The sequence below is a fragment of the Phalacrocorax carbo genome, chromosome 10 (genome assembly GCF_963921805.1).
Source record: "Phalacrocorax carbo chromosome 10, bPhaCar2.1, whole genome shotgun sequence".
Taxonomy (NCBI): Eukaryota; Metazoa; Chordata; class Aves; order Suliformes; family Phalacrocoracidae; genus Phalacrocorax; species Phalacrocorax carbo.
In genome coordinates, this window is record NC_087522.1 from 3,378,216 (window position 1) to 3,487,103 (window position 108,888).

General features: G+C 59.2%; 9 protein-coding genes across 14 annotated transcripts; 3 read left to right on the plus strand and 6 right to left on the minus strand.

The window, feature by feature from the left end:
• Positions 1 to 1,628: 1,628 nt before the first annotated feature.
• Positions 1,629 to 7,365, minus strand: LOC104041918 (chemerin-like receptor 1). Its single transcript, XM_064461442.1, has 3 exons — positions 7,276 to 7,365; positions 4,528 to 4,787; positions 1,629 to 3,989 (listed from the first exon to the last, which is right to left on the minus strand). Exon 3 carries the CDS (start codon positions 3,969 to 3,971, stop codon positions 2,889 to 2,891), a length of 1,083 nt encoding a protein of 360 aa, XP_064317512.1. The 5' UTR covers positions 3,972 to 3,989; positions 4,528 to 4,787; positions 7,276 to 7,365; the 3' UTR covers positions 1,629 to 2,888.
• On the plus strand, positions 5,444 to 11,831 carry SHMT1 (serine hydroxymethyltransferase 1). Of its 3 annotated transcripts, none has more exons than XM_064461437.1 (12): positions 5,444 to 5,549; positions 6,658 to 6,782; positions 7,341 to 7,486; positions 7,764 to 7,879; positions 7,971 to 8,131; positions 8,293 to 8,374; positions 8,600 to 8,812; positions 9,088 to 9,204; positions 9,564 to 9,686; positions 9,984 to 10,100; positions 10,276 to 10,386; positions 10,889 to 11,831. In XM_064461437.1, the coding sequence occupies exons 1-12, from the start codon at positions 5,492 to 5,494 to the stop codon at positions 11,056 to 11,058; spliced, it is 1,539 nt and encodes a 512-aa protein (XP_064317507.1). In that variant the 5' UTR covers positions 5,444 to 5,491; the 3' UTR covers positions 11,059 to 11,831. The 3 variants fall into 3 exon arrangements, with proteins under 3 accessions (XP_064317507.1, XP_064317509.1, XP_064317508.1); XM_064461439.1 differs by lacking the exon at positions 5,444 to 5,549 and adding an exon at positions 5,617 to 5,641; XM_064461438.1 differs by lacking the exon at positions 5,444 to 5,549 and adding an exon at positions 6,192 to 6,361.
• A 3,271-nt stretch (positions 11,832 to 15,102) lies between these two features.
• SMCR8 (SMCR8-C9orf72 complex subunit) lies at positions 15,103 to 21,683 on the minus strand. Its single transcript, XM_009505226.2, has 2 exons — positions 18,944 to 21,683; positions 15,103 to 16,725 (listed from the first exon to the last, which is right to left on the minus strand). The coding sequence occupies exons 1-2, from the start codon at positions 21,298 to 21,300 to the stop codon at positions 16,272 to 16,274; spliced, it is 2,811 nt and encodes a 936-aa protein (XP_009503521.2). The 5' UTR covers positions 21,301 to 21,683; the 3' UTR covers positions 15,103 to 16,271.
• A 122-nt stretch (positions 21,684 to 21,805) lies between these two features.
• TOP3A (DNA topoisomerase III alpha) lies at positions 21,806 to 33,451 on the plus strand. Of its 2 annotated transcripts, none has more exons than XM_064461435.1 (20): positions 21,806 to 21,862; positions 22,260 to 22,513; positions 23,683 to 23,742; positions 24,163 to 24,236; positions 24,855 to 24,930; positions 25,472 to 25,580; positions 25,873 to 26,016; positions 26,569 to 26,739; positions 26,965 to 27,065; positions 27,202 to 27,276; positions 27,398 to 27,480; positions 27,600 to 27,807; positions 27,982 to 28,167; positions 28,606 to 28,735; positions 29,149 to 29,262; positions 29,345 to 29,510; positions 29,945 to 30,088; positions 30,380 to 30,502; positions 30,781 to 31,508; positions 32,566 to 33,451. In XM_064461435.1, exons 2-20 carry the CDS (start codon positions 22,328 to 22,330, stop codon positions 32,742 to 32,744), a joined length of 3,057 nt encoding a protein of 1,018 aa, XP_064317505.1. In that variant the 5' UTR covers positions 21,806 to 21,862; positions 22,260 to 22,327; the 3' UTR covers positions 32,745 to 33,451. The 2 variants fall into 2 exon arrangements, with proteins under 2 accessions (XP_064317505.1, XP_064317504.1); XM_064461434.1 differs by having other exon boundaries at positions 21,825 to 21,866.
• Positions 33,452 to 34,641: 1,190 nt separating this feature from the next.
• MIEF2 (mitochondrial elongation factor 2) lies at positions 34,642 to 39,197 on the minus strand. The gene is made up of 3 exons (XM_064461441.1): positions 38,532 to 39,197; positions 37,869 to 38,046; positions 34,642 to 37,000 (listed from the first exon to the last, which is right to left on the minus strand). The coding sequence occupies exons 1-3, from the start codon at positions 38,676 to 38,678 to the stop codon at positions 35,946 to 35,948; spliced, it is 1,380 nt and encodes a 459-aa protein (XP_064317511.1). The 5' UTR covers positions 38,679 to 39,197; the 3' UTR covers positions 34,642 to 35,945.
• A 131-nt stretch (positions 39,198 to 39,328) lies between these two features.
• Positions 39,329 to 50,316, plus strand: FLII (FLII actin remodeling protein). Its single transcript, XM_064461433.1, has 30 exons — positions 39,329 to 39,455; positions 40,894 to 41,004; positions 42,162 to 42,233; positions 42,408 to 42,488; positions 42,959 to 43,044; positions 43,201 to 43,362; positions 43,468 to 43,571; positions 43,676 to 43,851; positions 43,938 to 44,095; positions 44,212 to 44,296; positions 44,592 to 44,739; positions 44,865 to 44,998; positions 45,115 to 45,327; positions 45,409 to 45,588; positions 45,662 to 45,744; positions 45,841 to 45,915; positions 46,177 to 46,260; positions 46,327 to 46,498; positions 46,582 to 46,686; positions 46,903 to 47,094; positions 47,232 to 47,417; positions 47,520 to 47,659; positions 47,775 to 48,000; positions 48,189 to 48,343; positions 48,472 to 48,532; positions 48,618 to 48,746; positions 48,851 to 48,957; positions 49,240 to 49,345; positions 49,441 to 49,506; positions 49,691 to 50,316. The coding sequence occupies exons 1-30, from the start codon at positions 39,393 to 39,395 to the stop codon at positions 49,823 to 49,825; spliced, it is 3,795 nt and encodes a 1,264-aa protein (XP_064317503.1). The 5' UTR covers positions 39,329 to 39,392; the 3' UTR covers positions 49,826 to 50,316.
• Positions 50,317 to 50,438: 122 nt separating this feature from the next.
• Positions 50,439 to 63,072, minus strand: LLGL1 (LLGL scribble cell polarity complex component 1). The gene is made up of 23 exons (XM_064461436.1): positions 62,862 to 63,072; positions 59,934 to 60,031; positions 57,759 to 57,840; positions 57,567 to 57,682; positions 56,992 to 57,150; positions 56,751 to 56,913; positions 56,521 to 56,656; positions 56,379 to 56,433; positions 56,067 to 56,224; positions 55,757 to 55,974; positions 55,602 to 55,669; positions 55,128 to 55,281; positions 54,606 to 54,710; positions 54,095 to 54,387; positions 53,858 to 54,011; positions 53,626 to 53,779; positions 53,247 to 53,530; positions 52,706 to 52,970; positions 52,478 to 52,592; positions 52,283 to 52,377; positions 52,047 to 52,170; positions 51,861 to 51,940; positions 50,439 to 51,596 (listed from the first exon to the last, which is right to left on the minus strand). The coding sequence occupies exons 1-22, from the start codon at positions 62,940 to 62,942 to the stop codon at positions 51,862 to 51,864; spliced, it is 3,156 nt and encodes a 1,051-aa protein (XP_064317506.1). The 5' UTR covers positions 62,943 to 63,072; the 3' UTR covers positions 50,439 to 51,596; position 51,861.
• A 1,288-nt stretch (positions 63,073 to 64,360) lies between these two features.
• On the minus strand, positions 64,361 to 83,472 carry ALKBH5 (alkB homolog 5, RNA demethylase). 3 transcript variants are annotated; one of them, XM_064461444.1, is made up of 5 exons: positions 83,327 to 83,472; positions 81,883 to 82,705; positions 75,218 to 75,298; positions 70,763 to 70,918; positions 64,361 to 69,055 (listed from the first exon to the last, which is right to left on the minus strand). In XM_064461444.1, the coding sequence occupies exons 2-5, from the start codon at positions 82,602 to 82,604 to the stop codon at positions 68,872 to 68,874; spliced, it is 1,143 nt and encodes a 380-aa protein (XP_064317514.1). In that variant the 5' UTR covers positions 82,605 to 82,705; positions 83,327 to 83,472; the 3' UTR covers positions 64,361 to 68,871. The 3 variants fall into 3 exon arrangements, with proteins under 3 accessions (XP_064317514.1, XP_064317513.1, XP_064317515.1); XM_064461443.1 differs by lacking the exon at positions 83,327 to 83,472 and adding an exon at positions 82,948 to 83,291; XM_064461445.1 differs by lacking the exon at positions 83,327 to 83,472 and adding an exon at positions 83,230 to 83,267.
• Positions 83,473 to 83,856: 384 nt separating this feature from the next.
• On the minus strand, positions 83,857 to 107,168 carry MYO15A (myosin XVA). Its single transcript, XM_064461222.1, has 65 exons — positions 105,435 to 107,168; positions 104,085 to 105,374; positions 103,062 to 103,144; positions 102,772 to 102,835; positions 102,564 to 102,673; positions 102,303 to 102,377; positions 101,998 to 102,088; positions 101,869 to 101,874; positions 101,421 to 101,524; positions 100,821 to 100,884; positions 100,623 to 100,736; positions 100,265 to 100,426; positions 100,054 to 100,167; positions 99,892 to 99,950; positions 99,469 to 99,592; positions 99,285 to 99,380; positions 99,062 to 99,193; positions 98,496 to 98,621; positions 98,222 to 98,299; positions 97,681 to 97,835; positions 97,483 to 97,528; positions 97,217 to 97,341; positions 96,887 to 97,004; positions 96,620 to 96,795; positions 96,462 to 96,546; positions 96,142 to 96,195; positions 95,887 to 95,968; positions 95,667 to 95,797; positions 94,844 to 94,939; positions 94,518 to 94,753; positions 93,960 to 94,138; positions 93,778 to 93,850; positions 93,400 to 93,594; positions 93,151 to 93,245; positions 92,928 to 93,016; positions 92,713 to 92,839; positions 92,486 to 92,547; positions 92,282 to 92,345; positions 92,058 to 92,196; positions 91,745 to 91,835; positions 91,564 to 91,660; positions 91,208 to 91,329; positions 91,020 to 91,079; positions 90,697 to 90,772; positions 90,196 to 90,311; positions 89,994 to 90,112; positions 89,770 to 89,911; positions 89,337 to 89,448; positions 89,115 to 89,189; positions 88,497 to 88,702; positions 88,292 to 88,425; positions 88,145 to 88,211; positions 87,918 to 87,990; positions 87,612 to 87,685; positions 87,425 to 87,507; positions 87,071 to 87,201; positions 86,836 to 86,930; positions 86,358 to 86,435; positions 86,015 to 86,111; positions 85,769 to 85,929; positions 85,534 to 85,667; positions 85,303 to 85,436; positions 84,637 to 84,770; positions 84,211 to 84,351; positions 83,857 to 84,121 (listed from the first exon to the last, which is right to left on the minus strand). Exons 1-65 carry the CDS (start codon positions 107,151 to 107,153, stop codon positions 84,020 to 84,022), a joined length of 9,792 nt encoding a protein of 3,263 aa, XP_064317292.1. The 5' UTR covers positions 107,154 to 107,168; the 3' UTR covers positions 83,857 to 84,019.
• Between the last annotated feature and the right edge of the window lie 1,720 nt (positions 107,169 to 108,888).

Consider the following 108,888-nt stretch of genomic DNA (forward strand, 5'->3'; position numbering starts at 1 on the left):
AGCACGGCTTCTCGTTGCACAAAGGCTGGGGATCAGACCCGTGATGACAGACCCATCTCTATCTCAGGCGCATCCTGTAACACAGCAATGGCCGTTACCATCAATAAAACATTCGCTTCCCCCTTTTTTCTCCCAACAATACTTTGGCAAGTGTTCTCAGGAATGGCTGTCTGAAAGCTTTCTCAGCACCTTCCCCATCATGCACGTTCAGCTTTGTAAAGGCATGCTGTTTTGCTTAGGTGCAATAATGTGCCACTTAAAGTGGAAGCAAGTTCTGGGGAGGATATTGCAAGAGGGTGAGAGAGCGAGCAGCTTGGTCTCAGGTCTGGAGTCGAACGGGGTTAAGAGATGAAAGAGAACTGCTGCACAAAAGGCACGCTGGCTTGGCTGGGACGCCAGGGAGGAGGTGGTGCTATGTAGGTTAGTTACCCTCCGGTATCCCAGTGGTAATTCCATAGATCACCCAGACACTGTGCTTCATTTAACTCACGTTGTCCCATAGGAATCCTGTACCCACCTTGGATGTCCAAATGACCCAGAAAATTGCTTGCTTTCCTACCACAAACCAGGTCAATACTTCAAGTCCTGACCTTCAAGGGTGCTGGGCTGAGGAGAGAGGCGTGACAGGAGCCTGAGGCCTTGGTCCAACACTTGCAGAGCCTCTTGTCACAAGGAATTACATGGCCTCTGCAAACAGATAAGGAAAACCAGAAAGAGCAAACGTGGATCTGCACAACCTTGACACTGCAATCAATGCTGTAGTTTACCACCAGCAGCAAGTAAATAGCCCCGGAGTTGCATGCTGCATAGCAAACATTGCAGTTTTATCTGGATGACAGGCAGCAATTCATGGCAAAGGCTAAATCTTTCAGTTCTCTCATGCGTGACATACGGATGGTCTTGTTACATTCCCTGTTCTCAGCGGGTTTGTGCATGAATTTAAGGTTAAGTACGTGCACTCCTGTAGGATCACAACCTTCATTTAGTATTGCATGGCCCAGCGGACCCATAATTAATCCCTAACATGTTCGAGTGACAGCTCTCACTCAGTAATGTCATCTGCGCAGAATAGTGAGGGGTAGGTGTAAATTCATAGGTTCAGGCTGGGAGTTAGAGGATTTTCCAGCCATTGGAGCAATGCGGCTCCAAGGCAGGTTTTGGGCAGCGTGAATGGGACAAATGGTAGCTTGGGCCATTTTACAGGCAGATTGGGCAGACCAGGAGAAGGAGGTGTGATACAGTCACCCGCTCGTTCAGCTGCCTCAGGTGGGCTGGGAATGGCAGCACCTCTACCCTGCCGTTCCCTTTTACGTGACCAACATTGTCTACTTAAAAAAATTAAAGTGGTTCAGAGGCTAATCAAGCCTGGGAAGAAAACCCCCGCCATCTTCATCCTGAGCAGTTTGCAAATGTGACACTCGAGCAGACCCAGCCCAGCCACACTTGCTCTTCTTCCTTCTCCAAACCACTGGTTTTCAGTCATCAGAGCGGCTGCTAATGCCAGTGGCTTGTTTCCAAATTCTGGGGATTTCATCTTTTTATCTAGTTGTTCTATTACCAAAGATGATTACGCTCAGTCCGGTTCGATCACCAAGCATTTTATCACACAGGCAATACAACAGGCTGCATATGTTTTACATAAGTTTAATGGGGTTTAATATTCATTCACCAACAGTAGAAAATGGCAGATCTCTGCTATTTAAGGGCCAGAAAGATGTCTAACATGCACGCAGACAAGCTTTGCTTGGAAATAGCTATGCTGTACATCAAACCTGAGTAACTGGAAAGCAACCAATAATTCATCCTGCCACAGCTGTTGGGAGAGGAAAGATGAGTGTCTTACTGGCTAGTCCAGACCTTACAAAAATACATATAGTCATTTCATTTAACCCTGTTTCTTTAAAAGATGCATTTGTGAGAGTGGCTCTGGATGGGTCCCACTGCATGTTCAAGCTGCTTTTGTAAAAATTATTTTCTCCTTAAGATTTAGCAGCCCATGTGTCAGACTGGAATGATACATGGGAAAGGGTCTTTGTATTTTCTTTACTGATTTAATTACAAGGGACTTATGGAATAGCCCTTCCCTCCCTCCTCTGCTCCTCTGGACAGCCAAAATGCTGGCACAGCCGTACACCACTGGTGCAGCTGCACCTGATTTTTCCCTCGGTGGAAACCCAGCAAAGATGAGCTGCCAGGAGAGTCTGGCAAGGGCAGGGAACAACCTCTCCCCTCGCTCACCACGTGCAGAGGCACTGCGGGCAGGTGAACCCGATGGAGCTGCAAACAGGACTTGGCCCTGACTGCCTCCCCCGGGCGTGTGTAGGGTGACCCTGGCTGGGCTGGGCGGCAGCACGGAGAGTGCCTGCAAGCTGCCTCCTCGCGAGCCCCGGAGGAGAGGAAAGTAAAGGGAGCTCTGCCGGCGGAGTCACAAACCTGGCAAATTTTATAAAGGGTCCCCTGTTAAAAACCAGAAGCTGCAACAGATCAGCAGCGCTGAGGCAACCAAGTCTGACAACCAGCAGCCACCGCCCAGGCTGGGGCTGCCCTCTCAGCACATGCAGCCAGGGGGACAATTTCCCAGGTGTGATGGACCACAGGGGATGGAAACGGTACAGGGAAATGCGGCAGCCAAGGAAGCGGCACAAGGAGCAAAACGTACTTGGACTTTCCCACCCTGCTGCAGCTCCGGAGAGCTGTTTGATTTCCATAGCGCATGAAGTCATAGTAGGCTTGAGATCCCTCCAAAACATCAAATCCCACTTTGTCAGCATGCAGAGCCCTTTGCAGCCCCCGGTCCTGCGATCATAGCTCTGAAATGAGGGGAAATCACAGAGAACAGAACGGCTCCCTCCAGCAGTGCCAGCAATGCGGCACAGACCAGCGCCTGCTCAGACCCTCGGGACCTCCGCTTCCGAAGCAGACCTGGACTTTCTCCGGCTGGTCAGGCTGCCCAGGACCGACTCCTCACTGAAGGCCCCTTCAAAGGCTGACAGGATGGACTGGCGAAACTTCTCCTTGAAATCTGGCCCCACAAATACATACAGGATGGGGTTGATGCAGCTGTTGAAGAAAGCAAGGCTGGAAACCAAGGGGATCCCTATGTAAAGGGCCATTTTCATCTCATGACTGGAGGAGTTTTTGGATATTTCCAGCAAGGAGAAGACATGATAGGGAAAATAACAGAGGAAAAATGAGACTGTGACAGCAATGATAATCCTGTATGGCTTTGCGGAGTTGGCTAACTGCCGCCTTTTCAGCTTGATGGCAACGATGCTGTAGCAGATGAGAATCACTGTGAAGGGGATGAGGAACCCGCATAAGAATCGTGTTATGATCATCACTTTATGCCGCATCCTCCACAGCCTCCGTGTTGCCTCGGACGTGTAATCATTGGACAGTGCAAAATTATTGTAGCAGCTGGTGATGTTCCTGGGGCTGACCACGGTGTCCCGAAAGACGAAGTACGGGGAGCTGAGGAGGAGAGCCAGGACCCACGTCCCCAGTGCGATCCTGGCTGCCAGCTCTGGACTCCTGCGGTTGTGAGACCAGACGGGAAAAGCCACGGAAACGCAGCGGTCCATGCTGATGACCGTCAGGAGGAAGACACTGGCGAACATGTTGAGGAACGCGATGGTGCTGTTCAGCTTGCACAGCAGCTTCCCAAACGGCCAGTGGAAGCCCAGGGCAGTGTAGGCGATGCTGAGGGGCAGGAAGAAGGTGAAGATGAAGTCAGCAACAGCCAGGTTGAGGAACCAGATGGAATTCACCGTCTTCTTCATCTTGAAGCCTGTGATCCAGATGACGAGGCCATTCCCTGTCACCCCCAGCAAACAGGCAATGCTGTACACCACCATGGAGAGGACGTGCATGCTCTTCTGGAGGCCGGAGTAGTAGTCGTGGGCAGTGGCGTTCTCGGGCTGCACGGCGGGGGAAGTGGTGAAGGGCAAAGGGGAAGAGGAGATGCTCTCCATCACCAGCGAGCTGGAGTCCTGAAATCGTAACAGCACACACTGCTATTACCTGCAGCTCCTATGGCTCAGGAGAGGTGAAAATCTTTGCTAGTGACTGGACGCAAGACGTATATCCCCAGCCAGATTATATAACTTAATATATAATTAATATAAAGTCGCAGAAACCACCACAACTGGAGAAACCGACCCAGGTTTTGCTGTTGGCATCGGCGCTGTCAGAACAACACCACCATGAACAGCCTACAACAGCAGTCTGACACAGGCTAGCAGCAGGACCGTGGAAACCCAAATCCTGCAGCTGTGTCAAGTCTTCTTCAGAGACCAGTGACAAATGAAGATAGCAAAAACCATTTAGATTGATAAAAATTAAGGCAAAAGGCTGTTCTTAAGCACCCTCCCAGGAGGTGCATTCCAGGAGGCAGAACAGTGCCCACGGTATGTTCCGTTGTAACAGTCAGCCCTTCAACCACAAACCACCCTCCCGGCGAGCCTGGGGCCTTCCTCGCGCCCCCACTCGCCCCAGCACCCCGCCTTGGCCGGTGCTGGCAGGACTCACCACCGCGCCGTGCTCCCTCGCCGCTCTGCCCACAGCGGGTGCTCTTGCCTCCTGGCTGACTCCCCTTTGAGACACCGCTCCTCTCCAGAGAGTGACTCATGGTGCCTCGTCCCGTTTTCCCATGGCTTGGGATCACGAGGAATTTAGTAGGATCCTTATTCCCTAATCTTGTTCCTCAATTTGTGGCGAGTGGATTTAACCCCCGAAGCCCCGGCGGTCGCAGGCTCCCTCGGGCCGGATGGCTGAGCCCATCCGCTAACCTGGAATTGAAGCACGAAGGAAACATGGCTGCTCTCTGGCATACCCCCCAAGGCAGCATCCTTCCTCCTGAGCACCGGGACCCCCCGCCGGGCCCCGGGGTTGCCACGGGGGTCCGGAGCAGGCTCTGCTCCCCACGGCAGCGCTGCCACACCAACCCGCGGTGCCACCCGACATGCCGGCTCGCCTTGAGGCCTGGCTTGGGCCAGCAGCCCAGCCCAGGCCAGCAGCCTGGCCCAGCCCAGCAGGGCTCGGGGGTGGCTGGAAGCAATCCCTCCCCGGCAGGGGTCTTGGTGGTGCTGGTGGGGTTCTGTCCTCCAGCTCACAGGGACAGCGAGAGGCACCCCAGGGCACTGGGGACACCCAGGTCTGGGGGAGAGGCTCCCCCCCGGGGTGCAGGGCTGGACGGCTGACAGCAGCGGGGTGACGGCAGTGGAGGGGTGACGACAGAGGGGTGACGACAGCAAAGTGGTGACGCCAGCGGACCCCCCACCCACCCCGGCCAAGGTCACCCCCGCCCCGGCCGCCACGTGCTAGCAGCGCCTCCGGACCCGCCTCGGTGCGGACCAATAGGGTGCGGGGAGGTGGGAGAACGCGGCGCTGATTGGTCCAGACACTTTCGGAGAGTGTTCCCCGCCGCTGGTTTACCCGGGCGGAGCGAGGCGGTGATTGGCCGAAGTGTTTAGGGGGCGTGTCGGAGCGGGCTATGCTAGGCGCGTGGGTTCCCGCGCGCGGCGGCGGCGGCGGCGCGGTATCCGGCTTCGGTGAGGCGGGAGGGTAGGGGTGGTGCGGGGCCGGGGGGGCTGCGGGGACAGGGCCGGGCACGGCACGGCACGGCACGGCACCCCGCTGCAGGGTGAGAGCCAGGCAGCGAGCGTTGTTCCCTGCCACCGGTGTCTGGGCGCCTCAGCGGGAGCCTCTCGGGGATGCGGGCGGGTTATGGAGCGAGGGGTGCAGACCCGGGTGGGGATGGAGCTGCTAGGGTTCGCCCCTGCAGCAGGTGAACTGCCAGGGCCAGACCGGTGTCCCACCGTGAGGGTGGAAATGGGGGGCACATGGTGGGGAAGGGGGAGCTCTGTTCCCCCCAAGCGCTGAGTGCGAGTACTGCTGCGACCTGCGCCGGGTGGATGCACTGGGCCCAGCTGTCCTGCTCAAAGCCCAAGCTCTGCACCCTACCCTTTCCCTCACAGCCCTTTCACCATCCCAGCCCAGATTCTGGAAGCGGGGGTTTCCTCCCTGCCAGCGAGACCCTGGGCTCGGGGAGGAGGGCGGTTGGGCAGCAGGGCCACGCTGAACAAACTTCAGCAGCTTGGCACAAGCAAACTAAGTGTGATTGCTTAATAACCTGCTCACGGCCCTTCCCTGGCCTTGCAGGGTTAATGGGTAAAAAGATGCATTGTTTTCAGCCAAGGCAGAAGCTGGGCTGTCACGCCTGCGCAGGAGCTTGTGCTCTGCGTTATAATGCTAGCATCTGCCAGAAGGCTGCTGCCAGGCCCGGGCATCACGAGTGCTGTGGAGTCAAGCTGAGGCAGAGCTGCTGCCCCTCGGGGCCCAGCTCCACAAGCTTTCAGTTAAGGTTTGGGGCAGGACTCCAATCTGCTGGGGGTTTGCCCTCATGGCTATGCACAAGGGAAAGCAGCTGAGAGGTTTAAGGGTGCTGGGGAATGCAACGCAACACATGTTAAAATTAACATCTGTGGGTATCAGCGCTTCACTGCCATTGAAATTAAACAGCAGTTTTAATAAGATACCCTTCTGTCCCGCTGTGGAAGACGTGGGATAGGAGCAGGAAGGACACAGGGGTGCAGCATGGAGGCACCCAGTCCCGCTGCCATCCCAGCCCATCCCACAAACTCCCCTCTCTGCTGGCAGGAGACCTCAGACCCAGCAGGAAGATGGCGAACTCGACACAGGGCAATGGGGGCCTCCCCAGCATGGAGCTCTGGGCCTCCCATAACAGAATGGTGCTGGAGCCGCTCGAGAGCAACGACCCGGAGGTGAGAGTCCCATCCTGACCCCTGCCAAGCCACCACTTCATTTGTCCCCCAGACAGCCATGGGGATGCCGACATCCTTGAGCCAAGGATGAGGCAGGGAAATGGTCCATGGCTGAACTGGTGGGACCCATCCATCCTCCATGTCCTCTCTACCTGCAGCGAGAGGTGGAGGGAGGGCATCTTCCACCCATCTGCAGATAACACGGTCATAACTTCACATCTATTGCTCATACTGCTCTGCTTGAGGCTCTAATGGCCATATCAGAACAGCTGGCCCACTAGGCCATGTGGCAGTTACCCTTGACTCTCTAGTCCAAATGACAGCTGAATTATCTGGCAGCTTCCTGGCAGGTAAAAACCCAAATTACAGCCTGTGACCAGGCATAGGAACTGTTTGGGATCAGCTGTACCAAGAAGGGATCTTGTCTCCCTTCTCCCGCACTTTTCCAGGCCCCTCTCCATCGGCCTGTCCCCTCTGAGGGTGCATCGCCTACCTCAGAGCGCCTGTGTCTCCATGCAGAGCCAGCACAAGCAAAGCTGTTTCTCTCCCCTCCCAAAGGTGCACAGTATCATCAAGAAGGAGAAGCAGCGGCAGAGGCTGGGGCTGGAGTTAATTGCATCGGAGAACTTTGCAAGCCGAGCAGTCCTGGAGGCCCTGGGGTCCTGCATGAACAACAAATACTCTGAGGGCTACCCAGGACAGAGGTACGGGGCTGGGGCAGAGTCCCACCCAACCCAAATCCTCACAGGGAGGGGAGAGGAACCACCCACACTGCCAGGCCTCGCCTCTGGAGGGGAAGTGATGTCCTGGAACTGGCAGCCAAGCTCCTCCAGGGCAGGATCTGACCCTCTCAACTTCTGTGCTTGGCCATACGTGGGACAATCTCAGCAGGGTCAGGTCTGCCACAGTCATGCATCACTGGGTTCTCCACAGCTTGGTCACAAGGTTTGGCTTAACCTCTGCCCCGTCCTTTACCGGCAGGTACTATGGTGGGACAGAGTTTGTAGACGAGCTGGAAAGGCTGTGCCAGAAGCGAGCCCTGCAGGCATACCGGCTCGACCCCCAGAAGTGGGGCGTCAACGTCCAGCCCTACTCAGGTAACGGTGCTCAGGAGAGCCAGGCCAGCTTCACCGGCCTCTGCACACCCCAGCACCCATAACACCATAACCCGGTGTGCTCTCGCCACAGGATCACCCGCGAACTTTGCGGTGTACACGGCACTGGTGGAGCCCCACGGGAGGATCATGGGGCTGGACCTGCCCGATGGGGGCCACCTCACCCACGGGTTCATGACAGACAAGAAGAAGATCTCTGCCACCTCTGTCTTCTTCGAGTCCATGCCCTACAAGGTACAGAGACACAGAGCGAGGATGCGGTTGTCTGAAGCGTTAGCACCTCTTGAAGTTAGAAGTACTGGCATCAGGCTACTGGCATCCCCTCCTGCAGGATGGCATTTGCAGCTGATCTTCACCCATGCCAAGATGGCTGAACCCTCCTCTTCCTCCCCCAGGTCAACCCCAAGACTGGTTACATTGATTACGACCGGCTGGAGGAAAACGCCCGCCTCTTCCACCCCAAACTGATCATAGCAGGTAAAGATCAAACCCTTACTGACCCCCCTGGTGACACGCCCCGGGTGTGGGTGGCTCCCCAAAGCCAGCAGCACCCTGGTAAGCCCATGGATGCTGCAGTGCCAGGACACATCCACGCTGGCAGGAACTTGTCTGCTGTCCCCGGCTGGGCTGTCCCCATTGCAGGGCTGTCCCAGGGTCCTCAAGCCTCTACTCCTGTCCCCTCCACATCCCATCTCCCCGCAGGTGTCAGCTGCTACTCGCGCAACCTGGACTACGCCCGCATGCGGAAGATCGCCGACGCCAACGGTGCCTATCTCATGGCCGACATGGCCCACATCAGCGGGCTGGTGGCTGCTGGCGTGGTGCCCTCTCCCTTTGACCACTGCGACATTGTCTCCACCACCACCCACAAGACCTTGCGGGGCTGCAGGGCCGGCATGATCTTCTACCGCAAAGGTGCCTGACCTGGCCAGGGAGCCAGAAGAAAAGCTCCCCCCAGGCTGAGGGGGATGCAAGTTAAAGCTCCTTCCTGCTCTAGCTGGAAAGGAGGGAGGGCAGGAAGGTCTGGGGTCTCCTGAGAGTGTCTGGGATGCTTCCCAGGGCCAACTGTGGCCCAGATTTGAAGAGGAACAACTGCAATCCCTGCTCCGAGAGGCCAGGGGGTGAAAGCAACTCGTGGGAGAAGGGCAGCTGTGCTGCCTCGAGAGTGACCCTGCCCTCCCCTCCCACAGGCACCCGCAGTGTGGACCCCAAGACGGGCAAGGAAACACTCTACAACCTGGAGAGCCTCATCAACCAGGCAGTCTTCCCCGGGCTGCAGGGAGGCCCGCACAACCACGCCATTGCAGGTATGCATCCAGGCTGCCCGCGAGCTCCAGGATGGCAAAGGGAGCCGGCAGAGATGTCCTGGCTGGGCTCTGACCCCCAGCAGCAGTGCAGGGGGCTCCAGCGGCCCTGAGGGGCTCGCAGCCTGGAGACCCTGCAGCAAGGAGCAGCTGTCTTGATCCAGCATTGCCCAGGGAGCCACTAGGCTTGTCCTATCCTGCCTATTGGCTCACAGCAATGCCACCAGCCTGGTTAGGGGAAGGGGCAGTCCATCAGTTTGCTCAGCTTCCAGGGTGATGTCTGCTGGCACTGCCACGCATCCCCAGCAGCTCTCCCAGTGGGAGCCCCCCAGACTCTCACTGCAGTCTGCCTCCCTCCACAGGGATCGCCGTGGCACTGTGGCAGGCCATGACGCCCGAGTTCAAGGCCTACCAGCAGCAGGTGGTTGCGAACTGCAAGGCACTCTCAGCGGCGCTGATGGAGCTGGGCTACGACATTGTCACAGGTGAGGACAGATCTCAGTGGCAGGACAGGGCTCACCCCCACACGTGGCCCGGGGTCTGAGCCAGGCCATGAGGGCACCACGTGAACAATGCAACAGGCAGGGCTCTGCCTGTCGCAGTTCCTCAGGACATCCACAAAACTGTTTCAAAGCAGCCTCCCTTCCCAAGGGCAGGCACCCTTCCACCCCCAAAACCAGGGGCAGGCCCTGCTGCAATCCCAAGCATTTGTCCCTGACGTCTCACATGGGAGCAGCGTTTACCTCGGTCCCACATCCCCCACCAAACCCCTCTCTTTGCAGGGGGCTCCGACAACCACCTGATCCTGCTGGACCTGCGCAGCAGAGGCACGGACGGCGGCCGGGCTGAGCGGGTGCTGGAGATCTGTTCCATCGCCTGCAACAAAAACACATGCCCCGGTGAGGGACTCCACAAGCTCTGCCGCATCCTGGCCCACACACTGGGGATCTCCCACGGCCTGTGCAGAGCTTCCTGCAGGGCTCCCAGTCCACACCAGACACTGGGAACCACGCTGAAATCCCATGCGTGGCGGTTTTGGTACCGGGTTGTCACAAATGGCTTGTTCTGGTGCAGGTGACATCAGCGCCCTGCGCCCCAGCGGCCTGCGGTTTGGGACGCCGGCTCTCACCTCCCGCGGCTTCCGGCAGGATGACTTCCGCATGGTGGCTCAGTACATCCACAGAGGTGAGGCCGGGGAACACATGCAGGGCCGAGCGACGGCTCCGGCAGCAGCCCAGGGCCGGAGCAGCTCCTCCGGCTGAGGGGGCACAAGCGGGGTGGCTTCCCCAGCAGCTGGGGAGGGAGTGCACACATGAGTGAGGAGTAACTGTCCCACCTGCACATCTGGCCATGGGAGAGGACATCTGGAACCGGCCAAACCCTCCCCACCGCACAGGCAGCGGCTGAAAGCCCGGATTAAAACTGTACCTTGCGGAGACTTGTTCCAGTTGTCCTCAGGGGTCCCGCACCAGTTTCCTGGGGCAGCAAGTCCCTCATGGCCCTGCTCCTTCACTGGCATGTGCCTTGGGGAGCAGCCCCGGCGCTGCTGCGGGGTGTGCAGGGCTGAGCCCCCAGCCCAGCCTCGCAGGCTCCCTGTGGCAGGGCTGGGAGAGCTGTGGGATGCAGCAGGTGCAGGCAGAGGCGTTTTAGCCATGAGGGCTGACTGACGTCTCTCCTATCCTGGCAGGGATTGAGCTGACGCTGCGTGTGCAGAAGGACATGAGCCCAAAGGCTACGCTGAAGGAATTCAAGGAGAAACTGGAGGATGAGAAATACCGTGGGGACCTGAAGGCACTGAAGGAAGAGGTGGAGGCCTTTGCAGCGACCTTCCCGCTCCCGGGGCTGCCTGTCCTGTAAGGGGAGGCACCTGCGCCGCTCCCAGAGCCATGAAGTACCCGGGACTGCGGCACACTCGCACCTCCAGCCTGAAACCAATGCCCCAGCACCTTCTCCCCGCACCTCCCTGCTGGCACTGGCTGCAGTGCAGCACCAGCTCCTTGTTTGGCTCTCACTCACCCCTCCCCACTTGTCTGGGGTATGGGACCCCCTTGAGCATGTCCACCTCTCTGGAGAAACCAGCCCCTTCACCACCCAGCGCTACAGTTGGGACCAAGCACCAAGTAACCCTCAGCCTCAGAGCCAGGCCTGGGTTTGATCCAGCTCTTGCTGGCTGCAGGAGTGGCAGACGAGGTTTAGGCAGGCCTGCCCATGCTCACCCCAAAGCCCCCGCCTGCAGCCAGGTGCTGTGCCCAGCTGCACAGGAGACCTCACAGCCACTAAAACCCTCCCTGGTTTCCTCGAGGATTCCCCTTCGTGCGCACAAGCTCCCTCTCCACAAAGTGCCTTCCAGCCTCCGCAGGGTTTGACAAGGCCAAGCCTTGCCCCAGCCCCACGGAGAACAGCCCTCCTGGGATCACATCCCGTCCTAGCTCGTGTCTACCGGTATTTTCTCAGACCTCTGAGCACAAAGCTTAGGTAGAACCATTTTTTAATAAGCACGGTAAAATTAAGAATTTAACCACAATGTATGACAAGAATTATAAGCTTTAAAAAATACAACCAATTTTTTTTTTTTGTATTTCAAAAATATCTGAACCCAAATAAATAATTTTTTTTGTTTTTTAAAAGTACATTTCTTAGACTAGTCATTTGGTGTTAACATCTGTTAAACTCCTGTGCGGTAACACTTACAGCACGACACTAAGACATGCTTCTTGGATTTCTCCCAGTCACGCTCGCTCTAACTACCGACGCAAGCATTCGGCACGCGCAGGCACACACACGTAACTCAACATGCAGTAATAGGATACAGTGCTTTAAAATAAGATGAGAATTCATCACAGCCTCCTCGCAGCCCTCCGAGGCAGCTCTTAGCCCAGCCCCATCCCCGTGCTGGCGGCAAGGCGGCCAGCGGGACCAGGTACCCTGTGTTTCTGCCTTCCAGTTAAAACTCCTCCCGGGGACCAGCGCGCACTGGGTTTGCGACCCCTGCGGTACTGGGGTACAGCCTGTTTGCTCTGACGTGCTACTGGGGCACAGCGCGGAGCAGGCGCTCGCCTGCCTGGGCAGCTCACTGAATTTCCCATTGCACCTTATCACAGGAGCCTTTTCACAAGCGCTGCCACAAGACCTGTGTCCTGCCCAGCTCTCCGAGATGCTGAATCCGCAGCGTGAGCTGTCACCTGCCACCAGGGCGGGGGCACAGGGCCCCCCGCACTCTGAAAACCAAAGAGCTGGCCTGGGGGCCTGGAGCCATCCGCTCTCACCCCTCAAACGCCTCTACCACCCCTTACAAAATGGTGAATATTGCTAGAGTATAGGCAGTACTTCCCCAGTCAAGGCATGACAGCTTTGGAGCTGCTTAGAAGTGATTGCTGCTGGAAGAAAGTAAATCTGAGCACTATTCTCTGAGAAATTAAACCTGTGTAGGGTTAATATCGCCTACTCCTATGGCTGACCCTCCTTGGGGTGGGATCTGGAAGCGGTGGGCTAGCGTAGCGTAGAGCAGGAGCTGGCAGTCTGCCTCCCACTGAAGGAAAGCGGAAGAGGAAGAAGAGGGAGCCCTGCACTCCCAGCCAGGCCACAGACAGCTAGGGGAGACCTTTGCTCTGATGAATTCTCGGTCAGGCTTAAAGCCTCCCCTCCCTGACAGCCAGCAGAGAGAGAGGAGGGAGCCAGAGCCGGCCGTGCGGGAGGCGGGGGCATGCTGGCAGCACTCACGGAAGCAGGCGACGGCCATGCGTGGCACCGCTGGCTCTGGCAGCCGGAGGGTCGGTGCGGGAGGGCTGGTGAGTATCGCACTGTGGCTGCCAGGAACCTGCCCCGCTCGTGGTGGAAGGATGGCTGGATGGCAGCACACGGCGCTCGGGCGGAGTGGTGCAAACCGACGGACACGCATGCCGGGATTCATTGCGGGAGCTGTTAGTGCGAAGATCGTAACTTGTTATAAGTCTGCTAATATTGGAAGCCAGTGAGGTAACACAGTGAAGATGAGGAAAAAGTCTTAAAGTGCCGATAGAGGGATCTTTACTGTACAGGAGCAGAAGGTCAGACAGAGAAACTACTGAGCAAAGAGGAATTCAGCTCCCGAACCACCAGCTGCACCCGGACTCCCCCTGATATCTGCCATCGTTGCGGGTGCCACAAGCAGCGAGGGCAGGCCGGGCTCTGGCTGCACCGAGGCACCACAGCCCAATGTAACCCCCCCTTTCCCAGAGTCCGAGCTCTGAGGTTACCCTGCCGTGAGGCAGCTTTGGGAGGACAAGCACTCCGAGGCATGTTTGCCCACAGCTCTTGCTCAACAGCCGAGTTGCAGATAGTGCAGAGCTCCTGTTTTGAAACAGGCGAGGAGCCCAGCAAAGACCCCAGGGCATCCTCCCAAATCAGAGCTGCTTCACCGCGGAGAGATGAAGCAGGTCGGACAGGCGGTAGTGCAAGTATTGCTCAACACAGAGGGAGCAACGAGAAGAGTTATTTATCAATTGATGAGTGAAGCCGAACACCACAGGTAGAGACCGCTGTGACTAAGAGATCAGCAAACGCTAATCATCAATCCTGCTCCGCCGCTCTGCGCTGTCAGCCTGGAGGAAGATGCAAGTGAGTCAGCAGGGAAAAAGTTCATCCCTCCCTCCTCAAACCCAAACAGCACTGGGTTGTTTTCCAGCAGGAAACAAGCTCCCGTGCCGAGCACTTCTCCAGAGCTACGGGTCAGGCAGGACACAGGAAGCTTTTGTCTGCCTGGTGTCACCTGCGTTACTCATTTACTGAGATGCCTCTTCCCCCGGGGAATCTCACCTCAGCTCTAGTGCGGACGCCATCCAGGTACAGACAAATCAACAGGGGACACCTCAATTCACTTCAGAAAGCAGGCGGTTTTGATGGACATGGAAGTCTCTCACCAGCAGACTCAGTTTGCATGTGACAGGAGGGCACGGTTAGGAAAGTAAAATGCCTTTAAACATGCTTTAAAGGCATGCAGCCCCGCACACAGGCACACCGCTCCCCTCCAGCGAAGGCAACGCTGTGCTGCTTCCCAACTGCGACCTAAAAACACCGTCACAAGCAACCCCTGACCTTGGAAATCCCTCTGGAGCACCCTGAGCTCAGCTGGCCAGGCCGAGCTGGCCTCAGTGTAAGCCATCAGAAACAACACTAACATTTAAAAGAGCCTTTCGGCCCTGGGCATTTGTACCTACTGCACCACCCCAAAGAGACCTTTCCAGGCGAGAGAAAGAGGCGGCAGCGGTACTGAAGTGCAGACGCTGGTGCCAGACCTCCCCAAGGAGCCTCCTTGCCTTCAGGACAGAGGTTCTGGGCCAGTGCTGTTCTTGCAGCAAGTTTCAGTGGGGTCTGAGCCACATTGACAAACCCCAGTCTTACACAGAAACTTCCCTGGGCAGGGAAGGAACATCGCTTTCATCTCCAGCACTGCCTCACACCATTGCGATAAACAGAGGTTTAAAAAACAGAAAAAACCCCAAACCAAACAATACAACAGCTCATCTTGTATGATGTCAGCTGTTCTCACCCCATAACCAGAAGAGCGATAACAAGAAATAAAACCAAGGCTATCTTTTCTAGCAAGGCTTTTCTTGCTAAGAAGTGTCATGGGGGCTGCTACCGCCACACAGCTCCGGGCAGAGCAGACCGGGACCAGAGGCCAAGGAGCAGCATCTCCTACGAGACTCCAGAGGGAAGCGCTGTGCCCGGGCACAAAGCTTTTGGCACTGACAGAACAATCTGGGAGTGTCACCACGCCGATGGCACAACCTTTATGGCACAGGCAGTGGCACAAAAGCTGTGAAAGGAAAGTCCTCAGCATCCAGGATCAGAGCGCGGCAGATCTGCCCCATCCAGAGCTACCCAGGAGCACCCCAGGAGAGGTAGTCGAGACGTGACAAATGTGGCGACACTGACTCTGCTTTACTGCAAAGCACAAAAGTCAACTCCCCAACAGGAAAAAGAAAACAAACAGACAAACAAACAATAAAAAAACCCAAAATAACCTAGTTTGGATACATCGTGGAATCCAATATGTTAATCCCCGATCTCTCCTGAGCTCTAGTATCTCACCCGCCAGGCAGCCTGCTCTAACAGCCTGCTGTCCCACATCGTAGCTTCAGCTGAATTGCACTGTTTGTTTCCCCATTGCTAAAAGCACCTAAAAACGAGGGTCTCCCCCAGTCTGTTCAGTGCCCCTCTCTCCTTAAACGGCCACCCTCAACCTCACATGCTTTGAGAATTCCTGGTCTCCCTCCTGCCCTTCTCAGAGGTCACCCAGCAAACAGGACGTGACAAATTAACAAGGCACAGTGCTCTACATTCACGGCAGCGGGCACCTCGGTGCTCACCAGCGTTAAGGAGTCTTTCCACGTTCCAGATTTTAAAAACACTGAGCGAAACAAGCACACGCTTTCTGGAGAGAAGCGTGCGTGCCTCCACTGCTCTCCCACCAGGCAACCCATCCTGGGAAGCGCCAGGAAACTCAGACAAATGCAGAAAGGGACACACCATCCGCTACTGCTGTGCACAGACAGGTAACTGCAAGCTGCCACCCTGCCGCGGAGCTTCCGAGCTACACTCATGCGAGACACTGGTGGATTAAAACACTTCATGTGGCCTTCACATCTCCCCTCTGGTCTCTGCCCTGGCTGCATGGAAGGGACCGACAGCGTTTAGGGCTCTGGCAGAAGCACACGGAGCACCGCATTATTTCAGAGGCTGCACACTAGTCTTCATCCCCAAGACAGCCCACCTCTCTCTCCATGCCATAACCCCCCCACCCCAGGATGCTGCCATGATACACTTTAAAAGTCAATAGTGCCCCTTCTAACATTTAAAACCAGAGTGCCCGGCGGTTTATGTGATGGAACATCTACGTTCTTGGCTACAAGGAACCACACAGAAATGCAATCCCTCAGACACCAATTTCTGTGGAGCAGAGACGCTCGCAAACACACCGGCTTCTTCGCCCCTTCCCAACACATGAGAGCTACTGCAGACAGCGTCATTGTCAAGCACGGATGAGCTTTGTCAGACTCCGAGTACGCAGGCAGACAGCCCGCGCGAGGCTAGATTTTGTACAAAAAGCTGGGAACATAGTCAAATCTGAGCAGAGGGTTCATCCCCCGGCCAGGTTCCTGAATATACTGCAGCTTCAGCAGCTCAGCTAAGTACTGCACGATTTTGATATCTTCATTGGCAAGGCCCAGCTGAAGCTTCAGAAAGTTCATCCTGCGATTCACAACAGATTCCTCTGGTTCCCTTTCGCTGATGGGAAGGTGCAAATGATGGCAGAAGGTGAAGAGGAAGGCTTTCGAACACAGCTGGGTGAGGATACTTTGGACGTGCATATAGTAGGTGCTTCCTCGTTTGATCTGCGTGCGGTGGTCTGCCAGCCGGGACACCAAGGTGCCTTTGTAAAGTGGGCAGCGGAGAGTCTTACTGTCGGCGTCCAGAATGCTGACGTACCGGCTGTATCGGCTCAGGGCGTGCAGCACGTTCACCCCGGCAGGCGACGCCATCCTGAAACAGCAAGGAGAGAGGTCACGGCTGGAGGGGACCAGACAGTTAAGCAGCAGACTGTGCCCACGCCCCTGTATCACACGCACCTTCCCTCTAGCTCATGACCTGGTGCAAGAGCCTCTGCGGGCAAATAAAGCCTAGCATAGAAGAGAGTGGCCAAATAGTCTCTCCAGCCTGCTAGATCCCAGAAATACCTTGATCCCCCGGATCCCCACATGCACTGATCCACGCCGTGTGTGCGCTACTTCATAAACCGCTGTGATTCTGGGCGGCTGCCTCCCTCAGTGACTTGGAGAGGGAGCAATAGGACATCACTGGTGAACAGAAGCAAATCTTGCAGCAGCTGGGAGCGTCTGGATGTGACACAAGGACTCAGAAACCCAAACCAGCCCCCGCCTTGCCAAGAGGTCCGCGTTGCCCCCATATCGCTGTTTTGGGAGGGAGCCGTTCTCAGGTCGTCAAAGCCCTGAGCGGAGCGAAACCTTCTGCCCTTCCTTTAAAAAGGGAACCATCCTTAAACCAGAATATTCCCTGGCTGAGCATGGGTATTTTCCACTCAGGTGCAAACCCACAGCATGTTCACAACATACAATTATCCAACAAGCCTAAATTAATGTTATTTAAATGCAAATTACAAGCTTACGCAAGCTCTACCTTCTGCTCCTCAATTCTGCGTGGTTAAAAGTCACTCAGTTGACATCCAGCTCCCAGCTTCAAACTAGGAGCCCCGGCTGCTGGCGTAAGGGCTGCCCCTGTGCCCAGGCAGCGTCTGGCCTTAGGAGATGCAGCACCCTTACAGGAATAATTAATTTAGCCTCTAAGTTCCTTCCCAAAGCCCTTGGACAAATGGTTCACTGAGAACACCCACTTTAAACTCAACACTTAATTATCATTCCACGGAGGAGAGTTTAACTGACTGACACATTACAAGCAGTTCTTAAGAAAAAAAAAAATTACTTCTGTTTAGAAAAATTGCATCTAACCACAGATATTGAGCAACAGGTAAATACTTGGGGCTTTTAAAAACCCCAACAGCAGAGAAGTTTGGGAGCAGCTGTTGGCAGAGCTGTCAGCCTGCCGCATGAGCACAGAAACGAGGGGAAACTCGCAGCTTAGGATAATTTTGTCATCCACAACCCCCAGCAACGCAATACTCAGCAGCCCAGAAAGCAGATTTCTGTATTTTGATTTTCAAGCTGCTCAGAAACTCTCTTTGAGGAGCTATTCCAGCCCGGCTCTGAGCAATGGGCTGCCACTCTGACTCACACTGGTGACAGCAACGGCCATTCCCTGTCATACCTGCACCCAAAGCGCCAGAACGCATCCTGGTACCGCACAAAGAAAATCCTTTTCATCACAGCAACAAAGGCAGGGCCAAAATCTTGAGAGCTGAGCAATTGCTACTTGCTAATATACACTATGAAGCCGCACTTCAGGACTGGGGGCTGGGGAAGGAGTGCTTGCTTTTGCGACGGTCCTCACCCTGAGCAGAGGTTTCCTTTGCATCTGAACTGCAATTCCAACCCCGCAGCCCGCTGAGCTCTGTGGGCCTTAGTGCAGGAATAAAGGCATGTTATAAATAAGCCTCTGCATCCTCTCAAAGAGAGTTCAGCAGCTCCATGCCTCCGCCCTTCCCCCCAGCACGCAGCCGGCGCACCCTCGCCAACACGGCCCGAGGTGCTGGCGCTCCAATGTCTGACCTCCCGAGCTCATCACCAGTGCCTCATCTCTTCATCAGGGTCCACAAGGAAAAACCCTCCCCATAACAAAGCATCCATTTAAAAACCAAAATTCTAGCTAGAAACGTCAGAAGAGTTTTGGCAGGAGATGAGGGAAAGCAGAGGGCACATGGGGACTCCAGGAGCACCCCTACCAGATCATCCAGGAAACCAGCAGGTTTTTGTGTGTTTGTTCTCTGCTTTGCCAGGCTAAGACCTAAACCAGAAGGAAACCTCCTGGCCAAATAACTAATATGAGCCGGGCAGCAGTGCCCAGCAGATGTTTTAAATATTAACACTCAAGTGAAGCTGGATATAAAGAGAGAGACAATCTACCCCACTTCAAAATATATCCCATAAGCAGAAATTCACAGCAGCCACGTAGGTAATTAGACAGAGACCTCCCCTGTGCACCATTTCCCCTCTGAAATTCCCACTTAGGAGGTGAAGTTTTTATCATACACCTCGATGCCAATCAAGCAAACGGGTCCTTGATTTACCTCTGGAGCCCGATCAGCTTCCACTTCTGGAAATCCACAACGTGCAGAGGGGAAGTGACCCAGTGCTTCACGGGCTTGGCGTAGATGCTGCAGTTTGGCACGAAGATGGAGAGCGCCGTCACAAGCTTCTTGACTATCGCTTCCTCTTCCCCCAGCACGATCAGGGTCCTCCCGCTGAGCAGGGAGTAGATGGCGGGGTGAGCGAAGGGGTACTGCCTGATGAACCGCAGTGCGTTCTGGCCAGCCTTTTTTTTGTGCCTTTCACTCGCCTGGCAGGCAGGGTGAGCAGGAGAAGGCGTCCTGTCGGAGCACGTGGAGGCAGCGCTGCTGATATAGCTTGTGGAGTCTGAGCACTCATCTAGGCTGCTCTTACTGACCTCCCTGCTGCCCGTCAGGTAGCGAGAGTCAAGCTCATAGGGAAGGAGCCCCCCTGAGATGCCATCGTGGGAGGGGAAACCCCCGAAGCTCCCGCGCAGCCCCTGCTCGGCCTGCCGGTACGGCTGCGGGGGAATCCTGACCACCCCGTCCTCATCACAGGGCTTCTGTCCCAGGTCAGGCAGAGGCTCAAGGAAGTTGGGACTCTCCTTCCCAATACAACAGGCAGAGTCAACCTGCACTAAGTTTTCCTGTTTTGAAACATCATCTTCCTGCTCATTGGCGTTGTCCAAGGTTAGTTTGGGGGTAAAACGAAGGCCTCCCTCTTCATCATCCGCATAAGGTTCCTCATTAATGGCACTTGGGTAGCTCGCTTTGAAATCTTCCGGAATGAGTGACTCGGAGGGACATGTGCTGAGAACCTCGATGCTGTCCTCGCTGACAGTCCTCCGGCTGCCCACCTTGCTCCTGCCCGCCTGGGGGCTGGGGCTGATGGGTAGGCTGGCCTGGCTCTCTGATTTGGTCAAGCCAGAGGCGGACTTCTCCGTTCCAAGAACCTCGATGCTCTCACCGCTACTGATGCTGCCTTTAATATCTGCGTCCAGATAATCCAGGTTCTCCTGGTGTTCAAATGTCACGGACTCGGTCATCTGGGGTTCTTGGGGGTCCTCGATTTCTTGCTCCATCTTGATGGGCACGCACTCCACACTGGACTTGTAGGATCCCAAGCTGATGATGACTTTAGGAGCAGGCGACTCTTCCCCACACTTTCTATCAATGGCATCTTGGCTGAGCTCCTGGCAGCCTCTGTATTGTTTTATAGGTGGTTTTTCATGCAGAAAAGATACGTCCTCAAAGAGGAAGTTAGTTACGTTTTGTTGCTTTAAGAGTGCCCTACTGATCTGCTCTGTCAGGAGGTAGCACACGTCACCTCTGAAAGTCCTCTCGATCTGATGCAACTGGTCAAGGGTTTGGTTGAAAAAATAAATATCGCAGAGTTCCTCCAGCGTCTTCAGCTTCTTGTCAAAGCACTTGGCAGACTTGGCTTTAATGAGTTTGGGGGTATAGGACGGCACGTGGGCATAGAGGTGCGTTTCGCCAGGCTCAGCAAGGTTGGAGGTAGTCAGGTCCTGATCGCAGCCCGCGTTAGCCTGATCCAGCGCACACTCTGGCTCATAGGGATGGAAGTCAGACTCCTTCAACTTCCTATAGGGATACGACCTGATTTGTTTCAGCAGATCTTGGTGCTCGATGATCAACTTTTCCACACTGGCCAACTCGTTGGCCTTCTCGATGGCTTGGGTTGTGTAATACCCTTTGTCATTGGCTTTCTTCTGTATCTCGGTTTCATTGTGCAGGACGGTCCTGGTGTAGTCGAGATCTTTCAGTTTCTTTTCCAGTTCGCTAGCAAAAGCTTTCCTGTTCCCTGTCTTTAGGCATTCGGAGGCTTTGGAGAACTCAGCGGAGAGTTCCTGAAATTGTTGCATGATTTTGTGCTCGTCAGCAGAAATATAGGCCATGCAGAAGGGCCTCACAAAACCCCTGGCTTCGAGGTCGTACAGAGTCAAGTGGTGGACGTATGCGAAGGCCCCTTCCTTTGAGTCCCCTAGCACCACTTTGGAGTCCTCCACAAAGTTCAGTTTCGGGTAGGCAGAGCCAGGTGGGTGCCCCACGAAGGAAGCCTGGTAATCCACAGACATGATCCGAAGGGAAAAATAATTGAGATCAAAAGTGCCCGACACTTTGGCATCATCGGGGATGGTCAGGAGGGGCTGGGGCCCCACTTGCTCTGAGAACTCGGAGATGAGGATGAAGTCCTGGGTGAACTTGGAGCTGGCGACCTTGGCCCAGGGGTTGGCACCGTGGCTGGCGAAGGGAAAGAGCGGCACCGAGTACTCCTCGGGCAGGGGCGGCTTGCTGCACAGCTCATCCTCCAGCTCCTCCTCTCTGGTGAAGGCCACCACGTCAGGGGCGCTGATCATATTTCCCGCAGAGGGGGACCGACATGGAGCAGCGAAGCTCCCTCCCGGTGTCCCCCTCCCGCCGCCACCGGGCCCTGCGGGAGGCCCTGCCGCAGCCCAGGCCCGCCCGCAGCCGGGACCCCGCCGCAGCCCCCTTCTCCCGCCGCCGCTGCCTCACACCTCCGCCATGGCCGGGCCCCGCTCCGCCGCCGGCCCCGCTGCTCCGCCGCCGCCGCTCCCCTCACGGGCGCCGCAGCCCGGCAGCCATCTTGGGATCACATGACGCCGCGACCTCTCACCCCGCCACCTCCCCCTCACTCTTATGGCGTTATTAGCTAGTTTATTTTTAAATCTCCTCCGCCCCTTGGCGTTACTTAACCCGGGACAGGCCCAGCGGCGGGAGGAGGCGGCGAACCGGGGCGGGATGGCGGGGGGGGGACACTGCAGAGGGGCGCCGCGGGGCCTCTTGGGAGCTGTAGTTCTTTCCCGCCGCATTGGCGCTTTACGGCAGGACGTAACGGTGAGGGAAAGCGCGTCGTGTTCTGCTGCGCTTTGCGACAGAGCGAGCGCGGGAGTGAGGGCCGTGGGTGAGAAGAGGGGGGCCGGGGATGAGGGGGTTGCACGGGGTGAGGGGGAGCTCCGGGGGGGGGGGGTGGGCAAGGGCCTGCCCGGGGTGAGGGGGAGCCCCAGGGGGGTTGGGGGATGGTGGAGGCCTGCCTTGCCCCCGCTGCGGTGGGCGAGGGCTAGCCCCGGCCTGAGGGGAGGCCTTGGAGGGGCCGGGTCCCTGTCTGAGCCCAGGCAGGGCCCACCGGGTGGCTGTTTCTGGTGGGGGAGAGAAGCCTCCTCCAGCTCGGTGACGCCCTGAGGGGGCTGCGCCGCGAATGGCGCCGGGCAGAGGATGCCCTGGGCCCTCCCGGTGTCGCCGGTTAAAGGCAGACCAGGGGCATTCATTGATCGCGATCGCTCTCCATCCTTGGCAGGATCCAGCCAGAGGGCAAGGACCCAGCAGCATGTCCTGGCCCTGCAGGAGCTGTCACCATCTCTTGTAATGAACTTTCGAGCAAGGCTCTCCACTATCTGCGGGGTCAGGATGCTGCCGCAGCCCTGGCGTCTCTTCTCCCGGGCTGCGGAGGATATGGCATTGCAGAGGATCCGGAAGGTCCTGTGCGTGGCTGAAAAGAACGATGCTGCCCGAGGGATTGCAGATCTGCTGTCCAACAGCAGAATGCGACGGGTAGGAATACACCATATCTCCTTAGTACTTCCTGATACACGTACGGGTCTGGCTTAGCTGCCTGGAGAGGGTCAGCTCACTGAGACAAGCAGCACAGTCCTGGTCTCAGGTGTGGTTTGTGTCTTGTGTGGTAGCCCCAGCCCGCTCGGCTGAGCTTGGCACAGGCAGTTCACATCAGCACATGCAACATCATCCACTGTTTTTTGTCTCTGGCTGCTTCTGACCACGTGAGGGTGCAAGAACAGCTTTCTTTTGTGGACAAACACCACCTGTCCAAATGTATTTGGGAGGCTTGGATCCTTTTTCTTTTTGACTTAAGTCCTGTTGGAGTTTAGCTCCTCAGCTGTGCTCCCTCTGCCCAGCTTTGCAGTGAGGGCTCCCTGTGTCGTTCCTAGCTTTGCAGTGTATGCGAAAGGCTTCAGGAACTGAAACCATCTGTTGGCATGCATTTCCCTGTCAAAAAGCACCGCTTCTGCAGCATCAGCAAGCGTCAGGGGTTTACTGAAGTTCACAGAATAAAGCAAAGATGGTCTGTGATTTGGAGAAGAGGAGTTCAAAGATCTCTCTGCTGCTTTGTTTTGTGACCTGTAACAGTTTGCATAATTACTTGGTATTTCCAAGCCAAGGAACTAGGAGGTGCTTCTAGACCAGAATTATACTTGAATGAAAGGTGTTATTGAGAGCCTGAGCGCTGGCAGTCCCAATCAAAGAAGATACCATCCTGATTCTGTAGACAAAGCAGCATATACCCAATCTAGAAACTTTCACAAGTCTCAGTTAGATGGGGGGGGGTACTCTTGGGGACGCGGAGCTGGCGCACCAATTGTCATTCAGAGCAGGGCAGTTGTTTGGAATAAAACTGGCCAGCCCCATTAAACAAATCTCTTCTTCACCGTTTGTTGTCACTATGCATGGGGAGATAACCCTAGCACCCCCTTCAGGCTTGGCTTAAAATACTCTTACGTTGGAGAGCACTGTCTCAGTGTCTCCATAAATGATACAGACATTTTCCATTCACCCTACCTTACCTTTGTGTTTCGGCTACAGTACCTGGTTTTCACTTGCCCCATGCATGTCTGTGCTCTGGCATAATAGCGTGTATAAAGCGAGGCGGGAAACGTTTGGTTTCTGTTAGGAGCCAGAAACTCAGTGACTACTTTTCCTTCTAGCGAGAAGGGTTTTCCAAGTTCAACAAGATCTACGAATACGACTACCAGATGTTTGGCCAGGTAAAGTTTTCTTTCATTCTACTGCTGGATTAGGGAAGTGCAAAATACTAATTATTAAAAGCCATTTGTCAGAAGTTACAAAATGCATATACAGTGTTGGGGACACTTTGTCCAAACGTGAGGAAAAGTCAGATGTTCCTTTCTTTGCTCAACCACTGACTTGTTTTCTTGCCTTAAGTCTTTCAACTTCCTGGTTTTATATCAGTCAAAAAAATATGTTGCTATTTAGAATTGGGAGCTTCCTACAAAAATTGAGGATAAGGCCATAGGTTTAGCTGCCACTAGAGGGAAGAGCTCGTTGTGATATATTAGCAGTAGGGAGGTGTCACTGTGGAAATTGAGAGCTGCATCAAGATCTCGAGGCTCTGGGTAGTTTTTAGGAAAGGATGGGCACTAATTACCTTGCTCTGTCTCTTGCAGAATGTTACTATGGTGATGACGTCAGTGTCAGGACACTTACTGGCTCACGATTTTAAGCTGCCATTTCGCAAATGGTTCGTACTTGGTACCCCCTTGCAGGAAGGGGGGCTGTTGTCTTCTGCTCTCACCCCTGAGCTGAGCGGGGCACTGTGAGTTTGAAGGCTGGGGAGCAGGGAGGGACTCTGACATCGCCTGCAGAGCAGGGTGATGAGTACCAAATTTTATGTAGAATAGCTATAGTATTGTTACAAATTACTATCTTCAGAGCGCTAAAAATCCCCCAAATCATAATAATGGTTAGAAGACATTAAGGCAGATGCAAGGAATTAAGCTAATTCCAAAATTCGATTCATATTTTTGTGTTCATTGTTCAGCTAGGAGTTGCGCTGGGAAATGAGGCGCTTTCTCTGTCTTCCCTTCCCTTTGTTCTCTCTGTGCTTGAAATAAGAGAAGTTGCTTGTTTAGGGCCGCCTTCCAGATTTGCTCTTTTCTCTGGTTGCTTTTTGGTTCTGTAGCTTTTAAGTGTAACTCAGTATTTCATGTGAAAAGTAAGTTATCTGAGACGAGGTCTGTAATAAAATATATTATAAATACCAGTACTGGAACAGCACTTCCTCACAAGACAGCTCCAGTTAGTGTCTCACAACATATATTTCAGTTTTTATGTACGCTGTTTATCCTCTGTTTACCAGGCATGGCTGCAACCCTCTAGCTCTTTTTGATGCTGAAATCGAGAAGTATTGCCCTGAAAATTACATGGATATCAAGGTAACTTGTTTTTAAGAGTTTGCCCAAAACTGAGTTCAGAGGTTAGTTCTACAAATACCGTCTCAGACAGAAGGAGGGTTGTACCTTTGCCCTTAATGTCTAAGTTCTAGCATTTAGCGAATTCTGCCCCCATTTCCGAGGACTAAATATGCTGTTCATTTATGACATTGAAAGTCTCCTGCCCGTGTACACTTAGTGCAGTAAAGGAACAACTACTTTGCTAAAAGCAGAAATGTTGTTTCCAACAAGTTGGAATTGGTAATTGTGTCTCAATTTTACAAAAAATGACATTTGCAGAAAACAGACTGTGGTACAATTTGATCCAAGCCATGCTTTTTAACAGAATTAGATGTAAATAAATGACTCATTTCTTTTGAAAGCTGCCTAATCTCATGAGAGACACAATTACAAAATGTTATTGCAACAATCTATCTCTATGGATACACGTCGCATTTCATGTTCAGTTAGTGACTCACCCTAAAACTAAATGACAAAGCCAGTGGCCTGGTGTGCCTCACTCTGCGTTGCTTTCTCATCTCAGAGAACCCTTGAACGAGAAGTCCAGCAGTGCCAAGCGCTGGTGATCTGGACTGACTGCGATCGAGAAGGGGAGAACATCGGCTTTGAGATAATTCACGTTTGCAAAGCTGGTGCGTAGAGCATCTTCTGTATAATCTGAGTTCCAGTCAAGTGCTGATTTAACAGGTATCGCTGCTCAGAGATCTTGTAACAGAGGCGTATTCTCAATCTTACTGTGTCCAGTTTAAATATGTTGACTGTAGGTCTGATAAATACATGGCTCTGATACAACAGAAATACATTTCAGCTATTGGAAAGCAATAGAGCGGGTTGACAGCATGCTCTCTTGGAGACAGCTGTTCATTAGTTGCTCCTTTCCACTGGCGTTTGAGTCGCTCTTTGATTTCATTTTGTGTCTGACAGTAAAGCCAAACCTCCAGGTTTTCCGAGCCCGTTTTTCAGAGATTACACTTCACGCTGTCAGAACAGCCTGCGAGAACCTCACCCAACCGGATCAAAAAACGAGCGATGCCGTTGACGTCAGGCAGGAGCTGGACCTCAGGATAGGTATGGAAACACACACTGAGGGCGAGAGCGGGCTGCGAGGCCTGAGCTGCTGCCTACGCCTCCGATAAAGGGAAGTGAGCAAGAGCGTGGTAGGTTGGCAGGGGACAGCTTTGTTATCAGTGTGTAGCTTGTGGTCTATAAATACTTGAACTCCGTTAGACTGCTGTACAAAGCAGACAGCCATCCATCAGGCTCTTCCTTGCTTTTGGTCTAACCACATTGAATGCACATTGTTAAAGCCCAGCAAGGGATGTTTAGAAATCATCTGTTGCTGTATCCTCAACACAAGACAGAAACGCCCTCGATAGTGTCGTAAATGGGATTTTTAGGTCAGATACAACTGAATCACATCTCGCGTCTTACTAGAAGCATGCTCTCTGAAGCAAACGTTAGGTTTACAGCTGGTGCAGCAGTGACAGACTCCTGCAATTTCTAGTGTTAAAATCAGAGTAAAATTAATACTCAGAGTATTAAAAAAAAAGCCCTCTGAAATGTTGTGATTATCCTCCGATTTTGTATTATTCAGTTCTGCTGTCCCTTTTATTTTCTCAGGTGCTGCTTTCACCAGATTCCAGACGCTGAGGCTGCGGAAGATCTTCCCTGATATTTTAGCAGATCAGCTGATCAGCTATGGTAGCTGCCAGTTCCCGACGCTGGGGTTTGTAGTTGAACGCTTTAAAGCCATCCAGGCCTTTGTTCCTGAAGCCTTCTATAAAATAAAAGGTATGCCTGGGGAAAGCGAGTCCTGGGCTCCATCTCAAAGGGCTTGATGTGTTTAGAAAGGAAAAATATCAGGGCAGTAACCAAACAATGCTGCAGAGGTGGTTTCCTCTTCCTTTGCCATGGCCATTAAGCAAAGCTGAAAGGTTTTCCGATAGCGTGGCCCCGCTGCCTCTGCTGTATTTCCATTGTATTACCGCTTAGTCACTCAAATTTGTTGTTCAACAGTGACACATGATCATGAAGATGGCAGTGTGGTCTTCAACTGGAAGAGGAACCGGCTCTTTAATCACACAGCCTGCCTCGTCCTTTACCAGATGTGTATGGAGGTAGGAAAGCTTGTAAATAGCTGCATTATCCAGTATCAGCCAAACGTTTCCTGCATCTGTCTCGCTCAAGATGTTTAGAGAACAATTTGTGTAAACTCTTCTGGGAGATTTTTCATTTTGCTTACTCTATGTTTAGGATCCAGTAGCAACTGTTGTTGAGGTTGGGAGCAAGCCAAAGAGCAAATGGAGGCCCCTGGCCCTGGACACTGTGGTACGTTTGAACTATGCTGAAAGGACTTATCTGAAAGAAGCTTTGAACAGATATTCTACTCACCACTCTGAATTATGCACAAATACGTGTTGGTTTTTTTTTCTGGCTCCTCCCCGTGCAGGAACTTGAGAAGTTGGCTTCCCGCAAACTGAAAATAAACGCAAAGGAAACCATGAGACTAGCAGAAAAACTCTATACTCAAGGGTAAGAAAGCGAGCCTTGGCTTGGTAAACTTAATTCTTTCAAAAATAAATGGACATTAGTAAAAAGTGGGAAGTGTCTTGGAGCACCTCTTAAAGTGCTTTTCTGTTTTTCTTCTTAAGGTTCATTAGCTACCCCCGAACTGAAACCAACATTTTCCCCAAGGAGCTGAACCTCTCTGCCTTAGTACAACAGCAGACACAGGACCCAAACTGGGGAGCATTTGCACAGAGGATTTTGGATCAGGGTGGGCCAACCCCTCGGAATGGGACCAAATCAGACCAGGCTCACCCTCCCATTCACCCCACAAAGTACGCTGCTAACCTGCAGGTGAGTTTAACGAAAGCAGAGGTAACTGGATGGTTTGTATTGCTTGATAAATCGAGATAGAAGTCTTAGTAATACGGTCATTAGCACAGTATCCTCACGTGAGATCTCGCTAATAGTTCTTGACATCTCATTAACACAGGAGGACACTGACCCTTTGTTACTGTTTGATATTAGGGCAACGAGCAGAGACTATATGAATTCATTGTGCGCCATTTTTTGGCCTGCTGCTCTCAAGATGCCAAGGGACAGGAAACAACTGTGGAGATCGACATTGCTTATGAGCGGTTCGTTGCTCAAGGACTAATGATCCTGGCCCGAAATTATCTGGAAGTCTATCCTTATGAGAGGTGGAGTGATAAGGTAATACCCTTGAATAACGTAGATGGGAGAGGCTAAAGTACCTGGAGTTTAAAATAGCACTTCGCTGCCAACTTCAAACCCCTCTACAGAATGTCCTTTGACAATTCATGGACCACTGGCTGTTTCACTCAGAGCCATCTCTGCTGAAAACCTGTGCAGCTTTATTGTGCCAGCTTCAGATAGATTCCTCCCCTCCCGACACCACAGGAGAGACCATACAGGGCTGTGGGGTTGACTTTACTTATCGAGAGGAGCTGCAATTGCTATTCTGTGGTCTCTCTGGCAGCTTATTACTGGCTAATTCTGAGGGCCCTGAGACTGGATCTCCTCTGGAACAGGGTGCTGCTCTATTACTGCACTGGCCTGCTGCTAGTGTGACATTTTGTCTTTAGTGACTGGACCAGAAAGCAGTTTCAAAGAGATTCTCCTTCCCTTCAGGTTATCCCACTGTATGAGAAAGGGTCTCGCTTTCAGCCCACTACAGTGGAGATGGTGGATGGGGAAACCAGCCCTCCATTGCTCCTCACAGAAGCGGATCTCATTGCTCTCATGGAGAAACATGGCATTGGTCAGTATTGGCAGTGTGGCCTCTCACTTTTGGGAGAGCTTTGTTCATAAGCTTCTTCTCAACTTCTCTAACACCAGTTCTGTCCCACCCTCAGAGTAGGGAGTTCTCTAAAAGTCACTTCAGATAAGAAATCAGTTAAATGTACAGAACAAAGGAGTAGTGGAGACATGCAGGCAAAGTCCAGAAATCCTAAGGAGTCTGCAGAGTGCCTCCAGTACCTAGGGAGACGTGCAGCTTAGGGTTCAGGGTGTGCCTGCCAGCACCTCGTTGGCCTCAGTACAGGCGAGACATGAGAGCAGCACTGCTCAGGACCATAAGTTGTCTCCTTGCCCCTCTAGCACCTTGCACTCTGCACTAGGCACAGGGAGGGTCACTCCTTGGTACCTAATTGGACACAACCTGTCTGCTTTCAGGGACTGACGCCACTCACGCTGAGCACATCGAGACGATTAAGATGCGGATGTACGTGGGCCTTACAGCAGATCAGCGGTTCCTCCCAGGCCACCTGGGCATGGGGCTGGTTGAAGGTAAGGGCAGTGCCCATTAGGAAGACGGCAGATTCCTTATTTGCTCCTTCCTTTCCCTCACCGTGCAGTATATGCTCCTCAGGCTATGATTCCATGGGCTATGAGATGTCCAAGCCTGACCTTCGAGCTGAGCTGGAGGCTGATCTGAAACTGATCTGTGAGGGGAAGAAGGACAAATCTGTTGTGTTGCAGCAGCAGGTCCAAAAGTACAAGCAAGTCTTCACCGAAGCTGTGGCCAGAGCCAACAAGTGAGTCCTGTCTTTGCCCTCTTCTGTTTGTTTTGCTGTTCTGGGAGGTGCTGGTTTCTGATCTGGGGCTCACCCCAGAGCAGGATCCTGTCACTCTGTTTCCCTGGAGCTCTGCCCGGTGTGTGTAGGCATTTGCATGGGAAGGGATGACTCGCAGCCTGGCACACTGTTGTGAGTTTGCGCCAACTAACTGCTTATCTTGCTTTAAACCCTTAAGATAGAATTCAGAGCTGGCTGAAGGAGATAGCAACATGCATTGACCTCTTTCATATTTTACCCACACCTAAACTGTTCCAGAGGCAAGGTGCTGAATCAACACGCTCGTGGAGAAGCTCAGAAGGGCTCTGTGGAGGGCGGCAGGTGCTAATTCGCTGCAGTGCCTGATCGCATTTTGTGGAGGAGACACACAGGATGCTCTGCTTGTTACTTTGTAGGTTGGACCAGGCCCTGGCTCAGTATTTTGGAGAAGCCACAGAAATTGCAGAGCAAGAGGAGGTCTACCCAGCAATGCCTGTTTCTGTTCGAAAGTGTCCACAGTGCAACAACGACATGGTCCTGAAGACCAGGAAGAACGGCGGGTTGGTGGTCTTCCCTGTTTTAGAAAGTAGCCTTCTGTGTCGGTTTGTGTTTCTCTAGGCATTATTCATTTACCTCTGCTCTGCAGCAAGCATGAAAACTTGGGCTGCAGCTAGCTAACTTCACCAGCTACGTAAAGCTGTGTGGACTCAGCTGAACCTTTCTGTCAAGTACGTACGTGCCCTTAAAATTTGTTGTTTTGACAGTTTCTGATGGCTGAGAAGGCAGGAGAAGAGATCATTGACTGTCTTGACTTTGCCTTTTCCTTATCCAGTGCCTTTGTCCCGTGACAGGTTCTATCTCAGCTGCACAGGCTATCCAGCTTGTAAAACTGCAGTCTGGTTTCCTGATTTTGTGCTGGACGTGGCCAGGGACGAGAGCATCTGTGCTGTGTGTAAACCACATCCAGTTCACAGGTAGGTCATACCAGTTATTCCTTGGGAAAATGCAGCCCGTCAGACATTATGTATTAACCATCAGGGCCAGAGACTTCTGTGGGCTAGGCTGGGCAACTGTTTTCCATTCCAGTCTTGGAAAGCTGGAGCAGCACTCTCATGGCTTGGGGATAGAAAGAAGAGGGGTTAGGGAAATCAGCGTAAGCGTAGCAGAACTTTAAAAAAAAAATCAAGTCCAAATCGAGGTCTGTTGGTGAGTTATATGAACTTGGAGACTTTCATTCTTCCTTTCCTCTTAGACTGAAGTTTAAATTCAAGAGAGGCAGTGTTCCACCTGTGATGCCCCTGGAGTTTGTTGGCTGCATTGGAGGCTGTGATGAGATGCTAAAAGAGCTCTTGGACCTGAAGTATTTACACAGGCCGTCCCAATCCACATCGTCGGCTGGCCAGCAAGCTCATCACTTGCAGGTCAACAACTCCTTTAACAGAGCTGGTGGTGAAAACAGGCATGTGAGGGGGACTACAAACCTGGCACCAGGACATCTACTCTCCTTGAGCTCAACGAGAACAGCCAGGCCTGCTCCTTCAGCTGCCCCAGATGATGGGAACAATGCAGTGGTGTGCAACTGTGGGAACGAAGCCCTGCTGTTAACTGTGCGCAAAGAAGGGCCCAATCAAGGCAGGCAGTTTTACAAATGCAGTGCCGGTACCTGCTACTTTTTTCTCTGGGCTGATCAGTCAGAGGACAGAAGCAGCAGGGCTCCGCAGGGCTCTGTGCTGGCCCAGCCCTTTGCAGGAAGGGGCCCGGCAGGATTTCAGCACCCAGGAGGAGGGAGAGGCCCAGAGCTCTTTGGAAGCAACAGCTCCGATTCAGGAGGTGGCACAGTCTGTAAGTGCAACCAGCCAGCCGTCACGCGCACCGTCCAAAAGGACGGGCCCAACAAAGGGCGCCAGTTCCACACCTGCCCTAAACCCCGAGAGCAGCAGTGCGGCTTCTTCCAGTGGGCAGATGAAAACGCGGCACCAGGTAAGGCTGGGCTCGGGGTGAGACGCAAGGGTTGGAGGCTGTTCTTGAAGCTAAACTGAACACACTTCTCACACACGTAACGCTACCGCAGCGTGACAGCTCTTGTAGCAACTCATACATTTAACAGACTTCAGGTTTGTCTTTAGAACATCTGTCAGCAGCATTATAGCACTTCAAATGTTGCTTGTGACAACTGAGTCTGGCCTACCTTTCCAAGTGCTAGCAGGATATGTGCTCACAGCACACATCTGCTGGGCTCCGAGCAGGATGCTTTGCTTCTGCGTGCAGTAAGCACGAGCGTCTGTCTGGCTCATTGGATAAAGCCCAGCTCTCTTTCAAACAGTCTCTTTGGGAATTTGTCCTCCCAAATTACGGTGCTGAGCTTTGTGAGAGCTCTTACCAACTTGGTACAGAGTTGAAGCAGTGGCACAGCTTTTGGCGATCTTAAACCCCCATTCTGTCGTGCCAGGGAAGCAGTGCTACTCCCTCTGCCCTAGTTCAGGAATGCAGTGAAAGGCCAAGTCTGAGGGTTTGATCAGAGCTGAGAAAGCGAGTGTGGCTGCTGTGAAAAGATGGTGAAAACAAGTACCCATTAAAAAAAAAAAAAAAAGACAAAATAAGGATGTGAAAGAAAGAGCGCTGACACAAACAGACAGTTAAGGAAAGTACAGAAGTAGAAATGTGGTCTAAGAGAGATCTTCAACACTGGCCTTTTCCTCCTCCTTAGACATTTGGGCCTAAAAGGGTGGAATCAAGTTTTCAAAACTACTTAAAACCCAAGTTTTCCTCTGGCATGTTTCATTGTTTCTGCTTCAGCTGTAGACCAGAGCATGCAGCCAGGCAGATCAGATTTGCCTGTTCTATTCCCACATTTGTCTGATGCTGCAAGAGAAATGGGTAATATTTAACTGCTTAGACAAATCCAAAGCATGTGGTTGCAGGAATAATCTGAGTGGCTGGGATAGTGAAATCCTTGATCTGCCATTCTGAACTTATCTTCTGTTTCTCACCTACTTATATTCTGAAAGGTGCTTAAATGCAGGTTGTTTCTCTCTAGGGCCTTCTGGAGATGTCTCTTTGAACCACTTTGGCAGCAGCGGATACTCAAGAGGGTTGGGAAGTAAAGCCAAGAGACCAAGCAGTCTCTCCTCAGGAGCCACTGCCAAGAAAGCACGGACCTGTAGCCTTTGCCACCAGCCTGGCCACACTAGGAGAAACTGCCCTCAGAACCACTGAGCCTGGATGGGCATCTCTTGAGGGCCTGAAAGGTCCAGGCTCGTGAGCTGCTGCAGGAGCACCTACTGCTGAAAGAACCAGAGTCTAGAAACAAGCCTGCTGAGTGCAGTCTGGAAGGGCTGGCTGCAGGCTGCTCCTGCCAAGGGGCACCGTCCTCAGGCACAGATGACATGCCTGGGCAGCAAGGGTTCAATCGGCTTTGAAAGGGGGCTCCACTACTGGTGTCAGCCTTTGTTTTCAGCTGCTCTTCTGCTGAGCAGATTGGGATAGTCTAAACATTTCAAGAAAGGGTTTGGAAGCTGAACCTGCAGAGAAAACAGCACTGGATCTAGTCCACCTGCAGCTTCCTCTGGCATGGAGGGGAGGCATCATGCCGAGGGGTCTCTGAGCTCTGAGGTACTAACTGCTTTGACATTACCTGAGCAACCTTCCCCTTTCTTTTTTTGTCACAGTGCCATACCCCTTACCTTGGTTGTCCCTGCCAGTGAGGGAGGGCCAGATGCAGAGAAGCTGGCTCTGTTGCTTGCCCTGAAAGGGAAGCTCAGCTGCAGCGCTCAGGAAAAGCCTTCATTTTAGACCATACCTGAATTTGAAACAGTTCTTTCTCAAACCTTGAGACATGCCTCTGTGTTGCTGCTAGCTAATGTAAGTTATTTTTGTCAAACTAATAAGTTTCTTATTAAAAGATTATTTAATTTTTTAAATGATACAGTGACATCTTAACTCTGCTCTATTATTTCTTCCTACTTAAAATAATTAAGCTATTACTGTAAAAGCATCCACCCAAGTCTTGCTCTTTCCACTCACTGGAACAATACAGAAGCTTTCTTGGCAGAAATTCCCCACACTTACTTAGAAGTGAGCCACAGAGGGGTAGGGAAAGTGGTTTTATCTCACCAGCTGCATCTGCTGTAGTGTTGCTGCCCAGGGACAGATGGACAGCTGGCTGAACTGAAGGGAGGTTCTGTTTTCCTGCACTTGGTTTAGACTGAACTCCCTGGGAAGCCAGGCTACCTCCTCCCTCTCTGTTGGGGCTTCCTCTGTACATCAAAGCAAGTAGACCCACAAGATTCCTGTGTCCTCTTCTGCCAGAGGACAGCATCCAGTTTTTCCCCCAGGGCCTCTGATGCTGCTCAGGAGCCTGCTGCTGGACCCTGAGCGGTTCCCTGGGGTCAGTGCTGAGGTGACGTGCAGCACACGGAGCAGCCAGCGTGGGCAGGAGGTTGAAGCAGTTTCTGTAGAAGGTAGCTCGAAGCAGAGATGACCACAGCAGCACAGTTTTAACACCTTTAAAGTCTGCACAAGGGAGAAGAAAGCCTTTAACTCTGCAGCAGTCCATCACTATCAGGTTTGTCTATGGAGTAAGGTCAGGAGAACTCGGGTTGCATTTCCCTGTACCCCTCACTCCCACGATTAACAGCTGTGGCCTAAAAATACAGACCTGCCAGCTAAAATAACAGGATTACGAGGCTTTGTAATGCAATCACTGAGCTGGCAAAAGCACGGCAGAAGCCCAGGCAGCAGCCTCTGAATGGCAACAGCCGTGGAAAGCATTTGCGTAGCACACAGGCAGCAGGTTAAACGTTGCTGATGGCATCAGCCATTACCAGCTTTCCTGCTCTAACCCCGGCCAGTGCTTTGGCAGCTGAGCCGTTAAAGCCACTGGGTAAATGGCACAAGTTCAGTGTCCAGACGGCTCACGTACCACAGCCAGGCACTCTGCAGGGACAGGGGTTTGGAAGCAGAGGAGAAAGGCCTCCCAGGACAGGGTCTGATCACCATCACACTCTGCACAGTGTGGGAGACCCTGGGCAGTTCTTGGACGTGCCACCACAGCTGGAGGATCACTTCAGTCCTTATCACAAAAAAGGAAACAAAACAGAGCTGACACAAGAGAACCAGTTTACACAGGAAGGGTTTATTCTCATCGCTAACACCTGGGAAGTGGTTTGGAGGAACAAAGTAATCTTCAGATTGGGAGGAAAAGCAGGGCTTTTTTCCCCTCCCATAAACAAGATGATAGCTGTGAAGAAAACTAAACCACAACAGCTGCTCCAATTGAAGTCCACAGGATTGCTCCATCTCCACCAGTGTGCAAAAACAGCTCTTTCCATTAAATATAAGAATATATTATTTCGCCCTGGGACTACAGCCAGAACTGAAGCCTACTAGCAGCCACTCAAAGGAAAAAACCAAGACAAAATACCCAAATGAAACATACCTTCTTAATAAAAAGCATAAACCACTTCAGGTCTTGCAAGCGCTCTGCTCAGAACATCAATCCTGTCCTACTTTCCTGCCCCATTCCCTGCTCGGCGGGGGGGAAGGGGACCTGAAGACAGCAGCAAGACACATGTGAAAAGGTCACTGGACAGACTGGAAGGGGACACTGTGGTTTGTTGCAGAACAGCCCTGCTGCAGCCTCCACCGAAGGACCGATGCCAGGAGCCTCCCGGGAGTCAGCAGCTCTCTTCCTGCCACTGCCTTTTTCAGGACATCATGCAGCAAAACATGGCATGGGGCAAGGGCTACAAAGCCCCAGCGCCGTGCTGGAAGCATGCCCGTTCCTCAGGGCAGAATGAAGAGGTAGGGCTGAGCTCACCCCTTTTGGCAGCTGAAAGGGTTTCCAAAAAATAAACCCACAGCCCTGTTTGCTATGGCTGTACCTTGAAGTGCCCAGACAACCACCCAGGTCATCGCTTGGGCAATATCCTGCAGACGAATGAGGCTCCCACCCTGTCTCATGGTGCAGTAAGACCAAGTCTCCAAGGGGACACTGCACCCCATGGGGTCTGCAGGACACAGCAGCAGCAAGGAACTCCTCCCCTCCAGCTCCAGCTGGTCTCACAACACAAGGGCAGCCCAAAAGCTGTGACCGCAGGCTGGGACAGGCAGAGCACGCTGGGAACCAGAGACCAAACGTGCTTCATGTTGGCTCCCAATGCCCAGCAGACAGGACTCACCTGTAGGTACTCGAGGCACAGGCTGCACTCACCCCGGGTCTGGCAGAGCCTCCCAGCCAAAGGCTCCTCGTGCCAACGCCCACCTCTGCTCAGGCACGTTTTTATTCAGACAGGATTTTTTTTTTTCTCATAAAGTGCAAGAACTTTGCCTCTTACTGACTACTCAACTAGAAGCATCGCAACCCTCACAGCGAGGAGCAGCAGATGGGCGAGGAACACCCTACACTTGGGAGGTCTGTCATTTCTCAGTCAGCAGGAGCTCTGGCTCAGATATGGCCCTGTAGAGCATGAAGCCCATCTCATCGATTTCCTCTTCCAACAGGTCGCAGAAGAGGTTGATTTTGTGGTTGAAATAGGATGGAAGGACCCCTTTCTCCAGGTAGCCTACCAGCTCCTCAAGCACCTGCTGGAACCTGTCAGCAAGGCTTTCTTCGGCCCAGTCCAAACTGGTGGCACTGAGGTGAAGGACGACGTGGGTCAAGGGGCTGCCACTCAGTTTGTGCAGGGCAGGATGGCTCTTGCAGACACCGTTCAGGATGCGGAGGCAGTGCTGCCGAGCCCCAGAGTCACCAGCATCCAGCTCCTCCACCTTCGAGACCTCTGCCCTGTAAAAGCTCTCAAGCCAGAGGTTTTCCACCAGTCCTTCAGGAGGAGCAGCCAGAAGAACCTTGTCCTCCATTTCCACCACCGGGAAGAGGGTGATGCTCAGCTTGACCTGATCGTGTTTGACTTCCATCCTCAGCTCCCGGGAGGCCACGACCGGGTGGATGACGCTCCCCAGCAGGCTGCCTATGGCCGGCCAGTTGATGGAGGCCACCAGCATCTTGTGGAGGGTCTCGTTGAGCGCGTTGGAGGAGAGGTACCGGCCCACGATGAACCTGTCCCAGGGGCTGCGCCCACGAGGGAAATACTCCAGATCAGTCCTCTTGATCATCCAGTACTGGGGGTTCCTCACCACGGTGTCGTCTCCAGGGATGAGGCTCCAGAGCGTGGCATCGAGAACCACCGGCAGCATGAGGTGGATGTGGTCGGCCACCAGAGCCCCAAGGCCATCGAGCAGGGGACCGCTGAGGAAGAGGCTGCCGAAGGGCAGCTCTGGGCACTTGCTCCGCAGGAAGTTCTGCAGTTGGGTACAGATGCTCCTAGCCAGCTGCAGGGCGAGGGATGCTTGCGCCTCAGGCACAGCCAGCCGGCTGCTGTAGTGTGAGAGGAGCTTCTCCTGCAGCGTGAGGCAGTGCAGAGGGCTGGCTTCGACCCGAGGAGGCTCCGGTGGGGCAGAGCAGACCCTGGGCTCTGTGAGAAGGGGATAGGGCAGAAGGGGGGGGTGAAGTTACAGCTCTGAGCAGATCACCTGCAGCATACAGCAGCAGCTTCTCCTGCCACAGCTGAGGGGGAGGCGTGAGCTGGGCGCTCAGCCCTCAGCCCACCTCTCTGGACGTGAGGCTGACCTTGCCAAGAGGGCCACCACCAAGTCCTCTGATGTTAACAGTGCTTCTCAGCCAAGGCAGAGCCCAAACAAACCTCAAAACCTGACATCTCCTGGCCTCACCCTCTGGCTAGAGATGGGTAAACCAGGCCGAGCACCAGCAGCCAGGCAGGGGACTCAGTGCCAGGGTCCCTATGAGGCTTGGCCCCACTGAGACTGCTCAGGCAGATCCAGCCTGCCCCGATGTCTGCCTGATCACTTGAGTCCTGCAAACAATCCCGCTCTGGGTCTGGTATCTCAGGACTTGCCCTGCACCGATCCAGGCTGCTTTCCCACTTGTAAAAACACCATCTTTGCAGGCAGCCGGACAAGGCAGCCTTTGTCTGCGTCAGCTCCCAAGCACACCTTCCTCTACACAGAGCTGACCCAGAAAACGCGCACAGCAGACACCGCTCCAGAGGAAACAAAGCCCTGACAGTCTCTGCCACACCACGGTGGCCGAGGCGCCCAGGACTCTGTCAGAGGTGCCGTTACCACAGGCATTGCCTAAAAAGGGGCCACAGTTTGGGAGCCTCCCAGGAGGGCAGGCTCAACCGGGTTGGCTTTCCGGTCACTGAGCTAAAAATAACATGGAGCTCCCAGACTGCCGGGAACAGCGGTGCAGCCAGGCCGGAGCACATCAAGGTGATCTTCCCGGCCACGGCGAGAGCCGGCACGCACACTGGCGAGCCTCACCTGGTACTGGCGGCCGAGCCGGAGAGAGCAGAGGCTCGCTGAGGTCTTCCCTTCTCTGCTTCTTGGGGGGTTTTGGCGTCGCTTTGATCAAGGTCAAATCCTGCCAGCTCTCCTCTAGGGTCTTCTGCTCAGCTTTGGGATCGCCTTCATCGCGAGGGCTGGTGGCTCGATCTATCAGCTGGAGGGAAGGAAAACCAGTGTGGAAAAGTTATTATCCCTGTGGTCACACCCTGAACTAACGGGGACAACAGCCCCTCTGGCACACACGCGGGGGGACACAGCTCCACGCAGGGCTTCAGCCAGCAAAAATACACAGTTTAGGGGACCACAAAGGTGCACATTTTCTTCCTGAAGATTTTAAGTGGAAAACAGTCAGGTGTCCCAATGCTAATTAAGCCCAAGGTGCCTTTCTCAATGGGATACCGTATGCCAAACGTGCGCCGTTCTGGGCAAACAGGGTGTGGGGCTGTATGTGCCCCCACAGGCAGCTCCGTGGCCACGGCACTGCCGCCAGCACCGGCGCCATTTGAGCCAGACTTGAGGGACCAGCTCCCCAGCAGCCAGCGACGTTCGCAGTGCATCTTCCGCAGCCAGGGAGCAAAGCCGCCCTCCTCCGCAGGCCTGTTTGCCGCCCCCGTCCTCCAAGCCCCGCGCCATCCTTACCCGTTTGACGGCCAGCGTGGCGATGGCGAGCACGGCCGCGCCGCTGACGCCCAGCACCAGCCTGGCGTTGGCCAACAGCACGTCAAGGACGCTGCCCAGCCCGCCGTCCTCCTGCCGCTTGCCCCGCTGGCGTGTGAACTCAGCCATGGTCGCCCTGCGGAGAAGGGAGAGGAGCAGTGGGGTGTCATCTGGGACGTGGGACCTCTCCTCCTCGGGGGTCGCAGAACCTGAGGGATGGGAGTTTTTTGGAGAACGGGGGTTTCAACCGGCCCCACCGCTCCCTTCTCCCTCCGGGGCAAAGGCTCCCGCCGCTGCCGGGACGCCTGGGTGCGGCGGAGGAGCAAGGGTCACCCCGGAGTTGTGCCACCCGCCCCTCAGCCCGGCCCTGCCGCAACCGCCCTGGGGGCGGGGGGACGGGGCGGGGGTACCGGCAGCGCGGAGGAACCGCTGCCTGCGCCCCCGGGAGGGGCCGGGAGACACCCCAGAGCCGGTGGCTGGGCCGCGGGCACCGTCCGACGCCGCCTCCGCGCCCCGACCGGTTCACGAGCAGGAGCGGGACCCCCGCCCCCGCAGCCCGTACTCACCCCCCGCTGCCCGCGCGCTGCCGGCGGGCCTGCGCGTGCCGGCGCGTCCCGCAACCCCCGGCGCTGCCCCAGCCAATGGGAGCGCGGCGCGGCCCGGCACCGCCCACTCACGTTCGGAAGCGGAATCCGGTTCCGCCTACCACCCCCCCGCGTGGAACGTCACCGCCAGGGCGTGGCCGGGTGGCGAAAGGGGGCGGGGGCTGGGGGGCGGGGCCGGCGGGGCGGGGCGGGGCGTGCTGCCGCCGGGTCCCTCCGCCCTTCCGCCGCCAGCACCGCCATGGCGGCCACCGGGGTCCTTCCCTTCGTCCGCGGCGTCGACCTCAGCGGCAACGACTTCAAGGTACGGGGAGGGGGAACAGGGGACACCGGGGGGGGGGGGGCGGGTCGGGACGGGACAGCCGGGCCCCAGGCCCCGAGCGCTAGGCGGGCCCCGATCCGGACGCCGCGGGGCCCCGCCCGGCCCCGCCCGGTCCCGGGGCTGCTGCTGACCCCAGGCCGGGGTGCTCGTCTTGGGGACCCGCAGTCCCCGACCCCACCCCCGGCCCCTACAGCTGGGCAGCCGCCGTCCCCCCAACCCACGGGGCCCCAGAGTGGCGGGTGATGCGGGCCCCCGGCTCCCAGGCCCGTAGGACTGGGCGATCCCAGCCCCCCAGGTCCAAACCCCATAGGACTGAGTGATCCTGCCCCAACCCCGGTCCCAATTCTATAGGAATGGGAGATTCTGGCCCCCAGCAGTCAGTGTCATAGGACCAGGCAATCCCACGTCCCCCAGTTCCCATCCTGTAAAACTGGGCGATCCCAGGTGCCCCAGCTCCCATCCCATAGGACTGGGCGATCCCGGCCCCATAGGACCAATCCCGTAGGACTGGGCGATCCCGGCCCCATAGGACCAATCCCGTAGGACTGGGCGATCCCGGCCCCATAGGACCAATCCCGTAGGACTGGGCGATCCCGGCCCCATAGGACCAATCCTGTAGGACTGGGCGATCCCGGCCCCATAGGACCAATCCCATAGGACTGGGCGATCCCGGCCCCATAGGACCAATCCCATAGGACTGGGCGATCCTGGCCCCATAGGACCAATCCCATAGGACTGGGCGATCCCGGCCCCATAGGACCAATCCCATAGGACTGGGCGATCCCGGCCCCATAGGACCAATCCCGTAGGACTGGGCGATCCCGGCCCCATAGGACCAATCCTGTAGGACTGGGCGATCCCGGCCCCATAGGACCAATCCCATAGGACTGGGCGATCCCAGCCCCATAGGACCAATCCCATAGGACTGGGCAATCCCGGCCCCATAGGACCAATCCCATAGGACTGGGCGATCCCGGCCCCATAGGACCAATCCCATAGGACTGGGCGATCCCGGCCCCATAGGACCAATCCCATAGGACTGGGCGATCCCGGCCCCATAGGACCAATCCTGTAGGACTGGGCGATCCCGGCCCCATAGGACCAATCCTGTAGGACTGGGCGATCCCGGCCCCATAGGACCAATCCCATAGGACTGGGCGATCCGAGCCCCATAGGACCAATCCCATAGGACTGGGCGATCCTGGCCCCATAGGACCAATCCCATAGCACTGGGCGATCCTGGCCCTGCATCCCCATCCTGTAAAACTGGGCAATCCCAGGTGCCCCAGCTCCCATCCCATAGGACTGGGTGATCCAAGGCCTCCTCCTGACCATGCAGGATTGGTCAGACTGAGGTCCTCAGATCCTCACCCTGTTAGGACAGGTGGTTTTCTCACCCTCCTCCTCCTCCTCCTCGCAGGGCGGCTACTTCCCAGAGCACGTGAAGGCGATGACCAGCCTGCGCTGGCTGAAGCTGAACCGCACAGGGCTCTGTTACCTGCCCGAGGAGCTCGCCGCCCTCCAGAAGCTGGTGAGCAGCACGTTCCGGGCAAGGGATGGGGCTCAACGGCTCCCACTGGGGCTGTGGAGTCAGACGGGGCCCTGCGCAGCGGTGCCAAGAACCCGGTGCTTGCCAGCCTCGTGGCTCATTGGCGGATGCTCTGGTGTCTAATAATAGGGCTGAGCTACGACATGTGGTTGAAATTGGATGCAGGAGCTGTTAGGAGTGGGGTTGAGATGGACTTGTACTCGGTTTCACCTTGTTTTCCTAGAAAACCAGACTAAAAACCATGCTTAAATCCTCTGCCCTTTAATAGAAGGGAAGGGTGAAGGTTTAGTATGGGGACGATTAAGGTTTTCGGGCTTTTTTTCCTTCCTCCTTTGCTAAAAGATACAAAGAGCAGTAGCTGGCAGCTGCCTGCCTTTGTTTTTTGGGTGTCTCGAGTTCTGTGCACAACCCGGCCCTTGGTGGAGTCTGTGGCTAAGCTTTGCTTTGGTGGAGTCCTGCAGCACGTTGTGGACATTGTTAAATTGATGTCAGCCAAACACGATGCTTTAAACACTGCCAAAAGCCCTCGTCACCATGCCGGCTGCGCCCTGCTCAGGCACAGCAAGTGGGGAAGCTTTCCACGCTGCTCAGAGCTGTGCTTCTGCCGGTCCTGCCAGATGCTGGGGGGCCACAACCGGACTTAAAGCCTGGCATCTCACCCACCGGCTGCCAATTCCTTATTTTGCTGAGCAGGTAACCGCTCGGCTGGTGAGGAAAACAAAATTACTCCTGGGCCTTGCTGCAGACTTGCTGGTCCTCGCCTGCCTGCCCATTACCAGATCACCCAGTGAGAAGCGTTTCCGAGGACTGGGGTCTCTTTGCCCGGGGACCTTATGGGACTGCCACAAGCCAGCTCAGTAGCAGCCCAGAGCACCCCGAACCCTGCAGCAGGGCTGGGGTGTCTCTGCCCCAAGGGTGCAGAGGCAGTGTGGGCACACCAGGGCCAACCAACCTGTTTGAGACTGGGAGCATCCCAGCAGCCTTGTATGGGTCAGGGCTGAGCTCACCCATGCCTCTGCAAGCCCCCTCCTCTCCTGGGATCAAGGAGCCCCCACATTGGTGTGGGGGCCCGACCGCTGCCCCGTGCAGCTCTGGCTCCTCTCTCTGCTCACTGGGGCTTGTCTGGGGCTTCCCTGCAGGAACACCTCTCCGTGAGTCACAACAGCCTCACTACGCTCCACGGCGAGCTCTCTGGCCTGCCCTGCCTCCGGGTAAGTGTCCCACTCACACGTCCTGCCCACATCAGGGCTTGGTGTCTGCAGGCACCTTTCATCCAGCCCCTGGCTCTGGGGACACACAAGGATCATCCCCGTTTACCCCGGGGGGCTCAGCAGGTGCTAGAGCCGGTGGGTGGCTGCAGTCATGCCTCTCTCTCCCCTTTCAAGGCAATTGTAGCTCGTGCAAACAGCCTGAAGAACTCGGGAGTCCCTGATGATATCTTCCAGCTGGATGACCTCTCGGTGCTGGTAGGTGCAGAGTCTCCTCGGCTAATGTGAGAACCAGCTCAGACTCCTGGGTCCTGCTCCTGTGCCTCGGTGGCCCCTCGTGCCCATTGGGGAGCACGAGTAAATCAGAGCTCAGCACTGCCTGGCTCCCTTTGACTTTCGGGTGCCCAGGCCATAAGGAGCTTCCCTGCAACAAGAACTCCCATGCCCTTTCAGTGACCGTCCTTCTGACCTCATGTCTGGGTGCCAAGGAAGCTGGCTGTGGGCAGGATAACCCCATGGCAATGCCTCCTTTAAAGGCTGATGCCAGAGCTGGGTTCCCCGCATGCTCATCCAGCTCCTGCTGCTGGGCACTGATCCGCAGGGCAAGATCCGGTGTGGCTGTAGGCAGGCCATGCCCCCGAAGGTGCTCCTCGGTCCTTGGGTTTGGGTGGTGGTTCCTGGATGCGGGGCAGAGGGTGATGCCTGCTTTACCCTCCCATTTTCCCCAGGACCTGAGTTACAACCAGCTCACGGAGTGTCCCCGGGAGCTGGAGAACGCCAAGAACATGCTGGTCCTCAACCTCGGCCACAACAGGTGGGTCTAGACCAGGGCAGGCATCTTCCCCTGGCCATGGCCGCCTCCATCCATCATCCTCCTTCACACCAGGTCCCGCTCTCTGCCCCTCTCTGGGAGGGAAGCCAGGGCTGGTGCAGGTTCCAGGTAGCCCTGAAGATCTTCATATCCCCGCAGCATCGAGACCATCCCCAACCAGCTCTTCATCAACCTGACGGACCTGCTCTACCTCGACCTCAGCAACAACAAGCTGGAGAGCCTCCCACCGCAGATGAGGCGCCTGGTCCACCTCCAGACCCTCATCCTCAACAACAACCCCCTCCTGCACGCACAGCTCCGGTAAGGCCCCATTTCCTGGGCTGGATCCCACAATACCAGGGCCGGGCCAGGTGCCTGATCCAGCCCTGATGCCATCTCTGCCCCGTGGCTCTCCATGGCCTGCAGGCAGCTCCCAGCGATGACGGCCCTGCAGACCCTCCACCTCAGGAACACCCAGCGCACACAGAGCAACCTGCCCACCAGCCTCGAGGGCCTGGTGAACCTGGCAGGTAGGGCTGGGGCACCCAGCCCTGCAGTGCACGGGGCTCTCCAGGGGCTCTCTCAGCCCTGGCGTGGGTCTGGCCAGTGGCGTCACCCTGTTGTCTTCCCCCAGACGTGGACCTGTCCTGCAACGACCTCAGTCGCGTCCCCGAGTGCCTCTACACCCTGGGCAGCCTGCGGCGCCTCAACCTCAGCAGCAATCAGATCACGGAGCTGTCCCTCTGCATTGACCAGTGGACCCAGCTGGAGACCCTCAACCTGTCCCGCAACCAGCTCACCTCCTTGCCTGTATGTCCCTGCCTGTGCGTGGTGTCCCTGCCCGTGCCTCCATGCCGCTGGATTCTCCCTCACCCCACCATCTCTTCCTTCCCCAGTCGGCCATCTGCAAGCTGACTAAGCTGAAGAAGATATACCTGAACTCCAACAAGCTCGACTTCGATGGAATCCCCTCGGGCATTGGCAAGCTCGCCAACCTTGAGGAGTTCATGGCAGCCAACAACAACCTGGAGCTCATCCCCGAGAGCCTGTGCAGGTAGGGAAAAAGCCCCCAACCGGATCTGCTCCGTCCCCGAGAGGGGACACAGAGGCTGTGTGGTGACAGGGCGTCACCCTGGCCTGGCCCTTCACCAGTATCTCTGTGTCCCACAGGTGCTCCAAGCTGCGGAAGCTGGTGCTGAACAAGAACCGCCTGGTGACACTGCCAGAGGCCATCCACTTCCTGACGGACGTGGAGGTGAGAGCCCAACACCCGCTCCACCTCGGGCTGGGTCCACCACGGCCCCAGTGTGTCCCTGGGAGCCCAGGGCTGTAGGGTGGGATGGGTGAGGTGAGGACAGAGGGGTCTTGGGACCAATATGTGCCACCTGGCACACGGTTCAGCCCAGGCAGGTGGTGGATTTGGGGCTCCTTCCACATCACCTCACCGAAGCCCAGGGTGCTCTGGAGCTCTCCTATCCCACCCCACATCCTCAGTGTCCCTGTGAGCCCATACTTCAGAGCAGTGAGGTCTCCCGTCCCCTCCTTGGCAGATCCTGGATGTGCGCGAGAACCCCAATCTGGTGATGCCCCCAAAGCCGGTGGATCGGACGTCGGAGTGGTACAACATCGACTTCTCCCTGCAGAACCAGCTCCGCCTGGCCGGAGCTTCCCCGGCCACCGTTGCAGCCGCTGCGGCAGGTAAGCAGCGTGGGGGACAGCCCCTGCCTTGGGTAGCGTGCTGGGAAACGAGCCGTGGCCCACGGCGTGCCCCACGCGAGGCACAGGCATCCTGGCTGTCTCTCACCCCATCCCCATGTCCCCAGGGAGCGGCACCAAGGACCCACTGGCCCGCAAGATGCGGCTCCGGCGGCGCAAGGACTCTGCCCAGGATGACCAGGCCAAGCAGGTGCTGAAGGGGATGTCGGATGTGGCCCAGGAGAAGAACAAGAAGATAGAGGTAGGGTCTGGGGTGGGAGAGGGTCCCTGAGCAGCACCACAGTGCCCCTGGCCCACCCTGGGTGCTGGCAAGGACCCAGTTGCCCCCAGCTTAGTGACCTGTCCCTATCCCCACAGGAGAGTGGAGAGGCGAAGGCACCTGACCTGAAGACTCGCCGCTGGGACCAGGGCCTGGAGAAGCCCCAGCTGGACTACTCAGAGTTCTTCAGTGAGGACGTGGGGCAGCTGCCCGGCCTCTGCGTCTGGCAGATTGAGAACTTCGTGCCAACGCTGGTGGATGAGGCTTTCCATGGCAAGTTCTACGAGGCCGACTGCTACATTGTGCTCAAGGTACCCGGCAAGGACCAAGGGTTCCCCATGTCCCCAACCCAGGGCTGTGGCTGTCCCATCTCACACCCTGTCTCTCTCCAGACCTTCCTGGATGAAAACGGCTCCCTCAACTGGGAGATCTACTACTGGATCGGGCAGGAGGCCACACTGGACAAGAAGGCCTGCTCCGCCATCCACGCCGTCAACCTCCGCAACTACCTGGGGGCCGAGTGCCGCAGCATCCGGGAGGAGATGGGGGATGAGAGTGACGAGTTCCTCCAGGTGACGTGGACCCCCGGCCCCGCCATGGCCCCCAGTCGTGCCTCTCCCACCCTCACCCTCTCCCTGCCCCCAGGTCTTCGACAACGACATCTCCTACATTGAGGGTGGCACGGCCAGCGGCTTCTTCACCGTCGAGGACACACAATACGTCACGAGGTACAGCTGGGGCCGGGGCTGGGGGGATGCGTGGGGCTGGGGGCGTGTGTGGGGCAGGCGGTGCCCCATGTCCCGCCATGGCTGTCTGTCCCCCAGGTTGTACCGTGTCTATGGGAAGAAGAACGTCAAGCTGGAGCCAGTGGCACTGAAAGGGACATCGCTGGACCCCCGGTGAGGAGCGGGAGCAGCCAGGGGTCACAGGGTCCCTGTGGAGGGACAGGGTGCTGGCAGAGTCCCCCCAGCACATCGTAGCTGCAGGTCTGGGGTGAAAAATCGGCCATGCCAGCACCTTTCTACAAGGATGTGGGTCCAAACCCCACATGGCAGCCACAGCAACTGCAGTGCCCTGCTTTTCAAGGACCCCTGGGGTGGGGAGGACACTCGACACACCCCACTCTCTGCTGGCGGTCCTCTCACCTGTATCTCCACCAGGTTTGTCTTCCTCCTGGACCATGGTCTCAACCTCTTTGTGTGGCGTGGGAGTCAGGCCACGCTGAGCAGCACCACCAAGGCCAGGTACGGCTGACCGGGGGGCTGGGGGTGCAGGGAGCCCACCTGCCATCTCACCCGCTCCCGCTGCAGACTCTTCGCTGAGAAGATCAACAAGAACGAGCGGAAGGGCAAAGCAGAGATCACGCTGCTGACCCAGGGCCAGGAGACCCCCGAATTCTGGGAGGTGCTGGGGGGACAGCCCGAGGAGATTCGGCCCTGCGTCCCCGATGACTTCCAGCCCCACAAACCCAAGCTGTACAAGGTGGGGAGCTGGCGTCCGCAGGGTCGTTGGTACTGCCGGGCCCCTGCAGCCCCACCCTCACCCATATCCTGTCCCCTCTGCAGGTCGGCCTGGGTCTGGGCTACCTGGAGCTGCCCCAGATCAACTATAAGCTCTTGGTGGAGCACAAGAAGAGGCTGAAGGCTGATCTGATGCCGGAGATGCGCCTGGTAGGATGGGGTGGGGAGGTTCTCCCAGTCTTACCAGTAAGACTGGTTTCATGCCCCCTCTGCCTCTAGCTGTGCCCCAGGAGAGGCAGGTTCAGCCAGCGGGGCCAGGCAGGGGATGCTGTGTTCTTCCCGGCTGTCTTTTGGGAGCAGGCAGGGCATTTTCCAGCCAGGAAAGCCCATGGGTGCCTGACCCCCTTTTTCCCGCGGTGCCCTCAGCTGCAGAGCCTGCTGGACACCAAGAGTGTGTACATCCTGGACTGCTGGTCCGACGTCTTCATCTGGATCGGGAGGAAGTCGCCGCGGCTTGTGCGGGCGGCGGCCCTGAAGCTGAGCCAGGAGCTGTGCAGCATGCTGCACCGGCCCAAGCACGCCATGGTCACCAGGAACCTGGAGGGCACCGAGTGCCAGGTAGGGCGGCCCACGTCCCTGCGAGTGGGCACAGACCCCCCGGGCAGCGGTGCCGGGGAGGGGGATGGGGGCACAGACCCCTTGGGTGGGGTGCTGGGTGCTGTGGCCCGGGGTGTATTACCTGCTCCCCAATTTAGGTGTTCAAGTCCAAGTTCAAGAACTGGGATGACGTCCTGCACGTGGATTACACCCGCAACGCAGAAACGGTGCTGCAGGAGGGCGGGCTCGCCGGCAAGGTCCGCAAGGATGCCAAGAAGGACCAGATGAAGGCTGACCTCACCGCACTCTTCCTGCCCCGCCAGCCCCCCATGCCCCTGAGCGAGGTAGGGCTGGGGACCGTCCTGTGCGTCCCCGCCACGGCCTTGAGCCGGTGCTGATGGAGGGGCTGGGTGGCCGCTGGCTGACGGGAGTGTGTGGGGCCGCAGGCGGAGCAGTTGATGGAGGAGTGGAACGAGGACCTGGACGGCATGGAGGGCTTCGTGCTGGAGGGCAAGAAATTCGCTCGCCTGCCCGAGGAGGAGTTCGGCCATTTCCACACCCACGACTGCTACGTCTTCCTCTGCAGGTGACACGCGGCTCGTCCCCTCTCTGGGGCTGCTGGACCCCCTCGTCCACCCATCTCGCTACCCAGACCCCCCGCCTGCCCCATCCCTCACATCACCCCCTGTTCCTGCCCTCAGGTACTGGGTGCCGGTGGAGTACGAGGAGGAGGAGGAGAAGAAGAAGAAGGGTGAAGGCAAAGGGGAGGAGGAAGGTGAGGAAGAGGAGGAGGAGAAGCAGCCTGAGGAAGACTTCCAGTGCATCGTCTACTTCTGGCAGGGCCGGGAGGCCTCCAACATGGGCTGGCTCACCTTCACCTTCAGCCTCCAGAAGAAGTTCGAGAGTCTCTTCCCTGGCAAACTGGAGGTGACCCCGCTGTGTCCTCCTGGGGGGTGACACAGGGTCCCCCAGCTTTGCCTCACTTCTCCCCCTCCCCTCTCTGACCCAAGGCAGGGGCTGGCAGCGGAGATAGGGGCTGGCAGGGGGTGCAGCAGGGGCTTGGGGTTGTGTTTGGGGGGGTGCCTATGGCCCTGCTGATACCCACCCCTGGCCAGGTCGTGCGCATGACCCAGCAGCAGGAGAACCCCAAGTTCCTCTCGCACTTCAAGAGGAGGTTTGTCATCCACCGGGGCAAGCGGAAGGACAGGGCCAGTCCACCCCAGCCCAGCCTCTACCACATCCGCACCAACGGCGGAGCCCTCTGCACCAGGTCAGCCCTCCTGCCGGCTGCTCCAGGCCAGCCAGCACCCATGGGTGCCAGCCTCCTGGCAGGGTACCTGCTGGTGGGCACGGCTGCCTGATCTCTTGCTGACTGTACCTCGTGGGCTTCTTTTCTAGGTGCATCCAGATCAACACAGACGCTGGTCTGCTCAACTCGGAGTTTTGCTTCATCCTCAAGGTATTTCTCATGGCTGAGCATCCCCAAGGGTGCTTGGCCACTTGTCCCCCTGCTTGGGCAGCCCTGACTCTCTGTCTTCCCCCAGGTGCCCTTCGAGAGCACAGACAACCAGGGCATCGTCTACACCTGGGTGGGCCGGGCTGCAGACCCTGATGAGGCCAAACTGGCTGAAGACATCATGAACCACATGTTTGACGACTCCTACAGCAAGCAGGTAAGCGGGTGAGGGCACGGCAGGGCTTGGTGCCAGCTTACTTGGGTGGCAACGACCGTCAGGGCGGGGGACAGCCACGCACAGCCTTGTCCTTGCTCTCGCAGGTGATCAACGAGGGAGAGGAACCCGAAAACTTCTTCTGGGTGGGCATTGGGAGCCAGAAGCCCTATGATGAAGATGCCGACTATATGAAACATTCCCGGCTCTTCAGGTGGGTCCTGGCCCAGGTGGGGGCTGATCAAGGCTGTGCTGAGCCCCTTCCTCGTCCCACGGTGCCCCAGGCCACAGCAGCCTTTGCCAGGGGCTCAGTCCTCCCAGGCTAGCCAGGGCACGGCTCCCCGCAACAGGTAAAGCCCCTCTCCCAACTCTCTCTCCACTCCTGGGCATCAAACAGCTGAAACAGAGCTTCTGCATCACATCCCTTCCTTCTGCATGAGCTGAGTCCTAACAAACTCAGGTCTTTGATGCCATCCCCTTCTTGCTGTCCCTGCAGGTGCTCTAACGAGAAGGGCTATTTCTCCGTGTCAGAGAAGTGCTCCGATTTCTGCCAGGATGACCTAGCTGATGATGACATCATGCTGCTGGACAATGGGCGGGAGGTGAGCTGGGGCCGTGAGGCCGTCCGTGTCCAGGGTGGGGGCTGGATCCGCCAGCAGCTCCGTCCGCTGAGCCTGGCTGCACGTCCTTCCTGCAGGTCTACATGTGGGTGGGCACCCAGACCAGCCAGGTGGAGATCAAGCTGAGCCTCAAGGCATGCCAGGTAGGACCTCCCTCCTGCTTGCTGCTGCAGAGGGTGAGGATTTGGGGGCTTCATCTGCCCTTGGGGCCCTGATCCTGCCCTGTGCGTGTCAGTGCAGAGCTCCCAGCAGCCCCCCCGGGCTGGGGGATGCCAGCCCTGGAGGTGGGCAAGGGCCAGGGACCCCCATGGCTATGTTCTGCCCCAGGTCTACATCCAGCACATGCGCTCCAAGGACCCCTCGCGTCCCCGCAAGCTCCGGCTGGTGCGGAAAGGCAACGAGCCCTGGCCCTTCACCCGCTGCTTCCACGCCTGGAGCACCTTCCGCAAGCCACCTGCCTAAGGGCCAGGGGCACCCAGCGCTCCGGTTACAGCCCCCACAGCACAGCTGGACCCCCCTGGCCCCCTGCGCTGCCTCACACGCCTGCTCCCAGCCAAGCTCAACCCTTGGAGCTGTTTCTCGCCAAGCTGGGGCCAGCAGGGAGCCACCGGGGCTGACCCTCTGTCCCCACATCTCCCAGCACAGGGTCCAGCTCAGCCCCTTCCCTGCCTAGGAGAGGGCATAAAGGGCAGTGTGGGCCCCTGTTACACCCTGTTTTGGGACGTTGCTGCCGCAAACCAGTGCCGAGCTCCCCCTGCAACTGGGAGACAGGCGTGTTTCCCAGTTTGGGTGGGAGGCTGCTTTGCTAAGGAGCACTGCAGGGGGGGAGCAAGGGGCTCTCAGCCCTGCGCTTTACAGCCGGCCCCGCTGTCCTGGGGGTGGGGGGCAGACTCACCCCAGCAGGGGCCTGCACATCAGTGTCATATCAATAAAGGCTGCACTTCTCACCCCAAGGCTGTGCCAGGCTCTGACTGCTCCCATCTCGCTCTCAGGTGGGGTTCCACAGCTTGGGGGGGGTGGGTGGGGGGTGCATTGGCACTCACCTGGCTCCCCAGACACCTGCAGCCCAGGCAGCTGATATTAAATGCTTTATTTTCAATATTAAAAACCAGTATTTTTAATAACTAAACAATGCTAAATTCATCTTACCAAAAAAAGGATGGGGGGTGGGGTGTTCTACCAGGGATGCTACAGCCCCGGCAGGCAGCGACGGAGGCCAGGGCAGCACTGCCTTGCCCAGCCCCCACCACCACCACACACGTACCGCAAGAGAGCCCGGGGAGGGGTCCAAAACAGCCCCAGATCCCCAAAAGGAGAGGGGCAGGTATGAGTGACTGGGGGACAGAGCCACTGTCATTGCAGCCCCCTGCGAGGCCAAGGCTGGGCTGGGGAGCCCGGGGAGAGGGATTTGGCACAGTGAGACCCCAGGGCAGCCCCATGCCCCATCTGCCCCCCCACCCCACCCCTGCACCCAGCACAGGCCAGGAGCTGGTGTGTCCGTCCACCCCCTCCCGTGCAATCTCATCCCAAACCCACCCGTGGCAGGAATTAGTGTCAGAAAGGAGCAGCAGGCACAGAGCCCAACCTGGGGAATAGCCCTTGGAGAAGCCACTAAGAGAAAAAGGCCACCTGTGACCCCCCCCAATCCCCTCCCAGGCTGCTCATGCCCACCCGGGAGGCAAGGGGTCCACGCTGGGCTCCCCCGGGAAGGGGACAGTCCCTGTGCGGCAGCTGGAGCCTCCCGGCAGGCAGGGGACAGGGCTGTAAACTGCAGGGAGCCGGGCATGTAAACAGAGACCAGGGTATGGGGGGGGCCGTGCCCAGGGGTTCTCGGCCCCCCCACCTCCCCGAGGGACCAAAACCAGGGTAGGAGGAGGGGTCCACAAGCCCCAGCCCTCCCCCTGGAGCTGGGGAAGCAGCAGCAGCCCCCAGGGAGGGGGCTCTGGAGCAGGGGACAGTGACACTCGACCGTGTATAAATGAGAAAATTATCTTCCCCGGGAAGAGTTTGTGCACCACGGCTCCCGGCTCGGGGTCGGCGGGGGGGCCTGGGCCGGCAGCCGGGCAGGGAGGAATGGGGGGAGCGTGCCGGAGCCGGGGCGCGCCGGCGGCCAGCGCGGATGTTAGAGAAGAGGCGAGTCTACGTTACACAGGGAGGGGGCGTGGGGGGGTCCAGTCGAGTCGCGCATCCCGGGAATCCGAGCACTGAGATGGGCTGGGGAGGCCGGCGATGCCTGTGGGTGACACAGCCCCTGAGACGGGGAGCTGGGGGTTCCCCCAAGGACACGCCACCACCCTGCTCCCCGCTCCTCCGCAAGCCCCAGGGACCACAGCCCCATCCTCCCCGTGATGGATAGGGATGCCAGGGCGCTGCATCGGGATCCCAGCTCCAAACCCCGCAGCACCCTGGGGTTTGCAGCCGGAGCCGCATCCCTACAGCGGTGCAGGACCACCCGCCCCCGTGCCCACCCTGGGGACCACCGGCCTCTCACACACACCTCACTTGATAAGGATCCCTGCAGGCCGGGCCTCGTCCTCGCTGGCGTTCCTCAGGTTCCTCTCCGCTTCCTCCGAGGACCTGGGGCAGAGCAGGGTGAGGGGCAGCCGGGGCACTGCCGCGGCCCCTCGGAGCTGGCAGCAGGGGCCGCAGGGGCTGGTTACACCGCTTCCCTCCCCACACTCACGCCAGGAAATCCTTCACTTCCTCCACGGTGGTGTCCCCGGTGGTGTCCAGTGGGTTCTCCATGCTGCTGTTGGGGGAGTCGATGGGGCCGGGCGAGAAGGCAGCTGGGTGCTCCTCGGGGGACCCTGGGGAGCCATGGGGATAGGAGGGCTGGGGGGCAGCCACGGCACGGAGCCAGCCCAGGAGCAGGGCCCAAGGGGGTGCGGTGCGCGTGGCGGGGTCAGGGCGATCACTCACGGTCGCTGTCGGTGGGGGAGGGTCGGCCCTCGGGGCTGTGCGGGACATGGGTGCCGTTCGCCTGTGGCAGCTTCGGCGTCGCCGTCAAGCTGTTACTGCAAGGAAATGTGGGGAGAAGTTACTGCCGGAGCCATGGGGCAGGTGTACAGGGGTGCTGCCGTGGCCAAGCCCCCGCAGCCCCGGGGCACAGCCCACCTGAGGCAGGAGGTGTCCTGGAGCCGGGTGACCTCCAGCCGGCACAGTGGCTCCGTCACATTCCTGGCACTCAGAGAGAAGCGCTCGAACTCGGACGGTGAAATTAGGTAGAAACCTGGAATGGGGAGGGACAACAAAAAGCCTCATGGACACCCCATAGGGCTGCAACCAGAAACGATGTCCCATCTGGAAGGGACATCACCCCCAGCGCAGGGCTGGTGCCCTCACCCTGGCCGTGCTTGGTGAAGACGCAGGAGGCGATGCCGCTGATGTCCTCCTTGCGGATGCAGCCATAGTGGACCTGGGGCCGCAGGCCGGGCACGGTGAAGATGTGGATGTCGCCCAGGTTGGTCAGACAAGCCAGGCAGTTCTCCAGCCGCTCCTCGGAGCCGGCGCTGGCCAGGCTCACCAGGGCCACCTTCCGCACCCGGCAGCCCTCATGCGCCGTCAGCTTGAACTTGGTCTTGGCACTCACTTTGGGCAGCGTGAAGACCTGGGAGAGGCGAGAGGAGCCAGGTGCCGTGGGGGAACAGGAATCTGCAGGGTTTCAGTGGGGACCCAGCAGCCTCCCACCGCGAGAGCCAAGGGTAGCATGTTCCCCTCAGAGCCACCACCCCAGGGGACAGGTGCAGGAGCGTCCCGGGACCTGGCCAGTCACCTCCAGCCCCATCCCTACGCCTGGGGTGATGGGGACACCCAGAAAGGACACGGGACATGTGGGTGGCAGGTCCCATCCCTGCCACAGCAGGACACCGAGCCCCACGCTCACCTTGAACTGCTCCTCGGAGGAGATGAGCATGGAGTGGCTGCCCTGCATGTCGGGGGCCTTGGCCAGGTCCCGTGAGACCTCATAGGGCTCGGGGAGGGGGTTCCCCCGCCCATCCAGCACCGCGATGGCCACCACCGGCGCCCGGTGCATCAGCTGGATCTCCTTCCCCAGCACTGCTTCCACCGCCCGCTCCGAAAACTTCTCCTGCGATGGCACCTCCAGGGCGTAGGCGAACACTGAGCCAGAGTTGGTCCCTGCCCACATCGTGGGGCCGTGGTGGGCAGCTACGGGGATGAGAGCAGTGTCAGAGCCCCTTCCCCACAGCGTGGCACCAGCCAGACCCAACTCGGGGGCTCTTCCCGGGGAAAGGGAGTCTCACCATCTCGGAGGAAGGTGTCAGCGAAGTAGAGGCACCGCACCACCCCTGAGAGCGAGTCATCGGCCGAGCGGGGCTCGATCCGCCGCTGCACGGGTGTCATCTCCACCTCAGGGGGTCCCGCCTGCTCAGCCAGCTGTGCGTTGGCCTCCTGCACCTGGGGAGGGGGACACAGCGGTCAGACCCTGCCCGGTGGGGACAAGGAACAGCCTTGGCGGCCCCGCTCCCTGCCCACCTTGCTGGAGGGACTGCTGGCGTTGAGCCTCTTCTTCCCAGACACCCGGCTCTTGCGGATGCGGCGGAAGGACTGCCGCAGGGACTTCTTGAGGGACTTCACGCGGGACAGGGGCCCCTCCATGGCCAGCGAGTCGTTGGGGTGCAGCGTACACCTGCAAGCACCGATGTTGCTCAGCACCCAGACCCCTGCCACGTCACTCCAGCGGGGTCCCTGGCACCGAGATCCCCCCCATACCTGGCCAGCACGGGGTTGCGCCGGTAATAGTCAAAGAGTCCAAAGCCATGGCTGGTTCCAAAGGCCACGAGGTTCCACTCGGAGTGGAGGGTGACGGCAGTGACGGCAGCAGGGGGCACGCACTGCACCAGCACGCTGGGCTGGAAGCCAGGAGCAAAGGGCAGGGGCCCGTTCCTAGGGGCCAACCGGTCGTGGCCCTTCCAGGTGAAGCCCTCACGGTCCTGCAGCAGGTCCACTGTGGCCACGTTGACCACGTGCTCTGACTTCTCATCACTCAGCTCCATCACCAGCACCTACAGGGGACAAGCACAGGCAGTGGGGGACATATGCTGGACCCCACTCCGGTAAAGCCACCCTACTACAAGCTGGGGGCTCAACCCTGTGGGTAGGCACCCTTTACGGATGGGCACGGGGGTCTGCAGGGTATGAAACCCCCCCCTTGTGCCCTGTGTCCCCAAGCGGGGAGCCAAGAGGTGCCCGGCAGCCCTCACTCTGTCCCCCACCACCCTACCTGCCCTGCCGTGCCGGCCACCACCATCTTGGCCGTGTACTTGCAGAGAGCGATCTTCTGCACGCCCAGGCGTGGGTCATCGCTGTAGGGATCAAAGCAGCCCACCTGCGGGAGGGAGGGAGGGAGGGAAGGGGGGGCTGGGTGCCTTCATGCAGCTGCACAGCAGCCCCCTGGTGCACCCCCACGTCCCCTCCCACCAGCTGGCGGGTACCGGCTGCGGCGCACGGGCTGCTCTGGGCATCTCGCCCGGGAAAGGTCTGTCCCCACACGTCCCCCGGCTCTCCCCCCGTGCTGGGGCAGGCCCGTGAGACGGGGCACGCGGAACAAGCGTCCCTTGTGTCCCCTCAGGGCATCACGCGGCAAGTGTGCCCTGAGCCAGGGGACACGTCCCCAGCGTGCAGCCGGGACGGCTCCAGCGGGTGCATCCTCCGTACCCAGCTCCAGGCGTGCGCCAGTGCCGTCGGAGGCAGGGGGGTGCTGGGGTCTGCAGCAGCATCCCCCCCCCGGCCCCAGGAACCTCACCTTGCGGAAGGGCGGCCACTCCTCCTCGCCCGCCTGGTTGAGGCTGTCGTTGTGCTCGCAGTCTGTCTGGAAGATGCTGGCGGTGCCCAGCTTGTAGAGGGGCTTCAGGGAGACCCCCGAGGCATCCCAGAACCGCACCGTGCCGTCCTCGTGCCTGGAGAGGGGACGGGGAGGCCCTGTTAGTGTGGGGCCCTGACATCTGCCCGGCTAACAAGAGCCGTCTGTGTGCTGGCAGCCACCGTGCCAGAAGGGGGGGGGGGACAAGGGGGGGGACAACGCAGCGGGTGATACACTCCTGCCCAGCCATCAAACTGAACGAGAAGGGGGGCAAGTCACCCAAACAAAAGGGCTGGACCCCCCCACCACCCCATCCCACTGCCCTGCCACAGCAAGGGGCTGAGGATGTGTCCCCACACCACCACAGCACATTTTGGGTTTCCCAGGACCCCCTCCCCCCACTGCCAGGCCACTCACCCGGTGAGGAGAAGTCCCCTCTGCGTGGGCTCCTGGGCCAGGTTCTTCCCCCCATCGATGGGCCACGCCTGGAGGGAGGGATGGAGGGAGCAGGCATCACCCCTCTGCCAGCCCATCCTGGGGGGCTCAGGGACCCTGCCATCCCCATCACTCACCGCAGAGGACAGCCGGGGGCTCTGCTGCTCGCCGGCACTGATGATCCTCTCCCACAGCTTGAGGGGCACGTTGGAGACATGACAGGAGCAGGTGATGGCGGAGGAGTGGAGAGGTGCCAGGTATGGGGCAGGGATGGTGGGCCAGCCCGGCGTCTGGAGGTCGATGGCCACCAGCTCTTCCTCCACCAGCACCACGAGGGCACGGGGGTTCTCAAAGCCTGGCGAGGGGGGCAGGACATGGCTGCTGCTAGCAGAGACCACCCCCCACCACCACGACCGCTCCCTCCCCAGGGTGCCCGGCGTGACGTACCTCCCTCAGCCGCCTCGGTGCTCTGCACGGTGAAGAAGTCGATGACGCGGGAGGTGAAGTCAAGCGTGGCCAGGGTCTGGCCCTGCAACACGCTGACGCAGTGCCGGTCACCGTAGCTGGCCCGCGGCATCCCCCCGCTGAAGATGATGAAGGGGTTCCTGAGGGGATTGAACAGCCTCCATCAGACCCCAGACCTCGCAGGGCATCTTCCCCACAGCCCAGATCCCCCGTGTGGCCATCACCAGCCCAACCCGGCTGTTGGGGGGGGGTGTACACTGGAGCAGCCCCCCCACCCACGCTGCGGGGACATACCCCGACTCGCAGGTCCGCCAGAGGATTTTGCTGATGGCTTTGCAAGGGAATGGACCTGAAACAAAAAGATACCAACCCTGTGGCTGCAGCACCGGCACCGGGATGGGGCGATCAGCCCCCAACCCCGTGACCCTCCCCGTACCGTAGGGGATGGTGGACATGACGGGCTGCTGGGTCCTCTGGCTTGCACCGCTCACCGCCCACACCATGTACCCGCCGTCGCTGTGGGAGCTGACGATGTTCTTCCCGCTCTGCTCCCAGGCCAGGCTCTCCAGCTGCTGCAGGGGCACACGGCAGGGCTCAACACCCAGGACACGGTGGGGGGACACGCACAAGGCCACGGTCCCACCAGCCCCCCACCATTCCCAGTACCTGGTTCCCCAGGAAGAGGTGCTGGACGGTGCGTGTGCTCTGCTCCCAGAGGACCACCAGCCCCCGGCTGTACCCGATGAGGAGCTGGCTGCTGTCACGTGGATGCTCCTGGATGGACTCCACTGGCCCCAGCGCCTTCCCACAGCGGTAGTCATCGGGGACGCTGCATGGGGGACACACACAGGGGGATCAGGGGGGTCTCGGGGCAGTGGGGAGGGGGTGCAGGGCTGGCGGGGCTCACCTCTGCAGGATCTCATCTGGAAAGAGGGTTTTGTCCTCCAGCAGCACCAGGGCAGGCAGGGCGAGGAAGTACACCACGCCGCCCTCAGTGCCCAGGCAGGCCACCGCGCAGGCAGATGTCGGCAGGACCACCGTCACCCGCGTGATGCCGGGGGAGCAGCTGGAGGGGGGAGCGGGGGGGCTGCATCAGCCTCCTGCTGGGTCTGGGGGAGCAGCAGAGACACCCCAAACGTCCCCTGCCCAGCACTGCATCCCCATCCCTGCTGGCCCAGGAGGACAGGAACAGCCTCAGCGCTAACAGCAATTAGAGCCATTAATCACTCCCAAGTCCTGCCAGCACCTATAAAAAGCCCAGCACTGTGTTCCCACCCCCACAGCATCCCAGTCGGAATCAGAGGAGCATCCCGGCAGGGAAAACATCGCCGCTGAGGGGACCTTGGCCACCATCCCGCCCGAGCAGAGATGGCTTCTCCCACGCGCCGTTCCCAACTGGCAGAGGTATCGCTCCCAGCCGCAGCCCCACGAAGGGGGCAGCTGGGGACCGCCCCCCCGGGCAAGTACTTAGTGCTGTCGGACCCTGGGCGTCCTGGGAGGCCGAAGCTGCGGGTCTCCTCCAGGTGGGAGCAGCCATCCTTCTGGCAGACCTCCCAGAGGTGCAGCGTGTTGTCATCCAACAGGGAGAGGAGCCAGCCCTGTGGGGAGACAGCAGTGGGGTGGGTGGGGGGCCAGGGGAGCTGCCACAAGGCACCCCCAGGGACACCCACCTACCTGGCCGGGGAGAAAGTGCAGCTGGGTGACAGTGGCCGTCTCCTTGTGCAAGCCCGTCAGCTCCACGCCCGGCGCACCATAACTGGGGGGGCCGTCAAAGAAGCAACGAGGGTAGAGCTCTCCCCACCCCAGCAAACCCCTGGACCCCCCAGATTCTCCCCCAGGTCACAGTTCTGCAAGCAGAAGCCAATTTAGCCCCGTGACCCCATGGAGAGCCAGGGCTGAGCATCCCCAGCAGCACCCCGTGCCAGATCCAGCCTTGGTACCATCATCTCCAGCACCAAGCACCTCCAACTGGGATGCCCCGGGTCAGGATGTGGCCGGCACGTGGCTGGGGTGGGTGTGCACAGGTCGGGCCAGCTCCTGCCTTCTGCCACCCCCTTCTTCCTCAGCTGCAGGGCTGTGGCTGTGCAGAGGCACCGGCAACCCCGGCCAGCCCGGCACGCACCGCACCGGCAACAGGGTGGGGTTCGGCATGCGCCGGCAGGGCCTCACTCACCCGACTGGTCCCTGCTCCTCCGCCAGCGACGCCGCTCAGCAGGAACCGGGGCAGGACCCGCGTGGCAGCTCCAGCATCGCAGGGTGCACCCCAACCCGGCGCCTCCCTGACAGCCCCTGGATCCAGCCAGCTGCTTCCCCCAGCCCAGTGCCACCGGTGCAAGGTGGCACTAGGGCTCGACATGCTCCGTGCTGGGGGTCTCCACCTGCCGACCCCTGTGGTCCTCCCCACTGGTGCCTTCAGCATGGGGAACGAGCCCAGTGGCTCTGCCTGGACCAACAGGCAGGAGCTCTCTGGCAGCGCCGGGCACAGCTGAGCTGGCAGAGCCAGGCCAGAGCCACCGAGGCTTTGGGGAGGCCACACAACGGGGACATGCAAGGGGGTTGTGGGGATGGAAGGGACCACCTGCCCTCACTCATCCCGGGGCCCTTCCCCACCCAAAATAGCGCCGCTGGCCAAAAGCCACCTTTGGGGCAAGCACCAGGGAACAGGTGGCACCAGCTCACTGCGATAGGGGTCCAAGCCCAGGGACCCCCAGCTACCCTGGGGGATCCCCCAGGCAGTGGCATCCCCTTGATGCCGGGCTGTCTGCAGCCAGATCCACCCAGCCCGGCCAGGGAGCACCCACGGGTGCCCCCTCTAACCAGTAGCACCAGTCAGGCCAGCTCCAGCTGCTGCCTCGCCCGGCCCCAGCTTCCGTGAACCTCCAGAAGCATCTTCTCGGTGGCAGCCGGAGTGGAGCTGGGTGGGCACCAGCTGCAGTGCCAGCACTGGACCATGCAGCCCCACTATCTGCTCCGAGCCGGGTACCCCAAAAACATCCCCACAGAGGAAGGACAGGGCACCGCAGCCCCCCACAACAGCAGCTCCGCAGCCCCTGGGGAGGGTTTAACCGGGGGGTGGCTGGAGCCAGCACCCCACGGCGAAGCAGCCAAGCGGAGCAGCCGGCGACATCGCGGCCGGGCTGGCATCGGGGCGGCCCCGGCAGAAAAAAAAAAAAAGCCAACAAAAAAACAAAAAAACGCCATCTTTGTGCTCGGGAGGCAGCGAGCTGCCGGCCTGGGGGAGGGGGAGCGCGGTGGTCCCCCCCACCCCAACCCCGACCCTGGCGCAGCCACCCCCACGCCCCCCCCATACACCCACCCCGCATTCCTGCGGCGTGGGGCCCCCGAGCGCGGGCCGCATCCAGCCCTGGCCGCCCGCCAGCAGCCCTCTGAAGTCTCCCTGCGTGCCGCCGGCAACAAAGCCTGGCCGGGCCCTGCGTTGTCGTCCCCCCCTTGGCCCCCCACCCAGAGCTGGGCCGGCCAGAGGCCCCGCTGCACCCCCTGAAGGCTGCGCGGACGAGGCCAGTACAGACAGGAGCCCCCCCGGGATAAGGGGGGTGACTTTGGGAAGCACCCCCCGCCTGAGATGCCCGGGACTGCCGAGCCCCTTTGCTCCCTTGGCCTTTCGGGCAAGGCGGGCGTATTCTCCGGCCGTTCCCTCCCAACCCAGCCCAGCTGCAGCCCAGCTGGACAGAGGGACAGACGCCACAGAGCTAGGGAGGAGGGGGACAGCACACTGCTGGTTGGGCCGGCAGCAGCACGGCCATGTCTCCCAGCGTCCCCCAGGATGGGGGTGACCAGGGAGGTGTGGGGGGGGTCCTTACCTCCTGCCCTCCTGGGGCAAAAGGATACAGCTTCACGGCTCCCGCCTTGGTGCCGATGGCCATCACGCGCAGGACGGGGTCGTAGGCCAGGGCGCTGGGCTGGCTGGGGAAGCCGTGCTCCACCGTCTGCCACGGGGACAGGCAGGTCAGAGCCAGGACCCCCCACCCCTGACCCCTCCCAAACCCCTCCACAGCCCCCTCTCACCCCCATGGCTCTGATCCTGCACCAGCCTGAGCTTCACCCCCACAATGGAGGGCCATGAGGACGCTGCCTTGTCCCCCACTGCCACCAAGGGGGTCCTGGGGAGGGGGGACATCACTCCTCACCCAATTTCCACCTGACACCCCAAAACCAGTCCAAACCCAACAGCCACACCAAGGGCTGGGGTAGGTGTGAGCTCGCGCAAGTCGCCCCACCGCCCGCCGGCACTTTGGGGAAGGGAACCCCCCACCCTAAACCCCCCACCCAAGGTACAGATAGCCCAGGACGGGTAAGCAGGGTCCATCTCAACCCCACAGACAGGCGGGACCCCCATCACAACGTCCCCGGGGGTCCACAGTGCCGGGTGGCAGAACCAGGCAAGCGGGACCCGCCAGCCCCGGGGATGTCCCTGCTGGAGCCGGGTGCCGCCCGCGGGCACCTTCCCAAGGAAGTCCCGGCCAGTGGCAGCCTGCCCGGGCTTGCCAGCTGGGGAGGGGCTGCCCGCCTGGCAGCGGGGGGACGTGGGGGGCACCCGCCACCCCGGGGACCGCAGGACTCCCGGGGGAGCAGCCCCAAGGGCAGCTTGGCTGAGCGGCGACGGCGCGATCAGACGATACGGAGGCCGCCAGAGCCAGACTGGCCGGATCCTGACCCGCTCCCTTTGTCTGGGGTGGCTGAGAGGCACACCGGGGCGGCTTTTCGCACCCGCCGGCACAGCCACCGTCACCCCCGTGGCTTCCGCTCCCCTCCAAAGGGCCACCTTCAGGAGCATGCCAATGTCCCCAGCCCATCCAGAGGGTCCCAGCCTGGCTGAGGGGCAAGTTAGTAGACACTTGTGGGTCCCGGTCCCCTCGGCAGCCCCACGCAGGGTCACCCCGGGTCCCCCCGGGACGCACGCCGCATTGAAGGATGGCAGTGGGAACTGGGCGTCCCCGTGCTGCTGCTGTCCCCAGTGATGCTTTACATCGGGGACTGGTATGATGACACTGGCAAAGACCCCCTCGACGCTCCCCCAGAAGCGCCCTCCCAGCTCCCCTGCAATCCCAAGTCCCGTAGAGGGGGTCCTGGCTCGCAGCGCCCTGCGTGCAGCCCTTCCTCCCACCCGGCAGCGGGGCCGCATCCGGCAGGCTGTGCCGGCCCGGCCAAGGCGCGCTCCCGGCCAAATTACAGCAAATCCCAGGCAGATCTGGAGCTCGGGAGGAAAAACAACCGTTAATGGGAGGCAGGTGGGCAGCTGGCAGCCCCAGCACCGGGCTGGCCGGAGCAGGGCTGGGGAGCAGTCCCCCAGGACACCCTGCCGGGTACAGACCCCCCAAGGCGCCTGCTTGGGCAGGATCCTCCCCAAAACCGAGGGGCTCTGGCTGGGCTGAGCCTCAAGCCTCAGCCGGACCCTCACCCGCAGTGGTGAGTCTGGGGCGGGGGACGGGGCTATGCCGGGGCGGTGGGTGCTGGCTGTGACCCCCCCCACAGCGGTGTACCCCGACACCTCCCAGCCCGGCCCCGCTGTGGGGCGATCTGAGGGTGCCCCCCGGCGCATGCCAGGGTCCCCACCATGAGTTTGGCCAAGAGCCCGGTGCCAGGCTGCTGCTGCCGAAGGATGGACAGACATGGTCTGGGCTCAGCCAGGGGCTGCTGCTGCCGTTCTCCTGCCTCGGGGCCAGGGCAGGAAGGTGGTCCCAATACCATGGGGCTCCCAGGACAGGGCGCACCGAGCCCCAGGTGGGCACCCGCCAGCATGGCCCGTCCTGCCAACGCACCGAGGCCAGCACCCGAGGGCTCGCAGGGTCCCTCCCGGGTTGACAAGTCCAGGGGGCTCCATGCGCCACATGAGGGGGTCGAAAGGAGAACGCCCCCTCCGCTGCTGGCAGGGGGGCCAAGCTCTGGGCCTCTGATGCCCCCCAGTCCCCCAGAAATACATCTTTGGGGTGCAAAGGGACCCCCCAGGCCCAGAGGTCATCGCCACAGCCCTTCCTGCTGACATAGGGGGTCCAGCCCCCCCCATATCCCACCGCTGGGGAGGTTGGGGTGAGGGGCTGAGTGCCCCCATGGGACACAGGGGGTGCAGCCAGGGATGTTCTGGGGCTGGACAGGGTGGGGGGGCTGCGGGGTACCCCAAAACTGCGATGCCGGTGAGCAAGGCCTGGGGGAAGGCACAGGGCAGGGAGCAGTGCAGGAACCGGGGCACTCGGGGGAGCCCCCACACCAGTGGGGCTGGGGAAGGGGGATGTCACGCCGGTTTGGGGGGGGTCGCACCCTGCCCTAGGGTGCCCCTCGGGTACGGGACGAGGTGCCCCCTGAGACGGGGATGGATGTCCGCTGCAACCCAGCGGAGGAGGGGAACCCCCAGCCTGCCGCCCCCGGGGCGCATCCTGCACCTAGGGGTCCCGGTACCCACCCGCGGCGGGTGCAACCCCTCCACGCCTGCACCGGGGCGCCCTGCCCCCTCCGGAGGTGCCCTCTCCCCGGGCCCAGACCCGCGCCCCGGGACAGCAGAGGGTCCGGTGCGAGGCTCCCCACCGCCGTCACTCCCCCCCCCGGGGGTCCACCCCGGGCCCCGTGGGGGGCGGTGCCCCATGCACGGCTCCCCTCACCGGGGGCGGCATCTCGCTCGGGGGGTGCCGGAGCCTGCGCCACCGGGGAACTGCCCGAACCCCGCCCCCGGGGCTCTGCCCGACGCCCCCGGTGCCTCCCGGTGGTCGCCGCCCCGCCCCCCTCCTCCGGGGTCCGCCACCGCGCCCCCCGCCCCGGACGCACCTTACTGAAGGCGAAGAGGTCGTGGCGGAGACGGTCGCGGTGCGGGTCGGCAGCCTGCCGCCGGAACCGAAACTTCATCATGGTGGGGCCGGTGGCGGCGCGGTACCGGGCGGGGCCGGCGATCCCGGTGCCGGTACCGGGGCAGGGGGTGCCGGTGCCGCTCCCGGGGCGGGCGGTGCCGGTCCCGAGGGAGGGGGCGGTACCGGTGCAAGTCCCGGTCCCGGTCCCGGTACCGGTGCGCGCGCCGAGCACCGAGCACCGCGCGCCGAGCCCGGGCTGGCACCGCCGCGGCGGGGCGGGCGCGGCCCTGACGGACAACCCCCACCGCCAATCAACGCCCTACGGCGCGAACAGCGCGGCGCGGCACCGCCCATACGCGCTGCGCATGCGTCGCCGCGGGGGACGACGGGACTTGTAGTTCTCCAGCACATGCGCCCTCTGTGGCCACTGTATATTTTTTTTTTTTTACCCCTTTATTTCGTTTTTTCACTCCGGGGCATCCTCAAGCCGCTCATCGTGGTCACAGGGCCCACACAGCCATGGGGTGTCCTGGATTCAGGGCCCCATCCTGGCCCATGGGACTCACTGCCATGGGGTGCATCAGCGACACGGCAGCACGACGGCTACTGGGCCATGTGCCGGCAGGGTGCTGAGCCACGGCAGCTGCGCCACGCATGGCTGTGCTCAGCACCCTGCTGGCTCCCACCATCAGAATTCAAGCCCCAACCCTGGCTGACGACTGTTCCCAGGTTGTGTGGGGAGGTCCCTGCCCTGCACCCAGGTTTGGGGTGAGTCACCCCAGGCAGGGCAGGGTTTCCCCTCCCTGCTGACTAACCCCATCCCCAGGGAAATACTGTATTTGGGTGACGTAGCCTTTGGGGTGGAAAACACCCTCGGGGCGAATGGGGAGCCATCACCCTGATGCCCCGGTGATGGACAGGGGGAAGAGGTCTGACCCCATGGGTGATGGAGACATCACCACCAGATCAGGCAGGAGCTCACGGTGGGAGACGAGGAAGAAGAAGGCCACCATGCAAGGCCAACAGACCCCATTCAACCATACCACCCCTGGCACCACACACCCATCCACCTGCCCACCGCCCTCTCCTTGCAGGAGCGCAGAAGGCAAGGGGCTCTACAGGATGCCCAAGTAGGGTGTACAGCCCCTGCTAGGGAGCTGGGGCCTTTGGGGACCAGTCACCAGCTGCAGCAAGCCTGGTCGGCTGGGCAGGGTGGGGGGCTGCGGGGGGACAGCATACACATTTGCTCCCCCGCCCCCAGGGGTGGAGAGCAGGAGGAGGAGAAAGGCAGCAAGCCCCATCCCTGCTTTCTAGGGCAGCACAGGAGGGACAGACGATGTGTTTGGCTGCCCCGTCCCAAGGGAGATGGAGACTCCCTTAATTTAGAAGCGGTTCCCCACTCCCCGCAACCTCGTTTCTGCTGGCGGGGAAGCAAGGCACACATCCCACCCACCAGCACCAGCACAGAGGCAGGCAGAGTGATGCTTTCTGCTTTTATTCAATTAATGCAGCAATCTATACAAGAAAAAAAAATAATAATGAAACCATGAAATTCCAAACCCTGACAGTGAAGAACCAAATTCTTCCTAAGAATCAACCAGAATTAAAAGATTCCCCCCACATCAGACTGTACATAAAATAATCTCTGCCCCATTTACAGCGTTTCACACAGTACTTCTCGTATCTCAAACTTCAGAACTGTACAACTTTGTTACAAACCACGCTTTTTCCTAGGAAAAGCTTACAGAAAAAAATATTGCCACTTTCTTTTTTATTTTTTTATTTTTATTCGTAACAAAACAAAAAAAAATTAGAATCTCTAAAAAACAAAATTAAAGTCAGCCAGAACTTGTAAGTGTGGGCAGGGGCGTGGGAAGGAGCAGAGACACGCTTCTTCGGCTGAACATTTCTCCTCCTGACCAGGAAAGGGAACACTTTTGGCAGATGTAAGACTGTTTGCTGCTGGCAGGGGTCTGAACCCTGACCTGAGCCCTGCTCAAAGCATGGCAGCCATTTCAACCCATGGGACTCAGACTGCGTAGCAGCGAGGGCTGGGTGCTAACAGCGCTGAAAACCGAAGGGCCAGGCTCTTGCCCTGCCAGACATCGGCTCGTGCTGGTGGCTGGCTCACCCCAGAGAGCGGGTTGGCAGCCCTGTGCCCCAGCAACCCCTCCGACCTCCGGGATGAGCCAAGCCTTGGGATCAAGATCGCAGCTCCCAAGCGTCACAGCTCTCGCCTGACTGATGGCTGGATGACAGTTCACCAGATGTGGAGCCAGATGTGCCAATTTGGGCGTCCCTGCTGCAGACAGCCTGCCTGCAGAGCCCAGCCAGGCAGTGACCTGCTGGCGGACCGACAGCCTCTCCCTGGGCCAGCTCACCTCTTACCGCCAGCAAACAGCCTTTCCTTCCCTTCCTATGAACACACTGAGCCCACGCAACGGATGCAAGAGCTTTAGTTTGATCAACGTGTCTTCTCAAGATACGGGTAACAGTAACAAACCCCAATTCCTCCTGTTCTTTGCAGAAAAGCAGGGACAAACCCCACCTTCCTCCCCCTTCCTTAGGAAAGGCAGTTCTCATGGTCTGGGCTGTGGGTCTGGGTGCACAGGGTCATCACACTGGACATAGCCTTATTCCCAGTTTCGGGCTGAGCAGGTTACATGAAGAACCAACTGTGGGTGGATGGAGAGGAGGTTGGACAGGACAGACACAACAAAGCCGGTGGGGTCAGGTCTGTGCATGAGCCTGTCCCGCAGAGCAGACGGAGAAGTTTTGCCTCACCACCCTCCATCCTCCGCAGCAGGCCCATGCCACCAGCCTGACCCAAAGGCTGCAGGCAGCCCAACACAGCCAGCGACAGAGAACAGGTACGGGCATCACCAGTATTTTTGAGCCACAGTTTTACCAGACAGGTTACAATAAGGGATCTAGACATCTGGATCCACGTGAAAAATGTGTCTTCTGGTTTCAAATCAAGGTTTCACTTCGATGTTGTTCAGTGCAAAAGAGTTAAAAAACCATGTTATCTACACATATACATCTGCGTGTATAGAAAATGTCTGTACAAGTGGGGAAGATGGCCTGCCTACACACTGGGGACTCCTCGCCCAAGAGACGCTACGGGTCAGACCGCTCGTGTCGCACTCACTCACTCTTCTCCAAGGTGTCAAGACCCAACCAGTCAGGTTGAAAACCAAGCGCACACGAGAACAGAGAGCAGCTATAGAGCAGCTCCAGCACAGCTGCCAGCTCAGACCCACCGCACAGATGCAGGGCAGGGGAGGAATGAAGGAGGGGAGAGCTCCGAACCACGGCACGCAGGAATACCGAAACAAGCTGGGAGAGGAAGGATACCTGCACATGTACAGACTGCACAAGGACTGGGATGAGGCAAAGGTTGGTTCAGGGCTCAGGATGCCTTGTTCAGTATTCAGCAGAGATAGAGCCAACGCCTCGTCCCACGGGAGTCCTGCTCTGGGAAGTCGCCCTGGAAAGGCAGGCTGCCTCCAGCTTCATTTTGGGTTGACACCAGGGTAGTGTCCATATTGCAGAGGTAGGCGTAAAACTGGGAGCCAGTGCGGGGAGGGGAGAGGGGGAGAGCAGGCTGCGCAGAGCTGAGACCTCTGGCAGTGACCACTGCCACCATCAGCAGCACCCACAGCAGAGCCTGACGCTGAGGGGGGCACGGGGCACATCCAGGATGAATCCAGAGAGACAATTAGAAACAGCCACTGCTAGGCATCCTGCTAGCAGGTCTCTAGCTCGCCAGAGATGTTTGCACCAGCCGTAAGGAAGAGAAGGGACCCCGCTCCCTGCATGCGGTTTTGCTATCAGGGGAATGCCAAGCTTTCCAAAGCAGGGTGTTTGTAGCCAAGAGCTGGCCCGGATTCTCTGCAGAAAGCTGGGAGGGCAAGGAATACCGCTTCAGACGCTAAGTGTGGTGTGAAGAAGACTTTTTAAAGGTTTCAGAAGCAGAAGCAGCATGAACTTTCAGATATCTGGGCAGACAAGACAGGTTCCTTCAAAGGCTGGCTGTGAGGCTGTGCCCATACCTCTGCACCGAGCCGACAGGGGCTCTTGCCAGGAAAGCAACTGGATGAAGAGAATCAGAGACAGGCAGTGGGAACCTATGAACCCCTCGCAGATCAGCGGCACTGAAGGTGATGGTAATTTCCTTTGCTCTAACGTGACCGCTAGATCCAGCCTAAGTGGTGACCCCAACAACGGGCAAGTGGCAGGAGCTGCAGAAGTCAGGGGGGAAGGAAAAGGACACCGAGACCCAGATGTCAGCAAACATACTTGATCGCCAAGGAACGGCACTCTGGGGAACAATGCCTGGGTTTGGGGGTTATTTTTTTGACTGGGAGCCCCTCAAGACAGCAGCAAACAGGTTTCAAAATATATTACATCTTTTTATTGCCAAGTGTGCAGACCATGAAGTGTGTGGGGGACACAACACTAAGAAAAACTACAATTTGAGGGAGGGCAAAGCAGTAAAAATTTAAAAATAAGACTACTCCTTACAACTGCCAACACTTGGGTTCAAAAAAATCAATTGGAGGAAGTTTCTTAAAAGTACGGTTCTAAATATGGTGTTGGGCCCCAAACTTTTGAAAACGCCCAGGCTTCAGTCTGGGCTAACACAAACTGGGTGGGAGAAGAGGAAGAAGGCGGCAGACTTTCTAACACTAACTCTATGGGGCCAAATGCCCAATTCTTCTTAACATTTTCTGTAGCAACCAGAAAACTCCCTACCCCAGGAATACACGCAGGAATAAGACAGGAGGCGGTGGGCAACTGCTGCAGCACTAGTTGCTGAATGCACTGAACCAAGGCCAAACTAGAGCCCTGCAGCATCCTCGCTCCCAGAGCCAGCCTCGGAGGGGACGGACCACAGCCGAGCTGCCCGGCTCCACCGCAGCAGCGCCCGTTCCTGCTCTGACAGAGCGCAGCCGGTCCCTTGCGATGGGATGCTGTGCCGTCTTCAACTCTCTCCACCTAAAAGGAGCAGGGGGCCGAAAGCCATTCCCCCAGACAGTGGAGAACGCCTCTTCTCAGGGGGTCCCAAGGCAAGCGTCCTCACAAGCACAGCGTCTCTCCTACTCCTATTTGCTATCTCCAGCTCTGGGAAGCAGCATGTACTCAATGCAATCACTCACTCGCCAGTCCCAGGGCTCCAATATGGACCTCGGGTCAATGCTGGGCCAAGCCTCAGTGAAGCCAGCCACATTTCCTTCCTCCTCAACCAAAACATACCCCTGGTCAGAGCAGCACTGAGAAACCAGAGCTTAAGTACATTCTTCTCGGAGAGGGCAGCACAGGGACACAAAGCTGTGAGCCTGTGCTGGCTTGGGAAAAGGGACTGGAAAGGAAACCTACGGCATTTAAAACTGGTACTAAAGTGCAACAAAAACGTCCTAAACCCTTTGAAATCAATCGCAGTAAGAGGGGTCTGCAAAGCTTCAAACTTCCAGTTACTGCAGGGCACCCTCAAAACAAACCCAACAACAACTAGGTAAAAGCAGACCAAGGAGCCCTTTGGTGAAGCAAGGAATACGAGGCCACCACAGAGTTTCAGCTCCTGGGGTCAAACATCATATTTAGAACATTTGGAAAGGAAGAAAGTTAAAGCAAAAAACAAAAATACAATTCTTGAATCTTGCGCAATGAAACAGTTAAACTTTTTGGTGTTTTCAAAAGAAATCCCAACAGACAGCCTGGCATAACTTTATCTGCTTCCTAAGGGAGAGATGCCTGTTTGACCCATGACTCAGGACACCATGTGCACTGGACATGTTCCATCCTTACATATGTGTCAGCATTCCTCCATTCATAAAAAACAAATCGCTAGATCCTTCCTGTTTACTCTTCAGCCTGAAAGGAAAAACCAAAACTGAAGCTAGATGGAAGTTAGCCAGAGGGAGGATAAAGTTTTCACAGACTGGAGACCAATCTCATCAGCTCCATGAGCCTGGAAAGTGCAATCCTCAGTGTCGCCTCATTTTAACTTTCCTGGCTGGGCTGCCGTCCTCCTCTTCCTCATCACAGTCCTCCGTGTACTCGTAAGACCTTCGCCAATAGTTCTCAGAGCTGAAGTTGCTCCTTCTCCTATGTTTTGGTAAGAGGACTGAGCGCCTGTTCTCCTCTTTATCCATTTCTAGAATCCGTGGCCTACAGAGAAAGACAGAAAGAGGGAGTGAGAGCACATCCACGACAGGATTTAGGCAGTCCCTCGTGCAGACACTACTGGCAGTTTTGCACACTCTGGGTGATACGACTGACTGTTTCCACGTTGCTCACCCGGTACTGGGCGCTTGGCAGAGCAGGAACAGATCCCCAAGCTGCACCTCCCATGGAGGGGCTGAGAACTTTTCTTTTGATGGTGCAAGTCTTTCCCCTTCCCAGGCGAAGTTTTGGTCTTCACCCCCACCAGGACTGCTTCCAAACAGCCCAGTCACCTCTTTTTAAGTGCAGCTTGTGGCCCCAAGAAACATCCCTGGGGCAGGGGGGGGTCTGTCTCTTCTACAGCAGAACTCACAGCACCAAGCTGAGCTCCTTTTGAAGCTGCTGGGGTGTTTGTGGTGCAGGAATAAACCACAGCTCCAAACTCCTTTGTCGTCTCACCAGTTCTCTCAAAGAGTAGCATGGTGCAATTGTTATTTCCCACAAAGGTACCTCTGGTCTCACCTGTGATCACTTCTTAGTAGGAGTGGGCTGGCAGGCTGCTCAGACCACTTATTTTGTCCTAGGTGGCAACTGCCAAGTTCCTCTGAGAGATACCACTGTCTGATAGCCATGCTGTTCACCTACGTTATACTGGAGTCTTTGAGGCCAAAGGAAGAGACAAATATGTTTTTGACAGCCATCTGCTGCAGGAGTCTATGCAAGCTCCCCCACCGCAGTAAGGTCACATCAGGCTGAAAAACAGCTCTCACGGATCCACAGATTTGTCCTGCATGATCAATTCCCTAATCACACACCGGCCCACTGCGTGCTCAGAGGTAAGCGTTCATTTGCAGGCTAGCTCCTCTTCTTGATTTATCTTCCCAGTCAGTCTGAGTCCAGGTGAGTGAACACTGCTAATAAACAAGCCATCCCCACCCTCCTCCCTCCAGGACAGGTTGAAACATGGGCTGAGACCGCACAGCAGCCAAGCCCCAGGACCAAGCCAACTTTTGCTTTTTCCACGAGGTGCAGAAAATGCTGCCTTGGTCCTTGGGAAGCTTTGGAATTGGAGAATAGCAGAAATACTGCACGACAACTGGCAGACCGGCTGTCACTCACGGCTATCAGTACGTTCACAGAGAGCAAAGTCGTGGTTGAAGGAAGCCTTGCTGCGGAGCTCAAGCTGTCTCAAACCTCAGCAAGTTGCTCCCCTGAAGGTCAGGCTTACACTTTCACACAGTCTGGTTACACGCACAAAAATATACACATGCAGCTCTGGAACCAAAACAGGTCTAAGAATCCTCCCAAGAAGGCCTTCACCTTTCCCAGATAGCAAAACCTCACGTTCTCTCCCAAGACTGCTTTCATAATATAGTTTAACGCAGCTGCACAGGTTGCTTGGCAATAGAGGTCAAAAATAATTAGCTGCAGGGAAACTATTGTTCTGAATGACTGCATTATCAAGAGCCAGCCAAATCTATTGCTTCTTCATTATGCCACTCACAGGATAAACAATGTAAGCTGCTTACAGCCAGAGCTCAGCCTCCGCAAGGCTAGGAGGAACGTATAAAGAACCTCTGATAAAACAGATCTGTTCACCACAGAAAGCACCCAGGAGGCACGCAGCCTCTCTTATCAGTGGCCAGGAACTTCAGACGTACACTGACCTAGAGATACCATCCAAAACATTGCTCTTAGAAGAGATCATCCTACCTGTGAGCAGCATCAGGATCTGCTTTGCGATGGGACCGCTTTGGTTTCAGGATCTGGTCCCGGTTGCTTCCCGATAGACGGTCAGAGTTATAACCTGGTGGCAACACAGAGCTACTCAGCGATTTTGTTTCCAATCGAGGTGCATCTAGTCTTGTTCTGCAAATATTTAAAGAGAAGAGAATTTGCAAGGAGTTTCTACAGAACCACAAGCATGCTGCAGCAGACGCCCGTCCCAGATGCGCTGAAGCAGAACCCTCATTCCCAGCCAGAGCCCAGGAAGAGGGTCAGGACTATCATGCTCAACAGCAAAACAAGCTGCAGCTTCCAGATACTTGCAGCTTTGCTGCGTTGGTTAGAGGGAAGAGGAAGGCTCAGGGGCACGGGCAGTCGTGCGGTGAACACTAGTGGTGCTGGGCTCACTGCAATCACAGTTACAGGATACAGAGCAGAGGCGGTAGAGCCCCTGTGAAATCCTATGAAATCACAGTGACTCGTCAATAACTCACAGCTCCAGTTAAGCCACCTGGGAGATGCCCTGTGAAATTCATCATCACCTTTGACAGTAATAACTGCTTCTATCTGGAAACTCCCTACTGTCTCAAGATCTCATGGGGTCAGGCGTTTCTCAGCTTGACTAGGAGGTTTAAAGAGCTGAAGTACGAGTCAGGAGAAGGTCTAGCAAACAGAAGCGGCACCACATCCCTTCCAGCAGCACAGCACCGCCTTGTTCGTGCTGGGATAGAAACGCGCTCGAGCTACACCAGAGAGCAAGCACGGCTCGTCCCAAAGCAGAACTGTTGCTGGCCCAGGCACGGCTGTAGCACACGTGGAGGCAGCAGGCTGAGCAGCAGGAATGAAAACTCGACAGCACAGCATCTTATCACAGCACTATCACCATCTCCAAGCACAGCACAGTTACCGGTCTCAACTTACAAGCACTGCTAAAGTCTATTTCAAAACACAGACCGAAGTTTAAGAATGGGCAAAAACACATTAAAAAGGTGGTACTGGTGCTCTAGAGCTGCCAATCTCAGGAGGATCCAAGCCCCTTCCCAGAAGGAAAGGCACCCTGATACTGTCACTGCAGCCTGTCTCCTTCCTTGGGATTAGGGGCGAATGTGGAAGGGGAGAATTGCTACTTGCTCTCTAGTGCTGAACTTTAGCTCCCGAGGGAGGTTCCCACAGGAGAATCCCAACCTCAGCTCCCATTAGGAAGCACCTCCTGTTGCCAAGCTTCCTCTCGCCATTGGGGAGAGCCTCTTCGGTTAACCAGGGCAACGCCAGGCTGGCACGTGTGAAGCTGGGCACGGCAGCCCAAGTTCTCCCAGCATGCCAAAACAAGGAACGCTTCCGCAGGCAGCTGCCAGGCTGGAGCCTGCGCTAGTCCCCAGCGCCGTCGTCCTGAGCGGTTCTCGGCTCCAGGACTGGACACAATCCAGCTAGAACACCAAAGGCATTGCGGATCCTGCCCAAGTTAGGCGGTTTAAATACCTCTGAAATACAACAGCAACTACAGGCCTGCAATTAAAATGAACAAACCACCAAACACACTGGAAGGGAAAGGAACACCAGCCACGCTCTCTCTCTCCACAGAGTAATGCAGGTATGAGCTGCAGGAGCAGGTACCAGGAGAGGCTACACTAAAACAGAGAGCAAATTACCTACCAAAGTTCAAGTTAAATAGAATAACTCCCAATGTAACTGCTTACACATGGCAGCATAAGCCCTCTAAAATGACTTTCAAGACCCACTTGAATAGGTCTCATTTCTGTCCCCACCTCCCACGTTACCTCTTTGCACATCTCATGAAATTGAGAGCACCAGTCCTCCCCCCCCGCCAGCCTCTTGCTCAAAGTGCTTCCAAACCTTGCTGGCTCCCCGCAGTCCTGCACTCCGATACGCAGGAAACACTGTAAATATCATCACACTACAGCACTGAAGTGTTTATGACCTACTTGGTAACTACGCCGCTCTCAAGCATCCTGCAAAACCCAGCCACTTCTCCAGCTCGCGCAGCTTTGTTCTCCCGCTGCTGCCAGCAAAAGCCATCCTAGAACCACATGCTCGGAGCAGAGGCGAGAGCAGATCGAGACTCAAACGTCTGGGACCCAGCAGGCTCTGGCAGCCCATTCAGAGCTGAATATCCCAGCTCCAAGCTGCAGCAAAGTTTATGCTGCTCTATGACCCAACTGACCTGATCCTGCTGGAAAGCTCAGGGCTGCTTCTTACCACAAAGGTGAGGAAGAGGAGTTTTATGAGGCCGCTGGCTGCTCCCTAGCCTCTCGTGCTAGGAGGCTACCAGCGGAAGTAGCTGTTTTCCTGGTTGCATAACACGCTATTTCAGACTGCAAAAAGTCGCATGATCCGGGACTAGGGAATGGCATTTGCTGCAGCAATACATGCCGTGGGGATGCGAGCGCAGACAAAGGTCACTGCAGCCCTGCTGTGCATGCATGCGTGCACACGGGACTCAGCGAGGAGACGGCCGCCGTCACAAGGGATAAGCAGCAATTAATAAGCTCTATTTGGCAGCAATCAGAGTTCACCCTTTGGCAAACAGGCAACTGCCATGTATTCGCCAGGGCTGCTAAGCTCTACGGAGATTACTCAAAAATAATTACCAGGGGGTTTCCACTTTGCTCAAGAAAAAAATCCTGTTGTGGTTTCTTCCAGCCTGCCAGTCAAGTCAGCCCATCGCTGTCTGTGTATGACTGGACAGAGACACTTCTGCTCTAACGCTAAGCAAATCAGGCCCCTAAAAATCAGGGGAAGACAGAAGGACACGCTGCTACGGAGGATGGCTAAGCAAACACAGCCGATACAGCTCTGCTAGGAGCTAACGGGCCTTGTCTGTCCAGCAGAGATGCACCAGGTCAGCCAGGCACATCGCTGCCAGACAGGTGCTTGCACAGTTGCACTTTTGAGGCCAGTCAGTCTAGACTGAAAGAACTCAACACCCTTAGCTTACAGCGGCTAGCAAGAGCAAGAGGCAGAGCCAGTTTAAACACGTACGTTAGACATCTGCACCAGTTTGGGCAGCTTTAGCTTATTTAGCCAAGTTTGTATTTTCTAGGGAACTGCTCCACAGCCTAGGACAGGCAGCTTCTCTATCCCAAAGCCCAACCTAAAGCAGCTACAGGATTTGGAGAGGCCTTCCACTGGTGCTCATCAGCCCTCGCACTGCTTTTCTTTAGCTGTAGTGATCAATAACGTGAACATAACAGCCTTTTATTGCAACCCTCTCGCCTTAAACTTCATGTGGCAATAACCAACTATCAGGTGGTTTGGTTCTAATCTCTTTTCACCTGCCTCATCTCATCCTGCCTCCCTGGGTCTGTGATTTTGCCTGGCTAATGCCTCAGGGCTGCTGTTTTTCCTGCCTTCATTTCATGGGTCTCTCTAACCAGATGTCCAACTCCCCTCCACTGGCTTTGTGCCACATCTTCACAATGTTGCCAGACTTGTTTTGAAACCAACTAAGCCGTCCAAAGGCTTAGCAAGTCTGAATCTAGACCACTTGCCTGCTAGTCTTATGTCAGCCTGGGCCACAACTGCAGTCCTGCCCTCATGCCCACGCTTTCGCCTGGGTTTACAGTACTCAAATCGTGTGTGGTCTCACTTGCAAGATTTCTTGACAGTGGAATTACTGCTAACGCCTTCTAAGGCACAATCAACGTGGGTCAATGTGTGGCAGTCACGTTTTTTTTTTTTGTCTCCTAGTAGGAGTTGATGAGTGGGGACATTTCTGGGAACAAAAGAAAGGTTATACTGAGGGAGTTTGGGGAGGGGCTGGTTTGTTTGGGTCCGCCTCATCCCCTCCAACAGCATATCTTCTAAAACAGGAAGCGGGCAATACAGCTTACATAGCTTGGCTTCCCAACACTGACTTGAAGGACAAGCTCTGCAAAGCGATCACTAAATGCACTGCATCCATTTCACTTCGAAGCCAGCATCTTCTTCCCTCTCCCCAGGAAATGAAAGCCATGCTACCAAGAAAACTTTATCTGCTTTACAGGAGATTCTTCACTGTAAGCATCAGCTTCAAAGGACTTGTCCAGGTAACCCACGCATGTGGGTATCATATGATCAGACACCTGAATACACAGCCCAAAACAAGAGTTTGAAATCCTAGCTGTTTGGAGTTGGGCAGCCAATGAAAGCCAGGTGTTTGGACATGAACAGCGCTTGCAAACCCAGACATTACAATGAAGTACTGCTGCACAGAGCCAAGAAGTGATTAACTCTGCAGTAACGAGTTCCATCTACTTCCACCATCCAAGCGATGTGTACGGCAAGACACAAGCGAGCACAGAGTCACACCTCATCGAGATGTAAGGTCAAGCCAGCAAATTAACAAGCAAGGCAGTTTTAAAGTGTTTCTTTAAAAGCACCTTAGGAAACATCACAGCACCACATCCAAGTTTATCTTACTGTCCAGAGGGCTTCAACACTTACTTTCGAAGGATGATGACAGCTCTTCTCTCCTTGATGTCCTGTGGTCGAATACAGTGTGTTATTTCATCGGCTGCATATCCACTGACAACAGAAACAAAAAGCCACTGTGAGAAAGACGACAGGCAAAAGCAGAAAGTGGTTGCCAGCCCCAACAACCCAGTTTGGCCAGTCACTTCCTAACTTCCACCAGGAATTCCTCCTTCAAACATCATTCCTCAGGCACACGGGAGCTAGACTTATAGGAAGGAAGAAACTTCAGGAAAGAATGAGGACAGCCCGGGCTTTTTTTTTTTGGTCTTTTTTCGGTTTTTGACTCAATTTTTTAGCATAGACCAGAGGAAAGTGCCACCTGCCACAACACTGTGAAATATGACATGTAGAAGATCAGTTTATGGAGTTCATTTATCAAGGAATTAGAGACCAACAGGGGGAAAAAAGTCAGCATATTGCTCCAAAGCATCTTCTCACATGTCCCCAAGCAAAACCTCATGGCCGAGATGCGCAGCATACCCAGACACAAACGTGTACCGGAGTCCATGAGAAGATCTGTTAGTTGAGGAGGGGGAACAGCGGTGCTAACAGTCAAGTGTCTCACGCCCCGCACGTGGGCACGGTCACTGCCAGCTCAGCGCCCTCGCCCTCCCCATGGCACATCCTCAGCCACGGTACAAACATCACCCCCCAGCACAGCCTAACCCCGACACAACACACACGGGGTAACCTTCAAATCCAGACCTGCAAACCAAGCTGCACTCCCAAAACCTCCCTGCCACAGGGCTCACAAGGCGAGACAGCTACCTGGGCCGAGGAAAATAACACCAGGCTCAAGCAGCTACACGGCCTCACAGCAGCCGTTGTCTGCAGGAGTGTTTCACTGTACGAGATGACTTCGCCTACTCCACGTTTCTAGCAGGCAGGAGGAAAGCCACAGCCAACAAGGGCCCCAGCTACCCACAACACATGGGACCATTTTTTTTGTTGCTGCTTCTGTTGTTCAGCACAAGCCCTGGGGTCCAGCACAGCAGGTGAGATCGCGACGGGTCTGTGGAGAGCAGCCATCACACCTCAGACACACAAACCTCCCTGCCAGCAACACATCTTGTCGCTCGTGTGGGTGCCAGCGAGCAGGTCCGAGAGGTGGACCTGCCCTCTACCTGCTGTTTGGAGAGTGTTCACAAGAGAGCTTTCTAGAGTCCAGTACAGGGAAAAGAGAAGATAAATGTCTTCAGAGCCTCCTGAAACAGCTGGCAAGGACAGGAAGACCTTCGAAAGGACTTGGGTGAAGGCTGCTCACGCCACAAAAAGCTAGCACACCCCCACACTAGTTTAACCTGAAGCCTGCTCTCCCCACAAGGCTTTACTGTGAAGCTGCTGCCACACCGGCTGTCAGGTGGCCCTCCAGCAGGGCCGGGGTCATTGGCTTGCAGGTTATTCAGGACACTCGGAGCAGAGAAGAGATCACGCACACACAAGTCTCCTCTAGGGACAGGACCAGGGTTCCTTTATCTAGTTAGATAACCCACCCACTCACCGAGAAATGCACACCTCCCAGAGAGGAGAGTTAAGAGTCTAAAACCTGATCAATTAAAACAGGGGTTGATGTCCATCCCCGCCCCATCCTCCAGGGCACTGCAGAACAAGCCAGCATTACACAAAGGGGCTTATAATGATGCTCTATTATTGTTCCAGGAATCTCTGTATCAAGCTCCAAAGAATTTATTAATATCACCCACATTAACATTTGACTCAGCACATCCTCAGCAACACCCTGAACATCAGGAAAAGGTCTGCTTCAAGGCCTGCACCCTCCATCATGAGGTGTCAGCCCAGCCACTCATTCTCACTCCCAGCTCACTTTCAGATCGGTGCCAGGCAGAGCTGGCAGTCCCACATGCACGTGGGCAGCACCAAAGCGACCGTCCCAGTACTCCAGTCTGGGGCCCTAATGGGGACCCACCAGTCTGCCCCAGTGCCATGCTGGTGTGGGACAACTCAGCCTGCACCACACCAGATCTAGTGACGGTGTCTCTCTGCATGGTGCTCCAGCACAGGGGTTTGTACAGACATCACGCAGAGAAATGGAAGAAAAAGATTATTTGGTTGCATCACGCTTGTTCTGCTTCGTGCCAGCATGAACTTCGCACCCACTGCCCGGCCTCGCCACATCCTGATGATGAGTGAAGGGGCAGACACTGGAACCAAACACCCGTAGTGACATCAAGGGTCTACCCAGAGATTTCTTACCCAGACAACAATCCCAAAGCATGAGGTAAAGAGATAATAACTTGGTAAGGAAAGCCCTAAATTGCTGCCCACAAGAACACCCAAGCACAATGTGTCCAGCCTAGAGCATTTCCAGATGAACACGGAGAGGTATAGATGCTATCCACACGCTCCCCCAAGCTCACAAGCCCCCCAAACTCTAACTCACCTGTCAGATCTTACAGCCCCAAGTCCTTCCCCAGTCTCTTTTAGCCCAGAATAGTTACGGCCGAGCCACAACATAACTGACTCACACAGAGATGAAAGTGGATTTTTTTGTACAAACATCACCAGAAAAGAGGCCCTGAAGTTCTACACAGTCTCCAATAAGAAATGTTTTGAGGGGTTGATGACATCCAGGCCAGCTCGCAGGCAGAGGGACCTCACGCACTAGCCCATCGCAGGGTCTGAGCAGCTCGAGGATTTACTTGTGGTTCAGGAAAGCTGCCGCCACAAACCACGGATGTGACACCGACCAGTTCAAGCAGAGCTTGAACAAATCTATTTGCCTCATCACCACTGGCACACGCAGAACTTCCTCTGCACCAACGGCCTGTTCTGAGGGACCAGACTTTTCTGGAAAAGCATCTAATCCAGGCAGTTGTGGAGAGATTTGTCCAGCTGGGCAGAAAGCAGCTTCATCCTCCAGAGGTTCCAACCAGCTCCAATTATGCTACCCTCAGGCACGCCTCGAGACAACAGGAGAGACAAACATCACGATGTTTCCACTGCTATTGCAAACATGGGGGAGACAACCTGGACCGCTCACCAGCTGCAGGAGGAAAGCCCGTATGGCATATGAGCTCTCAGAACTTGAGAAATGTTACCTGTGGTCATTCGCTCCTCTGGCTCACTGCAACTGCACTATTTCCAACCACGGTGCTGAGATGCAACACCTGGCAGTTAAACAAAAGCCGGCTCAGTGACAAGATTCGCTACCTACGACAGCGGCTGAGGGGCACGTCTGGGACCACTCGCCCCGGCTGGCTCGGCACACCCCTCTGGTCCCTTCCTTTTTCCAGGCTAAGCATTTGTCAAAGCACGTGTTCCCCAGATGAACGGGCAAATTCCTCCATCTCCTCCCCTCTGCTTCTATCGAATGACGCTTACCAAATTCTTTTAAAAAAAAAATAAATAAGAAAACCCACAAATTCAGTCTAGCCAGCATCCCCCAACAGCCAGCTGACGGCCCACAGGACTGAAATCCAACTCAACTCTGACTGCCCAAGAAGAGCAGCACAGACTGAGGTGCTGCCACTGTTTTCTCTTGGCCTGGCTGGCAGCAGGACAAACCTGCAGGAGCACCCGCTTCCTGAGGCTGTGGGAGAAGAGAGGACTGGACAGGGTCTTCTTCAAGACGCCAGAACCTACAAGGGCAAATCTTCACCACAGATACAAAAGAAGAGGAAAAAGCACCTTGCTGGAAGAGCAAAGGGCTCATTACCAAGTTGCAGGGTGGCTCAGCCTTTCTCCTGCTGGCAGAGGTGCACAGCCCACCCAGGAGAATCTCCATTCCACCTTTTAAATGCTAACCTGTCGTTTGAGATCTGAATACTTTCCAGCAAGTCTGAGGCAGGTTCAGCGTTTGCAAACACCACAGCCTGCTTTACAGTAGGCAAATAAAGGCAAGGGAGGGGTAAAGGGAAAGCCTCGCTGCAAACTCCCTGACGGGTAGGTGGCTACAAAATCAGAAGGACAATTCGGAATAGGCTGCTGGGAGCAGGAACAGGACAGGCATGACCCAGGGATGTGGGGGCAAAGAGAGAGATCCAACAGCTTTGTTTAGATCCTCATGATTTCCACACGGTAAGCAAACGCAAGCAGCTACCCTGGCTTCCCCAGAAAGGCGGCATGCCAGCAGCAGCCACTGACCCAGCAATATTTGAATCACAGACATTACAAGCATGCCATTTCTATCTGCGCCGTTTCCCTATCTCCAGGGCAACTGCCTTCAGCAACTGTTTACTGAAAGGAGAAAAAACCAAGTTTGGGGAGTTGATTTAAACATGACCAAGGGCTGGATTTCGCAGATACACCCGAGAGCTTACCGGCAGTCTGCACCCCTCCCCGCTCCTCCCAAATTGCTGGGGTTAGAGGGGAGACAATGAGATCTGCCGCAGTCCAGGAACTTGTATCCAGCCAGGATCATATCATCACAGAACAATCACTTTGGCAGAATCTCTCTTAAGTGAGTGCTAAGTATCTGCTAACTGCTGTACCAAAATTGAAATAATCCCCCCCTTTTCAAGTCTATTATTTGCTGGAAAGCAGAACATCTAAGACTAGGGTGGATCAGTAAGAAACCAACCCTTCTAGTCAGAGTTAAAAGATACCTTCCTTTGATTTGTATGATTGCTTCAGCCACCTTAATAAACTGATTAGGGCACCCAGGTGGCCTCCAACCCAAATGCACAGGTCTAGGAGACACCCCGCTCCAATTCTGGAAGCCCCGAGCCAGCTGTTCTGGCTGGGGCGAAAAAAGGACCTTTGCTCCCAAAACTCTTCCCAGCAGTTTTGGGGAGAAAAGTGAGAGTCTGGGACAAGAAAACATCATTTTCTGGTCCTCAAGCAGAGCAAAGCACCTCTCCCTCCTCCCACCATCCTCCACGGCAAAGTCGCGATCCTCCTTTGGATGTAAGGCTGCAAGTTTTCCTAGTGGCTTTGACTACAAGGCTACAGCCTGACCCTGCATTAACGGCTCTGCCAGCATACTTCTAAGCAAGAAAACACTCTGTCCTTAAAAAATGAAATTACAAGACCTCTGGCTGTGAAAGGAGGGACAACTATTTACTCCAAGACCCCCCAAGAAAGGCAAGCACAGGGGTTTGCATCGCCAGCAGAAAAATTAGGGTAGAAAGTTTCCCTCCTCACGTCTAAGAAGAGAAGTCAGGGAGAGGAGCGGCTGCCTCGCACCCAGCAGCCTCCATCCCTGGGGACGGAGCTTGCTCTGCGGTAAAAAGGACACACAGGAGGATGGGTCTCCCACCCCGGTCCCATTTCACAAAATCACCCGGAGCTCTGCACCCTCCCTGCCCCAGCCAAGCTACCAAAGATTAAGAAAATTTCTTCAGTGCTGTTGCCACTTCCCTCGGCAGCCTCCCTCATCCCTCGCTAATCCACAGAAGTTACCTAACGCCGGGGGTACGGCGAGGATTAGTTAATGTTTGTGCAGCTTTTCCGAGATAAAAGCTACGCGAGATCTCAGCATTTATTATTGATGCACTAGTCAACGGGTGCGAGGCTGTGCATACGTGGGGGGGGAAAATTCCTTCCCGAACCCTGCGGCGATCACTTTACAAGCCAAAGCAGGGGATTGTGTTACGGCCTAGGAGCCCTGAAAACCGGCCTGCACCTTCACCAGTCCGGAAAAAAAACCAAAAAACCAACAAACCAAACAAACACCCAACTAAACCCCAAAGGAGGATGCAGTTGGTAGCTTGGAACACTGCTGGCAGAGTCTGGGCAATCCCTGCTCCTGGCAGGGAGCACTCTGACCTTCAGGGACATGAGGGACGGCTGCTCACCGAGTCAGGCAGCCCCAGGGCCGGGCTTTGAGCTGCCCTCCCCAAAACCTGGAGGGTCCATACGCACCAGTGTGCATCCTGCGCCTGCCCTGCCTGTCCCCTGCCCTGCCTGTCCCCTCACCTACCTGCTCTGCTCACCCAGTGTGTACCGGGAGGCTGCGGGGATTAGGAAGCAGGCTTTTCCCATGCCAATCCCAGCTTTACCACCGACCGGCTGCATGACCTTGGGCAGGTCATTTCGCCTCCACGGCTCTTCCCCCACTTGCAAAAACGCAAGTAAAGTCCGTTCTTGCATCCGCAACCCACCGCGCCTCCAAATGACAGTCCCACAGGGGCTCTGCTCTCCGCTCTCCCAATCAGCGTCAGGCAGGGACACGGTTAGTATTCCCAGTTTACAGACTGGGAAGACGAGGCCATTCACACCTCCTCTCCAGCTTAAGGTCAGGTCAGGGAGGCACGGGCTGAGCTAAGAATAGACCCAGGAGCCCCATCCCAACCAGCTGCTCCGCTCTGACCACTCTTGGGCAGAGGATCCATTTTGTGTCTCGATGTGTTATTTTAACCATTTACAGGAACTACGTCAAAGCTCAGCTCCGCAAGTGGCCACGCTCCCACCAGCAATCGCCTCGAGCTCCACAGAGAGGGCGCCCACCCAAAATCAATCACCCACCCAAATCCCCATCCACCACAGCGGCAGGACACCCCCTCCTTTAGATCCTTCCTTCACCCTTTCTGCCACGGCGAGACCCTGCACGCCTACAGGCTGGCGAGATCAAGCCCGAGCCACTGTCAGGGTGTGCAACCGCGTGCCTCGTGATTAGCGTTACACAACCGAGCCCCAGCACGTTAGCGGAGGCCGCGGCAATGCAGGCGAGTTACCTGAGCACCGTGACGCTTCCCCTCTTCACGGGCAGGAAGAGAACGGGCTCCGAGACCCTGATGGGTTTGAACTGGAATTTACACCCAAAGCAGAGGGCCGAATCGCTGAAGAAGGAGACGGAGACGATGGGCCTCTCAAAGATATGGATGGGGTCCACGTGGGAGACAATGCAGCCCCCCGGCTGGTAGTCGTTGATGACGGCACTGTTCACAAAACCCTCGGGAATCACCCGGTGCTCCACCAGCTTCCTGATCACCAGGTCGTGCACCCACTCGGGGATGGCGTCCACCTCCCCCCGTGGGTACAGACGTTCCTGGCCAGGGCCTCGTCTCTGCAGCTGAGACCCATAGGTGTAGCCCTCCCCAAAAAAATACTTGTTCCGCAGCGGCGCCCGATCCACCGTGTGCTCCTTGTAGAGCCCCTTCTCTGCCCGGGACACCACGTCCTCGATCCGAGCTTCGATCTTGGCGCACTCCTCGGCGCTGAAGAGGCGAAGCTGGCGGATGCCGCTTTTGACTTTCCGAGCTTCTTCCTCTTCCTTCTGCTCCTCGTAGTCGCTGGGTTCGGAACCAGAATCCTCCTGGTGCCGCCGTTTGCGATCGTAGGGGGGTTCGGGGGGCTCCCGCGGGAGGCCGCCACCGCCGCCACCTTTGTGGCCGTCCCGGTAGGGCATCATGGACTTGAGCTTTTCCCGCAGGTCCGTGTAGCCGCTGCCGGCCATAGTGTGTCCGCAGCCCCCGCCTCTATCGATCCCGGTGCTGCAGGCGGCGGCGGGCGGCGGCGGTGAGGGACGCGCAGCTGCTATTCATGGCACCCGCCGCCCTGCGGGAAGAGCCCCGGTTGAACGGGGAGGTGAGGACCGGATCGCACCCCCTCCCCTCCTCTCCCCGGGTACCGCGGCCAGGCGGGTCGAGCCCGCGGGACCCCGGCCCGCCCCTCCCTGGGGACACGGGACCCCCCCTCCCGGTGGGGAACGCGGCTCCCGCCCACCCCCTCCCGCCGCGACGCCCCTCCCGGGAGGGTTTGGGGGGGAAGGGGTCGGCCCAGGCGGACGCCACACTCACGGCTTCGCCCGGGGCGGACGCGGACAACGCTGCCGGTATCGGCGGCGCTCAGGCGGCGGCCGGGCCTGGCACATGCCCAGCGGCGGCCCCGGCTCGGCGCGGCGCCCCGCCCGCTCCCGCCGCCGCGGTGCTGCCCATGGCGGGCGAGGGGGGGGGGAACGGAGTGGGGGGGGATCCCGGACCGGGCCGGACCGGGAGGGAGGAGGGGGAAGGGCGGCGGCGGCGGCGGCCGGGGGGGTCTCGCGCGGCCCTTCCCGCGGCGCGAGCGGCGCGCTACGTCACCAGGAGCCAGCCCGACATCCCGGATCGCCGCGGGGCCGCCCACCGCACCCGCCCCGCCCCGCCGCGCACGCGCCGCCCGCCGCCACCGCCCCCCTACCTCCCTCCGGCCCCGCCCCTCGTACGGACGGACGGACGGGCGGACGCACAGACGACGCGGCGACCCCGCCTGGCCACCACCGCCTCCGCCCTCGCCTCGCGCCGTAACGGGTACCGGCAGCGCCGCCCCGCCCCGCCTCGCCGCTGATTGGTTAGGAGGCGGGAGCGAGCGGCCCGAGGCGGCGGCTGATTGGGCGTCCGGCGAGCGGCGCGGGGGCCTAGCGGGTGGGTGTGGGGGTGTGAGGGGTTGGGGTGGCCGCCGAGGTGCCTGCGGGCGCGCGGCGGCGGGGCGCAGACCGCCCCCTGGCGGGCGGGAGGAACGGGAGGGCCGGTGGAAGGGGGGAGCGACTGGGACGTGGGGATGGGGGAGAGTGGGACTCGTGGAAGGGGGAGAGTGGGAGTCGGGGATGGTTGAGTCTGGGACGTGGGGATGGGGGAACTGGGACACGGGGAAACTGAGGCACAGGGGGCGTCAGCCCTCCCCCCCCACTGCAGCGACCGCAGCACAAAGCCATCAAAGCCGGATCGGGCCAAGCTCACAGGCGTGTATAAAACCCCCAAGAACAACAGCGAGGTGTGAGCGGTGCAGGGGGAACGGTGGCAGTGGTAGCCCCAGCCAGGTTGGGGACACGCCGGGATCGATGCGTCCCCTGTCCCCCACAGCGGGGGTCAGTGGCGAGGGTCTGCGGCGGGCTCAGAGCAGGGTGATCTCGCTGGGCGGCAGCGTCAGCCTCTTCTCCCGGGCACCCAGCAGCCGCTCCATGTGTGCCGCCACTACGCAGCACAGCTCCAGGCCCTGCCGAGGGCGGACGTGGCCATCAGTGGCTGTGCCACCACCGCGGGAGCCCTGGCAGGGCCACCCTGGGACCCCCGAGTGTCCCCTACCTGTTCCAGCTGCAGCTGGGTGATGCCCTGCGCCAGGAGGTCGCCCAACGTGATCTCCACGTAGGGGTAGCTGGATCCGGCTGTCGGCCGCCGCGTCCGCGTCGACTGGATCTCCTTCAGCGAGAACTTGGCAACGGTCTCCTGGAGGGACAGGGTGGGGGGTGGCCCGCATGCCCTGGGGACCCCACCAAGGGGACCGAGGACCGGAGCGGGTATGGATGGGAGTAGGATGGAGAATGCCGGTGATGCAGCCCCCTTCCTCCACAGGGCAGGCAAACCAGGGGACCTTGCCCCCATCGGAGGGGGATGTCACCCCCCTGACCTGCCGTGACACCTCGCTGCCTGCCTCTGCCCCCACAGCAGGAGCAGGGGAGCCGGGTGGAGCCCACGGGACCCCCTGCCCCCTACAGCCACCCCCCCACCTACGTGGGTCTCTTTGCTGAGGAAGTTGAGGCCGTTCTGGTTGACGGCCAGGATGCAGGGCGAGACGATGGCGTTGTTGCTGCAGCTCTGGATGTAGAAGAAGGATGAGCCAAACATGGGGTAGGCGCTCAGCAGCCCTGTGATGTGGAGGAGGGGGTCTCAGTGCCCGCTGCCACCCCCTCACACCCACAGGGCTCTTCCAAGGGTCCCAGCCAGCCCCATGCCTGGCAGGAGCCGGGTTGGCTCCCAGAGCCTTGCACCACTTCAGGCTCTAGACTGGGAGCAGGACTGGACTCAGGAGCACCCAAGGGGACCTGTTGCATCCTGCTGGGAAAGTGGGTGGCCGAGCATGGGGGCCTGGGAGCAGCTGCCCTGCCCTGCCCTGCCTGCGGTCCTGTCCCTGTTGTGTGGCATCCTGCTGGCCACGCAGCACCCCAGGCTCCACGCAGGGCCTTGGTCTGCTTGTCCCAGCCTCCCTGCAGAGGAGCCACCCAGCAGCATCACACCTTCCTTAGCATTGCATCCCCAGCAGCCTTGCATCTCCAGCAGCATTGCATCCTCATTAGCATTGTGTCCTTGTTAGCATTGCACCCCCAGCAGCATCACCTCCCCATAAGCATTGCGTCGTCGTTAGCATCACCTCCCCGTGCCCATCCTGCACCTGCTCACCCAGGAACTGTGCCCTGGCCTGGTGGGCGCTGAGCGCCTGGGCTTGCTGCATGTGCTGGGTCACCATGTGGAGCCAGGATTGGGCCTTCAGCAGGCAGAAGAGCTGTGGGGGGATGTAGTCCTGCACCTCCCGCCTGTGGGGAGCCACACGTCAGGGCCGACGCTGGCCAGTGGGTCCCGCACCCCATGGTTTGCATGCCCCCCGCCCCGGACGCCCCACCCTGGCCATACGTGGTGGGGAGGTGGTGGCGGTCCTTGGCTTGGTGCTGGAGGGCAGCCAGCTTGGCCACATGCGGGAAGTGTTGCTCTCCCGGCTTCGCGGGTGGCAGGACGGTGAACAGCCCCTTGAGGTAGTCGGGGAGCACCTTGGGGGGACAGAGCACAGGGACACAGCTCGGGGACAGGGGGTGCTCGGGGAGGAGACACACAAAGGTGACCCCGGGGGAACCTGGTGAGGTGGCCCAACCTGGTTGTAGTGGACAGTGATGTAGAGCTCATTGTCGAACTTGAGGGGCTGGCTCCAGACCACGCGGCGGCACCAGAAGGTGTAGCCAGCATCCCGGCGCTCCGTCTCGGCAGCCACGTCCAGGACGTACTCCCGGCGGGTCAGCGGCCGCACGCACTGCCCTGCGCCCCGCCGGGAGCCTGAGCGCGGCCGCCACGCGTGGCACCCACCGGCGGTACGCCCGTCCCATCCTCACCAGCCCCTCACCTCTGTCGGTCACCACGAAGAGGATGTACTCGTCAAAAGCCTCCGGGTGCTGCAGCCCCATCTCACAGCACAGCTCCTCGATCACGTCCAGAGCCACCTGGGCATGGGGACAGGCAGCTGAGACGCTGCCACGTACCCCCCGCCACCACCGACGGGTCCTGCATTGAGGCTCATCCCATGCGGCTCTCGGGGAAGGGATCTCCCTTTCCCAGAGAACAAAGTCCCCCAGCTCGGGGACAGCCAAGGGGTGCAGACCCCTGCACCCGCACCCTCAGGGCACCCACAACTGGGGTGTCACCACAAGCCCCGGGGTGCGCCAAGCCTCTTGCCCCCTCTGACTCACCGAGCACGTCTTGATCTTGAGGTGCTTCTCGATGCCGCCGGGCAGGAGGAAGAGCTGGCGCTTGGCACTGCGTCCAGCCTGCGTGAGGAGGACATGCTGGGGTGCAGGGGGGCCCTTTGTACAGCAAGACCCCCAATGGCCACCCCAAATTCCCAAGCTGTTCTACAGGGGCCATCCTAAGGGGATCATCCTGTATTTTGCCCAACCTAACCGGGTGAGCCATCGTGCCCCATGTGCACAAAGCTGGGGACCCCTGAAAGCTCAGGGCACCCCCCAAAGTGGTGTGTCTGGAGAGCTGACCCCAAAAAGGACTGTGGTCCCCACACCAGCAAGGGGCCATCAGCTCAGCTCCGGGCCAGTGTCTGGGGAGGATCCCATGCACATGGGGGGGGTGTCCAGAACCTCCAGGGGGGTGGATCTCAAGCTGGCATCAGCCCTGCTTTGCACCCCACGGGCATCCATGAGCACCCAGCCTCACCACCATGGCCCTGAGCTCCATGCTGCTGGGGAAGAGGCTTCGGCCACCGAACTGCAGGGTTTTCCGCAGGTTTTGCTCGCAGGCTTTGGCGATGCCTGGCGGGGACGGGTACAGGTTGAATGACGGGGCTGAGCCATGATGTTGGCTCTGTTAGAGCACTTCCAGAGCCCTGTGACACCGCCGGGTGTCCTTCCCCACCATGCACCCAGCACCCTGGGGCAGTCACAGCCCCTACCCTGGAAAGGCAGCTCTGGGTGCCTGCTAGCATCCTGCAGGAAGGCCAGGAGGAAGGGCCTGAGCACCTCTGAGCACTTGTAGTAGGCGGCGAGGATGTAGAGCAGCCTCCAGCCCTTCTGGCAGCTGTCCCTGCCGGGGAGAGCTGGGGCTTAGCCCCCAGGGAGGGCAAGGGTGCCCACAGCAGCTGCAACGGCACCCACTGCCCCGAGGAGCAGCGCAGCCTGCTGCGAGAGTGGGGTCCCCAGGTCTCCCCCCACATTGGGGCAGCTCAGCCTGGCCAGGGACACAAGTTTCCCCAGTGCCAGCCTCTGCTGTCCCAGCCAGGGAGGACAGCATGGGTGCAGGGACTCACGGCTTGGAGCTGGTATTGTTGGTGACCTGCTTGATGATCTGGCAGTACACCTCGTCCCGCAGGACCTCGTGCTCCGTGCACAGCTGGGGGACAGGCATGGCTCGCTTTGCGGCTGGGGACATCCCCAGCTGCCACCCTCCTGCCCAGGCGTCACCCCAAGGCCTCGGCATGCTGGTGGGGGATTTACCTTGAGGATGGTGCAGATGGTGTCCAGCTCCGTCTGCCCCCTCAGAGGGTGGTCACCCATGAACTTCATCACAGCTGGGGACGATAAAGCCAAATGGTGACACGGCTCACCTCGTCCCTTCCCTGGGACACGCTCCCCTGGGTATGGGCAGCACCTCATGCATGTGGGGCAGTGGAACCAGAGGAGTTAAACCCCACCCCAGGACACCCCATCTGCCCACCCTTGTCCTGCCCCCAACCTTCCCCAGCGATGGGGCTGGGGATGGCAGTGGGACAGGGGGACAGGGCCCTTGTGCACCTCACCTACCTTGGAAAGCTTCCACAGCCAGTTTGCTAATGCCATCATCCACGAATTCGATGAGCGACTCCTGGATGGGGGTCTGGAGGGGGAGAAGGTCAGCTCCCGAGAGCAGCCGGAGGGATGGGATGGAAGTTGGGGTGGCATTTAGGGAGCTCCCAAGCACACCGGGACCTCGGGGGACCCGCAGGTGACATCAGGGCAGGGGCACCCCAAGGCACCCTGCTTCCCTGTACCTTGGTGAACGTCAGCATCTCCAGCACATCAGGTACATCCCTCTTGGTCTTTGTCTCACAGGAGTCCCTGGGAGAGGGATGAAGGAGCGGGTGGGCACAGGTGTCCCTGCTCTGGGGTGTCCCCATCCCACCGCTGGGGGCACTCACGTGGTCCCACGCCGTGCCACGCGGAAATACTGTCGAGCGAAGGCCAGCATGGGGCAGGTCCCCGCACTGGCCCCGAGCCGCTCACCGCCGTCTCCATCTGGACCCTCTGCAAAGGCGGTGCTGGTGGGGGATGCCTGTGGAGTGGGGCAGTGGGCGCTGGGCACAGCTGGCACCATGACAGTGGCGGTCCCAGACCAGCACCCACCTCGGTTTTCCGGTCCAGCTCCTGGGCCACAGCGGTGGAGGCTACGGCCACGGCCACGGCTCCCGAAGCTGCCACCTTGCCCTGCTTGTCCCTGGGCTCCTCCTTCCTCTCCGCCGGCAAATGGACAAAGTCAGGGGCCGCAACGGGCTGGACGTACTCGGCGGGGAAGAGCCCTGACCTGCCATGGATGGCCCCGAACTTCCACCCTGCACCAGGCAGATGGTGGGGATGGCCCTGGGCTGGCAGCCCCAGGGGTCACCCCCAAAAAGCCTCTGCCTGCTCCCTCCAGCCCCCTGCACCCCGAAACCTTTCCAGAGGGACTGGCCATGGGTTTTGGCTGTAAACAGCTGCGGTTTGGTATTGCTCGAGGTAAAGGCACAGACCAGAGGCCACAAAGCCACCTGCAGGGACATGGGGCAGCACCCAGTGCCACCCAGAGTGGGAACACAGAGAAGCATCCCCCCGCATTGGGTTGCTGCTGAAAAGAGCCTCCCAAACCATCCTGCTGGGGGGTGACAGAGGCAGGGTCCTGCCCCATGCCACAGTCCCAGGAGGGGCCACAGCCCAGGGCAGCTGTACATGTATCAGGGACACACACAGGGACAGCATGGCACCCACCAAAATCCTGGGTGCCCGTCTTCAGCTCCTCCAGGTACATCACCTTCTTGCGGACCACACAGCCATAGTAGTGGTCTGCAGGGATATCATGGGGACACAGGGTCTCACAGGATGCGAGGCCAGGGCACGGCCACCTCCAGGGCTGGAGAAGCCATCCGTCCTGCCACCCTCATGACCCCCATCGAGGGCATTTTGGCAGGGGCTTGGGGGGGGGCCGCTCACCTGTCTCAGGGCGCTCCAGCGGCTGCAGTTGGATGATATCCCCTTTGTGGAAGCTGAGCTGGCCCCTGTCCTCCGGGCTGTAGTTCCTCACAGCCACCACGTACAGGGAGTCCTGGGCAGAGTGGTTGGGGGCTGGCACAGCCTGTGCATGCAGGCACACGCATACACACGCATGCACATGCATGCACACACATGCACATGCATGCACACGCATGCACACCCACATCCCACTCAGCACAGGGGCTTCAAGCACCCACAGCTGCAGGACCACCCCAGGATGACCCCCCTCTCAATCCCCCTTCACCCCAGGCATGGTGCCATTTGCAGGGTACCCTCCACTGCCCACCCCGGCCCCCCAAATGTGGGCACACAGGCAGGGTCCAGCCCCTCGACATGCTCCCAGCTGCCCCCCTGGCCCCTGGGCACCCCCCACCTTCCTGAGCTCTGTGATGAAGTGGTCAACCATGGCCTTGACCTGGGGGGCTTTGGGGGAGAAGAGGATGAGCTTCTCATTGCGCAGGTTGAACTCCAGCATGTTCCTGGATGGGGTGGTCACGAAGAGCACGTCGGCGTAGCTGGGGCAGGGGAGGGGAGGCTGAAACACCCGGCACCAACGGCACCCGTCCCAGCCCAACCTCCTGGGCTCCTCGCCCTTACCTGTACGTCCGCAGCACCCGCAGCTGCTCCCCAGGGACGTTGGTGCCCTTCACCAGCCGCAGCAGCTTGACGCCAGCATGGGACACGGCCAGGATCTGCACACCCGTCCCAACGCTGCCCTGTGGGCCGGGACGCTGCCTCAGCCGGGGGCACGGGGCTGTGGTACCCCCCACACCAACCTGCCCCATGTCCGGACCCTCACCGTGGCGGGGAAGAGGCGTGAGAAATACACCTCGCAGCCATCCCGGGCTGCGGCGATGATCTCCCTCTTGACGCTCTCAGTAGCCACGGGGCTGAAGGAGTCCAGCTTATTTTCCGCTGCGGGGAGAAATATCCCCCGGTGAGCATCCTCCCTCTCGGGGGAGGACTTGGACACAGGGGTCAAGGTGAGAGGGGGGAAGCTCATGCATTTCCCCAGCCAGGCAAGACCGTGACGGCAAGACAGATCCACCCCGCCAGGGCACCCTCTTAGGCGGCGAGTCTGGCTGAGACCTGACATAACTCATGACTTTGTGGAGCACTAAATCACAGGGAGCTCGTTGGGTCTGGAGGCACAACCACCCTGGCTTTAAGCAGAGCTGGTTGTGGCTTGGAGAAGCCCAGAAAGTGAGGATGGGCACTGGAGCAGCTGGATATGAGACCCCCAGGCTTGGGCCCCCCAACCCAGGAGCAGCAGGACGTAGGGGGTGTGGGCGAGGGTTACCAAAGAGGGCTTTCAAGCGGAGCCGTTCCTCCTGGCTGATCCGGATGCAGGTGTCAGAGAGCGTGTCGTTGAAGATCTGGGGAAGGGGGTGAGGAGCAGCAGGGCTGTGCAGGGGGAGCGGTGTGCCCTCCAGGCCCTCTGCCCTGCCTGGCCCCTGACCTGGCTTGGGGCAGCTGATGGGGACACCCCCTGCTCCTCTGCAGCAGCTCAGCAGGGGAAGATGGGATGGCCATGGTGGGATGAGTAAACCATCACCCCAGTGGGGGGATACCCCAGCTCCCAGGGGACCCCCGGGGAGCTTTGGGTCCAGCTTGGTGTCTCACCTGCCGGAAGATGAGGTCAAGTAGCAGCGGGTGGTTGATGCTGTCGTTGGGGTAGAAAACCTGTCAGGAGGGATACCAACATGCATCGGTGGCATCGCCCACCCTGCAGGGCCTTGGGCTCTGCAAAAAGCACCCTTCATCCCCGCAGCGCTTTGACACCAGCCTGTCCCCGTCCTCCCTCCCGGCACCTCCTTGCGGATGTATATTTTCCAGGGCACGTTGTGGTAGGTGTAGAAGTCCTCGCTGCAGCTCCGGTGCAGCTGGGTCTGGACCTGCTGTGCCTCAGATGGGAGCTCCCGTGAGACAGATACTGCAAAGGGATGGAAAGTCCTGCGCGTCTCAAGGGGGGCCACCAAGAGCCCCTCTCCACCCGGGGAAACTGAGGGCAGGGAGGGTCTAGCCAGGCAGAGCAGTTATCCCATGAGGATACTGCAGAGCCAGACCCGCACCTGGCTGTATCAGGCATCACCCGGTGCCACCGGGGAGAATGAGGTGCCCCACTCTGCCCTGGCCCCCCCAGTGCCACGGCTCTGCCCTGCGATACCTGCAGGTCGGGCGGCCGCTGGACGCCCTGTGGGTGCTCGCATCTGGTACCTGCTGCTGCTGACAGGCTTCACCGTGGCTACCGTCTCCTTGGGCTCCTGTAAAGCAGACAGCAGGCTGTAGTCGAGGCCGGTGGCTCCCCCAGCCTGGCACAGGGGACATGGGGGCAGCCACATCCCTACCGCAGCTGCCGGCACCTGGGCTGCTGAGAGCTGCTCCTTCAGGATCTGCATGGCTTCCTCATGGGGGTCCGGCTTCTTCCCAAAGAGCTTCCTGCAGAGACAGCATCCCACATTGCCTGCACCCTGGCGTCACCTGCACTCCGGCATCGCCCCCACCCCCAGCACCACCTGCACCCTGGCGTCACCTGCACCCCGGCGTCACCTGCACCCCGGCATCACCTCCACCCCGGCATCGCCTGCACTCCGGCATCAGGGCAGGCACGCGCACCTGCAGGCAGAAGCCCACGGCTTGGCCGGGGACTCGGGTGGGTACCTGGGAGGCTGAGAGCCGCGTGGGGCCGGCTGGCACTGCCGGATGATGTTGCGGATGTCGTGCGTGGGCCGTGGGAAGTGCTCTGAGTTGAGCCGGGAATGCTGCACCAGCTCCCCTGGCCACTGCTGGCCCATGGGTGCTACAGGGCCAAGCATGTGGGTCAGGGGGGCCAGGCTTGATGCCATGAGCCCCCAGTACCACCCCGTTGCACTGGGACCCCTTACTGGCTTTCTGCAAGTAGGGCCGGGGCTGGGGGGCACGGGCTGGCATCCCCTCTGCTGCTCTGCCCTGCAAGGGACACAGGGCCATGAGGACCTGGCACCCTCCAGCTGCCCCCATTCCTGGGGATCTGCCCAGGAGAGGTGCCCCACAGCAGAGGCCGGGCAGGGCTCAATTTACCCCAGCCCCCCTGGCCCTGTCCCACTGACCGGGGGCCCAGGCGGCTGGTTCACATCTGCCCAGCACTGCGGGGACGGGGATGGTTCTGCACCTGCGACAGCAAAGGAGGAGAGCTCAGCCAGGGCATCCCGCAGCCCCGTACCAGGGCTGTGGGGCACTGGCTGCAGGGATGTCCCCCACACCAGGGATCAGGGATCAGGTAGGGAAACTGAGGCAGGGAGCTGGGTCGGGATGCAGGAGTGCTCGGGGCATTCACCCCTCGGCTGACGTGTCTCCGCAGGCATGGAGGGTCCGCTCTGCTCGGCATCACCGCCGCTGTCCCCCCCTCCCACGCCACCTCCTCCTTTCATCCTCTGCAAGATGGCGGCGGGCTTCTCCAGCTCCTGGGGGGCAGGCATCAGGGGATGGAGGCCAAGCCACCTGCACCCCCAAAATGCTGGAGTCCCTTGGGCAGGGGGACACTGCTCCTACCCCATTGCCGTAGGAGAGCACAGGGTCGAAGAGGCTGTCCAGGTACCGGTCCAGACCCTTCTGGCTACGTGGCTCCCCAAAGTCCCCATCTCCTCTGACTGAGGGGGGATGAGCCGGTGGCAGCAGGGCTTCACTGACACGGCAGAGCTTCACCGGCACGGCAGGGTTCACTGGCACAGCCCTGCCAGCAGCGCCGGGGGGGCTGGGGGGAATGATGCCCTACCATGTGGGGGGTACGCCTCCATGGACGGCAGCGTGGGGGCTTTCACGGCCGGGGGAGGAGGCACTTCATCCAAATCCAAGCTGTGTCCCAGCACCCTGCAGAAAGAGAGGACATGCTCATCCCACATCTGCTGGGTGCCACAGCCCTCCTGGGGCTCAGCCCACACCTCTGCCAGCACCCATCCAGCCCAGCGCCAGCATTTCCCCACCAGCCCCACGATGAGGGAGCCATCCCTGCCCAAGTACTTACGCCTGGCTGCCCCCGCCACAGGTCTCAGCCCCCTCCCATGCGACGAGGAAGCAAGACTTCTGCTTGGGAAAGCCCCGGAGCAGCTCGAGGTCAGAGATGAGGTCCAAGACATAGTCGTGGCCAGCCAGCTCAGCCCACTGGGCACCCGCCTTCATGGCCACGGACCAGCCACGCCAGCCCTCCACCAGCCCCCTGCTGACAGCAGGACACTGGGGACGAGCACGGGCTGCCAGCAGTGCCCTAGCTCCGGGGAGACACCCTGCCCATGAGCTGAGCATCCCAGCCTCCAGAGCCTGGGGTCACCCAAAATGGCCCTGGGACGATGCTGTGGCCCCGTGCTTGCCCCGCTGGGTGGCGGGGTGTGAAGCCAGCAGGTACCTGTGCTTCAGGACATCCCCTGCCAGGTCTTCGCCCGTGCTCCAGGAGTGGACAGGGCAGGAAAACTTGTCGCCTGGGGAGGGACAGGCAGTAAGCAGGTCCTGCCCGTGACGGTGACAGGGTGGCCAAGCCAGCACCGACCCTCACAGCCGCTGTGCCCCTGGACCCGCACCGTCCCGCACCGTTGAAGCAGTGGAGGTTGAGCGCCATGCTGGCTTGCTGCCGGTTCGCCGTCCACTCCAGCAGTGAGGGCGGGTAGGTGCGGGAAGCCGCAGTGCCCAGCTGCGACCGTGCCATGGCATGCATCAGCTTGCGCTGGCACACTGGCTTGTAGCCGGCAAAGGCGTAGTCAGAGACGAACCTGCGGGCAAAAGAGGATGCTGCAGGAGGAGCAGCATCCCCAGGCATGTGTGCCAGGCTGGCCTAGGGGACCACAGAGGGACTAAGAGCACCCCTGGAGGGATTTGGGCAGCATCCTGGGCACGTGTGCCAGGCTGGCCAGAGGGATTCTGGAGGGACCTGAGCATAATCCCTGGGCAAGCTGCCACGCTGGCCCGGGGACCATGGAGGGACCACAGAACATCCCCAGAGGGACCTGGGTAGCATCGCAGGCACATGTGCCAAGCTGGCCTGGAGAGGCCCTGGAGAGACCCAGCAGTGTCCCCGGGCACGCGTGCCAGGCTATCCCCAGGGGTCCCAGCCCACCCCACTCCCCGTCCCTGTCCTCAGCCGGAGCTCACTTGAGCAGGTACTTGTCGAAGGCCGTGGAGGGCGGGAAGGCGCTGAGGCAGGCGGCCAGCAGCAGCCAGCCCCGCTCCTCGTTGTTGACGTTGGTGTTACGCCAGACTTGGTTGGCGGCTTGTGCCAGGAGCTCGTCCCGCAGCCCCGGCGCCGACAGCCCCTTCTGTACAATGTAGTTGCCGAAGAGGGTCTCCTGCGGGCCGCCTAGCCCTGGGTCTCCCATGAACCTCAGGATCTGCCACAGGGACAGCGAGGTCCTCCCTCCAGCCCCGGGCAGGGAGCGGGCAGGGGACCGCGGTGCCGGACCCCGTGCTGTCCCACCTACCAGCTGGAAGAGGCTGAGCGCCTCATGGCACAGCTCCTCGTCCAGCCGGGTGAGGGGGGCTGCCAGCGGGGCCGTCAGCATCCCAAACGCCGGCTCCTGCGGTGACACCCGCACCCGTGGCTACCCGGGCCCCAAGGACAGCCTCAGGCCAGGAGGGGCCAGGACCACAGTGCTGAGCACGGCGTTGAGGCTGGATGGGGACTACAGGGCTGCGAAGGGGCTGGGGTGCAGGATGGGGCCAGCAGCCCCCCAGCAGCAGAACAAGGAAGGATTCGGGCTGTGCTGGCAGCACCAGAGATGCCGGCACCTCGGTGAGACTGAGAGCAGGGCCCTGGCACTGTCATTTGGGATGCCGGGGACTGGGAAACACATGGCAGAAATAGGGGGCGAGGAGGAGGAAGGGGGCAAAGTGACTGGGGATGGGGTCCTGGGAGCAAAGCGACCTGGTCTCCCGCCCCAGCGTTTCCGGATCCGCCCCGCGTCGGGCGTCCAGGAGGGCTCAGCTGGTCTCTCTCCGATAATCTCAGCGGGGTCCCCCCGGCTTCTGGAGACGACAGGAACCCACAGGGAGGGAGGGAGGCCACCACCAGCTCCCCACAGAACTGCAGCTGCCCTGTGTCTGGCCCCTCTCACACCCCACGGCATCCCTGCGGCCGAAGCCAGGGCAGAGCCCGGTGGGACGGTGAGGGGAGCCGTTGGGCAGAGCCGCCGTGGGGACCTCAAACCTAACTGCTCAGCCATGACTGGGGTGCCGAGGACCCCCCAAAAGCTGGCTGCCCATCGGGGCAGGGTCCCTGCCACCGGGCCGCGGCGCCCACCTTACCTGGAAGTGGCCCCGCACGTACTTGGCCATGGGGTAGTCGTTGATGTCAAGTGGGAGGGTGAGCTGGGAGTCAGGCTGCAGCGCTGGTGGCGGCACCAGGACCACACAGCCGGCATTCACCTCCCGGGCAGCTACGGCACAACAGGCAGCTATGGCACAGCCGCAGGGATGGGGACGAGGGGCTGGGAGCGGTGCCAGCGGAGGTGCGAGACCCACTGACCTGCGGCAGCCTCCAGCAGCCCCATCAGCTCGGCCGGGATCTCCAGGTGGGTGACATCCACCACCTCCCTCCTCGTCAGCTCCTGCCAGTGCAGCACAGGGATGCACCTGCTTATCACACTGCTCCCCACCCCAGGACCCATGGGTACCCCAGCCAGCAGCATGGGGATGGGACAGCAAACGGTAGGGACAAGGGCACAGCAACACCAGCTGCACATGCATCACACGTGCACTCCCTCCCAGTGCACCCTGTTACCTGCTTCATCCTCTCCCTCTCCTCCTCTGCCTGCTGGCGGGCATCCTCCTTCCTCTGCAAAAAGAGTAGCCACACTGAGCCTCCACCAGGAGGGAGGGAGACCCAGAGGCAGCAGGACCCCCCTGGGGTGCCATTGCCCCCCCAGCATTGACAGGCTTTCACCCCCAAGAGGCACTGCCTATGCCCCACGGGGCATGGAGGAGGTGCTGGGGATGGTGCCTGGGGGTGCCACTATGCCCTCTCCAGACCCACCACCAAGCATGCATCAGGGTGGGAGCAGGCGCCCAGGACCCCCTGGGTTGTGTCAGCCCCCAGCTCACCTTAAGGTACCGCCGGCGGTTCACATAGATATGCACCAGCGACCTGAACTTGATGAGCGTGTGCCGCATGCGCCGGTACCGCTGCCTGTGGGAGGACACCCATCACCCTCTGCCACCCACCAGTGCTCACCCGCCACCCCCCCCCCCCGGACACCCACCTGGCCAGGTAGCCCCGTGCCCGGCTCTGCAGGAGGACGATCTTTCGGCGGAGGGAGCGGAAACGCCTCTTGATGAAGAAGGTGCGAGCGTAGCGCTGGAGCGTGAGCGCGGCCAGGTGATGGGCACGGGCTCGCTTGCTCTCCAGCGCCTGGTACAGCTGCTCCTTCAGGAAGAGCTGGGGGGTGGGGATGATGCTGTGAGCCCCCTGCCTTGGCCACGCTCCCCCAGGGTGTCACCAGAGCCAAGCCCCCTGCCCGGGACAGTACCTTGCTGGCGCCGATGTAGTACATGCTGGGGCTGACAGGGCAGAGGTTCCTCAGCATCTCCACGCAGTTGGCCCCATTGGGAATGACGCTGGACCACATGTCAACGAGGCAGCGGTACCTGGGTGAGCCCGCAACACTGTCACCGTGTGGGACCCCACCGGGACACCGGCATGGACCCTCCCTGCCGTGATGAGCACCATGCCTGGTAAAGCATCAAAGTGGGGGGCTCCTAGCTCCACCCCCAGGCCAAATGCTGACCCCAAAACACCCACAAGCTCTGTAGTCTCCCCTTGCCAGGTACCACCATACCCAACCCACAACCCCAGGCACCTGTCGATGAAGATGAGGAAGGGGATGCGGATGGGGAAGCCCTCCTTGCGGATGCGGATGGTCTCCAGGATTCCAGAGTACCGCAGCTGGCTGCTGACCACATCGGCCTCAAAAAGCCCTGGTTCCTGGGGAGGAGATGGGGAGAAGCTTCGGCGGCTGCATAAGCAGACCCCTGCCCACCATGCACCCACCACTGCCCCCCACGCTGGCAAGGGCAGGCAGCACCAGCATCACCGTGGGCAGGAAAGCCCTGGGCCAGCTCTCACCTTCTTGTTGTTGGGTTTGAGACAACGCACGAAGAAGGGGTTGCACCTGCATCAGAGAGACCCTGTTGGCCACAGGGACAGGGGACAAAGCCAGCCTGGCCACTTCGGGCTTGGTTCTGGCTGTCAGCCCGCTCCCCCCAGCGTGGGCATGGCCTGGCTGTCTGGCCCGCCTGCTCTGCCCACCCTGCCTGCCCTGACCTCTCCATCTTCTCCACCAGGTCCAGGAGCGACTGTTGGAACTGGGCAGCCACGGTGGGGGCCTTGTACCGCCGTGTCCTGGTGCTGCTTCTCCTGACCAGGCTCCTCTGCCGGGCCATCACCTGGGCATGGCCAAAGAAGAGGTTGGCCACCACCTTGGGGAGATAGGAAGGGTTAGGGAAGAGGAAGGTGTCTGGGATGTTGCAGCTCTCCTTGCTCTGCTTCCCAGCCCGGTCACTGCCTTTTGGCCCAGCCCTGAGCGCGTCGCATCCCCTATTTGTGACTGGGTTTCCCAGATGGGGATGGGAAAGCGCAAAAGCAGCCCACATGCCCATTTGTGCCAATACTGGAGGGGTCAAAGTCCAGAGGACCCCATGGGAAGAAGGCACCAGGTGGAGCTGGAGGCATCCACTGCTCCCAGTCTCCCTGGGCTTCACTGGCGATGGGGGCACATGCTCAGGGAAAGTGCTGTGTATGGAAGGGGGCTATCCATGCCCTGTGGCCCTCAGCACCACAGAGCCAGGGCCAGGCAGGGCTCTACCTTGGTCCTGCTGCTGATGAACAGATCCAGCACGTCCTGACGGACCTGGTCATAGTTTTTATCCAAAAACTTGTGAACCTGGCAAAGAGCAAAACCTTGTGGTGATGAGCCCAGTGGGGGGAGGCGAGGAGTTCCAGGCCTAGACATCGTGGGTAGGGGGCTTCTCCCAGTCCCCAGCCAGACCCCCTGGGCTTCCCCTCACTCCCTAGTGCAGGGTAAACCTCGCCGTTAACGCTCTTTAAAACCCCAAGCTGGGCACCCTGCCACTGCGCACCTGGTAGGTCACTTTCCCTGCATAGTGCTTGATGGTGAACTCGGGCAGCGGCATCTTCGGCTTGGTGTACAGCGGGTTCAGCCCGTGGTGGTAATGACACTTCTGGAGGAACGTGTGGTCAGTGGCCTGGGGACGGACACAGGGGTGAGACACGGCTTGGGCAGTTCGGCAGCCCTGGGGATGCAGGCACTGGGTTGCCTGAACAACTGGCCAGACCCCGCTTGCAGCTCTGCCAGCGAGCAGCTGTGTGGTCACAGGCACCTGCTGCTCTGTGCCTCAGTTACCCCCTTGGCAAAGAGGGTGCAACCACCCTTCTCTCTTCTATAGGGCAGCTGGGAGGGGTTTTTCAGTAATTCCTGCAAAAGCCAGTCCTCCGGGGGAAGTTGCTCCAGTGGCACCGACCTGGGACCTTTCAGGGCTTGTCCAGTCTGCAGAAACTTGAGGGGTCTCCCAGATCATCCAGGACAGCCCAGGAGTGGAGCAGCCCCAGGCTATGGTGACACCCTAGGCACAGTGACCGCCTGGCACTGCCATCGTCACTGCCCTGGCACGGGGCAGCTCCTCACCTGGGGGAAGCAGCTCTGGTCATCGAGGATCCGGAGGATGCCATAAGGCTTCTGGGAGATGAGGTCGATGCAGGGTTGGTTGTCACTGAAGGGGATCTCCTTCCACTCAATCTGCTCCCGGAGGTACTCCTCCTGCAGGGCTGACACTCAGTCAGCCCCGTGCCCCTGGCCCCGTGGTGATGTTTTACACGGGGGCAGAGCCCAGCACCGCTCGCTGGCCCACCTGCTCCTCCTGGAAGACGATCTTGTTGAAGAAGAACTGCAGGTACTCGTTGGCATAGTTGATGCACAGTTGCTCAAAGCTGTTGAAGTTGAGGTCCTGCGAGAAGAAGGGGCCATGGCACCTGAGACCCCACAACCCTGGGGCTGGTGGCCAGTGACATGAAGCCAGGATGGATCCTGCTCACCTCAAAGCCGTAGATGTCCAGGATGGCGATGGAGAGGGCCTCCTGCCGTGGGTACACCAGCTTGTTGATGCGGTCTGTGAGCCAGCCAAAGAGCAGGGAGTAGAGGGTCTTGGCAATGGCATCCCTGGGGAGGGAGTAGATGAGTGCAGTGCTGGATCTCCAGAACAGCACGGCACGGCATGGCATGGCATGGCACAGCGTAACATGACGTGCACCCCTGCCTCCATGGCCAGCATCCATCACAGTCCCACGTCATGCACGGAGCAGCCCTTGGGGCTGCAATTTTAATCACTGGAAAGACTAATCTGCACTGGAGGACCCAGCCATCCCCTTTCCCAGCCTGGCATTTCAGCTCCTGCCCTGTCCCCCGGGGCCAGACACGCCCCACGCCCCAATTCAGCACAGCCCCCCGCTTCCCTCTACCTGGCATCCACAGCGCTTTCGACTGTCAGAGGGGTAAAAATTTTCTCCCGCAGAGTTTCCTGGTTGGGGCGCACAAAACCAATGGCGTGATGGAGCTTTAGCAGCACCAGCTGTGGTCCCCAGGGACCCCCCTCCCTTCCTGTGCCCCCTCCCCGCACTCACCGTCACCTTGAAGGTGATGGCCTTCTGCAGGCCCTCGGGGGACACCTGCAGCAGCTCAGCCACTGTCCGGATCTCCGTGGCGCTCACCACCGTGGCGACCTCCTGGCAGTCAGTCTGCAGGACACGGTGAGGCGGTGGCATGTGGTGACCCCCACCTCTGCCCCATCCCAAATTGGGCCTGAGGAGTGCAGCTTGTCTCTGCTTCAGGTACCTCGTATTTTTCAAAGTAGACGTTGCCCAGGTGGAGGACGGAGGAGAGGATGCGGAAGATGCTGTTCTGCTCCTCCACGGTGAAGCCCAGCACCTCCACGGTGTTGAGCAGCCGACGGAAATCCTCTGCATCGTCCTTGCCGGGGATCTCGCAGTTCCCACCCTGGCACAGCCCCCTCAGTGCCATCAGCGGGTCCCGGAGGGCAGCACCCAAGGGTGTGGGGGGAATGCCCTGCCCTCAGCACCCTCCCTATCCTCATGCCAAATCCAGGAGGACCCAGGAACCCACCGGCACCCCGGGCTCGGGCAGCCCCCTGAGAAGCGGGCAGCAAGGGGAGGTCAGGCACAGGGTATGCTACCTGGTTCAGGTAGTAGTAGGTCTCGGCGCCCTGCAGGCAGTAGCGCTGCCGCTGCTGGGCAGGCAGCCCTGCCAGCATCTCGTAGAAGATGTGGTAGTTGCGCTCGCTCTTGGCCTGGGGAGCAGAGGACCGAGCTGGGGCAGGGGAAGCAGGGGGGCGGCCTAGGGAGGCAGAGCCTGGGACCCCCTTGCCACCCACCTGGAAGACCACACGGGACTTCTCCAGCAGGTACTGCGAGGTTATGGCACCGCAGATCAAGCCACTGTTGGGGCGAGAACAGGCACCCGGCTGGCACCCTCATCACAGCAGGGACTGTGCCCCCCACCATGGTGCTCACCCCTGCCCCAGTGCTCTCCCCGAACATGGTGGGGGTCATACCAGTCCCCAGGTGCTCCCCACCAGGGATGGGTGGGCAGAGAAAGGTGCCCACACCAGAGTCTCAAGTGAGGGCTGGAGCTGCTGCACCCTGGGGTGACATGGGGTACCCCCGCCATGGGGATCAGTGGGGCTGAGCCCCCACGGGACCGTGGGGGACAGGGTGTCAAGGACCAGGAGTGCTCAGGGCACCAGCCCAGGACACAGCATCCCTACCCCTACCCCAGGGACAGCAAACGCTGCCTGTCTTCAGACAACATCACCTTTCCCCCACCAAGGTTTGTCCCTAAAAGTGTCCCCATGTGTCCCACCCCAGAGCTGAGGGGCAGCAGGGCTGGGCGCTGGGTTGGGCACCCCCAGGCCAGGGGACACACACAGGGGGTGGGGGCCAGATACACACAGGCGTTGCTCAGCATTACTTACTCCTCCAGAAAGATTTCCACAAATTTCCCAAACCTACTGGAATTGTCGTTCCTCACGGTTTTGGCATTGCCGAAGGATTCCAGCAAGGGGGTCGCCTCCAGGATCTGCTGTGGCAACGGGGAGAGCTGCAGGGTCAGCCCGGCCACCCTGACCCGCCACAGCCATGGGCTGTGCTCCCATGGGTCGCCCCTTGTCATCCCGCCACCCATACCACCCTCCCTGCCACCTCCTGCCCTGTGCAAGACACCCCTGGGTGCCAAAATTTGAAGTGTTCACCACGGCTGGGTTGGATGAGGGTGCAGGAGAGCGCAAAGACCCCATGCATATGTATGCGCCGAGCTCCGGCTTTCCATCCCAGCTGTCCCCCCACAGCTGGGGTGACATGGCAGAGATGCCACCATCATGCTCAGTCTCCTTGAACCATCTCAGCTTTCGTCCCTCCCAGTACCTCTATCTGCCGTGGTCCGGGTGGAAGCGTGGGGACAAGGAGAGAGCGATAGAGCCATGAGCAGGGGGTGGAGGAGAGTGTGGGGAGGTGGGACAAGGGGACGAAGATGTCCCCAGGGCAGCACCCTACCTGCGGGGCTGTGCTGCGTTTCTGGCTGACGGCTGCCAGGTAGCGCAGGATCAGCTTGGTGGCTTCGGTCTTCCCCGAGCCGCTCTCCCCACTGAAATGCAGAGCGGGGGCACAGCCAGGGCTGTCACCAGCCGAGCATGGGGCCAGGGGGTGCGCCCATCCCAAAAGCACCCAACACCCCCTCCCCAGAAGCACTCCCCAGGCCGCCGGGCCGGGCTGGCGGCAGCATCCCGGCAACCAGCGATTAGGGCAGCGCTGACTGGGGCCATCCCGGGGGACCATGCTGGGGGACAGCCATGTCCCACCTGATGATGATACACTGGTTGTGTTTGGCATCCATCACTTTGGAGTAGGCGATGTTTGCGATGGCAAAGAGGTGCCTGGGGAGGGGGGGAAGCAGAGGTGGGGGTTGTGGTGCAGTGTTGCCCCAGAACAGGGGCCTCCTCTGCGCCTCCGTGCACGGACACAGCTGCTCCAGCACCCTGAGACTGAGGGTCCAGGGGTGGCTGAAGGCGGGTAGGGGTGCCCCTCTCCCCACAGGCATTTGGGGACACCCCCGTACTCACGGCGGGTTCTCGCCCAGCGCTCTGCCTTCGTACTGCAGCACCTGCTCTGTCCCGTAGATGTTGTAGAGCCGGTAGGGGTTCACTGAGACCAGGATGCTGCCAATGTAGGTCTGCAGAAGAGCAAGATCTGTGAGAACTCAGAGAGCGATGACCCCCCTGAACCCCACGCCTGGGCTGTCTGGGGGATGCCATAAACCCCTAAACTTACATAGATGAGCTGGCGCTCAAACCGTGTCCGGATGTTGCTCAGCACCGTGGCTTCTTGGAGGTCCCTGGTGCAGAGCAGAGGCTGCATTAGGAGGTGGCGGGGCAGCAGGAGGTGTCTGCTGCCCCCGAGTGTGTCCCCAGCATCCCCAGCCCTGGGAGGCTGGAGCAGACCCCGTGTTGCGATGGGATGGGGAGCAGGGGGGGCTGTGGGGCAGGTGTGGGGGGGCGTCGCAGCCCTGTTGGCCCCTGCGGTGCTGGGTCACGGTGGGTGGCGGGGATGGGGACACTCACTCCAGCTGGGTCATGTCCTCCAGCCCATCCTCCTCCTGCGGCTCCTGGTACCGCACAATGGGCAGGCTGCACAGCGTCTGCATCTGCACAGAGCAACCCAGCCCGGCTCCATCACGGCAGGGCCACGCCACCCCCTCCAGTGTCCCACCCGGTCACCGCCACTGCCCCAAACCACTGCTTGTGACCCCAAACCGGGGATCCTGCAGCCAGCCTTTGCAGGGACCCCAAGAAAGCACCACATGGCCCTAAAATGGGTCCTCTGGCAAGAGTATCACATGTCGGGAGAGCAGCGGTGCTAGAAATGGGGACACGAGGCCATCAAGGTGTCCTTGGGGACCATCCCAGGAAAGGCTGGTCCCGGAGCCCCCCCGCCCCGTGCACTGTAGGCAGGCAGGAACAGGCGGAGGTGGCTGCGGCACCCCCCACCGCAGCACCCTGCGTTCCACCCAACCCCCCATGGGGGCTGCAAGGCGCGGGCGACAGAGGCCCTCGGGCAGGGCGGCACATCCAGGGGAGAGGATGGAAGGGGGCTGTGGTGGGGGCTGAGCTGTGGGGTCTGCTCCCCACGGCCGTGCCCCACGGCCACACGCAGAGGTGACGCGGGGTGGGTGGCACGCAGGAGCCCGTGCTGGCGGCCGGCCGGGCGGCGGGCAGGAAAGCGGACACCCGCCGGGTCAGCGTGCCACCTGCGCCCGTCCCGGCCGGAGATCGGGTCTCAGCATTTCCATACGCAAGAATCAGGTGTCCCCAAGGGGGCCATGCACGGGGGGGGGGGGACACCCAACGGGCGATGACCATCCCCCTCCAGCTTTCTCCCCGTGGCAGGACCCCCACCAGCACCCAGTGCACCCGTAGCCACTTCCCCCCCACCCTGAGCACTGCAAACCCCCCAGCACTGGTGACTTCAATCCCTGGTGAGCTGGTAGCCATCTCAACACACCACCCCATCCCACGCTCCACCAGCTCGCCCCTCCGGCTCCATCCCACCGCCAACACCCACGGCAGGCTCCCCTCCGGCGTTACCTTGCTGCGCCAGGGCTGCTTGGTGCCCAGGTACCCGTCTGCCCAGGGGTGCCTGTCCCGCCAGCCGCCCGCCGGCGAGCGCTGGCTCAGGTATCGGGCAATGTCGGCTCCCCGCTGGCTCGCCCACCACCGGCCGCGCTGGGTGGGCTGCCGGGGGAGGCCCTGCTCAGCCGTCCAGGCATCGGGCATCTCCCGCACCCGCACGACGTGCTGCGTGGACCAGTGCTGCTTGTACATGCGGGACGCGCGCCGCAGGGAGCCCAACCTCTGCACCTGCGGCGTCACCACCGCGTAGCGCCCTGCGCCCTCCTCCCCGGCTGCCCCATCGCCCTCGACGGCCTCCACCGGCACTGGGGTGCGAGCGCTGCCGCGGGGAATGCCTGGCGAGCCGGGTGCTCGGCCACGGGGTGCAGGGAAAGCAGCACGACGCTGTGGCGAGGGGCTCCGGTCACCGCGGAGAGGGGAGGGGAGGACGGGGTGCCCGGTGTCAACCCAGCCCCGCTGTCCTGCCGGTGGGCTTGGTGATCTGCGGGTGCTCCCGTCCCTCCGGGATGGGTGCCGGGGCAAGGAGGGTGAGCGGGAGGAGGGATGGCGGGCAGGCAGTGGGGATGGAGGGGCTTTGGCAGGGGCCATGCTCCCCACAAGCAATGATGCCAGGGACTGCCCCACAGAGCGCCCTGGGGAGGGGCTTCGGCCCCCCACTTCAGCTGAAGACAGCCTTGCTGGTGGGGAATGGGGGGCCATCCCAGCAAGGGGCTGCCCAACACGCTGGATGAAGGTTTTGGGGGTGCCAGGAGCTGGGCTGGGGGGGGGGGGCACCCCAGCGAGACCCCGCACAGCACCCTGCCAGGGGGGCAGCTCCTCATCCCAGGACGGGCTGGGGGGCCCAAGGCGGCGGCTGCCAGGGCGGGGGGTCAGTGACAGGAAGGGGGTCCTCTGCAACGGCTTCACAGCCTTGGTGGGGGGCTCAGGCAGCCTGGGCCAGGCCTGGGGGAGCGGCAACCCAGGGGGGCTGCTCCGCCGCGACTGCTGCGGGGACAGGGGTCTCCCTGACCCTGCCACAGGCATCCCCAAATGCCTCCCTACCAGCCCTGGCGAGCGAGGGGCAGCCGGCGGCGGGGCGGGGGGCTTGGGGCCCAACCGCCGGAGGCTGGCACTGAAGGAGGGGGATCGCAGCGGCCCCTCGCCCTGCACGCTGCTGGGGCGCTGCCGGGACGGCGGCGGTGATGAGGAGCGCCTGGGCTTGGCGAAGGGGTTACGGAGCGACAGCCGCCGCGCAGCTCCCGGCTCCTGGGGCAGGGGCTGCCCCCAGGGTCCCACTGGTGGGGAAGGCTGCCTGGCCAGAGATGCTCGTGGTGGGGGGTCCTGGCCCACCACACTGGTGCTCTCCATCCCTGCTAGCCTGCGGCTGGAACATCTATAGGCGGGCTGGGGGGTGTGGGGGTCACGAAATCCCCCCCCACCCCAAGCCGGGCGGCCGGGGGGCTGTGAGAGGGAGCGCTGGAGGAACTGCCCCAGTGGGCTCCCGCATGCCCGCGCTGCTGAAACATGGCGCCCCGGGGAAGCCGCGGGGCTGGGGGCTGCCGGCGACGGTGGTGGTGGCTCGTACTCGTCATAGTCATCCTCAGCATGGGTGGTAGGCAAGTGGGGGGACGGCGGGAGGGGGACATCCAGGCGGTCCTTGCCAAAAAGCTTGACCTGGGGCCGGGGGAAGAGCCTGAATTTCCTGTTGAGGGAGAGCTTGGAGGACAGTGTCTGCCGCATACCCCGGAGCGAGGAGGCGCTAAGGATAGAGAACGGGTAGTCCCTGTCCTCCTCCTCTTCCTCCCACTCCTCCGGCTCCTCAGCCTCAGTGATCTCCTCCAGGCCCAGGGCGTAAGGGTTGCAGGAGGACTGGGCATGCGGCGCCCAGCCCCCCTCGCTGTACTGGATGCGATGCTCGGGGTATTCATCCCCTAGGTACCCCCCGGCAAGGGGCTCCCCAAAGTCCTCATGAGGATCCCCCCTGTAGCCAAAGGGCCCCGCCACCTCCTCGCTGTACTCTGGGTCACTGCTGTAAGGGTCGTAGAGGGTATGGGGGGACACACCACCAAATGGTCCCTCATCCTCGAGCTCTGTGTAGCCGTAGGGGTGCCCCGGTGGGTCACCCTCCTCCCAAAACCCCCCGTAGAAGCCATACTCCTCCTCTGCTTCATAGCCGGGGGAGTCAGCGTAGGGGGTTGGCACCGTGCCCTTGAAGCCATACCCCGCTGGGTAGGCTGGGGTTTGGACGTAGCCTTCCTCCTCCTCAACATAGCCCTGCTGGGGGCCGTAGGCTCCATCTTCCTCCTCGGTGTAGCCACGCCAGGGGCCATAGGCTCCATCCTCCTCCTTGGTGTAGCCACGGCGGGAGCCGTAGGCTCCATCCTCCTCCTTGGTGTAGCCACAGTGAGAGCCGTAGGCTCCATCCTGCTCCTTGGCATAACCACGGCGAGAGCCGTAGGCTCCATCCTGCTCCTTGGCATAACCACGGCGAGAGCCGTAGGCTCCATCCTGCTCCTTGGCATAGCCATGCCGGTGGCTGTAGGCTCCATCCTCCTCCTCAGCCCATCCATAGCGCGGCGCTGGCAGCTCCGCAGGCGCATGCTGGGAGCGCCGCCGGGACGGACGCCTCACCGTGCTGCCGAGCCTCTCCTGGCCGTGCCGTGCAGCGCTGGGGGCTGACGGCCTGCTGCCACCGGGGATCCGCTTCATGTTGGCCCGGTGCCTGAGGATCTCGTCTTCTGCAGGGAATGGCAGCTTCCTGGCACCGATACGGGAGAGCCAGGCCGTGTCGGCTGCCCGGCCGCCCCCTGCCAGCCGCCCGCGCCGCGAGAGCACCTTCCTGGCCAGCCAGCCCGTGGCGGTGGCTGCCTTGCTCAGCACCTGCGCCCGTGGCTTGAATTTCCTTTCCGGGCGCCGGCGGAAGAGGGATGCACCGTCCTCGGCTGCCTGCCCGCCCCGCCGCAGCAGCAGGAAGGATGGCTTCGCTGGCGGGGAGCTGCTGGCCGCCTCCTTCCTCTTCTTGCCCACGCGCTTGAAGCGAACCATCAGGTTGGAGGTGGACTTGAGCACCGCCTTGTTCTTCTTCTTCTTCTTCCTCTTGGTGCTGTGCTTCTGCAGCCCCCAGAAGAAGCGGGATGTGTTCTTGAACTGCCCCTTCTTGGGCCGTCGCAACCCAAGCTTCTTGAAGCCCAGGAAGAGCTTTGAGGTGCTGCGGAGGCTCCGCTTCGCCCGGGCCTTCGGCTCTGCCGCCTCCTCCTCCTCGGCTGGGCTGGGCTCCGTGGATGCTTTGGGTTGGCCCTTGGCCTCTGCACCCTTGGCCCCTTTCTTCTTCTTGGTGTTGTCGGCCGCCAGCCCCATCACCAGCTTGGAGGTACCTTTCAAGTTCTTCTTGGCCGGCGCGGCATTGCTCTCGCCCTCCTCCTCCTCCAGCTCCGGCTGCGCCTTTTTCCCCCGGCCTGGCTTCTTCACTGCCACCACCCCCTTGAGCACCCCCTTCCTCTCCTTCCCCTTCCCCTTCTTGGGCTCCTCCACAGCCGCCTCCTCCTTGTCCTCTTCCTCCACCACCTCCGTCTCCTCATTCTCCTCCGCCTTCAGCAGCTCCACGTCCGAGGTCTCCTCTGGCTCGCTGGGCACCTCCTTCTTGCCCTTCTTGCCATCTTTCCCTTTCCCTTTGCCCCCCTTCCCTTTGGCCTCCGCATCCTTTTTGGGGTCCCCCTTCTTGCCAACCATCCCGGCGGTGACGGGCGCTCATGCTCTGGCCCCGGCAGGGCCCTGGGAGATGACGCCCCGCACCGGCACGAGGCAGCTCCTGGCACGCTGTCCGGCTCCCGACCCCACAGCCCGTCCCGGGGGGGTATTTACCTGCGCCTGGTTTCGGCGAGGCACGTGCCCGTGTGTGGCTCCCTCGGCCGCCGGTGGCCGCCCGCTTGGCATGGCGCTGGGGCGGGGGGACGGCAGCCCCGGCACAGCCCGGCGGAGCTGCCTCCCGCCTGCTGCGGCACCCCGCGAGTTAGGCAGCGTGGTGCCGGCGGCTGGGCTCCGGCTGTAACCCAACCACTGGGGCTCGTGGCAGCATGAATAATGTAAGGGATGTGCTGCTCCGGCCCCGAGACTTTTCTGAAGCAGCAGGAAAGGGCCCCCATGGCAGGGAGCAGTCCCTCTGGGGACAGCACAGAGCACCATCACCGCCCCAAAACCGGACCCTGCCACCTCCCCATGCCTCAAGGCTCCCTGTGCTCTCCCCCCTGGGAAATCAGCCTCTTCCTCTGGGCAGCACGGAGGAGGATCAAGCCCAGGGACCCGTTTGACCCCATAAAGCCAAATCGCGGCACTGAGAAAGGAGATAATTTTGCTAAGCCCAAGGCATGTGCCGCCCTGGCACCGGGAGCACGGCCAAGGGGAGCATCACAGAGGAGGAACCCAACACCAGACCAAATCCCACAGCCCGAGGGGGAAGCAGAGAAGAGCCAGCAGCCCGCGGGGGTACCCCCCGTGCCATGCCATGCTGGCTGCACGTGCGGGCAGGCCGCTACACGTGCCCACACGCAGCTGGTGAGGGGGTTTGCGTGTGCCACACGTGTGCCCCATGGCAGTGCCGGTAACGTGTTTGTACACACACGTGCCCAGGCGTAGGGTGACTGCATCAAATGTTAATGCCAGGGCTGGATTCCTGCGGCTGCAGGTTCATCAAAGTTTAAGCAGCGGTGGTGGGAACTTGCTGCCCCATGCGGATCACCTGCAGCAGTGGCAGGATCCGTGCAGGCAGGGGCAGCACCAGCTC

Bases quoted from the DNA above. Each gene is read 5' to 3' on its own strand.
- FLII (XM_064461433.1), top strand. From the start codon at position 39,393: ATGGCGGCCACCGGGGTCCTTCCCTTCGTCCGCGGCGTCGACCTCAGC. The intron at 43,363-43,467 runs GTAAGGCCCCAT...CATGGCCTGCAG, and splicing joins CTCCTGCACGCACAGCTCCG to GCAGCTCCCAGCGATGACGG. The intron at 48,344-48,471 runs GTCAGCCCTCCT...CTTCTTTTCTAG, and splicing joins GGCGGAGCCCTCTGCACCAG to GTGCATCCAGATCAACACAG.
- LOC104041918 (XM_064461442.1), bottom strand. From the start codon at position 3,971: ATGGAGAGCATCTCCTCTTCCCCTTTGCCCTTCACCACTTCCCCCGCC.
- LLGL1 (XM_064461436.1), bottom strand. From the start codon at position 62,942: ATGATGAAGTTTCGGTTCCGGCGGCAGGCTGCCGACCCGCACCGCGAC. The intron at 56,225-56,378 runs GTATGTCCCCGC...CAATCCCCTCAG, and splicing joins TGGCGGACCTGCGAGTCGGG to GAACCCCTTCATCATCTTCA. The intron at 54,388-54,605 runs GTAGGGTGGTGG...TGTCCCCTGTAG, and splicing joins TGGCCGGCACGGCAGGGCAG to GTGCTGGTGATGGAGCTGAG.
- TOP3A (XM_064461435.1), top strand. From the start codon at position 22,328: ATGAACTTTCGAGCAAGGCTCTCCACTATCTGCGGGGTCAGGATGCTG. The intron at 23,743-24,162 runs GTAAAGTTTTCT...TGTCTCTTGCAG, and splicing joins ACTACCAGATGTTTGGCCAG to AATGTTACTATGGTGATGAC. The intron at 27,808-27,981 runs GTGAGTTTAACG...GTTTGATATTAG, and splicing joins AGTACGCTGCTAACCTGCAG to GGCAACGAGCAGAGACTATA.
- MIEF2 (XM_064461441.1), bottom strand. From the start codon at position 38,678: ATGGCTGAGTTCACACGCCAGCGGGGCAAGCGGCAGGAGGACGGCGGG. The intron at 38,047-38,531 runs GTAAGGATGGCG...CCTTCCCTCCAG, and splicing joins CCACGCTGGCCGTCAAACGG to CTGATAGATCGAGCCACCAG. The intron at 37,001-37,868 runs GTGAGGCTCGCC...CCCTTCTCACAG, and splicing joins GGCTCGGCCGCCAGTACCAG to AGCCCAGGGTCTGCTCTGCC.
- ALKBH5 (XM_064461444.1), bottom strand. From the start codon at position 82,604: ATGGCCGGCAGCGGCTACACGGACCTGCGGGAAAAGCTCAAGTCCATG. The intron at 75,299-81,882 runs GTAACTCGCCTG...TTCTGTTGTCAG, and splicing joins GGAAGCGTCACGGTGCTCAG to TGGATATGCAGCCGATGAAA. The intron at 69,056-70,762 runs GTAGGATGATCT...CTTTCTCTGTAG, and splicing joins GATCCTGATGCTGCTCACAG to GCCACGGATTCTAGAAATGG.
- SHMT1 (XM_064461437.1), top strand. From the start codon at position 5,492: ATGCTAGGCGCGTGGGTTCCCGCGCGCGGCGGCGGCGGCGGCGCGGTA. The intron at 8,132-8,292 runs GTACAGAGACAC...TTCCTCCCCCAG, and splicing joins TCGAGTCCATGCCCTACAAG to GTCAACCCCAAGACTGGTTA. The intron at 8,813-9,087 runs GTGCCTGACCTG...CCCCTCCCACAG, and splicing joins CATGATCTTCTACCGCAAAG to GCACCCGCAGTGTGGACCCC.
- MYO15A (XM_064461222.1), bottom strand. From the start codon at position 107,153: ATGGTTCGCTTCAAGCGCGTGGGCAAGAAGAGGAAGGAGGCGGCCAGC. The intron at 94,940-95,666 runs GTAAGGTGGGCG...GTGTCACCGCAG, and splicing joins ACGTGCGGGGCCACTTCCAG to GAGCCGGCGTTTGGGATGCT. The intron at 86,112-86,357 runs GTGAGTCAGAGG...CCCCATGCCCAG, and splicing joins TCAAGATCAAGACGTGCTCG to GTGGCTCTGGACGTGATCGA.
- SMCR8 (XM_009505226.2), bottom strand. From the start codon at position 21,300: ATGATCAGCGCCCCTGACGTGGTGGCCTTCACCAGAGAGGAGGAGCTG. The intron at 16,726-18,943 runs GTAAATCAAGGA...TTGCTGTTTCAG, and splicing joins AAGCTGATCGGGCTCCAGAG to GATGGCGTCGCCTGCCGGGG.